Raw genomic sequence first — 123,555 nt, forward strand, 5'->3', positions numbered from 1 at the left:
ACACTAAGTGCAATGTCGGGTCTGGTCCAACTACTAATGTACAATAGTGACCCAATGACTGAACGGTAAAGTGCTTGATCCTCGAACTCAGGACTTTCTTGTTGTGTCAAGTTGTGAAAATCTGTTTGCATGGGTGTCTTTGTTGTGTTAGCATCTTTCATGTTGCAATGATGCAAAACTTGTTCAATTTTATCTTCTTGTGAAAGACTAAACCCCTTCTGTGTTTTTTCAATCTGAACACCTAAATAAGTGCTAATATGACCTAATGATTTCAATGTGAAGTATCTCTGCAAAGCTTTGGCAAAAATTTCACTCATTTGCTTATTTGGACCAATATAATCAATATCATCAACATAAACAAGAACTATCTCATATGCATTGTTAGATCTTTTTGTGAACACGCACTCATCAGTTTTGGACTTAATAAAGCCCATTGAATTTAGTTTGTCAGTAAGACATAAATACCACATTAAACCAGATTGTTTCAGACCATAAAGACTTTTGTTTAGGAACCAGGTATCCCCTTCTTGCTGTTGGAATCCTGGAGGACTTCTCACGTAGATCTCTTCGTCTAGGTCTGCATGTAGATAAGCCGTGTCAACATCAAACTGGAAAACTTCTAAACCAAGGATAGTTGCAGTTGCTAAAGCAATTTTTACACTCTCAGTTCTGACTGTCGGTGAGTAAGTATTTGTGTAGTCCTCAGGATAACGTTGAGCGAAACCCTGAGCTACGAGTCTGGCCTTGTACAGTGACTCACCATTTGGTTTCTTTTTGATTCTGTAGACCCATCGAGTGCCAATGATCTTTTTGTTTGATGGAGGTTTTGCAGGTGTAAATACTTTAAGTTTCTTTAGACTGTCCATTTCAACCTGCATTGCTTCATATCATTTGTCTTGCTCTGAATCAGGGAGCTGCTTGATTTGCGTGAAATTATCAGGTGGAAGTGTAACATTGCAAATCAAAGGCAAGGGTGCTTTTGTCAGTTGCCAAGAATATCGTTGTGGAGGGATTCCTTTTGTGGCCCTCTTGGAACATCTCGGAACAACTGTCCAATCTTCTTCTGCTTCGTCCTCGTCCTCACTTTCGTCGCTAGCGTCAGCATCCATGGTTTGCGAAGACGGAACATCGGGTTGAGAAGAATCAGTGGAATCTTGATCATCAATCTGCGTAGCATCAGCAGTATCATCTCTAGGAAAATAAACTCCAGGATCATTGGAATGAATCCTGGACCAGTCAATATCTTCCTCAAAATTAGCAGATTGGGAAATCACAATTGCATGTTTAGAGTCAATAAATTTGCTCCATTTTGAGTTATCATCAATACCCATAAATCTCAGTCTCTTTGCTGTTGGACCTCCTTTTCTTCTTTGAGCTAAGGGAATGTTCACCATAGCATATGAACCAAAAATATGAATGTTTTTAAGATCGGGCTTGTAGCCATACAACATGAAGAAAGGAGCCTGATTTGTTACACTGCTCCAAGTACGGTTGACAATGTAATTTGCGTACTTGATAGCTTCACCCCAGTATATCTTACCAAGGTTGGCGTCTTCTAGGAGACAACGCATCATGGTTTGCAGGACTCCTTGTCTTCGTTCTGCGACTCCATTGTGAGCTGGTGTGTAAGGGGCCGAAGTCTGATGAATAATTCCATTCTTACGCATCCAGTCCTGGAAACGCTGAGACATGAACTCGGCACCACGATCACTCTGGATTCTGGTGATGCGAACTTGGTGTTGGGTAGAAACAAGGGTTGCAAAGTCTTTAAAGATCTGAAAAGTCTCTGATTTTTTTTTCATAGGATATACATATCCATATCTAGAGTAATTATCAACAATTGTTAGAAAATATTTTCTACCACCAAATGGTAGGTGGGAATGGACCAACTATGTCAATGTGAACCAAATCAAAAATGCGTGTTGACAGGCATGTAGCGTGTTTGGGAATAGCTGCTGCTTTGGATTTGGCCTTTTTGCAGACAGCACAATCCAAAAACACCTTACACCCCTTTAGATCCAAACCTTTTGCGAACTCCGGCATCTTCCTAAGAACACGGAAACTGGCATGCCCCAATCTTCTATGCCATTTATGGATACACCTGGAATGCAAAGGTTTACCTGTTAGTGAATTCTCAACATTGACATTTTTATGCGGAACCTCAGGCTTGCTCTGAGCAACCTGTTTACCAACTCTATTTTTGTTGGCTTTAGGAGCCTTTGGAATAGCAACAGGATCTCTCTCTGGAGCGTCTCTCTCTGGGCCTGTGCCTTCCCTTTTTGGAGTTTGTATACTTGCCTGTGTTTGCGGTTTAGGCTTTGGCTTTAAGTAATAAACACCACCAATTAATATGGTTTCAGCAACAATATCTCCATCTTTAACTATGTAACTTGCTTTTTCAAGGTGGTGAACTTGGAACTTTAACATTCTAGACAAGTGACACTGACTAAGCAAATTACAGGTTGCTGTTGGTATGTAATAAACATCAGGAATGAATGCATCGAGCTCTTCAACATAAACAGTTCCTTTTCCTTTGACCTGACAAGGATGATTGGAAAAAGAATAAAGTTCACGTAGTTCTGGTTCAGGCTCGTGCATCTCTGTGAAAAGTTCCTTTCTGTAGGTAACATGCAATGCTGCACCACTGTCCAAAGTCCACAGGAGTCTTCTGTCGTACTCTGGTTGAAGTTGTGGATCATTGGTTAAAGCCAATGTGGTGAGTGGAGTTTGTGGATCACGCCGGGGACCACGACGACCTTGTCTTCCGCCTCTGCCTCTGCCTCTGGAGTCTGTTCCTCTGGGCTGGTACGTGGCGGGAGCTGGAACTCGTTAGGGACAATCCCGGGTGGCATGTCCCACACGATTGCAGGTGTAGCATCTTGGCATCCTTGGAGCGTAGGTCCTTCCTTGGAAGGGGCGCTTAGCTGGAGCTCTTGATGCGGGTGGTCCTCTCAAGTGTGGCGTGGCCAACATGAATGCCTCTTCTTCAATTAAAAGTCTACAGACATTGTCCACTGTGCGTTGAGCAATTGGGACTTGGTTAATTTTTGTAACAGCATCTTTCCATTCATAATTCAAAGAGTTAATAATGATGCTGATCATTTGAATATCTTCAATGTTATGGCCTCTTTCTCTCAATTCTGTTCTCAGTCCTTTCAGTTTGGTCAAATGTCCTCCAATTTGTTCACCAGGTTTCAATCTCGAACCGTGGAGTTCAGACATGAGTAAACATGAAGATTCAATTGAGATAGGCCTGTAGCAATTTTCCAATTCAGCCCAAATTTGTCAGGCTGTTGTATTTGGTGGAAAAGTGACCTGCAGTTCAGTATCCATGGACATCAATAATGTTGTGCGAGCCCTTATCTCTAAATCTCTTATTGCATAAGTCCAAGGTTGAGCAGGTGGGTTAAATACCATACAGTGAGTACCTTCCCTAAGAAGCAATAGTGTAATCTCACTGACCCAGGCTTTGTAATTGTGTCCTGACATTTTTAGTTTTGACTTACCAGTTAGTGGAGAGACAGAAAATGCCTGGTAAGGAGCCTGCACTTGATATGCTGGCTGTGCTGGCAGGAATGCCTGTGGTATTTGCTGTGCCTGTTGTGGACCTAAAAATGGTCTTGGTTGTGCCATTGAAGGTGGGCCAGGAGGTGGCCCTATTTGCACTTGTGGCTGGGGCACATATGCAGGCATTTGTGGCTGTGGCTGATGCACTGGAATCTGCTGTATTCCAGTTGCCATTTGTGCTTGATCTGCAATATTGGCATGACCTGCTGGAGATGCAATCATTTGCCTTTGCTGCATAAAGCATGCCTGTGTTTCTTCTAAAAGGACACCAACACCGCCAGGGGGTGTTTGAGTTTGGGCCTGTGGAAACATTTGTGGCATTTCAGCTTCCTGTAGTAAATTACTTTCGTCAGCAATGGTGCTGCACCTTTAGCTTCGGGCAGCTTTGCATACGTGGCATTGTATGCTTTAGAGTAGGAGTGGTTATGTAAGACATGTGTAACTTGATCAGGGAGACTTTCATGTGACGTATGCAGTGCCCTCTGTCTTAATTGGCCTGACACAGAATCCACCAGGGGGAGTGTCTTTGGCTCCGGAGAAGAAGACAATATGGCGCTTTTTGAAAATCTTAAGTTATCTCCCTTATCTTGCTCAAGCATAGATATAGCCATTTTTGCCTGGGATAGCTCCTGTTCATAGAATTTTATACGGTCACGAAAGGCTTTCATAGCCAGCTCATCCAGGGTGAGCTTAGAGCTTCGAGGAGAATAATGAATTGTTTCTCTCTCTGCGTGGGAGGAATTTTGCTCGGTAGTTTGCTTTAGCCTTGCACCGAGCATTACAAATTCAGAAGGTTCTGGGAAGACAGGTTGAGAGCTGGCATAATTAGAAGAGGGAGTTACTGACCTCAGTCGTAGTGCTTCTCCTTCAAAAACAGCTTCTGTCTTATCTCCCTCCATTTCTGTTCCCACGGCTTTTTCTTGTTCCAGGCATGTGGCTGTAGTAAGGGGCTGGAAATCTGAAAATCTCCTGTCTGCCACCTCTTCGTTGGAAAGATCAATCAAATCATTTACGAAGAGTGGTCTTGGTTTCACTTTGCCTTTTTTCTTCTGTTTCGGCATCTTAGCAATATAATTAGCGTACCTCAGTAGCTAAAAACTAATTGCCTATGCGCTCTTATCAGAAATAACAAAACAAGGAAAAAAACCATAAATCAACCGTCCTCGTGCTAGCAGATGTCAGGGCATTTATTAATCCCATGTTTGGCTCTGGGACTAATTACCCTGGTTTAGAGGAAATGGATCGTGGCTTATTCCAAGTTGCAATAATCTGAAAAGAAACACAAGGAAAAGTTTCTAATAAAACTCATTTATTTGTTATAAAGAAAATAAAACACCTCACTAACTAAGAAAAGTTAATTGCTACATTTTTGAAATTAATTCTTGCCGGCTATCTGAGCCGGACCTTGCTGGAAAAAGAACAAAGGAAAAAGTGTGAGAAGGAATGTGGGTGGATGGACATGCGTAGTAGCTTTTGATAACAATTCTTGGCAAGGTACGGAAAGTCAGATAGTCCAGAAATAATGAGTTCAGCTGGCAAATAAAATAACGCAGTGACAACAATTGGCTTTTATAACACCCCTCTACTTCCATGTTTTATATAGTAATATCACTGCTAGACCATGACAACTATGGCAATGAGGAAACCTGGGCATTCTATGGCCCAAAGCTGCATCCAACCCTTTGGCTTTACCAGCCAAGGGGCAGCGGGGGAGAGCGGTGAGGGCCGCGGCAGCAATCCTTTTGATTCCTTCACAACAGTCCCTTTTCGAATATGGCCCCTTGGGAAAAATTAATTGTCCATCCTTGGCACTGACTATACCTGAGAGTAATAGTCCATTTAGATTATGGATTTAAACAATTTCTATCTCTCCTTGATAATAGATCTGGACTGAGATTTTGTGGCTTTTGAACAAGACTCTATCATAGAAGCCTGTTTAAGATAACTCTTTTAACACAACTTTTTGCTATAATAGATTGTTTGGATTTTGAATTCTCTACCATAAAATTAAAAAAGCAACAATTGTTGGCTAAAAGATTTGAAAGATGATTTTATTTCTCCCTGTACTCTATTTATTGGGCCCTGCCTTCTGTTTTAACCTCACCTTCATCCATCACTGTGCCCATTCCTTCTCTCCATCCTCCATTTAGATTCAAACTGTTCCCATTCAGACAAAATGGATATTCAAGCCTTCTCTGCACCCATGATTTATAACAGATATGAGAGGAAGACTTTTAGAATTATATCTAAAATTGTATCTGTTTAAGCTCTGTGACAAGCAATCTTCTTACTGCCTTTGCAGTGATTGCAAATAAAGGGAACTCAATATTTTTATTTATTATATTAAAGATAGAACTTGGCATACAAATTCACACTTTTTTTAAAAAGTGAATATAGATACACTTTAAAATAAATCAGAAAATAAAACGTCGAGTTGGCCACACCCACCCAGTCACATGATACCCCCCCAGCCACGCCTACCCAGCCGGTCATTAGGAGAATTGGTTGTTAAATCACATCACTGGGCTCATCCAAATAATGAATGTGAATATCAGAGATATAGATGAGTTTAGTCTATTCCTAAAAACTGAATACCAATTTACTGTATGCAACTGTTCACATATCTGTCTGACTCATAACGTGCATGAGAAAAAATTCTCCATAAAACAGGTAGCGGGACCATCTGTGGTTTGTAAAAGAAGGCCAAATTCTTCTTCATAATGGAATATGCAAATAATATTAACAGAATGGGAATATTTGGATTGACTGGACTAAACCAGACGCTTAACAGAGAGTAGATTAACCAATGATAAAGCCAGGAATACACAGGTTGTTAAAGGATGGAAGTATTAAGATAACATCAAATTCATGAGATAGGAGAGTCTGTTTCAAAGTAAAATAGTCACATTGTGTTTTGCCTAAGGTGACCAGATTTTAACATTGGTAAAGAGGGACATTGTGGGCGTGGCTTATTTTGTGGGCGTGGCTAGCTGGTCATGTGACTGGGTGGGCGTGGCTAGCTGGTCATGTGACCGGATGGCCATGGCTATGTGTATAGGGTAAGGTGAACAGATTTTAACATTGGTAAGAAGGACACCATTGTGGGCGTGGCTTATTGTGTGGGCGTGGCTTGGAGGCCATGTGACTGGGTGGGCGTGGCTAGCTGGTCATGTGACCGGGTGGCCATGGCTATGTGTATAGAGACTACTCAGAAGGCTGAAAAGTCATTTCTGACAGGTCCTCACACTTTTGACCATCCTCACATTTATGCCCGTGCAGCATTCTTAACAACCATGTCACTCATTTCACAACTGCTTCTCTTCACCATGGTGACAAGATAGGGCAAAAATGTAAAATGTGAGGACAGTCGTAAGTTCGAGGACTGGTCAAAAGTGCGAGGACCAGTCAAAAATAACTTTTTCAGCCCTCCGAGTAGTCCATATGCACAAAAGGACTAACCAGAGGGCTGAAAAAAGTCATTTCTGACAGGTCCTCGCACTTTTGACTGGTCCTCACACTTATGACCATCCTCACATTTATGCCCGTGCAGCATTCTTAACAACCATGTCACTCATTTCACAACTGCTTCTCTTCACCATGGTGACAAGATAGGGCAAAAACGTAAAATGTGAGGACAGTCGTAAGTTCGAGGACTGGTCAAAAGTGCGAGGACCAGTCAAAAATAACTTTTTCAGCCCTCCGAGTAGTCCATATGCACAAAAGGACTAACCAGAGGGCTGAAAAAAGTCATTTCTGACAGGTCCTCGCACTTTTGACTGGTCCTCACACTTATGACCATCCTCACATTTATGCCCGTGCAGCATTCTTAACAACCATGTCACTCATTTCACAACTGCTTCTCTTCACCATGGTGACAAGATAGGACAAAAACGTAAAATGTGAGGACAGTCGTAAGTTCGAGGACTGGTCAAAAGTGTGAGGACCAGTCAAAAATAACTTTTTCAGCCCTCTGAGTAGTCCATATGCATAAAAGGATACAGTAATAGAGAGGGATGAAGGAAGGGAAGGGAAATTAGAGTAGGAGTGACGGCAAGAGAGGGAGGAAGAGAGGAGGAGAAGGAGAAAGGAAGAGGAAATAGGGAGGAGAAGAAGAGGGTGGGGGGAAGAGAAAGTAAGAAGGAAAGAAAAGAGAGGTGGTAGGTTTGAGGAGAAAGATTGCTGTACAATAAAAAAGATGAAAGGGAAGAAAGCCAACCCCAAACAAATATAAAGATATTAAGATAAAGAATGAATTGTTAAACTTTAAAGAATAAAAGAGAACAAATATGAATAAATAGCAATAATTAGAAACACACATACAAACATACAATGTATTTTCTTTGAACAGAGTATTTGGCCGGTTCACAAATTTAAACAGTGTTTAGTTATTTCAATTAAATTTACAATTTCTATATTTCCTTTTTGCCATATTTATTCCTCATCTATTTTTGTAAAAAACCAATATTACCCTTCATCCTCATCTCTAATCTTAATCAAATTCAATTTTTCCCTTCTATTCTATATTATACCCCTTCCCATTGTCATCTATTTTTATATCCATCCTCACATTGGTTAATTATGCAATATGAGTTGTTTAATACAAATTCAACATTTTAATATAAATCAATTAGTTATATAACTATCTTTTTTGTATATTAATCAATATGAACATGAATATTCCAATTATTTCCATGCAATCCAATTTCTTACAAATCAATTAATTATATTTACCAATAATAATAAACCAAATAATTTCCCCCATATATTCCTCCAAACCACAACTTAACCATTTCTGCTTTCAACACAGTATACAATTAATAGTATCTCAATTATTACAATTCCCTAGTTAAAAAGAGCTTTTTTTTCTTTTGTGTTTTAAAATCTTAAACTCTCCTCTTTTGCCCTAAATAATTTCCCATTGTTTGCACCTACCTTTTTTGGTGAGGAAAAGGAAAATAAATCTGCTGCCTAATTTTCCAACGTTGCAAGCAAACAGCAAAGCCAACAGCCTGTTTTACTTTCAGTTTCGTTTTGAGCTTGGTTTGCACAAAGAGAAAAAAAAAACTGCTGAGCAATTTAGCAAGAGCAGAGCCCTGCGCAAATCAGCTGAGAGGGGGAAGCCGAGCTAATCAACGTAGGGCGGCCCTTTGAAGCCCCGCGGCAAGAGTTTAAACAGGTTTTTTCCCTCTAGCCATCAGCGGGGACTCAGGAGGCAGCCGGGACTCAGGAGACAGAATGAAAAATAGGGACTTTTTTAAAACGACGCGGGACGCGGGACAAATTGCTCAAAAGCGGGACTGTCCCGCCAAAAGCGGGACGTCTGGTCACCTTAGTTTTGCCATTCTGCTAACACTAAACTCTAACCAACAATGAGGTGGTTTCCTAATTCCTCCTGGGCAGTATTCCACTAATAGACTTGATATCAATTGAAAAAGTATGTCTTCCAATTATCTTGTGGGGCAGAGTGTATCTTACAAACCAGGGGTGGGTTCTACTTACCTTTACTACCGGTTCGCAACAGGATCACACGTGCAACATAATTCCTTTCACATTGTTTGAAGCAATCCTACAAAGTTTTCCTTATGTTTACTTTCCATTTATTCATCTGGGAAATTTATAACAACTTCAACAACAATAATAATAAATGGATGCTGGCAGTAATCTGTATCAACCATCAGCACCAGTCAATGATATTTGTCATACATTTTAAAATGTTCAGTTGACTGAGTTTCATTTTTAATGAATAAAAGAGGTAATAATAATAATAATAATAATAATAATAATAATAATAATAATAATAATAATAAATGCATGTTTTCTTCCTATAATGGTTTTTATTTCATTGTTTTTTCAGTTCTTCCTTTTTTGTGTGTGTGTGTCCATTTCCTAGGGGCCATTTTTCACACTACCAAATAATCACTTGACCTAGATTTAGAACTTTTCATTACCATTTTGTCTTTCATAGATTCCCTCAATATTACATAATAGATAATCATAATAATTTTGCTTTAGATTTAGATTTATTCTTTTCCTACACATAGATATGAATAGATTTAGGTTTAGCGTTTAGTGTTTTCTAAGCAGAAATGTATTACACAGACAAAATTCTGATTATCTCATTCCCATCATCTCACCAACCAGGAGATACCTGCTGTGTACCTAAACATATTGATGTATTTCACTTGAAATGAAGTTTTGTAAAGATGTTGATATAGTCATGCTTTTTGAAGAGGGAGGAACACATTTTTTCACCATTTTGCTTCCACTGGTCACTTCTGAAATCTGCTCTGGTTCTTCCTTACATGCAAAAAATAATCTCACCTCTAAACTGGTCCTTTGGAAAGGAAGACAAAAGCCTTTTGAAAACTTTGGCAATTTAGACTTTGAATAAGCAGGATAAAAAGAATATTGACCCCTTTGAGTTTTGATGTTGAACAAGATCCCTGAAAATATTGTGGATAGCCAAGAAAAACAAAGAAATAACTCGTACCACAAATGACCAGACTCAAAGATCATGATATCAGTGAAGGAGGATATTTAGATAAAATGTGATGTTTCAGGCACTTTCCTTTTTCAGCTCTTTGTCTCAATCATAGTTGAAACATATCCCAGAAGCCCCAGTTTGACAGCCGACGGGAAGAGGAAGTTCATGCCATGATCTCTGAAACCCAACCAGCAGCCCAAGCATGCACTAGAGCGTAAACGCACTGTGGTTCTGACCTCCCTGAAGACAAGTTGACAGCAGAGTTAAAAGTGGCATTCTCAACCGATGCCTGGTTCGAGGAAAACCAGACAGACCTAACCCTAAGAGAGGGATTGGGTTGGAAGGAGAATAAGATTTATGTGCCCAGCAGCATGCGACTCCTGATGCTAAAGCGGAGTCATGATTCTCGACTAGGGGGCCACTTTGGATTTTTAAAAACCTTCCATTTGACTAGAAGACAATTCTGGTGGCCACGGATGAAAGCCAATCTATGTTAAAAGCTGCATCACCTGCACCACTATGAAGTCCAGACCAGGGAAGCCCCCTGGGCTTCTCCAGACCATGGCCGAACCCACAAAATCCTCGGAGGAGATTGCAATGGACTTCATAGTCGAACTCCCTGACAGCGGAGGGAACAAGGTGATTTGGACTGTCATTGATTTATTATCTAAACAAGCACACTTCACTACCTGCAATGGACTACCCTCGGCCAAGAAGCTGGCAAAACTTTCAGTGAAGCATATCTACAGACTACATGGGGTTCCAAGGAGAATAATATCAGATCGCAGGGTCCAGTTTACTGCTAAGTTCTGGAAGGAGTTCCTGAGGTACATTGGGTCATCCCAGGGGCTTAGCTCAGCTTTCCACCCATCGACTAATGGATCCGCTGAAAAATTGAACACAATGGTGGAGCAATACATTAGATGTTATGTAAATTACCAATAAGAAAACTGGGTGAAGTTATTACTGTTTGCAGAAGTGGTTTATAATAATGCAGTACACAGCAGTAGAGGATTGACTCCTTTTCAAATAACTATGGGCATGGATTTTGTGCCGATGCCTGAGTTGCCTAGCAAGCCACCCACTTCCATGTCCCTAACAGAATGGATGACCTTGTTAAAAAAGGGTTGTGAGAATACAAAGAAAGCTTTAATTGAATCAGCAGAAAAATATAAGACCCAGGCCGACAAATGCCAGTCTCTCCAACCACCTTTTCGAATATGAGATAAGGTGTATTTGTCAACCAAATACCTAGGTCCCTTCCCTATAGTGAAAGTGATTAACTCAGTGACTGTCCAACTTAGCCTCCCTTGTATATTAGGAAAAGTGCACCCAGTCTTTCACAGTAGTTTATTGAGACCAGCAAGAGGATCTAATTTAAGGCCCTTACCAGCTGCTCCCCACCTCCTTTGGTAGTACAAGGGGAGACTCATTATGAAGTTAAGAAGATCCTTGACTCTAGACTATACAGGGGTCAGTTACAATATTTGGTACGCTGGAAAGGGTATCCATTGTCTGAAGCTACTTGGGTGAAAAGTTGGGATGTGAATGCTGATACCCTAGTAAGACAATTTCATGATAAATTCCCTAAGAAACCAAAGGGTGGAAGGGGCAGAGGGGGTTAAGAGGTCATGTACAATGTGTTAACCCCTTCTTTTGTGTTTTGTCTGTTTTATTTTTTAGGGTGTTTTATTTTTCAGGCTGTTTTATTTTTTTTTCTGGGGTGGGGGGGAGACACCTGTCAGCTTTGGAAGCCATATTAGGCTGGAAGCTTCCATGCTGCCACTTTCTCATGTGTGGGAAAGTAGGAGGGGGGATTTAGTAGAGGGATTGTCTTTAGAAATAATAGCATTCTTCCTATCGGCCAAGGTCAGGGAGATCCTGCATCTGGAGAAGGAGTGGTCAGAGTGATGTCTCGAGATGGGATGGCTGTTGATTGGAGCATGTGATTGACTGAGGAGTGAGGGGATGGTTTTGGAGGTTTTGATTTACTGAGGGAAAACCCGGACCTCTCAGATTCGGGTTTTCCCAGATGTGCCAGTTTACCTATTCTAGTAAATAAAACTTTGAAAAATGCTTGCCTCAACGTTTTTATTTGGAGTTGGGATTTTTCTCGAATACTGACAGAATGTCCATATTTTGAACTCAACTGACATGAAGTCTATATTTCCATCCAAAACAAACAAACTGTAACTTATTTTTGGCAACAGTCCGAAGGTAAGAATGTTGATAAGTAACTTTCCTATACTAATAAAGGTAAAAGAATCATTTGAGCTGAATGTAAACAAGTAAGTATGCAAAGGTTAGAGGAAGTGAAGAATTTAGATGTGATTGGGGATCCAGTTGGCTCCTTCTTTCAATCTTGTCTCATTTAAACAGCTTTTTGGATTTTTGAAGAGCAAAATAACTCAGAAAAGGATGGAGCTGGCATGGGCAGGAGCTCTGCTTCTTCTCTCTATAATTTTCACCCTTTTCTCATCTTTCCAAATGTACAAGAGAAAAGGGCAGCTGCCCCCTGGACCTACTCCATGGCCTATTCTGGGGAACCTCTTTCAGCGAGATGTTTTATTTCTAAACAAATCGTATAAAAAGGTAAGATTGGGTAACTATAGTACTTCTTTGCTATTTCAGGTGATTACTTTGAAAGATATATGCACATTTTCCTAATTTAAGGAGTTTGATTTATTCTATAAGAGTCCAATTTTATTGGCAGTTTTTGTCATCTTCAATAAGAATTTTAATTTAAAGTCACCTTGTAACAATCTAAACACAGAATGGAGATTACAAATTTGATTAAAATATGTTGTAACAAGAAAAATGTCTTTTGCAGAACCAAAAATATTTTGCAGAACCAGATTACTTACAGAAATGAATTATACAATCAAAATTGTGATTATCTCTTTTCCGTCATCTCACTAGCTTGGAGATAAATGCAATGTAGCTAATTATATTGATGTATTCTGTAGATATTAAGAAATATTAAAGCTTGATCTCTCTATGGTGAATTTAAGAACTATTTTAAGCATGCTTTAGAATAATTTCACCAAAAAATGCTTTATCATTTAATTCACTGGGTTTCCATCTAATTTTATCTTTAGCTTACAGCGAAGTATGGACCTATATTTACTGTCTGGATTGGATCAAAACCAATGGTTGCTCTTTGTGGATATGAGGTGGTAAAAGATGCTTTGATAAATCAAGCAGAAGAATTTGGTGGGCGAACTCGTTTGCCCTTGCACAGTCGAATATTCCAAAATAAAGGTTGGTTCTCTTTTATTTCTTATTTTTATTTCTGTTTTTAATTTTCTGTAAGTTATTTTAAATTATTTGAATGCTGTTAATATTGATAATTATGAAAGTTTTACTTGAAATGAAGTTTTGTCAAAATGTTGATTTGGTCATGCTTTTTGAAGAGGGAGGAACACATTTTTTTTTCACCATTTCGCTTCCACTGGTCACTTCTGAAATCAATTATGGTTGTTCATTACATGAAAGAAGAACAATCTCTACCTTTCATTGATCCCTCTGAGCTTTGATATTGGACAAAATCCTTGAGAATATTGTGGACAGACAAGAAAACAAACAAATAGCTCATTGAGCAAATCAACTCAAAGTTCCCACTCAAAACAGAAATGACCAGAGTCAAATGATCATTCTTCAGACAGATTGTGCAAAAGCCTAGCTCCCTAAGGAAGGCTATAATGGCAGGAAAGATGAAGGGAAAGAAAGAAGAGGATGGCCATCTGCAGTATCAATTGACTCAGTTAAAATGATGACAATGTGCCCTTACAAATCCTGAAAAATTAGGTTAGGGATAGATCGTGTTGGGGGAAATCTAATATTGCTAAGAGTTGAGAATAACTTGTTTGCATTCAATCAAGCAAGCAAGTACATAAGCAATTGGAAGGAGCCTATTTTTGTCAATAAAGCCTCTACAGCAATATTAATAAATAAATCCATAACTCAAAATGACTTCCATTTTCTTCTGCTTACTGAAAATTGTAGCTCAGTATAGAGTTTCATATCTAGTATAGGGATTTCTTTCTGTCTAGAACACATTTACAGAAACTTGTGACATGATTTTCATAGCCTCATTCATTCTTCTCTTCATATGACAGCAGTCAAGAATGGAAAGATAGAAATTGTGAAGTTTGCTTCATTAGTATTTAAAACATCAAGCCTGGTTTGCATTAAATATGAGGAAGGAAAATTCTGTGATGCATAATTTATTGCAATGCAGTGGCCTGTTTCAACTATGATTGAGACAAAGAGCTAAAAAAGGAAAGTGCCTGAAACATCACATTGTATCTAAATATCCTCCTTCACTGATATCATGATCTTTTTTGTGTATTTTATTTCAGGATTTGGTACTACTGATGAGAAGAAATGGAAGGAGCTGCGACGGTTCACACTGTCCACCTTGAGAGATTTTGGGATGGGGAAGAAAAGAATGTCTGAGAGGGTGCAGGAGGAAGCCCTTTGTCTGGTGGAGGAAATGGCTGCCAAAAAAGGTTCTCTAAAGAACTGAAAACTGTTCTCCCACACAAGAATCATAATTGTTGCAATATTTTCAGGATCAAACTCAATAAAGATAATAAGAATTAGAGATTTAAATATATTTCTCTTTAATAATAATAGGCATTCTATATTCGCTGAATATTCAAGATAGAAGCAAAGAAAATGGTGAGGGTGGCTCCTTATATATACAAGGGGTGGAGCCAGGAATGGGAGTGGTAAATTATGAATACATTAAAATCCAAAGAATAAGTTAACCCCTGATGTCCCATATATACATTATTTACACAATAGAGAATAAGGCATTTACATCTGACAAATCCCCCTCTAAATGCCGGTTCGCTATACAACACCAATTACATTCAGATTCAGGACAATATAATACATACAATTTAGAAGTTAAATATTTGTGCTGTTTAGAAGGTAAAGGCTTCGTTAATATGTCAGCTAATTGTTCAGAAGTATCACAATGTATTGCTTTGATGAACCCATCTTGAGATAATTGTCTCACGTGCTTAAATTTTATATCAATATGCCTGGACCTTTGTCCAATGGCATCGGATCTGGATATTTCAATGGCTGCTTTATTATCTTCATGCACAACAAAAGGTAATGCAGGTTTTTTCCAAACATCTGAGATCAAGTCATTGAACCATACAAGGTTATTTGCAGCTTTGGATAAACAAACATATTCCGCTTCTGTGGTTGAAGTGGCTACCAGTTCTTGTTTACCAGTGTACCAGTAAACTGGACAATCATTCAATAGAAAAATATAACCAGAAGTACTCTTTCTGCATGATGTATCACCAGCCCAATCTGCATCCGCATAACAGGTAATTTTTGGTTCTTTGTCATTATTAGGTTCTAATACTAAACAAAAATCTAATGTACTTTTCAAATATCTTAGAATTCTTTTGACAGCTTCCCAATGATACATGGTTGGTTTGCTAACATATCTTGACAATAAATTGAGAGGTAATGCAATATCTGGTCTGGTCCAATTAGATATATAAAGGAGTGAGCCTATAACTGATCTGTAAAATGTATTATCTTTAAATTCAGGGGAAGACTCATCAGTGTTTCTAAGGAAATCAGTTTGCATAGGAGTGTCACAGGTTTTGGCATTGTTTAAATTACATTTGTTTAGAAGTTCAATGATCTTATCTTTCTGAGTAAGTTTGAATCCCCTTCTAGTTTTGTTAATTTGTACACCAAGGTATTTATTCACTTTACCTAGAGATTTCAACGAGAAATGTTCGTTTAACTTATTTACAAAGATTTCTCTGCTCTCTTTGTGTTTTCCTATATATAAAATATCATCCACATAAATTAATACAAATTCAATGTGATCATCACTCTTTTTTACAAAGAAACAGTTATCAGCAGTGGTAGCGTTGAAATCCATGGTCTTTAGTACTTTTACCAAGCAATCGTACCATCTCTTGCCAGATTGCTTTAATCCGTATAGACTCTTGTTTAATAACCAAATTTCATTCTTATTAGTGTATTGACTATGTGGTGCTCTTACATATATTTCCTTATCTAGTTTTGCGTGTAAATACGCAGTCTGTATGTCATATTGAAATACGTCCAGATTGAGTGCAGATGCTACTACTAGAGCTGTTTTAACACTCTCTGTCCTCACCGTGGGGGAGTATGTGTCAGTATAGTCTTCTGGATATTTTTGTGCATAACCTTGTGCAACTAGTCTAGCCTTGTATAAAGTATTGCCTCCTTCTAGGTTCTTAATTTTATAAATCCACCTGGTACCTATAATTGTTTTATCCTTAGGTGCGATCGCAAGAGTGAATACATTTAATCCTTGCAAACTTTCCATCTCTTTTTTCATAGCTAGTTCCCATTTTTCTCTTTCTTCACGAGGGAGTTTTAATACTTCCTCATATGTATTAGGTGTTATTTGTTCTCCATTCATATGCATTATGTAATCTTTGTATTTACTTGGTATTTGATTTCTATTGTTTCTAATAGCTCTTTCAGGTTTGCTATGGTTGTCGTGCAAATATCTAGCTTCCTTTTTTGTTAATGTGTCTGTCTTTATTTTATGCTGACTATTTGTCCAAGTTTTGGTTTTGTTCTTATTTTTGTTAATGTTTTGATTTTCTATTGTCCCTTCCTCGCAAGATATCGCATCTTTGCATTTATTTGGAAATATTTCATTAAGGTGCAGTTTAGACCAATTGGCCTGCTCATGGAACACAGCTGTTCTGGAGACTATAAATTTGTTATTATTATCAATGAATCTGTACCCTTTGGTTCCAGTTTCATATCCCATAAATCTTAATCTTCTGGATACGTTTTCTCCCTTTCTCCTCAACTGCTTAGGTATGTGCACATCTGCTGTGACTCCAAATATGTGCATGTGTGCTAATTTAGGTTTCCTATTGTACATCACCTCATACGGTGTCTTATTCACAATACTGGACCAGGTTCTATTTTGAGTGTAATTTGAATAATGTAGGGCTTCTGACCAGAATTGTTTGCCTAAACCAGCATCCTCTAATGTGCATCTAATCATGGTTTGTAGTGTGGAATTCTTTCTCTCTGCAATCCCGTTTTGAAACGCAGAAAATGGATTGGACGTGAAATGTAGCATTCCCCTATCCTTTAACCATTGGGAGAATTCTTTAGACATGAATTCACATCCCCTATCTGTCATAATTTGTTTTATTTTGATATTATGTTGTGTTTCTATGCGTTTGTAGAATTCCTTAAATTTCTGAAAGGTTTCATCCTTGTGCTTTAATGTGTAAACAAAACCATAGCGACTATAATCATCCACTATTGTTAGAAAGTAACGTTTTCTATAGGTAATTGATGGAGTTAATGGACCAACTAAATCCATATGTACTAAGTCAAAAATATTGTTAGTTGATCTGTTAGATTTTTTTGGTCTGGGACTGGTTTTTAGTTTGGTGGATTTACATACTGAGCATTCCAAATAATTATCACAATTTTTTATTTTGACACCTTCTGCGTGTTCAGTCATTTTTTGAACTACAGGAAAGCTTGCATGTCCTAACTTCCTATGTAAGATGTGAGCACACTCATCATGAATTGGTTTACCTATTTTTGGTTTCTTCTCATTGTGTGTATTTTTGTGATCATGAGGTATTTTACATTCATCATTGTCACTGTTACTAACATTTTCATCATCTGCTTCAATACAATCTTCCATATTTGAATCAATGTTATGTAACCATCTTTCTTTTGTTATCAGATAGGGTAGACCTCCTTTTATCATCACAGTGCCTATATTTGTTTTGTCCTTCTCTAAAGTTGCTTTCCCCTTTGAGAAAACTATATTGATGTCAGAATCTCTGCTTAGTTTTATAGCACTTAGTATGTTATGAGGTATTTCTGGGATTAATAATACCCCCTCTATTTTACCTAAACCAGGCAAGGTCACATTTCCTCTGCCTAATACTTGAACCTTTTCTTGATTAGCTACCTTTATCACAAACTTATCTTCTGTAAATGAAGATAATATACTTTTGTTGTTAGTGGTGTGATTGGTTGCACCAGAATCAATAAGCCAATTATTGTTCTCATTTTGTTGTGTTTTGGTGCTTTCTTGTTTGTTTAGTCCATTTAGTGACCCAGATTTTCTCTCTTTTGAATTTTCTCTACCCCCTCTACTTTCTCTGTAATTTGGTGGGCTTCTATATTTGTGTCTATCTGTGGAAGACTGTCTATAATTGTATTTGCTCCTATATTCTGGCCTATGTCTCTCCCTTGAGACTTTGGGACAGTCTCTTCTACTGTGTTCCCTGGACCCACAATTGTGGCATCTAAAGGCTTCATTATATTTTTCTTGGAAAGCTACTTTCCTAAAAGATTTGTGTTCAGTTTGATTACTGGAACGATTTTTTCTTGAATTGTCTTCTGCTATCAATTTGTTAGATAGACTTTCTATGGTTAAATATCCTAAATTAATAGTATCTAAGTGTGACATAAAGCTATCCCATGATGAATCAAGTGAATTGATAATAACACTTTTCATTGTTTGATCTGAAATCACTTCCCCCCTCAATTGCAGCTCAGCTCTTATTTTGTTTAGAGATATCAAATGCTCACTTATAGAAACCCCTGGTTTCACTCTAGAAGAAAAGAAATCCTTAGACATTCTTGTAGTTGTAGCTACGCTATCGCTGTGAAATAGATTAAACATGCATTGAATTATTTCTGACACAGTTAGGTTTGATTTGATGCTATGATACATTGCAGGAGACACGCTAGATATTATTATGAAAAATGCTCTATGATGTAAACAATCTATTTTTAAAGTCCAAGGTCTTCTTGGAGGACTAGTTATAAAGAATAGTAAATTTTCTTTCATAAAGACAACCTGAAGTTGTTGATACCACTCTTGTAAATTAATGCCATCAATTCTAAGTTTTGGGAAGTCACTGGGTAAGTTCCCCACATTATTTTGTCCATTACTTACAACCTGAGGCAGTCCGTGGTCTCGCAAGTGCAGGAAATTACAGAACGGCATGGGGATGCTCGCAATGAGTCTGCGCGGTTCTCTGGCCAGTTCAAGTCTTTCGGGGCCGTCTACGTAGCTTTGCACATGCGCGTTGCTCATTTCTTCCTTGGCGTCGTCGTGGAAGGTTCTCTCCACCCCAGCCCTCTCGCTCCGCTCCTCTTCAGATGAGTCGGTCTCTGGTTCGGTTTTAGGGGTTCTGGTGGTGGCGACAGCTCTTCTCTTTCTTTCGTGTGCGTTGGCACTTGATCCGGTCTGCGGTGTAGGACGGAATCGGCATGGCTCTCTGGGCTCAGGTGTCGTCGCCTTCGAAGTCAGGATGGGAGCGTGCAGGTCTCGAGTTGTCGGTTTGATCTCTTGTTTCTTCGTTGGTGCCTTGGAAATTTTCAATCTTGGCCCAAAAGCAGCAAAAAGCGTTTTCATTGCTGACTTTACTTGAGACTTTGTTAAATCGTCTTCACTTTCTGATTCTGGTTCTTCTGAAGAGTTTGAGTCTTCTTTTTCACTTTCGTCGTCTGATAGCGTTTTTCGCGCCAGAAATTTTGAACTGAGCGTTTTGATTGGCTCTGCTTCACTCTCTTTTGAAGTTCGTTGAAACCAAGATGGCTGCCATTCAAAATTTCGCGCGGGATCACATCTTTTCTTTTTCACAACGACTTTCTCAGTATTCATTTCACTCACAGTTTTTTGATCTTTGGGTTTTTCTTTAACAACGTTTTTCTCTCTCGCTGCTCCGTTGTTCTTCAGCATTTCTTGGAGGTTCGCGATGAGGCTTTCATCGTTCTTCTGGCTTTTTAGTATCTTCAATATCTCTGACCTGAGTTCGTTATTTTCTATTTCGATTTCTTCCTGGTCATTATTTTCATTTATCAGTTCTTCTTCTTCAGTGGTGTATTCTTCGGATTCTCTCGAAATCGCGTTAGTGGATTCGTTGATCATCTCTTGTTCAGTTTCTATTTCCTTGCTGTAGGCCCTGGTGTTGGGCCTATCTTTCTTAGACATTTTTAATTATTTATTGAGTCAATTAACCATCCTCTGCTACCAGCTTGTTGCAATATTTTCAGGATCAAACTCAATAAAGATAATAAGAATTAGAGATTTAAATATATTTCTCTTTAATAATAATAGGCATTCTATATTCGCTGAATATTCAAGATAGAAGCAAAGAAAATGGTGAGGGTGGCTCCTTATATATACAAGGGGTGGAGCCAGGAATGGGAGTGGTAAATTATGAATACATTAAAATCCAAAGAATAAGTTAACCCCTGATGTCCCATATATACATTATTTACACAATAGAGAATAAGGCATTTACATCTGACAATAATAGGAAAAGTATTTAAAATATGAGAATGGAAAGGGTTTGTTGTACTATATGAAGTTACAGAATAACTAGATTCTGAGCTGAAACTCAAGTCCTCTGCACTTACGTGCACAAAATAAAGAAAAACTTAGGCAGTGAGTACCCCCTTCTCCTTTTCACAGTGGCGTTCAAGAGAGAAGGCAAAAATACACACAGGAAATATAACAGCTTTCAAGCTATGTCTTTCTTTTCAATCCAGTGTCAGTCCTTGGCTTTGTAAAATTTGCCCAGAATTAGTGAAATCTTATTGTGGTTGTGAAATCTTATTGTCTTATTGTATTGTAGTAACTGAAGGAACATGCAGTAGATACTAGGAAATTAATTAATTTAGTAATTATACATAGAAAAAAAACATTTTAGTCCTGGATTCTTTTTAGAATGATCATGTTAAACCAGGCTTGAACATAATGTTAAATCATGTATCAAGCAAATTCAGTAATCAACAAAATACATTATGGATAAATGAAATAGGTAAACAAAGTGAGGTAAGGAAAATATGGATAAGAATCGGCTGCATGAGTGATGGAAATCTGTGATGTGACATGGATTTAAATTAAGGCTATAGTAGGAGATGATCAGGCTGAGCCCAAGACTGGGGTCAAACAAATCATCAGTCATGAATCCCTTCATGCCCACAAGAAATTTAAATCCAGCCCACCTTGAATTCCTTCTACTTTTATCTCCCACTAATTTCCTTTAACTATTAGTAGTTCAGATTCTTGTAGAAAGTTTAAGCTTATAAAAAAATTTTTATACCCATTTGGACTGTCTGGATCTCCTGATTTTCCTGGTTCTTGACAGCTATAAATTGACTTTTTTTCAGGAGTTGTAATGCCTTGGAAAACTATCTTCTATGGGCAAGTTTTTTCTGGAAAGAGATTTAAAAAAAGAAAGATATGTATGGGATATTTTAAAAAATAGTTGGATAGATTAGAAGGAGAAAGTGCTGAGGGAATAGACTGCTCAGTTAAAAGAAAAAACTGTTTAAAAATACATTTCAATATAATTATATATCAGGCAAAATCAGCAGCTAGGAAATGAATTTATGGATGAATGAAATAGGTAATTTAAGGGCAGGAAGGAAAACATGGATAACGTTTGCTCTTATAGGCGTAGAAAGACAACAATGGGCAGTTTTCATGAGGTGGAGATTGGAAAGCGATTGTGGATCTGAATTAAATGGTCATAAATAGTATTCCTTTAGAGCAGGGTGCTCTAAAGGCCTGGGCCCCAGATCTGGCTCGCAGGGTGCTTAGATCTGGCCTGCGGAGCCACCCTGGAAATAGTGAATGACCAGCCTGAGGTGCCTCTGCCAGAAAAAAACAGAGCTTGCGAGGGCTACATGTGCCCCCCCCAGCTCCATTTTTGCTGGTAGAAGGTTGCAGGAGGCCATCACAGCTGAAAATGGTGCTCTGGCAGAGTTTTCACTGGCAGAGCACTCAGGCCACCACAGGTGCCCCCTAACACAAGTGACATCATGCTGGCCATGCCCATCCTGGCAATGCCCACCCCAGCCCACTATGGTCAAACACAACCCTGATGTGGCCCTCAATAAAATCGAGTTTGACACTTCTGCTTTAGAGATTTGTGGCTCCTTTGAATATAATCTTTGATGGACAAATCTCTGGAATCAGAAGAAAAAAGAAATCGAAAGATTATTTTTTAAAAAGAAAGAATATAGAGAGAAGAAAGAAAGAAATTAGAAGATGGGAGGGAGAGAGAATCAGGAGAGTTAAAACTGGAAGCAGAACCTTCTAAGACACTGGTTCTCAACCTTCCTAATGCCGCGACCCCTTAATACAGTTCCTCATGTTGTGGTGACCCCCAACCAGGGGTGGGTTCTAAATTTTTTTACTACCGGTTCTGTGGGCATGGCTTATTTTGTGGGCATGGCTTGGAGGTCATGTGACTGGGTGGGCGTGGCTAGCTGGTCATGTGTATAGGGACTACTCAGAGGGCTGAAAAAAGTCATTTCTGACAGGTCCTCGCACTTTTGACTGGTCCTCACACTTATGACCATCCTCACATTTATGCCCGTGCAGCATTCTTAAGAACCATGTCACTCATTTCACAACTGCTTCTCTTCACCATGGTGACAAGATAGGGCAAAAACGTAAATTGTGAGGACAGTCGTAAGTTCGAGGACTGGTCAAATGTGCGAGGACCAGTCAAAAATAAATTTTTCAGTCTTCTGAGTAGTCCATAGGCATAAAAGGATATAGCAATAGAGAGGGATGAAGGAAGGGAAGGGAAATTAGAGTAGGAGTGAGGGTAAGAGAGGGAGGAAGAGAGGAGGAGAAGGAGAAAGGAAGAGGAAGTAGGGAGAAGAAGAAGAGGGGGGGAAGAGAAAGTAAGAAGGAAAGAAAAGACAAAGGTGATAGGTTTGAGGAGAAAGATTGCTGTACAATAAAAAAGATGAAAGGGAAGAAAGCCAACCCCAAACAAATATAAAGATATTAAGATAAAGAATGAATTGTTAAACTTTAAAGAATAAAAGAGAATAAATAGCAATAAATAGCAATAATTAGAAACACACATACAAACATACAACGTATTTTCTTTGAACAGAGTATTTGGCCGGTTCACAAATTTAAACAGTTGTAGGAGGTTAGCACCCACCCCTTTCCTAGAAGAATGAAATATTTTGGGAAATATTAAAAAGGCAGAATATTATATTTCCCTGGATGAGAAATAGAGAAGCATATTTTACAGACAAAGCAGTTCCCACCTTCCTGCCCCCCACCCTTTGTTAATGGGCCAAAGTCAATCCTTAGTCAAAGGACATTTGCAACACAATAGCAACAGAAACTAACACAATGGGCCCCATCTAGCAACCGAAACTCACCACACGTGACCTGGGAAGCATGTGACTTGGGAAGCACATGTGACCATCAGCCAGCAAGGCTAGCTAAGACCCTCACCCCCTGGGAGTCTGACAACCAATCAGGATACTCTTTCAGGGCCCCAAGAAATGCAAAGCCAGAGAGAGCATAAAAACCCAAGGATTTACTGTATCTGCCCCTTTTCTGTTCAGGAACTCAAGCCATGTGATCCTGTCCACCATTAAACCATCTTTCCAAGCAGTCTCCATGTTTCCAGTGTCTTTTTCCCCACTTGGAGCAGAACCCAGAAGGATATTTCTTCCAACACCGTGTTTAGTCATTTCAATTAAATTTACAATTTCTATATTTCCTTTTTACCATATTTATTCCTCATCTATTTTTTTTAAAAAACCAATATTACCCTTCATCCTCATCTCTAATCTTAATCAAATTCAATTTTTCCCTTCTGTTATACCCCTTCGCATTGTCATCTATTTTTATATCCATCCTCACATTGGTTAATTATGTAATTATGTAATACAGTTGTTTAATACAAATTCAACATTTTAATATAAATCAATTAGTTATATAACTATCTTTTTTGTATATTAATCAATATGAACATGAATATTCCAATTATTTCCATGCAATCCAATTTCTTACAAATCAATTAATTATATTTACCAATAATAATAAACCAAATAATTTCCCCCATATATTCCTCCAAACCACAACTTAACCATTTCTGCTTTCAACACAATATACAATTAATAGTATCTGAATTATTACAATTCCCTAGTTAAATAGAGCTTTTTTTCTTTTGTGTTTTAAAATCTTGAACCTCCTCTTTTGCCCTAAATTTCCCATTGTTTGCAGTTTTGCACCTACCTTTTTTGGTGAGGAAAAAGAAAAAGAAATCTCTCTGCCTCATTTTGTCACGTTGCAGCAAAGACCCTGCTTTACTTTCAATTTCGCTTTTTCAGCATAGCTAGGGGAAAAAAAATCTGCTCCAGGAATTTACCTCTTTGCAGCTAGCTAGCAACAGAGCCCTCCGCAAAACAGCTGAGAGCAAATCAGCTGAGAGCAAATCAGCTGAGAGTCCGGAGGCTGATCAAATCAACTTGGGCTGTTTTTTCTATTTTTGCAGGCACCGGTCTATTCATTTGTTTTCTTTTAACACTGATCAGCTGTAGGGCGGCTCTTTGAAGCCCTGCGGAAAGAATTTAAAGTTTTTTTCCCTCTAGCCATCAGCTGGGACTCCGGAGGCAGCAATAGATTGGGAGTGGGCGGGGTAAGCGACCGGCGACCGGCGATCCAACAGAGGCAGAGGGTGAGGGTGAGTGAAGGAGTGGGGGGGGTGAGAGAGGGCTTTGGCGACCCCTGTGAAATGGCTGTTCGACCCCCAAAGGGGTCGCAACCCCCAGGTTGAGAACCGCTGTTCTAAGAGGTGAAGAAGGGAAGGTTCAAGGAGAAAAAGCCCACCATGAGCAGAAAAAGGCAGAGGAAGGAGTGAGAAAACAATTCTTGACATCCTTAACCCTAATATTATCTATCAAAAATTACCAATAAAATCTTTGAATAACTTGTTCGTTCCAAACCGTTTTTATTGCAGTTTTGTGATGAGAATTCTTTTTTTCCTCTCATAAATTTATGTGGCCTTTGTTGCAGGGCAACCTTTTGACCCAAGAAGAAATGTTGCAAGTGCTGTTTCTAATGTGATCTGTGCAGTCGTCTTTGGCAATCGATTTGATTACAGAGATCACACCTTCATAGAGAACCAGCAGATTGTGGAGTCTCAAATAAGATTTTTTACTGGTTTCCGAGGACTGGTATGTTTTTCCTCTCTGATGCTCCTCCTGCCATAAACATTCATTTTTACTAGTGGGGTTTTTTTTTCCTCTTTGTGTAAATGTTAAAATAAAAGATGTGGAGATTAGATGTGATGAGCTACTAAGCAGGAGAAGCCAAATCTAGACATCTAGCAAAACACAAACTGGTTCTCAGAAAACCTCTCCTGGCTGGGCTGATTTCCCAGGGGACCGTTTCCTTCTCTCATAACAAATTTTGTCTATCACTTGATTGTTTCTAGGACTCACTCATTTCTTAACTAGTCAGGGAGGTTCAAATACAAAATTTTGTTGGAGGGGCTGATTCTTCCTAATAGCAATGTTTCACTGTAGTTTTTCACTCCTTGACTGCAAAGTTAACTTTAGTTCTCAAACATAGTTCCGTGTTGTAATTTTTAACAAATGAAAATAGTATCCATTATTCCCCAATCCATTAGGTTTGTGATATAAGGAGAATATCAATATTACAATCAAACTAAAAGGTATATTACTATAATATTTTAAAAGTACAATGCTACACATTTAACCATAAATAATATTAGCTGTACTAATCATCATATCAAATTAGACACAGGGGCCTCTTTTCTTACCATGGTGTTCTTAGACATTTCCTTTATGTCCACAGCCAACTTCTCTTTCTCCTGCTTCAAGAACTATCACCATTTTCACCATTATCCTTTCATGGGAGAGATGGGGGCGGGCGGGTGAGTTAAGTAGCAGGCAAGTCCCTTGACAAAATATCTCCTAACAGGAACTCAGCCTAGGCGAGGAGAGATCTGGGGAAAATGGTTTTCAAAGAGAGTCATCTTTAATGAACTTATTATAAATAAAAATTCCTACTATACAGTAGTTTCCAAGACACTGTATTTACTCGACACTAGAATTAAAGATAGCTTCCTGAAATTTTTGTGGTATTTGTCTTCTTGGTCTTGGCACCTAGTTGAGGTTTGACAATCAACAATACCAGAGTGAAATATTAAATATGTCTGAATATTTGGGGCATTTAGCCTCCACTGTTATAGTCTAAAAAAAGTATACTATTTAACATCAACTCTGCAACAGGTGTACAATACTTTTCCAAAAATAATGGAATACTTTCCTGGGCAACACATCAAGACTTTTGCTGAGATTGAAAAACTCTGTGGTTATATCCGTGAGGAAGTAGAATTGCACAAGAAAACATTGGATCCTCAGAACCCGCGTGACTATATTGATTGCTTCCTTCATAGATTGGAGAAGGTAGATATAGATACTGTCTCTGCATAAATGTCTAAATATCTCCAATGTGTATCTAAGATGAAATAAGTTCATTGCATATGAAAGAATATAAAAATATTCTCCCCTTCTTTTTTGTTTACTTTAAATTGCCATTTGTTGTCATGTATTCCTGACATAATAGTTACTAAAGTTATCCCCCTTCTATGAGGATGACTACATATAGAACTTTGCTTTACATGCTAATTTACACAATTTCTACATTCTTAATGGATGATATAAAGATAATTATTGATCTTGCAAGAGCAATTTCTATTAGGATTAGTCTCTGTGATGCAACATTCAAGCTTCTGTGCTCAGATCTAATCTTCTTTCCCAACCATACACCTTAAGACTTGCTTTAGTCCAGCTCTAAATAACAATCTTAATCAAATTCAGAGTGTCCAGTCTTTACTACTGGCCATTTCTTGTGGTAAATATTTGATGGGTAGGCCAGATAGCCAAGCTGTTTCCTCCCTGTATCAGATGTTGATCCCAGAAATACTTTAGAATTGAAAAGGTTTTGTACATATTCTAAAGTCAGTCTGGTCGAATTAAGTTTCCTTTAACTGAAAGAGACACTATGAAAAATTTCACTTGAATCAATTCCAGGTAGAATTTTCATCATTCCCTTTCCCTTTCTATTTTCTTTTCAGGAGCAGAACTCGTCTGAGGTTATCTACTCTTCTGAAGATCTTGTGTTTACTGTGTTTGGTCTCTTTATTGCTGCGACAATAACTACAAGTCATGCTTTGCTCTGCAGCCTCCTAGCAATAGCTAAATTGCCACATATTCAAGGTAGAGAAATATTCACAAATGTGTCAGTACACTTAGAGCTTCCACTGTTAATCCTGAAAAAAATTAATTAAGGATGCTGTTGAGTAAAGTGAACTCATTGCAGTTGCATTTCTGAAGTTTTCCTGGGAAATTTTTAGAAGTGTTTTGCCAACATCTTCTTACAGAATGTTTTGCTTTTAGATTTCTCTGGCTAGCTAACATGCCCTTGAAACAACTGGGCCTTCCATCAAATCTTGAGATTACATGAAGATAACTCTAGTGAAGTAATATCCACTAGATCAGGGGTCCCAAATCCTTAGTCAGTGATTCAGTACTGTTGGGAATGAGGCCACAGAAACAGTGGGCAAGTGTGCAAAGTGTGGGAGCTAAATTGTGTATGAGAAACCAATCCCATCTGTCATCCCCACCGCCACTACTGTTGCCGGTCCATGGAGCCAGAGAGGTTGGGGATCGCTGCATTAGAGCATGAAGAGGCAAATATGATTGAATGCTTTAACAACAGCAACCTTTCCCCCCATACAGTCATAGGGCAGATCAACCAGTTACTTTAATTGAGTGCTTGCTTTATGGAGTCCTAGTATGAATGTTTAAATTAATATAGTATAGCTTTTCTTAAGGATCATTATTGCATCAGTATAAAGCCACATCTTTAACTCAAGATATCCTTAACATTTGAACTATACTGCTTCAAGCAATGACATGCACCACTCAGAGCTTTTGTATCGATTGTGAGGTTAGTGTCCATGTTTCACTGGAATATCTTAGAGCAGGTAGCACACGCTGATCAAAAACTTTTCTCTTCAGGGATAGGGGGAGGTTGTTCTTGAAAAATTTATTTATTTATTTATTTATTTATTTATTTATTTATTTATTTATTTAATTTGTATACCACCCTTCTTCAACAGAACTCAGGGCGGTGAACAGCCACGGTAAAAACACAACATATAAAATTTAAAAGCAATTTAAAAAACATTAAATAATTTTGGCCATCAATTTAAAATAACCCAGTTAAAACCAATTATAAATTTAAAACCGTAAGGATGGGGTCAAGCCAGCCCGGCTAGATGAAATAGATGTGTTTTCAGAGCCCGATGAAAAGTCCAGAGGTCTGGTATCGTGTGTATCTCTGGGGGTAGGTTGTTCCAGAGGGCAGATGCCGCCACAGAGAAGGCTCTCCCCCTGGGGGTCACCAGCTGACATTGTCTGGCCGACGGCAACCTGAGGAGGCCCTCTCTGTGCGAGCAAACTGGCCGGTGGGAGGCTATTGGCGGCAGAAGGCGGTCTCGTAGATACCCCGGCCCTAAGCCATGGAGCGATTTAAAGGTGGTCACCAACACCTTGAAGCGCACTCGGGAGACCACAGGAAGCCAGTGCAGCTCACGCAGGAGAGGTGTCACATGGGAGTGCCCCGTTGGTCCCATAATCCCCTATGCAGCCGAATTCTGGACCAACTGGAACCTCCGGGTGCACCCCAAGGGGAGCCCCATGTAGAGAGCATTGCAATAGTCCAGGCGGGAAGTGACGAGTGCCTGAGTGACCGTGTGTAGGGAGTCCCGATCTAGAAAGGGATGCAACTGGCATATCAGGCAGACCTGATAAAAAGCCCCCCTGGCCACGGCCATCATATGCTCTTCTAAAGACAGCCGTGTATCCAGGAGGACGCCCAAGTTGCAAGCCCTTTCCATGGGGGCCACTCGGTCTTGGAAGGGTTGAGTTGGAGCCTGTTTCTCCCCATCCAGACCCGCACAGCCTCCAGGCACCGGAACATCACTTCAAGGGCATCGTTGGGGTGGCCTGGGGTGGAGATGTACAGCTGAGCGTCATCAGCGTACTGATGGAACTCCACCCCAAAGCCACTGATGATCTCACCCAGCGGCTTTACATAAATGTTGAACAGAAGGGGCGAGAGGACCGACCCTTGCAGCACCCCACAAACAAGGCGCCTCGGGGTCGACCGCTGCCCCCTATACAACACAGATTGTATAATTATACAAATTATACTTAAATTGCCAAATGCATACCAACCACATTTAATACGCCATTCAATTTCCTTTACTGTATCGCCTTCCATTGAGATCCATTGGCCAAGGTATATCTAGTATCTACTACATGTAGTTCTTCTCCATATATAAACTTTTTTCTTTCTTTGATGAATTTATTAAATATAACCTGGCTCTTTTTCAGGTTTATTTTTAAGCCAAATGGTTCTCCTACTTTGTGCAGTTCTTGTATGTGTCTTTGTAGCTCTTCTGGGTCTTGTGAGAAGAGAACAACATCATCTGCAAATGTTAAGTGATTTAAATACCGTACTTTTCATAGTATAAGATGCACTCCCTCCCCCCCAAAAAATTGGGTGGAAATGTTGCTGTGTCTTATACACTGAATACAGCCATTTTTGGCCTCCTGAATCCCCGCCCCAGGCGTCCTGTTTTCATGAAAAACAGGCATGTTTTTCACAAAAACGGGGTGCACAGAGGCTTTGAGAGGCCTGCAGAGTGCTCCTGGAGACTGGGGAGGGCAAAAACTTTTTTTTGTTGTTGCTTACCACTTTGAAACCTTGGTGCGTCTTATACAACGGTGTGTCTCATAGTCCAAAAAATATGGTAGGTTCCATTGATTTTTATTTCATCTTTGCCTGGTCTAGTTTGTGAAATAGTTCTTCAAGGCAGGCTAAGAAAAGGATATGTGATATTGTATCGCCGTGTCGTACAACTCCTTCTATGTTGATTTTCACTTTAAGTTCATTAAAGCAAATTGCCACCATTGTTTTTTAATATATTGATTGCCCCCTCCACTCCAGGCAATTTTTGAAACATCAGTTTATTGTCAGTATTGGGGAAACTCTATGCCCGGTTCCTCCTGTCCAGGCTGGAGTGCTGGGTTGAGGAGGCTGGTCTGCTCGGTCATGAGCAGGCTGGGATCAGAGCAAATCATTCTACTATTGACCATGCTCTGATCCTATACCATCTAGCCTTAAAATACTCTACCCTAGGAAAGGTCGTCTCTGTGTTGCCTTTATAGACTTAAAGGCTGCATTTGACAGTATTCCCAGATATAAACTGTTTCTCCTTTCCTGGGGCATCGATAAAAGGCTTCTCCGGCTCATCTCCCAACTGCATGAGGGAACGGAGGCAAAAGTGCACCTTACCCCATAAGGGGACCTTTCCAACGCCATCCCTGTTAATAAGGGGGTCAGACAGGGATGTATATTGGCACCTCTTCTTTTTAACTTATATATTAGCGACTGGAGAAGGGCGTTAATGGTCCAACTGGATTATATCCATGCCCCCAGATTAGCTGACTACAGGTGCCCGCTCCTGCTCTATGCGGACGATGCTGCAATTCTTTTATTCTCTCGGGTGTGTTTGCTTAGAGCCCTTAAAATCCTTTCCAACTATTGTTGCGCCAACCAACTGTTTATCAACCATTCTAAGTCTAAGATTATGATTTTCTCAAGAAGCAGGAAAAACTATCAATGGAAGCTCGATGGCATACCAGTGGAACAGGTCAATAGATTCCAATATTTAGGCATTCTTTTCCAATCTAATGCCATGTGGCTTACGCAGGTCAAGTCCCTCCACACCAAATCCAAGGCCACTACGCATGCCCTTCTGCAATTCTTTTACATGGAGGGAGCCCAACATATTCCCTCAGTATTGAAAGTATATAGGGCAAAGGTGATAGCTGCCATTACATACGGCACCCCCCTTTGGGTTCAAACAAATATTTCCCTCCTCAAGACAGTTCAAAGCCAGTTCTTACACCATCTAATGGGAGTTCCCCCCTGCATGAGTAATGCTACAATCCGCTTGGAACTGGGCACACCATCTCTCACTATTGTTCTGTGGAAGTGTGCTATTGGCTACTGGCTGACCCTGTGAGCCAGACTTCCAGACTACTATTTAGGCCAATGCTTATGATGGGACGACTTCCACAGTCCTTGGGCCTGCAATATTCACACCAAACTTATGAAGATAGGTATTCCCCCTATTGAAGCCCTTATGCTTGGCCCAGATGCAGCCAAATCGCTGATATTTCAGCGATTGGATGATATTGAAAGACAGCAGAATCTGGCACTTGGTGCGGGAGTATGTTCTCCGTTTTCTCTCAGTATTACTCCCCGAATGCACCCCCTCAAATATCTCTCTATGCTATACTTTGTTAAATACAGATTGGCCTTTCTAAAGGCATGTTTTAATGTGATCCCCTCGAATGTCCTAGATAGCAGGTGCTCGGGGTGTGTGAAATCCACCCACTGTTCATGTGATGGCCGATCTCCAGAATTGTTGGCTCACATCGTATTTACATGCCCCTATTATCGGGAGATAGGGTCAGAACTTATCTCTCCCATTTGCCAAAGATTTCCTGGATTATCTGAAAATCTTAGTCTTCGCTTCTTACTCCAAGATACTGATTCTAAAATTACACTAGCAATTTTTTTTGCTGCAGTCTTGGGATGTAAGAGCCGGGGGAAGGGATGGGCTGGACCCATTGACTGAGGTTAGCTTTATTGATCGCCAGCGGTTGAGTTAGCTGGTGGTTGTATAAAGTGCTGATGTGTGGATTTTATGCAAATTGCAATATAGTATTTCTACCTATGTACAATTTTTTTTATTGAAAAAGTTTTTCAAATACAAATTTTTCCCCTTTCCCCCCCCCTCCTCCCTCCCCCCCTCTCCCTCCCCTCCCCCTGTGGCTTCTTCAAAATAAAACCCAAATTCATAACAGATTATATAATACTTTACCATCCCCTTACTCCATCCCCAATATGCTGACCCTTTCTTTCTAATAATATTATTATATCCCCCTTATACTATACATTTCAAAATAACATTCTACTATAACATTATATAATAACTCCTAATTTAGCATAATAATACTATTATATCTCCCAGTTTAACAATTTCTGCTCATAATCTACCCTTTTTCTGCCCCCCATACATGTATCTCTTAAATCAAATCTTTTATGTATATTAATATAACATTTCAAAGCTACCTTCCACTATAAGACTATATAATAAATCCTAATTTAACATTTATTCAATTCATAGTCTACCCATTTCCTCCACCCCCATCGATATATCTCTTAACTCAAATCTTTTACATATATTCATATCTAAACATAATATCCCTTTTCTTAAACTAAACAATCAATAAGCTAACCTGTCTCCACCCACTTTCCTATAAGACTACCATACTTAATAATTCCTAATATCTTTATTCTTCTGCCCACACCACTAAAAAATATTCCCTTATGAAAATAAAATCCTCTTAAAAAAGACTTTACGCTTGTAATCCATATAATATCTTCTGTAATGTCTTTCAGCTGGATTATTAACTCCATCACCCATGTTAGGGTAACATCACATCCTAATTCCAACAGTATGTTCGGTATCTTCAATTACCATCTGCCCCCATCAATAACAAATATCTTCTTAAAAAACAAACAAAAAAAAAAAAACAACCACCCGAGTGACTTTATATTTGTATTCCATATAGTGTCTATAGTGGTGTCTTTCATCCAAATTATTAATTCCAACCACCGTAATAGGGTAACAGCCAGATCATCTGCGTGCCCCAATTCCATAGCTCTCTCACCTTGTATCTCAGCATCAATGTAATACATTTATCAAAGAATCCAAAAAAAAAAAAAAAAGATAATTCCAATCCATTCAGTTTAAGGCCCTTTTCACATCCCAAAAATACAGCACTGCAGAGGTCTGTCACTCTCCTCAGGATAATATAAACCAATACTTTGCCTCAACTATCTTTTCATATATTCAATCATCTCTTAAATAACTGGCATTACGCTGTTGTTTGGTTTAAAAGTTTTTGTTTTTGTGAGACCTGCTTCTTCTTTTCTTGACTTTTTGTGGGTTAAATCTCCATCCTGATTTTCTTTCTATAAATTGTATATTGTAAATTGTGTTTGGTTTTCATGCTGATCTATAACTTGATCTTGTTGGTTTTGCTTTTGTGGCTTAAATCTCCATTCTGGTTCTATAAATTGTATATCAACTGATTGATTTCCATGCTGGTCTGTAACTTGATAAGTCATCACATTAGAATCCTCTCTTGTATTTATAAATAGTCCAGCTGAGACCTCTGAAGGAGAATCCAGAAGCGGCTCATCTACAAAGACCTCTGTAACTTGTTGTTTTTCCATTACTTCCACCTCCTTCTGCTTATCTTGAATTTCTATCTCTTGTTGATTTTGCTTTTTGAAAACCTTGTAGTAAAATTCTTCCGCTTTTTCAACAGTATTTAACTGATATCTTTCTCCTTGATATCTCAATATTATTCCAGCTGGAACGTCCCACCTGAATGAGATGTTATGTTTCTTTAGCTCAGTCACCAAAAATCCAAATTTCTTTCTATCTTTTAGAATCTTAGGCGGCAACTCTTTATATATCCAGATCTTTCTTCCATACAATTGTAAAGTAGAATTAAAGGATTTTTGTACAATATCATTTCTTATTTCTTTATCTGTGAAGTAAATCACCACATCTCTAGGCAATTGCCTTTGCTTTGCAATCCAAGAATTTACTCTATAGGCCTTGTCAATCTTACAAGATACCTCCTCAGGATGAACCTTTAAAATCTCGACCAGAACTTGAGCAGATATTTTTCTTAAATCATCTCTATTATTTTCCTGTAACCCTCTCATTCTAACCGCAAATTCCGTGAGCCTGTATTGCATCATTGTAACTTCTTTTTCAATCCCTTGCTTTATATCTTCTGCATTGTAAGTCTCATGACCAGCTTCCTTTTTAGACTTTACTTCTAAACTATTGTCTTAAATATTTATCAAATCATTTTCAATTCTTTGTATTTTATTGTCCAAATTATAAATCTTATCATCAACTTCCTCCATTTTAGACTCTAATAACTTGATATTTTATCCATCTTTATAACAATTTCTGAAAAAGCATTAGTCACTGTTACAATCTTTCGTTGCAGATTATCATACTTTAGTTGTATCATTTCTTTAATTTCCTGCCTAAATTTTTCAAGTTTCTAGTTCACAGTCTCATGATATCTTGCCATTTCCTCCAGGACAAATTCTTTTAAATTAAAGCCATTCTGCTGAGTCTGTAAGCTCAGAACTTGTTCACATAATTGTAAATGGGGGAACACCCCCCCACTGCTTGTTTATCAGGCTTTAGTAGTTTTAATGCCATCCTGCCACACAAACAAACTCTTTTTAAAGAAAGAAAACTTTTCCCCAAACAAGATCAAGTACAAATCTCCAAGAAAAAAGAAACTTAAAATAGATATTTTTCTTCTAAATTCTAGCCAGCACTTTTTATTCCGCTACTTTGTAGCTTGTTATGGAAGGACTTTCGCTTTCGGCTTTCTTCTTCTTCTCAAGCCTCAGCAGTCGCCATTTTAAACTTTTTTTTTCCTTCACTTAAAAACGCTTGTAAAATCATTAAAAATACTTGCGATTTAGGGTCCCAAGTCCAAATCTCGTCCTCTTTAATTAAACCATCTGTTAATTTTGTTGATTGGTCCGGTCCCAGCGCCTGGCTGTACAAAAAGGCAGAGTTCTCCCAAAGCCCGGAGCAGCGGCGAACAGAAATAGGGAGCCACAACCTGTTCATCCCCAAGAGTAAAAAAAGAACTCTGGGGACTTCGCAGAGGGCTCTACCTGCCCTCGCCTGCTCTGTCTCACATTTCCTTCAGGAAATGGAGTTTTTCGAGCCGCCTTTCAGATGTAAAGGCGGCTCTTTACAGGCAACGGGGCTGGCGGTCTCAGAGGACCGTCTGGCGGCAACGGAAGCCAGACCGGAAGCCTACCTATGTACAATTTTAATCGACTATAGTCCATATAGATTGGAGCTAAAATTTAAAATACATGAACTGTGAGTTTGACGGAGTGGTTTCCACCACTGATCTTGCTGCCGTTTTGCACTTCAGTCTGGTCGTGTGCCAGCTATGTGTCTTGGATGTTTTGGTTTTTTGGTCTATGACCGCAATAAAGTATGCTATGCTAATATATTGATTGTAGTAAGTTTATGTAAACAGTGTCTACACCTTGGTTGAGCAATGCATTAATCATTGCTTGCTGAAATACAGAGCTAAATGCCATTCAAAGCATTTCATACATAGTCAATGAAAGCCATGCACAAAGGCAAGGTGTATTCATTGTGCCTTTCAATGATTTGCTGAACAACCTGGATCTGATCCATTCTATTGTAGCCACTTCTGAACCCTGCCTGCTCCTTTGGCTATGCCATTGTTTAATGTTCTCACTATTCTTTTTTCCTATTTTCTTGAAACCTTGTAAAAACCTTGTAGATGACTGAAAGAAGGTTTATTGGATGATAGTTTTTAAAATCATCTCGGGCTCTTTTCTTGTGTATAAGAATCACTTCAGCATTTTCCCAGGCATTGGGTATTTTTTCTTTTCTGAAGCATCTTGAGTATAGTTTTGCTAGTATCTACTTTAAACTGTGGCCATCAACTTTCAGCATTTCAACTGTAACAAAGTCATTACCTGAAGCTTTGTCATTTTTCTTTGATTTTTTTTTTTGGCAATTGATACTTTCTCCACTAGGATATCTAATAATTCTGTTAAAATTACCATGTTTCTCCAAAAATATGACCCACCCCAATAATAAGCCCAACCCTAATTTTTTGGGGGTGGGCCTAATATTACCCCTTCCCCGAAAATAAACCCAGGGGGATGGACATGGCCAGCACAAGTAGTAGTATGGGCATGGGGGGGAGGCAACAGTCTGGCTGCAGCCCACTGGCCCCTTGGAGCAGCACAAATACTTCTTTTTCCCTTCTCTTTCTGGGTGCAGCACTTCTGCTTGTTGGGCCACTTCCCTGAAGCTGGCAGGTCCGCAGCCAGTTGCTTTGCTTTTTCCTTCTTTTTGGAAGGCTCGCGGGAAGCTTTTTGATGAGCGGGAAGAAAATGGGGAGGGGGAGTTTCCTGCCTGTCTTCCATTCCTCAAGCTCAGCACAGACTGAGGGAAGGATAGCAGGCAGGAAAATCCCCCTCCCCATTTTCGTCCCATTCACTAAAAAGCCTCCATTCCGAACACTGAAGGTTCAGAATGGAGGTGACAGTGTGTTCATGGTGCATCTAGCTCACCAAGTCTGGCCTGCTGCACCTCAAAAAAAGTAAGACTGCCTCGAAAATAAGCCCAAGTGCTTATTTTCAAATCTAAAAGAAAATAAGACTCAGTCTTATTTTCTGAGAAACACAATATTTTAAACATTTCCTGTCTTGTTCTACACAAACAGCCATCTTCATGTTTTAATGCAAAACCTTCTTTCTTGTATTTATAAGCTTGCATTTGCTCTATTAATCCCTTTGTTTTCTTCAATTGTCTTTTTTACAAGCTTCATGTTAAACTAATTTGTTTCTTCTTGGATATGTTTTCTTACAGTCGTGCAAAGTTCAACATACTTCAGTTTATTAGTGAAACTTCCGGTATTCTTCATTCTTCATTGTTTTTTTATTAACACAATAGTTTCATCAGGGATTTTTGACTGTACAAAGTGTTTTTCCGGTGGTGCTATATATATTGTTAAAGAGGTTTTTGACTATTTGTTTATTTTGGTCCATAATGTTCAACCCTTCCAAATCTTGCAATAGAGCAAAGTGATTTGTTAGATTAATTTCAAAATTCCTGTCCTCCTCCTTTCTTTGTCTTGAATGCAGGCCACATCATCATAAAACTATTCAACCTCATCATCACTATAGCTTATTGTTGGTGCATAAGGTTGGATGATTTGAAGCTTGTATTGTTTGTTCAATTGAACAATGCATTGGGATACTCTGTCTGATATACCTTCAAATTTTACTACAGTCTTTCAGCTTTTCGTTGATGAGAAAACCAACTCTGCCACATTGTCCATCTTCAGTACCTCTAGTCTAGAGTAAATGCCCAGTCCTACCAAGTTCAACTAAATATTTGCCGTTTTGTCATCTTTCACATAATCCAATGATATCCCAATGCATATTATTAAGCTCAATCAGCAGTTCTTCTAGTTGAGTATCCTTTTTCATTGTTCAAATGTTGGCTGTTCCTATGTCCAAAGTCCAAAGGAGCCTGATTTAACCTGGTGATTCTTACCACCCTCTGCCTTCAGGCAGATTTTCCCACTGCTGGGCCTCTCAGGAATGAGGGCCATTTTTGAGGTTATATAGGTTTTTTTCCTCCTGATTACTATTTATTCCAACTTTGGGTGGGGACTTCGCTTTTTTTCAGTTTATCAAGAAAGACACAAGACAGAGATACACAATAAGAATATCCTCTTCTTGCACTAGAAAAATTGAAATGGTCTCCACTAAAAATGACTTTGAGGAGTAGCCACTGTCCTGAATAAAAGAGTCTTCCCTGGAGGTGTTTTGGAAAACATGTTTCTAAGTGATAGTTGATTGCAGGTGCACAGCCTGAGAAAGTAAAAGGCTGTCAATCTCATCTCAACATGTTTGTCTCGCAGCTAAGGTGCAACAGGAGATTGATGAGGAAGTGGGTAGAAATCGAACTCCAAGCATGGAAGACCGGTTGAAGTTGGCTTTCACAAATGCTGTGGTCCACGAGGTTCAACGTTATCAGACTGAGCGCCTTGAGAACCTTCCACGGGCAACAACCTGTGACATAAAATTCCATGGTTACAACATTCCCAAGGTGTGCCAATAATAACTACTAATCGAAATAGTCTGCAGAAAAAAAAACCTGTTATGTACTCAGAGATCCTTCATATTCAAGGCAGTTTAGTAAATATGTATTAATACACATTATTTATGGAACTGTAAGTTGCCTAGAGTTGCCCCTGGATAGTGGGAGGTGTATAAATTTAATAAATAAATTAGTTAAACCAAATATCTCTCCCTTTATTCTATTTCAGAATGTTTGCAGATTGCTCCCTGCTGGCCAATTGTATTTGTGACAAGTGAGGCTCTTTCTGATCTGCACCAACTAATGTCACCTGTTTCCTCAACCCCCCTACCCCCTACCCCCTACCCTTCTAGTACATCGCTGTTGCGCCAATCCTCTCCTCGGTACATTGTGATCCTCTCCATTGGGAGACTCCAGAGAAGTTCAACCCACATCATTTTTTGGATGAAAAAGGCCAATTCAGGAAAAGAGATGCTTTCATGCCATTCTCAGCAGGTACAGTCCTCTGGGAAAGGTATTACAAATCCACATGCTTGCCTGATCCCTGATATTACTTTATCAGGCAGAATTCCAGCAGGTATACTTACTAAAAAAGCTTTGTTTTCTTGTTTGCTATTGCAGGGAAGAGGGCCTGTCCAGGAGAGGCCCTGGCTAGGATGGAGCTCTTCCTGTTCTTCAGCACATTGCTCCAGAAGTTCACCTTTTATTTGGATGGGGACACCAAAGACACAGATGTAAAGTCTTTGTTTATGGACTTCAAAAATAACAATCAATACCCCCTTATACGAGCCATTAAACGTTCAGTGGTCACTAGTGTTCAATAATTAAGACAAGGAAAGAAGCTAAGATCATGATGAGTGACAACTCTCTTTTTTCTCTTCTGTTATTTTTTCTTTCCCCCTCCCCTCCATTTCTATTTTCTCCCTTCCCTTCTTTCCTGGCACATATTGTATCCTACAAATTGCTCCTTTTAAGGCCTAGAAATTGGATTGGCTGACCTATATTAATAAATATTCAAATAAAGCATGTGGGATAGCTTTTACTTTGAAAGGCAATGTTAAAACTGATGTGGAATACAGATACAATGATTGTGAAGGACACTTTATTTTTTATGGCAAAATAATTACTCTTATCTCTGCTCTGATAACATTTTATGAGCAAATTAAGAATATTTTTGAAATATTTCATACAAGTTTCTCTAAGCTATATTCTGCAAATAACCAATGTATAATTCATACTAAGGATTTTGTTCAAGATTCTCTTTTAGAAGTATTATGAGAAAATGATGTTGTGGAATAACCTACATTTGAAACAGGATGCTGAACTTGTTGATCTATTAGCTCCTCTCTTCCAGTTTTAGCAAATAGCATCTGGCTGACCACTCAATTTTCATTTTATTTCACAACAGTTTGGTTTTATTTTGTATTAAGCCTTGGGTCTAACCCTAAGGATGCAAGAGATGTGGGAGATCTGGGGAGAGAGGCTGAGCAGGAACACTGGGATGTAATGGGGAAGGGAGACAGATGATTGAGGGAGACAGATGATTAAGAAATATGAAATGTAAATAAATAAATAAAATAAAAATAATAAATAAAATAAAAAAATGAGTCTCTTTTGAGCTATATTATTTTTCATGTATGAAACAAGGAAACTCCAGTTCCATCTCTGCTGCTATTTGGCTGAGAGAAAGAGGGAGAGGAGGGCATTACGTAAAGAAAGCAGAAGTTATAAAACCAAATGCAATATTAGGTTTCTTTGTTGTTACCAAAAATTAATAAATGCAGGGCATGTATCTTTAGGTTGAACTTCAGCCTAAATGCAATTATTGTATTTCTTTGGTTGCTTTTTTTTTTTAATTTTTTTTATTTATTTAAAACAATACATCAAAAAAAAGAAATAGTCAAACAAATGATCGCGACAGGAACTTTACATGATATTTACACTTTCTACGGTATGTAGGCTTCAATCAGATTTAACATATATTAAACATAATCCTGGTTATACTTGACTTTTTGGGCGTCTCTTGTTCAACCAAACGTACCTTTTGTCCCAACATTGGAAATATACGGAGTCCTTTTGATCTCTCAATGCTTTAGTCAGTCTGTCGGCTTCCGCATAATCCAAAATTTTCTCCAAAATCAAATCTTCAGCCGGCAGGTCTTTCCCCTTCCAATGTTGGGCGAAACATATTCTTGCTGACGTGGTGATAAATACACACAGACACCATATATTTGTGCCTATGTTGTCTGGCCTGATGTTCAGTAGATAGTACTCTGGTTTCAGAATTAGGTTATAACCTGTGATTTCCATGATCCATGCCTGTATAATTTTCCAGAATTCAGTCGTCCTGGAGCAGGTCCACCACATGTGGAAATAGGTACCAATCTCCCCACACTTCCAACAGTTTGGTGAGAGATTTGAATACATTTTAGAAAGACGAGCAGGTGGAAGGTGCCATCTATACAGCATCTTGTACACATTTTCTTTGTATGATGTTGTCCACAGGAATTTCATATGTTTAAGCCAGATTTCTTCCCATTTTGTCATATCAATTGGATAGCCAATATTTCTCCCCCAGGCAATCATAGAGTCTTTAACTATTTCATCCCCTATCCAATAGTCTATTAAAAGTTTATATATCCTTGATAACATTTTGTCCTCTTTTCCTAGAATGATATTGTCCAGATCATGCTGATTCAAATTAATACCATCTTGTTCCCTATCTTTTTAAAATTTCGAGCAAATTTGGGCATAAGCCCACCAATCCAATTGTCTTCCCTGCAACTCCAACTCATTTCTTGATTTCAGACTACCATGGGGGTCCAAAAGTTCCCGGTAAGAGAGGTGATTTTCTTTGTTATATAGAGGCCTATACGTTATAGCTTCGAGTGGGACCAGCCAAGAGGGGATTGAAGAGTAAAATTTACCCTTAATTTTCCTCCAGGACTCAATTAGAATATTCCTCACATAATGTCCTGCAAGGCACCTGTGCTTTGGGATTCTGTTTTGCCAAAGAAAATAATGCCAATCTTGATGTAGCCCCTCCCCTTCCAAGATCAACAACCTCCTTCTTCTCAACAATATCAAATCCCTGATCCAGACTAAATTTGCGGCCTGATAGTAGTATTCCCATTTTGGAACACCAAATCCTCCTTTTTCTTTAAGCTCTTGAAGCATTTTAAGTTTGATTCTGGGTTTTTTATTTTGCCAAATGAATTTAAGGACATAGTAATTTAGTTTTTTAAAAAAATTATTATCCAATCTAGCTGGTGCTGTATAGAATAGGTATATCCATTTTGGGAGTATGTAAGTTTTTATAATTGCTATTCTACCTAGTAGGGATATCTGCATGTTCTTCCACTTCTCTAGATCCTGACCTGTTCTCTTGAGAAGGTTCAGATAGTTGTCTTCTTTGATCGTGGAGCATTTGGCTGATATAATAATACCTAGATATTTTAGTTTATTTACAATTTGGAACCCCAAATTCGCTTCTAATTCTTTCCCTTGCTTTACTGTCAGATTTTTGGCAATAATTTTAGTTTTTTCCCTATTGACTTTTAATCCCGCCACTTTACCATATTTTTCTATTTCCTGGGTCAAACACAGTCCCGATATCAACGGATCTTCTAATATAAATACTAAGTCATCAGCGTAAGCCTGCACCTTATATTGTTGATTTTGGATATAAAGACCTTTTATCCCTGTATTACGTCTAATTTCCCTCAGTAAGGGTTCTAATGACAGAATAAATAACAACGGGGAAAGCGGACACCCTTGTCTAGTTCCTTTCTCAATATCAATTTGACCGGATACATCACCATTAATTGAAATTTTAGCACTCTGCTTCGAGTAAATTGCACGGATTGCCCGAATAAATCTTTCTCCAAATTGCATATGTTGAAGTAAACCTATTAAAAAGCTCCAGTTCACACGATCAAAGGCCTTATGTGCATCCATGAATACCAGGGCCAGTTGTTTATCAATATGGGTTTCGTAGTATTCCAAAACATTCATAACTATTCTTACGTTGTCTCTAATCTGTCTGCCTGGTAAAAGCCATTTTGATCTTCATGTATAAATTGGTTAAGAAACCCTTTGAGTCTCTCTGCTAAAACTGCTGCGAATAATTTATAATCTGCGTTAAGGAGCAAGATGGGCCTATAGTTCTGAATCTGAGATAGGTCACTATCGTCCTTTGGCAAAAGAGTTATTAGTGCTTCTGTCCATGATTTCGGGGTCTGTCCCTCCCGAATCACTCCATTAAATAACTCAGTCATATGCGTACCTAGTATTTCCCAAAGTGCTTTGTAATATTCAATCAGTAGGCCATCTGTACCGGGAGTTTTCCCTGTCTTTTGTTTTCCCATGACCCTTTCGATTTCCCCCTCCGTAATTTCTTCATCCAATACTTCCCTAGATAAACCTGGTATTTTGGGTATGTCTGATTCCTCTAAGTATTTCTTTATTTCCTGCTCAGACTTATCTTCCTTAAAATATAGGTTAGTATAAAATTCCTGTGCAATTATTTTCTTCCCTTCTTCCCCTGTAATCCAATTACCTTTCCCATCTCTCAAGTTATGGATTCTATTCTTTTCCTTTTCTTTATTTAGACGGTAAGTGAGCCACCTCCCTTGTTTGTTTGCCCTTTCGAAGTATCTTTGCTTCATCCACCTTATTTTTTTCTCCAAATCCTGTTGATCTAATAAATTAATTTGGTGTCGTGCTAATTTCAAGTTCATTTTAAGTCCTATATTGCTTGGATCCTGCTGTAACATAGCCTCACTTCTTACCAGGTCATCCAATAATTTATTGCGCTCAGCCCTTTCCTTCTTTCGTTTCCCTGCCATATAATTAATCACCAAACCACGAAACACAGCCTTCGCTGTGTCCCATACGTTGAAAAGGCTTGCATCCTCCCTGTTGTTTTCCTGAAAGAAGAACCCCATCTCTTTCTTTAAGTGTTTTAAGAATAACTCATCTTTAAAAACTCTTATATCCAATCTCCACTTAGGCCTTATTTTCCGCTTCCCCATGTTATCCAAAGAGGGTTGTGGTCTGCCCACTCATTGACGCCTATTTCTGCTTTCTGTATCCCCTGACTCAATTCCCCTGACAACCACGCCGCATCTATCCGCGACCAAGATGAGTGCCTGGCGGAGAAGTATGTATATTGTTTATCATATATAATTCATACTAAAGATTTCAACTTCATTAAAGATTCTCATTTAGAAGTATTATGAGAAAATGATGTTGTGGAATAAGCTACATTTGAAACAGGATGCTGAACTTGTGTTGACCTATTAGCTCCTCTCTTCTAGTTTTAGAAAATAGCATTTGGCTGAACTCTCATTTTTCATTTCATTTCATTTATTTATTTATTTATTTTATTTGTCAAGAACGTATTTGGTAATAAGTATAAGCATGGATTGGATACATAAAATAGGTACAAATAGAAGAAACATTAGGACAGGGATGGTAGGCACGCTAGTGCTCTTATGCACACCCCTTACAGACCTCTTGGGAATGGGGTGAGGTCAACAGTAGACAGTCTTAGGTTAAAATTTTGGAGGTTTTGGGATGAAACCACACAGTCAGGTAGTGTATTCCAGGCATTGACCACTCTGTTGCTGAAGTCATATTTTCTGCAATCAAGTTTGGTGCGGTTTACCTTAAGTTTGTATCTATCATGGAAAATATGGACAGATTCCAAATCACTAGATACAACATTTACTAGGGACCACACACTAGCTTTTTTCATATGGCAGGTACAATAGATCTAGTTTTGGAGAACACCATTATCAGTCTACTGTCTTGGTGAAATCATTCTCTGGATGCTTTCTGGTTTGCTGGTGTCACTCATTTCATGGAGACCCAGGACCTGTTCAATCAGCCCATACAAGGTGGATGGAACTTGTTGGATATCAGAAGGAACTTGGGTTGTAGTATCTGGTGGGCCATCTGGCTGAGTCCTTAGTTGCATAAAACTCCATAAAGTTCCATAAAACTTAGCAGAAAGTCCTGAGTAGGGCCTTCTGCCAATGACAGGAGGCAGGTGGTTCTTTGCCAGCCTTGCAGTTACAGCCAAGTAAGTGTAACGAGAGATACACCAGTTACCACCCCAAATCTTTTTGCTTACAAAGGACTGCTTCTCTTCCCCCCCCAAAAAGGTTTAATTAGTGTGTATTGAGTTTTTGTAGGAGATGACACCAGGCAGAGCCAGAGGAAGGGTCCACATGTGTCATGAGTCCCTTTGTGCCCACAGTCCAGCCCATCTTGAATTCCTTCCACTCTTATCTACTGCCAATTTCCTTTGGCCATTAGTAGTTCAAATGCTTATAGAGAGTTTAAACTTTCAATAAATCTTTATACAGGGTCAGATATATGAATGTTCATTATTAACCAAGTTTATTTTGGCAGGAGAAATAGTCCATAGAAAATCAATTCATAATGAAGGAAGAAGTACCACAGGGGGCAACCTGAAATTTTTTTAGGGTGGGCTTTCCAACCATTTCTCTCAGGTTTGGGGATTTTTTTTAGTTCACACAAAATTAGAATGTATAGATGCTGATTAATGAGTTGAGATTTCAGTCTCCGGAACCAAGGAATATAGATTTTAACAAGAACAAATTAGTAAATGAGGAGGGAAGTTCAAAAGTAAAGTTAGAAAGTATTACTTTACAGAAAGAGCAGTGGAGGTAGGAGGTTAATCATCAGTAACTATGTTTAATCATGCTTGGGATAAACACATGTCCATCCTCCGACCAAAGTTAAAAATTAAATACAAATGGAAAAAAAAATAAGTGAAAGATAATAAGTAAATAAATTAAAAAGGAAAAGAAAGCACCACAAGAAAAATTCAAAGGGCAAGCTTGATGGGCCACTAGAGAAGAAGAAGAAAGACCTATGGAGAAAAGGGCCAAAAGTGTTGGGTAAGGACAATGAAGCTTCTTGGATGAGAAGCAAGATGTCTTCTTCTTCCTCAACAAAAAAAGCAGTCTGGTTGCCTTTTGAAAAAGCACCTTTGAGAAAACTATGACCTGGATAACTGAGAGTCTCCACAGACATACTGCATATTCATGGAAAATTATATTCGTTTACCACCCTTGACACAGTTTTCATTCCTAAAATACAAACAACATGTAGCCAGAAGTTACAAGGTTGCAAGTTCACCAAACTACTCAAAATTTCCACTACCGGTTTTCCAGAACCTGTCAGAACCTGCTGGATTTCAGCCCTGCTTGAGACCCTTCCATGGGCAACAACCTGTGACATAAAATTCCATGGTTACCATATTCCCAAAGTTAGCTGATAATAACTACTAATCAAGATAGATTACAGAAGGAAAAAAGATGGTTTAGATAGTCAGAGTTCGTTCAAGGCAGTTTGAATAAATATGTATTAATATGCATTATTTATGACATTGTAAATTGCCTAGAGTCACTTTGGAGAGTGAGATGGGAAGTACAACTGGTGATGCAAAATGCCATGGTTACCACATTCCCAAGGTGTGGCAATAAAAACTACTAATCAAAATAGTCTACAGAAGAAAATAAAAGATGACTGTTATGTACTGAGAGATACTTCATATTCAAGGCATTAGTAAATATGCATCTATATACATTATTTATAGAACTGTAAGTTGCCTAGAGTTGCCCCTGGATAGTGGGAGGTGTATAAATTTAATAAATAAATTAGTTAAACCAAATATCTCTCCCTTCATTCCATTTCAGAATGTTTGCAGATTGCCCCCTCCGGCCTATTTTATTTGAGGCAAGTGAGGCTCTTTCTAATCTGCATGAAGCAACACCAACTAATGTCATCTGTTTTCTCAACACCCTCTTCTAGTACATAGTTGTTGTACCAGTTCTCTCTTCGGTACATTGTGATCCTCACTTCCCTCTTCTAGTACATGGGTGTTGTGCCAGTCCTCTCCTTGGTACATTGAGATTCCAGAGAAGTTCAACCCAGATCATTTTTTGAATGAAAAGAGCCAGTTTAGGAAAAGAAATGCTTTCATGCCATTCTCAGCAGGTACCATCTTCTAAAACAGATTAGATGTATTACCATGTGCTGGCCTGATCCATGTTATTTTTTTTATCCGGCATAATTCCAGCAGGTGTACTTCCTAAATTGTACTTCCTATTCAATGACTGCAACACTTCAGAAGACTATTATAACACTTTTCTACTTGTAGTTCAAAGAGTTATTAATCTATATGTACCAATAAACATAACATAACATCCAAAGCCAAAAAGAACACATTACCCATGTCAATAAGGAAACTCCAATAAAAAAAAATCACTTTGGTGGAAAAATAAAACTGGCTATGTAGCTAACTTCAAAAACCGATACAAAACCATATGCCAATTATCACTGCAGACAGGAGGAAGAGTTGTTACACACAAAATCCAATCGTGCCTTCTATAATTTCATAAATGCCAAATTAAAAGATTCAAAAACCACCCCATCTCTAAAAGGGCCAAATGGTGAAGATTGTAATGATGATGCCGTTAAAACTAATCTTTAGGTGAAAGATTTATAGGATCTGAAGAGAAACCAGAGTATAAAACTAATCTCTTCAACACTTTTTTCAATTCAGTCTTTGTCAACAGCAATGGCATCTCCCCCTCATTTCCTAGTCATACTCATCCAATTTCAATGATCTAATCCACATTGATTTTACTGAAGATACCATCATAAGGGCACTACACAAACTTAAACCATCTCTATCTATTGGTCCTGATGTGCCTTCTTTCTTAAAAAGCTTTCCTCCGCCATAACTGAACCTCTAAGCACCATCTATGAACTATCTTTTAGAATGAGCCCCTTGCCTGACATATGGTCATTAGCAACAGTCATACCTATCTTTAAAAAAGGTGACCTCAGCCTTGTTTAGAATTAAAGACCAATCTCTCTTTGCTGCATCACATGTAAAGTCATGGAATCCATCACTCTCCACTTAGCAACAAATAACCTACTCTCTAATAAACAATTTGGTTTCAGGGAAAAATTGTCCATGTAATCTGCAACTCATACACTGCAAAAACATTTGGACCTCTCAACTCAACCAGTTTGATTCAGTAATGCACGACAAACTACTTATAAAACTAAAATCTTATGGCATTTCTGGACCCCTGTATAATTGGATAGCTGCATTCTTGTCAAACAGGCAACAAGTGGTCAAAATAGGCAGCGCCCTATCAAATCCTGCACTTGTTAACATGGTGTTCCCCAAGGCAGCGTTCTAGGTCCAACACTCTTTCTGCTTTATATCAATGACCTTTGTGATCAAATTATAAGCAGCTGTGTCCTCTTTGCTGATGATGTTAAACCATTCAACACCGCAGACAACTCTATTACCCTTCAAAATGACTTAGACTATGTATCTGAATGGTCAAACAATTTGAAACTCCAAATCTCTGTTAACAAATGCTCAGTCCTGCATATTGGCAATAGAAATAAGAATATCAAATATTTGCTGGCCAGAAATGATCTAAAAGTTGACCCACACTCTGTCAAGGACCTAGGAGTACTCATTTCAAAAGATCTAAGGCCTAGAGCTCACTGTAACATTGCAAAAAAGGCATTAAGAGTTGTCAATCTTATTTTATGAAGTTTTCTCTCTGGTAATGCTATACTTCAAACTAGGGCATACAAAACTTTTGCCAGACCTATACTTGAATACTGCTCACCTGCCTGGAACTCTCACTGTATTTCAGACATCAATACATTAGAGAGGGTCCATAGATATTTTACTAGAAGAGTATCAAATCCTCTGCTCTAAATAAAATTCCCTATACCACCAGGCTTGAAATTTTAGGCCTTGATAGCCTCGAACCATGCTGTCTACATTCTGACCTAAGCTTAGTTCATAAGATTATTCACCAAAATGTCCTACCTGTAAATGAGTACTTTAATTTCAACCACAATAACACAAGGGCTATCAATAGATTCAAACTCAATGTAATTCGCTCTAATCTTGATTATAGGAAATATGAGTTTTGCAATAGAGTAGTAAATGTCTGGAACACTCTACCTGATCCAGTTGTTAGTCTCTCTAATCCCCATACCTTTTACCTTAAACTGTCTACCGTGGACCTTTCATGTTTCTTAAGAGTTCCATAAGGGGTTGTGCATAAGTGCACCAGCGTGCCTACCATCCCTGTCCTACTGTTCCCATTTATATGTACTCATTTTATGTGTTTATGGCTATGTTTTGCTTATTTATTTCATTTTATTTGTGCCAATTTTTTTTATGTGTCCATGTCTATGTCTATACTTTGTCTATGTCTATACTATTCCTTGTACTTGTTGTCAAATGAATGAATGAATGAATGAATGAATGAATGAATGAATGAATGAATGAATGAATAAGCAAGCAAGCAAGCAAGCAAGCAAGCAAGCTTTATTTTCTTGTTTGCTATTTCAGGGAAGAGGGCCTGTCAAGGAGAGGCCCTGGCTCTTCCTGTTCTTTGGCATCTTGCTCCAGAACTTCACCTTATATCTGGATGGGGACACCAAAGACACAGATGTAAAGTCTTTGTTTATGGACTTCCAAAATAAGTGTCACTACTCTCTGACATGAGCTGTTAAACGTTCAGTGGACACTTGTGTTCAATAATTAAAACAAGGAAAGAAGTCAGGATCATGATGAATTAAAGGTCTTTCTCTCCCTCGTTCCCTTTCTCCTTTCCTTTCCTTTCCTTTCCTTTCCTTTCCTTTCCTTTCCTTTCCTTTCCTTTCCTTTCCTTTCCTTTCCTTTCCTTTCCTTTCCTTTCCTTTCCTCTCCTCTCCTCTCCTTTCCTCTCCTCTCCTGGTGCAAACTGGATGTGAGACCCCTCGGTTGGATTTGTGCTCTAGACAGAAATTTTGATTGCTGCTGGTATATTTCCTGTTGATCGGCATCATGTCTGCTTGGGCATCTGGATCTGCTGTTAGGTTGACAATAGAGACCCTGAGGCTGTTGCATCATGGGGAGTTTAACTTTGTATCTGATAGCCTTAAGTCTAAGGTAGTCCAGGAGTTTATGGCCATCATGGCAACAAATGAACTTGCCCCAAATTACTACACCTCCAATGCATACCAGGGGTCAAACAATAGTTTTTGTCTTGTAGCAGTTGCAACATATCTAGTTTCAGAGAACATCACTTTCATTCTGTTGCTATTATGAAATCATTCTCTAGTTACTTTCTGATTTGCTAGTGTCAGCCCATCTCACCAGGAGATAGAACCTGTAAAATCAGCCTATCCAACATGCCTGATGGACCTTGTTGGATGTCAGAGGAATCTTGGGTTTCTCATTGAGGATCTGGTGGGCCATCTGGCTGAAGTCTTACTTTGGGAAAAAACTCAATAAAGTTCCGTAAAGCTCTAGTTTTGCAAGAACTCCTCCCCAAGCTGGCCACTTCGGCTGAACTGTAGTAGTCTGGGTCACTAGGTGCCACCATAGTGTCCATTTTAGCAAAAGGTCCTGACAGTGGGGCCTGTGACCTATGACAGGAGGCAGGTAGTTCTTTCACAGCCATGCAATTATGGCCAATCAACTCTAGCAAGAGACATGCCAGTTCCCCCAACTTCTTCTGCTCACAAAGGAGTGTCTTTCTTCAAAAAAGCTTTAATTAACATCTGTTGAGTTTTGAGCTAGACAAGGTCCATATTAGTTAGTTTAATAATATTTCCATTTTTAAATTAATAATCATTAAAGTTTAACTATGTTCCAAATACATCCACAGAAGAAGGAAGCAAGTGGGGGAGGGGAGTGGGGAAATCTTATACTTTCCTTTTTTTCTCTGGTGAAAATCAATAAGGCCTTCCTTGTCAAAAGAAGGAGCAGTTTCAACCTTTTTTTTGCTAAGAAAGGATACACTTTCACAATAGAAGGTCACAACATGACCTTCTATTGCATTGTAAGGGATGAGCGGCATGTAGGGATAAGCAGAGCTGCCATGCTTACAGCTTTGATTTTCACAATTTCACAATTGTATATGCTTTGCTTGTAAGGAAGTTAATATTTTGTATCTATAGGTAGAAAGGGGATTTGAGGAAGGAATACCAGCTTTAAAAGGAATCAAAGGTGAGAAGTTATTGTTAAAATGTGTATGCTAAATTTGTTTTATTTTTCCTTGGAACCAAGGAAAAGGCAAGCTTTTATAAGAGGGACAGCTTGGTTTAGCAGTTAAGGCACCAGGCTAGAAAGTAAAAGACATGTGTGGGTTTAAGTTTTACCTTAGCCATGAAAGCCAGCTGGATGACTTAGGGCAAATCGTTCTCTCTGAGCCCTAAGAAAAAGGCACGTTTTTGCTTTCTCAGCTGTTATTGCCTAATCAGCTGTGCTGCCTCCAAGACAACTTTGCATTTCAGGCTCTATCAATAATCCCATCATCTTCCTTGCACAGAAACATCCCAGCATTGTAGGGTCCACGCAGGCCAGTAAGAAAAATGTTAATGTGTGGGACTTTTTATCTGTTCTCTGTGTGTCTTATCTTTAAAAATCCTAACTGGGTCATGGGAGCATGTTTACTGGTTTTCAACTTTGTCCCTTAACATGACATCAGATAAGGGTGAAAGAGGAGGGGAGAAACAAGGTTTGGGCAGTTAGAGTCTATCTGAAACAAGGGGAAAAAATTCAAATTTTTGGCTCTAGAAGAAATACCAGAAATAAACACATTCTTATGTACCCTCCCAGCTCTGCAGGATCTCGTTCTGGGAAATTATTAAGAAATAGGAAAGTATTTAATCCTTTGCAGCTTAAATAAGGGACAGTCCAAATCCTGCCTTAAGATATAGATGACTGCAAATAGCTCAATTACAGTATGGGGCCCTGCTTTCTGGGACAATGCTCTCCAAATGAGAATTCCCTGCATCACTACAATTATGCTAACCTCCCCTGGTTTGTCTTTTTAGAACAGAAAAAATCAGCCTAGCAACTTCATAGCAATAGCAATAAGCATTTAGTCTTTTATATGGCCCATAGTGATCTACAACACTCTCTGAGTGGCTTACAATGTAGAACATTATTTGCATATTGCCCCCAACAATCTGGTCCTCATTTTACTTATCTTGGAAGGATGAAAGACTGAGCCAACCATGAGCCCCATCAGGGTCAATTCTAGGCTGTGGGCAGAATTTGCCTGCAATACTGCACTGCACTACCAGGGCTCCTTCATCTTACATTGCATGATTATGTAATTAATCCTAATGTATAATCATCCTAATAACACTCAAGAACCACCTGTCGTTAACTTAAATGATTCAATTACATTAAGAACCATTTTCACCCCTTACATTGTAAATTCACCCTTTTAGTATCTCTTTCAATTTTGACATTAAACTATTCACAGGAACTTTACCAACAGGGAAAAGAAAAATGTGGGGGCAGTGCTCATCTCCATTTCAAAGCTGAAGAGCCAGCACTGTCCGAAGACGTCTCCATGGTCATGTGGCCAGCATGACTAAATGCCAAAAGCGCATGGGACGCTGTTACCTTCCCACCAAAGGTGGTCGCTATTTTTCCACTTGTATTTTTATGTGCTTTCGAACTGCTAGGTTGGCAAAAGCTGGGACAAGTAATGGGAACTCACATCTTTATGCAGCACTAGGGATTTGAACCACTGAACTGCCGAACTTTCAATCGACAAGCACTCCATATTTTCCTTCAAAACAAACAAACTGTAACTTACCTTTGTCCACAGTCCGAAGGTAAGAATGTTGATAAGTAACTTTCCTACACTAATAGAGGTGAAAGAATAATTTGAGCTGAATGTAAACAAGGAGGTATGAAAAGATTAGAGGAAGTGAAGAATTTATATGTGATTGGGGATCCAGTTGTCCCCCTTCTTTCAATCTTGTCTAATTTAAACAGCTTCTTGGATTTTTGAAGAGGAAAAGAACTCAGAAGAGGATGGAGCTGACATGGGCAGGAGTTCTGCTTCTTCTCTCTATAATTTTCACCCTTATCTCATCTTTCCGAATGTACAAGAAAAAAGGGCAGCTGCCCCCTGGACCTACTCCATGGCCTATTCTGGGGAACCTATTTCAACGAGATGTTTTACCTCTAAACAAATCCTTTAGAAAGGTAAGATTGGGTCACTGTTGTACTTTTTTGCTGTTTCAGGTGATTGTTTTGAAAGATAACTGCACATTTCCCTGATTTAAAGAGTTTGATTTATTCTATAAGAGTCCAATTTTATTAGGGGCTCATGTGCATCTTCAGTAGGAATTTTTACTTAAAGTCACCTTGTAACAATCTGATAAATAGACAATGGAGGTTACAAAGTTCATTAAAAGATGTGGTAACAAGAAAAACATGTTACCATATATTTTGAAGAACCAGATTACTTACAGAAATGTATTATACAGTCAAAATTTTGATTATCTCATTCCCATCACCTCATCAGCTAGCAATATAGCTAATCTAATTGATGTACTCGGTAGATATTAAGAATTATTAAAGCTTTGATTCAACATGTTCTCTCTATAGCAAATTTAAGAACTATTTCAAGCATGCTTTAGAATAAATTCATCAAAAAATGCTTTATCATTTAATTCACTGGGTTTCCATCTAATTTTACCTTTAGCTTACAGCGAAGTATGGACCTATATTTACTGTCTGGATTGGATCAAAACCAATGGTTGCTCTTTGTGGATATGAGATGGTAAAAGATGCTTTGATCAATCAAGCAGAAGAATTTGGTGCACGAACTCTTACGCCTTTGAACAGACGAGTATTCCAAAATAAAGGTTGATTCTCTTTAAATTATTTAAAATTATTTGAATTCTGTTAATATTATTGATAATTATGAAAGTTTTACTTGAAATGAAGTTTTGTTAAGATGTTGATTTGGTCATGTTTTTTGAAGAGGTCAGAACACATTTTTTTTCACCATTTTGCTTCTGCTGGTCACTTGTGAAATCTATGCTGGTTGTTCCTTACATGCAAGAAAAATAATCCCACTTCTAACCCATTCCCTTCAGAAGGAGACAAAAAGCTTTTGAAAGAGGAGAGTTCAGCGATTTGGATTTTGAATAAGGAGGATAGAAAGAATATTAACCCCTCTGAGCTTTAATGTTGAACAAGACCCCTGAGAATATTGTGGACAGCCAAGAAGAACAAACAAATAGCTCATTGAGCAAATCAACTCAGAGTTCCCACTCAACACGGAAATGACCACAGTTGTTTCAATTTGACAGTCACAGTCAAATGATCATTCTTCAGACAGCTTCAGACCGATTCTACAAGTCTAGCTCCCTAGAGAAGGCTATAATGGCAGGAAAGATGAAGGAAAAGAAAGAAGATGGCCAGCTGCAACATCAATGGACTCAGTTAAAATGATGACAAATGTACCCTCACAAATCCTGAAGAATTAGGTTAGGGATAGATCATGTTGGATGAAATCTTATGGTTGCTAAGTGTTAGTAACTAAGTGCTAAGTAATTTGTTAGCACACAAGCAAGCAAGTAGCTAAGTAATTGCAAGTGACCTATTTTTGTCAATAAAGCCTCTACAGGAAAAAAAAATCCAGAATTCAAAACAACTCCCATTTTCTTTTGCTTACTGAAAATTGAATCTCAGTAAAGAAGTCTATGTAGATTCTCAGACTTTCAGGTCATGGTTGTCCCAAAGGTGCTTTTTCAGGAGGCAACTGGACTTTTCTTGTTTTTTCTTTGAAGACATTTCACTTCACAACCAAGAAGCTTCTTCAGCTCTGACGGAATGGTGGAGAATGAAAGGATTTATATTCCTTTGAGAAAACTGGTAATTTGCATTCTTTTAGAGAATCACTGAGGCACTTGTGGGTTTATCTGTGTCCTTTTGGGGCAACCATGACTTGGATGACTGAGAATCTTCACAGACTTTTAGCCTTGCATTTTGGGATGAACACCCTTCGAATGGTGTGGGAGTATGAATGGATTTCCAGAGGGAAAAAAATGTAGATTACAGGAACATTCACTCTACTCAGGTGAGGACACAGGTAAACCTCCAAGTGCCTCAACAACTTTCTAAAAGGATGCAAATTACCAGCTGTCTGCAAGGAATATAAATTCTTCCATTCCCTACCATCCAGTCAGAGCTGAAGAAGCTTCTTGGATGAGAAGTGAAACATCTTCAGAGAAAACAAGAAAAGTCCAGCTGCCTTCTGAAAAAGCACATTTGGAATCTCAGTGTAGAGTTCCATATCTAGTGGAGGGATTTCTTTCTATCTAAAACACACTTACAGAAACTTGTGACATGATTTTCATAGCCTCATTCATTCTTCTAGTTGTATGACAGCAGTCAAGAATGGAAAGATGGAAATTGTGAAGTTTCCTTCTTTAGTATGTCATGGTAAATGTCTAACTACTACATCTCCCTGATCACCCGGACCTGCAAGGGTTAACTGACCACATATCCCATAACCCCTGTAACCACTCCTTACCTCTTTGCCCCTCCTCCTGGGTATAAAGGCTCCGACCATGTGGTCCACAGGGTATTCCAGATGTATACCTGAAAGAGAAAGGTACAAGGTCAGTGACCTCCAGTACCATTAAATCTATAATAAAGTTACAGAAAAGAATCGAAGTCTGTCTTTGAGTTATTGGGCTAGATCCAGCTTTCAACAAAATGGTAGCAGAGGTTGGTTGCCCATAACTCCAGATAATGACCTACCCTGAAGAAACAGACAGAGTACAGACCAGAGCTCTTACCAAGAAGATGGCTGAGAAACTTGCAACCAAAGCCACAGCCATGGAGGAGACAGAAGCTGGAAGCGAGCAGGACTCCAGCCTGGACTCACAATCAGATGAAGAGGGGCCATCCAAGGAGATCACCGCCCTGGAAGAAGAAACAGCACAGAAAATGAATAAATTCAAACTCTCCATCCTGAAACTGATGGAGGCAAGCAGCGACAAAGAAAACCTCATTGCGGACCTTCAAAGCCTCTTCGAGCAGCAAGAAGCAGTGATTGAGGCCCCAAAGACCACCGAGAGAGAAAAGCCAGCAAAAAAGGGTAAGCCACCCCAACCCGATGATCCTGAGCTGGCAGAATCCATTTTCGCGCCCTCTTCCCGGTGGCCATCTTGGGACGAGCACCAGCCAATGGGAAGCCAGGATTTGAATCCCTTGGCGCGAAAATGCCCGAACCCCGAAACAGACGAGGGGGACTCAGAAAGCGACAATGAAGAGCCCAACTCTGAAAGCGACCACGAAGAAACTACAATCACTAAGAAAAAAACACCTACCAATCTCGAGTTGCAAAAGACAATCGAGACCATCACCGCTGCCCTGGGCTCTGCTTTCGAGCCTCCTGCAGCACTCAAAAAATCAAAGAAAAATCCTGGAAAACACAAGAAGGCCAGGACAACCAACAACGACCAGACAACCGAGTCACAGCCAACTAAAGACACCGCACACACCAACAACTGGCACAAAAGACCGCCCACCTGCTGGAAGGATCAACCGCAGGACTCGAACTTGCCACTCGCTACACCAACTATGCGAGGCCCGAGGTGATCTGTCCCCGTCCCCACACACACACACACACAGCCAGTCGAGGGTTAAGGAAACACTTTGGAACGCATTCAGTTCTTATCTCCGACTTAGCAGCGATAGACACACCGTCTGCCAAGTTACTTTATTTTCACAAACAGACAGATAAGATACGAACGTTCAAGAAAGTCCAAACAGAAATAATATTCCTCCCAGCAGTTCCGGACGAGGCTTTAGTGACTCCAAGGTTTTGCTTTGTTCGTCACAAAAGATCCTTGACCACCACTCTCTATTATATAGTCTCTGGGGTGTGGTCTCTGGGGTGTGGTCCAGTGACTCAGTTCTAATCCCTAGCACGCCTCCCAAGCTGCTGCAAACGTTTATCACGCCTTCGGAGGCGTGCGTCCAGGAATGATGTGTCATTATCACTTTGACTCGAATCAGCTGTCTCCTCTCCCTCGGCCGGCACTTGAGACAATGCCAGAGGGGAGGGGCCTGGAGAGGGAGGCCTGGCTGACTCCTCTTCCTCATGCTCGGAGCTTTCTTCCTCCGATGGGACAGGCTCAGAGGGCGGGGCCACAACACTATCCCCCACCGCAGGGCCCTTCCCCCGGGTCTGACGGTCGGGATGGGGTCGGGACGGGAACTGTTCGTGGAAAGCCCGCACCAGGTCAGGGGCCTGAACGGCAGACGCGTCCACCCAGGTGAAATCCTCGGGCCCGTACCCCTTCCAGGCGATGAGGTATTGGAAGCGCCCCTTCAGCCAACGGGAGTCCCGGATACTGTCCACCTCGTACGTCGAGGCGTCGTCCTCGTCGGCTGCGGCTGGGGGGGCAGGCGTCGGCGGGCGGCGGAGATGGCTCGCGGGGGCCTCAGGGACCAGGAGGGACCGATGAAAAACAGGGTGGAGCCGCATGGAGCGGGGAAGAGTCAACCGGTAGGCCACCGGATTGATGACCGCCTCGATAGGGAAGGGACCGATAAAGCGTTGGGCCAGTTTCCGTACCGGCCGGTCCGGGGGGAGGTGTTTCATGGACAACCACACCCGATCTCCTACTTCCAGCGGTGGCGTCGCCCGGCGGGCACGATCGGCGAACCGTTTATAATCCTCTTTCGCCCGGATCAGCTGCCGCCGCACCAGTTGCTGCACCGCCTGCAGCTCTGAGAGGAAGTCCCGGGTCTCGGGAACAGGGGAGTCCATGATGGTCAACGGGAAAAGCCGTGGATGGTATCCGACGTTGGCATGGAACGGGGTCATCTGGGTGGAGGTGTGTTGGGAGTTATTAAAGGCGAACTCCGCCAGGGGAAGGTACTCGGCCCAGTTGTCCTGCTGCTGATTGACAAAACAGCGGAGGTACTGCTCCAGTATGCCGATGACCTTCTCCGTGCCCCCGTCAGTCTCCGGATGGTGCGACGACGACAGGCACACCTGCACCTCCAGCGCGGCCATCAGGCTTTTCCAGAAGCGGGCCGTGAACTGGGCCCTGCGGTCCGAAACCACCCGGTCCGGCAGGCCGTGGAGGCGGAAGATATGTTGCAGGAACAGGCGAGCCGTGGTGCGGGCCGAGGGCAGGCCGCGGCACGGGATGAAATGTGCCATCTTCGTGAGTGCATCCACCACCACGAGGACGGTCGTGTACGTAGCGGACAGGGGCAGGTCTGTCAGGAAGTCCATGGAGATGGCTCCCCACGGTCTCTCCGGTGTCGGCAGTGGCTGGAGGAGTCCAGGAGGGGGGCCGGACGCGGCTTTGGCCTGTCGGCACGTCACACAGGACGTCACGTAGGCGTGCACGTCGTGCCGTACCCGAGGCCACCAAAAAGTCCGTGTCACCAGGTTCAAAGTCTTAAAGAAGCCGAAGTGCCCCGCCGCGGGGTTGTCATGACACTGGTTCATAACGAGGGCTCGGAGCGGACTCGTGGGCACGTACAGCCGACCCCGATGTCTGAGCAAGCCCTCCTCCACGGTCCATGGGGACGCGGGGCCGACGTCCGCTCTCCGCTGCTGCGACCAGTCGTCCCGTCGCTGCGCTTCCAGCACCTGAGCCCGCAGGTCCACCGGTTCCTGGACCGCGGCCAAGGAGTTCGCTGGCAGCACCGTCCGGGGGGGAAGGGAGTCCTTGGGGCAAAAGTATTCCGGCTTACGGGATAGCGCGTCCGCCCTCTGGTTGAGGTTGCTCGGAATGTAGGTGACGTGGAAGTTGAACCGGGCAAAAAACAACGACCACCGGATCTGCCGCTGGTTCAACTTCCGTGCCGTGGTGAGGTGCTCCAGGTTCCGATGGTCCGTCCGCACCTCCACCTGGTGTCGGGCCCCCTCGAGGTGATGTCGCCAAGCCTCGAACGCGGCCCTGATGGCCAGCAACTCCTTTTCCCAGATGGTGTAGTTGCGCTCGGAAGGGTTGAGTTTCCGGGAGTAGTATGCGCAGGGAAAAAGAGTGCCGCCATCCACCGGAGCCTGTAGCAGCACCGCCCCAATCGCCACGTTGGACGCGTCCGTCTCCACCACGAACGGACGGTGTGGATTGGGGTGCCTCAGGACTGGCTCCGTGAGGAAGGCCTGCTTGAGGACCTCGAAGGCCTGCTGCTGCGGGGGCCCCCACTGGAACGGGACCTTCTTCCGAAGGAGCTGGGTCAACGGCAAGGTCAGGGTGGCGAAGCCCGGGATGAAGGTCCGATAGTAGTTGGCGAATCCCAACAGACGCTGGACGTCCTTCACCCGACGCGGGGGTTCCCAACTGCGCAAGGCCTCCACCTTGTGCGGGTCCATCGCGATGCCCTCGGGGGTGATGATGTGCCCGAGGAACTCTATGGAAGTCTGGAAGAAGTAGCATTTCTCCAACTTCGCATAGAGCTGGTGCTCCCGCAGGCGCTGCAGGACCTGGCGGACATGCTGGAGGTGACTTTCCGGGGTCCGGGAATAGATCAAAATGTCATCCAAGTAGATCACCACGAACCGATCCAGCATGTCCCGGAACACATCGTTCATCAAGTGCTGGAAGACCGCGGGGGCGTTGGTCAACCCGAACGGCATGACGGTATACTCGAAGTGTCCGTACCGCGTGCCGAACGCTGTCTTCCACTCGTCCCCCTCTCTCACGCGCACCAGGTTGTAAGCCCCTCGGAGATCGAGCTTAGTGAAGATCGAGGCCTCCCGCAACCTCTCCATCAGCTCCAGGATCAGCGGCAGGGGGTAGCGATTTCGCACTGTGATGGCATTCAAGCGCCGGTAGTCACAACACAGGCGCAAGTCCCCCGTCTTCTTTTTAACGAAGAGGACCGGGGCCGAGAGCGGGGAGGTCGAAGGCCGGATGAACCCACGGGCCAGGTTCTTTTCCAGAAAGTCCCGTAAGGCGGCCAGCTCGGGCTCCGACATGGAGTACAGGCGTCCCGATGGCAGGGGCGCGTTGGGCATTAGGTCCACCGCACAGTCGTAGGGTCGGTGCGGGGGCAAGCGGTCCGCCTCCTTCTCGCTGAACACGTCGGCGAAGGGCGTCAGCTCCGGAGGCAAGGAGACATTTGGGGCAGAGACGTCCTGGCCGGCGCAGGTGTGGCGAAGGTGGTCGACACACTGTAGGCTCGGGAACGAGATGGCATTTCTCGACCACGCCACCTGAGGGTCGTGCGCCCGAAGCCAGGCCATCCCCAGGACCAAGGGAAAGTGCAGATCCGCCGTTACGTAAAACTGGATCGCCTCCTCGTGGTTTCCAATGGCGAGGCGCAAGGGCTGGGTAGCGGTTTTGATGGGCCCCACCACGAGTTCCCGCCCATCTATAGTTTCAACCCTCAACGGAGGGTCCACTGGAACCAAGGGGACTTTGTAATGGGCCACAAAGGCCTGGTCCATAAAGTTCGTGGTGGCCCCCGAGTCCACCAGCGCGTGCGCTTGGAGCCCCTCCGACCGGTTAGCCAACAACACCCGGGTGTTCAAAATCAGGTGCCGAGGGGGCTCACAGTCCACAGCCGCCGACTCCGGCGGGGCATGGTCACGTGCCTGACCCAGAGTTTCCCCTAGGCCAGGCCTGGCCCGTTTCCCGGCAGGTCACGCCGAGACTCCGGAACAGGCTTGAGCGGTCCACTCCGCTTCCGGGGACACGAGGCGGCAAAATGTCCCGCCTCGCCGCAATAGAGGCACAACCCCCCTTGACGTCTCCGCATCCGCTCCTGGGCCGTCAGTTGAGGTCTGGCTGCTCCGAGCTCCATAGGCTCCTTAGCCGTCGCCACAAAACGCTGTGCGATCCGGAGCGCTGTCGGTGCGAAACGCGGGGGTGCCGACGCTGTCGATGGATCCGGAAGAGCCCGACAGGGCCGTCGCCGTTGCAAGCGGGCGTCGATACGCAGGCATTGGGTCACCAGCGCGTCGAGGGTCAGTGGCGCCTCCACACGAACCAGCTCGTCCTGCATCTCGTCGGAAAGGCCGTCCTGGAAGGCGTCCATCAGCGCCACCTCATTCCAAGCCGAATCCTGGCCTAGCAGTCGGAACTCTGCAATATAGTCCTGCAGGGGGTGCTTGCCTTGGCGGAGGTCCTTGATGCGCCTCGCTGCCGTCTGCACCCGGAGGGGGTCCTCAAACATAGTGCGCAGGTGTTGTAAAAAACCCTGAAAGTCCAGGAGCAAGGGGCTATCTTGCAACAACAGGGGCGTGGCCCATCGGGCGGCAGTGCCCGAGAGGGAGCTGATAACAAATGCCACCCGAGCCCGGTCATCCGGAAAATCCTCCGGCCTCATTGCCATAAACAGTTGGCATTGTCCCAAGAAGGCCGGAAACATCTCCTGCTGCCCAGAAAACCTATCTGGCACATTCACTGGGCATCTCGGACGGGGAGGGGGAGGAGGTGGAGCTGCAGGAGCATTTCCCAAAGCAAGTTGGGCAGTTAGCTGTGCTACTTGCTGTTGCAGAAGCTGATTGGCCTCCAGCATCTGCTGTATCTGCTGCTGCAGCTGTTGGTCCATCGTGGGTTAACGATGGAGTATGTGGTGACGAACAAGATGATCTGTCCCCGTCCCCCCACACACACACACACAGCCAGTCGAGGGTTAAGGAAACACTTTGGAACGCATTCAGTTCTTATCTCCGACTTAGCAGCGATAGACACACCGTCTGCCAAGTTACTTTATTTTCACAAACAGACAGATAAGATACGAACGTTCAAGAAAGTCCAAACAGAAATAATATTCCTCCCAGCAGTTCCGGACGAGGCTTTAGTGACTCCAAGGTTTTGCTTTGTTCGTCACAAAAGATCCTTGACCACCACTCTCTATTATATAGTCTCTGGGGTGTGGTCTCTGGGGTGTGGTCCAGTGACTCAGTTCTAATCCCTAGCACGCCTCCCAAGCTGCTGCAAACGTTTATCACGCCTTCGGAGGCGTGCGTCCAGGAATGATGTGTCATTATCACTTTGACTCGAATCAGCTGTCTCCTCTCCCTCGGCCGGCACTTGAGACAATGCCAGAGGGGAGGGGCCTGGAGAGGGAGGCCTGGCTGACTCCTCTTCCTCATGCTCGGAGCTTTCTTCCTCCGATGGGACAGGCTCAGAGGGCGGGGCCACAACACGAGGGAGAAGAGAAGAACCGGCTACTCACCAACGCCACGACATCCACCAGGCCGATCCATGCGACCAGGGACCAGTGACCACGAGGGAGGATCCGCCACCACCACCGCCTTTACCGCCGAGCCGCTGGGTGCAGGGAATCCTCAACCTACAACCTCTGCTGCTGCTGCGCCGCCGACCCGCGGAAGTCCTTGACTTACGACCGCGTCGCCTCCTCACCTTCTACCCTTCTTCGCCGGGGATCTGGCCATCCAGCAGTGGTGTCCACCTTCAGGAGGAATCTTCAGACCCACCGGGGGTGGGTCCAGCCTCCCACCAACAGGCCTAGGCCTAGGCCTGGGAGCTCCAGCAACAGGAACCTCACCCGATGGACTCCAGCGCGGAATGAATTTCGCGCATGCCCAGTACCTGCCTGTAACAAGAGAAGCAAGCTACATAGATCCAAGCAAGTACAGAATGGCCACAGACATCCCAAAGCCTTATTGTGAGTTCAATCACAGTTTGGACCATGGACAGCTCCCCCCAGTAAGTAACCTTACTAACATTTCTGGGGCAAATTATGCCAATTTGCCAAAATTACAGTTAGATGGGGGTAATGTTATAGAATGGAGTCAACAATTAAGAGTTGCTCTCATGAGAGAGAATGCACTGTTCCTAGCTAACAGACCTCCCCAAAAGCCCTGGTCACTGGAAATTGACTGTATTCATCACAGGGCATTTTGTATCATGTTAACCTCCATTCCATCTGCTATGTATTGAGGACAATCTGACTGTTTATGATGTTATGCAAAAACTATGTAACCTGTTTTATAGCCAGAGTAGAGCCACTACCACTAGAATATCTAGGGAGTTCCACTCCACCAAGCACAAGGCAGGGGTCCCCATGAGTGAGCACATTTTAAAGATGAATGCTACAAGGGCAGAGCTCATGCAGAGGGGGGGAATCATCACTGAAGAGAGCATGATAAGCATAATCATAAACTCTCTTGATAGCAGTTGGGACAGCTTCATAACCCAACTAAATAGCCTCAGCTTGCAATACCTAACACTAGGCGCACTGACCAGTCAGCTCGTTGCAGAGGACACTCTGAGGAGGGAACGCCAACTATCCAAAAGGGATCCTAGACCCACGAAGAGGGTGGATTTCCAAGATAGGGCCAGGGATACCTCAGAATGTTATTCTTGTGGGTCAAGGAACCACTTAAAGAGGGATTGCCCCAGGAACCATAGGGACAGGGGACAGCACGACAGTAGAGGGGGGAAGTCACCTGAATGCAGGTACCCAAAGGAAAGGGGGCGAGGATGGTCACCCAACCCCAGGAAACACCACGAGCGCAGAGACCACTCCAGGGACAGTAACTCTGGCTCCATGTATGGGATCAGGCACGATGACCCAAATGACAAACATAAGGCAGAGAGAAACACATGGCTCCTGGACTCAGGGGCCACAAGTCACACTACTTGTAACCCAGAGCTGCTAGACTCACTCACAGAAGTAGACTCAGAAATAAAGGTGGCAAACCAAAGCAAGGTCAAAGTAGTGGGGAAAGGAAACGTACACATCACACAGATAGGGGATTTAAAAGGGGTACTGTACGTGCCAGAGATACCCCACAACGTGCTAGCCATCACAAAGCTGACACGGGACACAAACATAGAGCTAAAATTCAAAGATGGAAAGGCACACTTGATCAAGCAAGGGAAAGAGATAGGAAAGGTAACCATACACGAGGGACTCCCCTACTTCACACCCAACGCAAGGGAGGAAGAAGGCATTGATACCAACACGAACCACAAAGTAGATGAGTATCCAGAAATAGAGGGGGTGCAGCAAGAGGCAGGAAGTGGCCATGAGAAGGCCAACAAGTCTGTATCTATCGGTAAACCATTGCATGATAACTGCGCCCACCTCCTCCACAGGAGGCTGGGACACATAAGTTTCCCCATTGTAAAGAAAATGACGGAATGTACCGAGGGTCTCAAAGTAAAGAACTGCAAAAACTACTTGGAGTGTTCGGTCTGTAAGCATTCTAAGATCAAGGTTAAGGCCATCCCCAGGGGATCCAAACGAACCACAGAGTCCCCCTTCCAATTGGTGCATATGGACTTGGTAAGGCATTGAAACCCTCTGTAGGGCATAGGAAGCGATTCTTCCTCACGATTGTGGATGACTACACCAGATACGGGTATGTCTACTCCCTCAGACACAAAAATGAAGTATTCCAAAGGTTTAAAGAATTCCACAGAAGAATAGATATGCAACATAACATGAGAATAAGGCAGATAATGACAGACAGGGGCTCAGAATTCATGGCCAAGGAATTCACAAGGTGGCTGAGAGAACAGGGCATAGCGCATTACACCTCTTCACCTTTCTCCCCCTTCCAAAAGAACAGGGTATTGCAAACCATGATGAGGTGCGCCCTGGAGGATGCTGGGATGGGGCAGCATTTCTGGTCAGAGGTACTACACTACGCTAATTACACCCTGAATAGACTGTGGTCAAGCTCTATCAATAAGACACCATACAAGATGCTATACAACAGAAAGCCCAACATCGCACACTTACACATATTTGGCGCCCCAGCCGATGTCCACATCCCCAGACAATTAAGAAAGAAAGGGGAGAAATTATCAAAAAGACTGAGATTCGTGGGTTACGAACCAGGCACAAAGGGCTACAGATTTGTCGACAACAACAACCATTTTGTGGTTTTCAGGTCAGCCAGTTTCCACGAAAATGCAAACTGGTCGAGGGTACACTCCAATGACATTCCCACCAATAGGGTCACATTCGAACATGACCAAGGGGAAAAGGAGATCAGAGAGGTCGGAGGGCATAAAGTCAACAATCGCAAGGCGAGCATCAAAGAGTGGAAAGAAGGGCACCCTTCCCTGAAGATAGATGACCTGACAGACAAAGAGGCAGACAACATGCAGGAAACCGAGCCAACCCCCAGCAGGCCAATCAGAGAAACCAGAAACAAGCTGCCAAGGAGGCTGGAGGACTACGTTATGGCCATCCACAACACCCATTTCACGCCCAGCTCATACGAGGACATCCTCGGGCTCCCCCAGAAAGAGAAAGAAAAATGGATGTCTGCCATGGAGAAGGAGATGGAGAGCCTAAGAAACCTCCAAGTATACTCACCTGCCCAAATTCCAGAGGACAAAAAACCAATAGGAACCAAATGGGTGTTCAGAGTTAAGACATTAGAAGACAACAAGGTCCTGTACAAGGCAAGACTAGTCACACAGGGTTTCGCCCAAAGATACCCCGAAGACTATACAGACACCTACCCGCCAACCGTCAGGGCGGAGAGCGTCAAAAGCACCCTGGTGGTGGCCACCATCCTGGGCTTGGAGGTTTTCCAATTCGATGTACAAACAGCGTACCTGCACACCGAGTTGGACAAAGAGATATACGTTAAAGCACCGCCTGGGTACAACGAGGGCGGGAACCAAACCTGGCTGCTGAACAAAAGCCTGTACGGGCTCAAGCAGTCGGGCAAAAAGTGGTATGACTGCCTAGCCAAAGCTCTCAGATCCATGGGCTTCGAGGCCACCTCAGCCGACAAATGCTTCTTCACGAAGAGAGAAAACAACACATTTGAAGGTGTGCTCGTTTACGTGGACGACATCTTGTACATCAGCAAGCACAAGGACAGATGTGACAAGTTCGCCACTGAGCTGGGTAGCCACTTCTCCCTAAAGTCACTTGGAAAGATCGATAAATACCTAGGGGTCCAAGTGATAAAAACCAACAAGGGTTTCCGCCTCTCCCAGAGAGAAAAGATCATCGAGCTGCTGTCCAAATGCAACATGTCCGAAGCAAAAACCAGCGAGACCCCCATGCAACCAGAGTTCCTGAAGACCATGTACGAGGAATCTGAACTTTTCACAGACAATAAGTTGTATAGATCAACGATAGGGTCACTGCTGTATATATCCAACTGGACCAGGCCGTCAATCTACTGTCCAGACATGTAAGCAAACCCACGGTAACACACTGGAACGCCATCAAAAGACTACTTAGATACTTAAAATTCAGTGCGGATGCCCTACTCTGCCTAGAGCCAGAAACATCCCAGAAACCAAAGCTAACCTGCTATGCTGACGCTGACTGGGCTGGGGACATAGAGTGCAGAAAAAGCACCTCTGGCTACGTGCTACTACTCAACAATTGCCCCATCCATTGGTACATTGGAAAGCAAAAACTGGTGGCCACATCAACTACGGAAGCAGAATTTGTTTGCCTATCCAAGGCCGCAAACAACTTAGTATGGTTCGATGACCTGCTCTGCAACATCTGGGCTGAACCCTCATATCCAATAGTTATCCACGAAGACAACAAGGCAGTGATAGAGATCTCAAAGGCCGATGCTATAGGTCAGCGGTCTAGGCACATTGACATTAAATACAAACACGTCAGGCAGTTTTCAGAAATAGGTTTCATTAAGGCAGTACACTGTGACACAGAGGAGCAAACAGCAGATATTCTCACTAAACCCCTACCACATAAACAGCATGCGTACCTCATGTCTAAAATGCGTGTTTACATGTAATTCGTGCCTGTGCCTGTATATTCTCTGTTTGTATACAACTACTTCCCCAGGTACCCAGTTAGACATTTAGAGGGGGTTTTGTCATGGTAAATGTCTAACTACTACATCTCCCTGATCACCCGGACCTGCAAGGGTTAACTGACCACATATCCCATAACCCCTGTAACCACTCCTTACCTCTTTGCCCCTCCTCCTGGGTATAAAGGCTCCGACCATGTGGTCCACAGGGTATTCCAGATGTATGCCTGAAAGAGAAAGGTACAAGGTCAGTGACCTCCAGTACCATTAAATCTATAATAAAGTTACAGAAAAGAATCGAAGTCTGTCTTTGAGTTATTGGGCTAGATCCAGCTTTCAACATAGTATTTCAAACATCAAGCCTGGTTTACATTAAATATGAGGAAGGAACATTCTGTGATGCATAATTTATTGCAATGCAGTGACCTGTTTCGAACATGATTGAGACAAAGAATTGAAAAAGGAAAGTGCCTGTAACATCACATTATATCTAAATATCCTCCAAGCTGAGATTTGATGGACATTGTGATCCTTTTGATGTCTTTTATTTCAGGATTCGATACTACCGATGAGAGGAAATGGAAGGAGCTGCGACGGTTCACACTGTCCACCTTGAGAGATTTTGGGATGGGGAAGAAAAGAATGTCTGAGAGGGTTCAGGAGGAAGCCCTTTGTCTGGTGGAGGAAATCGCTGCAAAAAAAGGTTCTCTAAAGAAACTGAAAACTGTTCTCTCACACAAGAATCTTAGTAGGAAGAGTATTTAAAATATGAAAATGGAAAGGGCTTGTTGTACTATGTGAAGTTACAGGACAACTAGATTCTGAACTGAAACTCAAGTCCTCTGCACTTAAGTGCACAAAATAAAGAAAAACTTAGATAGGCAGTGAGTATCCCCAGGCCCTTTTCACAGTGGCATTCAAGAGAGAAGGCAAAAATACACACAGGAAATATAAAAGCTTTCAAGTTGTGTCTTTCTTTTCAATCCAGTGTCAGCCCTTGGCTTTGTAAAATTTGCTCAGAATTAGTGAAACCTTATTGTGGTTGTAGTAACTGAAGGAACATGCAATAGATTCTAGGGAATTAATTAATTTAGTAATTATACACAGAAAAAAAACATTTTAGTCCTGAATTCTTTTTAGAATGATCATGTTAAACCAGGCTTGAACATAATGTTAAATCATATATCAAGCAAATTCAGGAACCAACAAAATACATAACTGATAAATGAAATAGGTAAACGAAGTGAGGTAAGGAAAATATGGATAAGAATCGGCTGCATGAGTGATGGAAATCTGTGATGTGCCGTGGATTTGAATTAAGGTTATTGTAGGAGATGACTAGGTTGAACCTGAGGGAGGGGTCAAACAAATCATCAGTCATGAATCCCTTCATGCCCACAAGAGATCTAATTCCAGCCCACATTGAATTCCTGGATGGATGGATGGTTGGATGGATGGATGATGGATGGATGGATGGATGGATGGATGGATGGATGGATGGATGAGAGATAGAATAGAAGGAGGAAGTGCTGAGGGAATAGAATCAGCAGCCAGAAAAGGAATTTATGGATGAATGAGATAGGAAATCTAAGGGCAAAAAGGAAAACATGGATAACAACTGCTCTTATAGGCATGGAGAGACAACAATAGGCAGTTTCTATGAGGGTGGAGAACTGAAATCCACTGTGGATCTGAATTAAATGGTCATAAATTAGTGTCCCTTTAGAGATTTGTGGCTCTTTTGAATTTAATCTTTAATGGACAAATCTCTGGAATCAGAAGGGAAAAGAGTGGGGAAAAAAGTGAGAAAACAATTCTTGACAGAAGAAAACAGCAATAAGGTTTCGAAGAAACCCTAAAGATCTAGGTTTTAATTTAATTACATATAAGCTCCCCTACTTAATATTATTTATCAAAAATTACCAGTAAAATCTTTGCATAACTTCTTTGACCCATATCATTTTTCCTTGCAGTTTTGTGGTGAGGATTGTGGAAGGGGAGATCCATATTCTGTAATCTCTCTCATAAATTTCTGTGGCTTCTGTTGCAGGGCAACCTTTTGACCTAAGAAGAAATGTTGCAAGTGCTGTTTCTAATGTGATCTGTGCAGTCGTCTTTGGCAATCGATTTGATTACAAAGATCACACCTTCATAGAAAACCAGCAGACTGTGGAGTCTCAAATAAGATTTTTTACTGGTTTCCTAGGACTGGTATGTTTTTCCTCTCTGATGCTCCTCCTGCCATAAACATTCATTTTTACTAGTGGGTTTTTTTTTCTCTGTGTGTAAATGTTAAAATAAAAGATGTGGAGATTAGATGTGATGAGCTCCTCAATTTCTGCCAAGATCTTCTTTTTCCATGTTTTTTGATCATATCTTAATATTTCTATGCTTATTTATATAAACAACAACTTCATTTGCCCTCAAATTCTAATTTTTCTATTTTTACTCATATTTATTCTCCTTTCTTTTTTAATAATTCATTCTTTATCCTAGTACATTTACACATGTTCAAGGTTGCCTTTCTTCCATTTCATCTTTCTTCTCATTCTCTTCCATCTCCCTCCCTTCTTTTATCCATCTTACTTTCTTCTTCCTCCTCTCCTACTCCTTCAATACTTCCTCTTCCTTCTCCCCCTCCTCCTCTTTCTCCCTCTCTAACCTTCTCTCCTACTCTTATTTCCCCTCCCTTCCTTCCTCCCCTCTTCACTTTCTTCTATTCCTCTCTCTCCTTCTCCCTTCCTTCCATCCCTCTACTTCTTCTTTCATCTCTCTCTATTGCTGTATTTATTTTCCATTTACTATTTTCCACTGTGGTGTCCAGGTAACCCCGACTTTTCCTCCATTTATTAAATATATTTCTCAGAATTCCCCTCATAATTATTAACCATGTTTTTCAACTTATTCCTTTTATCTTAAAGCCATTGCTAAGTTAACCTTCCAACCCTTAGTCTATTTTATCTTTAACAATATATTTCTTCTATTTTACTTCTTACTTATATTTCATTTCATTCTTACTTACTTCATTTACTAACATTTCAATTTTGTTCAATTTTACATTTCAATTTTTCATCATAATTTCAATTAATTCCTTTGTTGTTCTCCATCTTTAAGACATACTTCTTTACCATCCACTATTATTTCTCTCCAATATGTACATCTTCAAACAGCAAAACATATAACCCGTTCTGTCTTTCACATTGTATCTACTGATCTATTTTACATTAAACCACATATTTCTTCTTTTTTCTTACCCACATTTCATTTCATCCTTATTCATATCCCTTTTACAATAATCTATATATTTCTTCTAATTTACTTTTTACGTACAATTTCTACTGCTAATATTCTTCTCTTAAATCAGCATATTAATATTTTAATTTTCTTTCTGCGCTCCTCTTTTAACCATTTTCTTTTAATCTCTCCAAAATTCCCATTCTTAATATTTTCCTCCCTTTCTCCCATTCTCTTATCTTCTTCTTTTTCTTATATCTCCCTTTTTGCCCCCTTTCTCTAGTTTTTACTTTTTTAATTTTCCTTCTCAATATTTCCCATTTCCTTCTCTCTTCTTCTTTTTTGAGAGAAATTCCCCCTTATCCATTTTTATTCTATCACTGTCAATCCCAGTGTAATCATCTATATCTTTATTTCAGGGGTGAAATCTACAAGTTTTCGCTACTGGTTCTGTGGGTGTGGCTTAATTAGTGGGCGTGGCTTGGTGGTAAGGTGACTGGGTGGGCATGACTTTTTGGTCAGGTGGGCGTGGCTAGGTTGATGTCACTTCTTTGCCCTTTTTTAACCTACAAAACACAACACAACACAACTGGCTCACCCACAATGTAAAAGCAGCTGTGCTAGACCCAAAATGGCCCCTGCAACAAGCAGGAACCTCACATAGCCACAAAAATTCCAAAAAATCAACTTTCACACTTTACACACACAGCACAACACAACTGGCTCACCCACAATGTAAAAGCAGCTATGCTAGACCCAAAACGGCCCCTGGAACAAGCAGGAACCTCACACAGCCACAAAAAGTTCAAAAAACCAACTTTCACACTTTATACACACAAAATTCCACATATAGCTTTGTGAGATTTTGTATGTTTGTGTAGTTAGAGTGAAACCCTACAGAAACACACAAAATCTCAGAAACCTGCACAAATATTATTTTATTTTATTTTATTTTTATTTTTATATAAAAGCAGCTGTGAGATTTTGTATGTTTGTGTAGTTAGAGTGAAACCCTACAGAAACACACAAAATCTCAGAAACCTGCACAAATATTATTTTATTTTATTTTATTTTTATTTTTATATAAAAGCAGCTAAATTTAAAACTTCCTAAACTTTAAATGGCTAGGTCTAAAAAAAGAACAACTAAAAAAAACCCCAATTAACTATTTTTTTTTTAAGCTCCCAAAGGGGGAAAAACTTACCGGGACAAGGCAAGCAGGCAGCAGGCAGGCAGAAAGAGCTGCTGACTGATGAGTTTGATTGCAGGCAGGGAGATTCAGTTGCTTGCTGATGCAATAGATTGCAGGGATTACAGCAAGCGAATCAAGGCAGGTGTGCGAAGGTAAGCAAGCTGGAGGCTTGGGGGGGGAGGGATTTTTGCTAACAGTTCTCTGAACTGCCCGCTGCCATCGCTACCTACTCGCCCGAGTCGGGAGCATTTCACCCCTGCTTTATTTTCAATTATTTCCTTTTCAATATTGTCTTCTTGCTTCTCTTGTTTCTCATTCATATTTTCTCTTTCCTTTTTTTTTTTGCATTCTAACCAACCCTCCACTTCTTTATTTCCCTTAAATGCTTCTCTTATCTTTTGAAACATCTCCCTTAGTTCCTCATACTCCTCCTCCCAGTTCTCCATGTTATCAATTTAAAGGGCAAAGATTTTTAAATTTATTATTTTCGTTTGCATATAGTTCAAATTCCAGTCCTTATAATTTCTCTTTTTTTCTTTTTTCTTTCCAAATAATGTCCAATTCAAATATTCATTTAGACCATTCCAATTCCAGTCTATATTCTTTCCACTTCTTTTGAAATCGTGCTCCAGCTGTTTAGAGAAACACTCCTCCAGTATTTTCTCACGATGGCCTATATAAAGTTAATGCGATGCTTTCTTTTCACCACTAGATATCTCTCTCCAATTCACAAGTCTCCCAACAATAAAGTATCCATTGTAAATCCACAAAAATAATTACTTCCTCTTCTCCAAATTAAATCCTTTTGTTGTTTAAAGAATACTACTCTGTTTCTTTTTCTTATCTTATTTTTAGTTTCTTACAAGTCCAGTTTTAAATTCAGGTGGAAGGTTCCTTTTAGAGCTTTAGTTTTAAAGTTCCTCTTTTTTTCCCCTCTCCACTTGAATTCCTGAGTGCCAATTAGCTGCTAATTACTCATTGGGACTTCTTTCAAGCTTTAAAATTTTTTTCTTCTTACCTGTGAGCTGGCCAATCACTCACCCGATAACAATACTCTGTTCAGTCTTCACTCCTGCTCAAATCTTAGTCCAGTTGCTCCAGCTTGTAGCAGTTGTAATGGCCGCCTCCCCCACCGCCGGGTCAAAGAGCTGCCTCCAACCTTCTGAAGAAACTGTTCATCTTGGTCTTCTGAAGCGCCTCTCTCACTCCCCTGTCCCTCCAAGATTTAGTTCATACCTGAGTGGCCTAGTGCTTTTCCCTACTTTCTTCAATTTAAGTCTAAATTTTGCAACGAGGAGCTCATGATCTGAGCCACAGTCAGCTCCTGGTCTTGTTTTACTGACTGTATAGAGCTCCTCCATCTTTGGCTGCAGAGCACATAGTCAATCTGATTTCTGTGTTGACAGGTGATGTCCATATGTAGAGTCGTCTCTTGGGTTGCTGGAAAAGAGTGTTTGCTATGACCGTCATATTATCTTGACAGAATTCTATCAGCCTGTGCCCTGCTTCATTTTGTATTGCAAGGCCAAACTTGCCTGTTATTCTGGTTATCTTTTGGCTTTGTACTTTAGCATTCCAATGCCCCATGATGATAAGGACATCATTTTTTGGTGTTAATTTTATAAGGTGCTGTAGAACCAGTCAATTTCATCCTCTTCAGCACCAGTGGTTGGGGCATAGACTTGGACTACTGGGATATTGAATGGTTTGCCTTGGATTTGAACTGAGATCATTCTGTCATTTTGGGAATTGTATCCCAGTATTGCTTTTCCTAATCTTTTATTGATTCCTCTCTTATATGAAGGCTACTCCATTTCTTCTGAGGGATTCTTGCCCTCAGTGGTATACCTGATGGTCATAGGAATTAAATTCACCCATTCCTGTCCATTTTAGTTCGCTGATTCCTAAGTTGTTGATGTTCAGTCTTGTCACCTCTTGTTTGACCACATCCAGTTTTCCTTGATTCATGGATCTTACATTCCACGTCTCACCGTGATGCTGGCCATGCCTCCCCTGACCTTTCACATTTCTTAAGAGGTCCCTACGTGGGCGTGCATAAGCGCACCAGCATGCCTACCGTCTCTGTCCTACTGTTCCCATTTATATGTACTCATTTTATGTGTTTATGCCTATGTTTTGCTTATTTATATCCTTTTATTTCTGCCAATTTTTTTTCATGTGTCCATCTCTATATCTATACTGTTACTTGTTTCCTTGTACTTGCTGATAAATAAATAAATAAATAAATAAATAAATAAATAAATAAATAAATAAATAAATAAATAAATAAATAAATACCAACCCACCTTCCATTGAGGACCTGTATACTACATGAGTCAAAAAGAGGTCTGTGAAAATATTTACAAACCCCTCACATCCTGGACATGAATTGTTTTGACTCCTACCCTTAAAACAATGCTATAGAGCACTGCACAGCAAAACAACTAGACACAAAAACAGTTTTTTCCCAAACGCCATCACTCTGCTAAACAAATAATTCCCTCAACACTGTCAAACTATTCACTATGTCTGCATTACTATTGCTATTAGTCTTCTCATCGTTCCTATCACCCATCTCCTCCCACTTATGACTGCATGACTGTAACTTTGTTGCTTATATCCTTACGATTTATATTGATATTGTTTCCTAGTATGACTTGATTGTTTATTTGTACCCTTTTACTATAATTAAGTGTTGTACCTTATGATTCTTGATGAATGTATCTTGTCTTTTATGTACACTGAGAGCATATGCACCAAAGACAAATTCTTTGTGTGTCCAATCTCACTTGGCCAATAAAGAATTCTATTCTGTTCTATTCTATTCTATTCCTCTCTGCCACAGGTCTACAATACTTTTCCAAAAATAATGGAATGCTTTCCTGGGAAACACATCAAGATTTTTGCTGAGACTGAAAAACTCCATGGTTATATCCGTGAGGAAGTAGAATTACACAAGAAAACATTGGATCCTCAGAACCCACGTGACTATATTGATTGCTTCCTTCATAGAATGGAGAAGGTAGATATAGATACTGTCTCTGCATAAATGTCTAAATATCTCCAATGTGTATCTAAGATGAAACAAGTTCACTGCATATGAAAGAATATGAAAATATTGATTCCCCATTTTTTGTTTACTTTAAATTGCTATTTGTTGACATAAATTACTATTCCGACATAATTGTTTCTAAAGTTATCTCTCTTCAAAAAATGTGTATGTATAGAAATTTGCTTTACATGCTAATTTACACACCTTCTACATCTTATTAGGTGAAGATAATTATTGATCTTGCAACAGCAATTTCTGCTAGGATTGTTGTTGTTAGTTGTGAAGTCATGTCCGACCCATCACGACCCCATGGACAATGTTCCTCCAAGCATTCCTGTCCTCTACCATCTTCTGGAGTCCATTTAAGCTCACACCTACTGCTTCAGTGACTCCATCCAGCCACCTCATTCTCTTTTGCCCTCAATCTTTCCCAGCATTAGGTTCTTCTCCAGTGAGCCCTTCCTTCTCACTAGGTGGCCAAAGTATTAGGATTAGACTATTAGGATTACCGTATTTTCGGGCGTATAAGACAACTTTTTTAACACATGAAAATCTTCTCAAAAGTCGTGGGTCATTTTATATGCTAGGTGTCGTTCTCCTGTAACCAGGCAGACCAGCCCGAAAGGCTCTGATGAGCTTTAAATGGCTCTTGCAATCCAAGCTCTGACGATCCCAGTTGAGTTGCCTGCTAATCAGGCAACTCAGCTGGGATTGCCAGAGCCATGTAAAAGAAAAAAACTTTTTTCCTTTCACATGGCTCTGGCAATCCAAGCTCTGACAATCTGCTAATCAGGCAACTCAGCTGGGATCACCAGAGCCATGTAGAAAGAAAAAATTTTTTTCTTTCACATGGCTCTGGCGATCCAAGCTCTGATGATCTGCTAATCAGGCAACTCAGCTGGGATCGCCAGAGCCATGTAGAAAGAAAAAACTTTTTTCCTTTCACATGGCTCTGGCGATCCAAGCTCTGACGATCTGCTAATCAGGCAACTCAGCTGGGATCGCCAGAGCCATGTAAAAGAAAAAAAGTTTCCCCCCTCCAGCTTGCTTACCTTAGCTGCTAGTCGCAACGCTTGCCTTGCTTCGCTTGCCTGAATCCATTCCATCAGCAAGCAACTCCCTGCCTGCAATCAAGCAGGCAGGGAGTTGTGGACTTCAACTCCCAGAATTCCTCAGCCAGCAAAACAAAGCTGGCTGGGGAATTCTGGGAGTTGAAGTCTACAAGTCTTAAAGTTGCCAAGGTTGGAGACCCCTGTTCTATTGGGTAAGTTTTTTCCCCCTTTGGGATCTTTAAAAAAATTTGTTAATTGGGGTTTTTTTTAGTTGTTCATTTTTAGACCTAGCCATTTAAAGTTTAGGAAGTTTTAAATTTAGCTTTCATATAAAAATAAAAATAAAATAAAATAAAATAATATTTGTGCAGCTTTCTGAGATTTAGTGTGTTTTTGTAGTGTTTCACTCTAACTACACAAACACACAGAATCTCACAAAGCTGTATGTGGAATTTTGTGTGGGTAAAGTGTGAAAGTTGGGTTTTTGGGCTTTTTGTGGCTGTGTGAGGTTCCTGCTTGTTGCAGGGGCCATTTTGGGTCTAGCACAGCTGCTTTTACATTGTGGTGAGCCAGTTGTGTTGTGTTGTGTGTGTGTAAAGTGTGAAAATTGTTTTTTTTGGACTTTTTGTGGTTGTGTGAGGTTCCTGCTTGTTGCAGGGGCCATTTTGGGTCTAGCACAGCTGCTTTTACATTGTGGGTGAGCCAGTTGATGTTTTTTAATTTTTATTTGGTGTGCATTGGAAGAGGGATAGTCTTATACAGCGAGTATAGCCCAAACCCTATATTTTAACAGGAAAATTCGGGGGTCGTCTTATACGCCCAGTCGTCTTATACGCCGGAAAATACGGTAGTCTCTCAGATATAACATTCAGGCTTCTATGCTCAGATCTAATTTTTTCCAATCATACACCTTAAGGCCTGCTGTAGTCCAGTTCTAAAAAACAACCTTAGTCAAATTCAGAGTGTCCAATCTTTAATTCTGGCTGTTTCTTGTGGTAAATATTTGATGGGTAGGCCAGATAGTCAAGCTGTTTCCTCCACGTATCAGATGTTGTTCCCAGAAATACCTTAGAATTGAAAATGTTTTGTTATATTCTAAAGTCAGTCTGATCGAGTTAAGTTTCCTTTAATTGAAAGAGACACTATGGAGATTTTCATGAATTACTTTAATTCAATTCCAAGTAGAATTTTTATTCTTCCAGTTCCCTTTCTATTTTCTTTTCAGGACCAGAACTCATCTGAGGGTATCTACTCTCCTGAAGAACTTGTGATTACTGTGTTTGGTCTCTTTACTGCTGGGACAGTAATTACAAGCCATACTTTGTTCTGCAGCCTCCTAGCAATGGCTAAATTACAACACATTCAAGGTAAAGAAATATCCAGAAATATATAAAGATATCAGTACTCTTAGAGCTTTCAGCATTAATCATGGAAAAAATAAACTAAATAACTGTTGTACTCAACAGTACAACTCATTGCAGTTGCTTTAATACTTGCTGAAATACTGAGTCAAATACATGTTTGTAGTCAATGAAAGCCATGCACAAAGGCAAGGTGTAATTCATTGTGCCTTTCAATGATTTGCGGAACAACTGGGACTTGTATTGTACTGGGACTTTTCTTTGTCTTTAAGGCAGACCACATTGCCATAAACTTCCTTGACATCATCGTCACTATAGCTTATTGTTGGTGCATAAGCTTGAATGATTTGAAACTTGTATTGTTTGTTCAATTGAATAATGCATTGGGCTACTCTGGTATATTTTCAAATTTTACTACAGAGTGTTTCAGCTTTTGGTTGACGAGAAAACCAACTCTACCACATCGACCATCTTCAGTACCTCTAGCATAGAATAAATGCCCAGTCCTATCAAGTTCAACTAAACGTTTGCCTTATTGTCATGTTTCACATAATCTAATGATATCAAAATGAATATTATTGAGTTCAATCGGCAGTTCTTCTACTCACACTTCTGTTTTCATTGTTTGAATGTTGATTGTTCCTATGTCCAAAGTCCAAAGGCAGTCTGATTTAACCTGGTGATTCTTAGCACCCTCTGCCTTTTGGGCACGTCTTCCTGCTGCTGTGGTAGGGATCTGTTCACCTTAGGAGACCCTTCTGGAAATATAGATGTTCGACAACATAGCCCATGAGTTCATTTTCCCACACAATGTAATAACAGCTTAAGAAATTAATTTAAGTACATTAGTTTTTTCTCCTGATTACTATTTATTCCAACTTTGGGTAGGGACTATAATCTTCTAAAATCTCCTATGGAAACACTTTCCACTTTGTGGTTTTCAGCTTATCAAGAAAGACACAAGACAGAGATAAACAATAAGTATCTCCTCTTCTTGCACTAGAAAAATTAAAATGGTCTCTATTAAGAAATGACTTTGAGGAGGAGCCATTGTCCTGACTAGAAGGGTCTTCCCTGAATATGCTTTGGAAAACATGTTTCTATTCAAGTGGTAGTTGACTGCAGATGCTCAGTATGAGAAAGTAAAAGGCTGTCAATCACATCTCAATATGTTTGTCTCACAGCTAAGGTGCAACAGGAGATTGATGAGGCAGTGGGTACAAATCGAACTCCAAGCATAGAAGACCGGTTGAAGATGCCTTTCACAAATGCTGTGATCCATGAGGTTCAACGTTATCGGATTGGGAGTGCTGAAAGCTTTCCACGGGCAACAACCTGTGACGTAAAATTCCATGGTTACAACATTCCCAAGGTGTGCCAGTAATACTAATCTACTAATCAAGATAGTGTGCAGAAGAAAAAAAAAAGATGACTGTTACTTGAGATGATATTCAAGGCAATTCAGTAGATATGTATTAATATGCCTTATTTATGGAATTGTAAGCCTAGAGTCACTATGGATAATGGGACGTATATACATTTAATAAATAAATAAATTAAACCAAATCTCTCTCCCTTCACTCCATTTCAGAATGTTTGCAGATTGCTCTCTGCTGGCCTATTTCATTTGAAACTCTTTCTTCTCTGCATGAAGCAAAACCAACTAATGTCATCTATTTCCTCACTTCCCTCTTCTAGTACATGGCTGTTGCGCCAGTCCTCTTCTCAGTACATTATGATCCTCTCCATTGGGAGACTCCAGAGAAGTTCAACCCAGATCATTTTTTGGATGAAAAAGGCCAATTCAGGAAAAAAGATGCTTTCATGCCATTCTCAGCAGGTACAGTCCTCTGGGATAGGTATTACAAATCCACATGCTGGTTTGATCCATGTTATTTTTTTTTTTATCAGGCACAATTCCATCAGGTGTACTTCCTAAATAAGCTTTATTTTCTTGTTTGCTATTGCAGGGAAGAGAGCCTGTCCAGGGGAAGCCCTGGCTAGGATGGAGCTCTTTCTGTTCTTCAGCACATTGCTCCAGAAGTTCACCTTCTATCTGGATGGGGACACCAAAGACACAGATCTAAAGTCTTCCTTTATGGTCTTCAAAAATAACAATCAATACCCCCTTATACGAGCTGTTAAACGTTCAGTGGACACTTGTGTTCAATAATTAGGACAAGGAAGGAAGTGATGATCCTTCCTTCCTTCCTTCCTTCCTTCCTTCCTTCCTTCCTTCCTTCCTTCCTTCCTTTCTCTTCTCTCTTCTCTCTTCTCTCTTCTGTTATTTTTTCTTTCCCCCTCCCCTCTATTTCCATCTTCTCCCTTTCCTTCTTTCCTGGCACGTATTGTATCCTACAAATTGCTCCTTTTAACACCTAGAAAATGGATTGGTTGAACTATATTAATAAATATTCAAATAAAGCATGTGGGATAGCTTTTACTTTGAAAGAAAATGTTAAAACTGATGTGGAATACAGATACAATGATTGTGAAGGACATTTTATTTTTATGGCAAAATAATTACTATTATCTCTGCTCTGATAACATTTTATGGGCAAATTAAGAATATTTTTGAAATATTTCATACAAGTTTCTCTAAGCTATATTCTGCAAGTAACCAATGTATAATTCATACTAAAGATTTTGTTCAAGATTCTCTTTTAGAAGTATTATGAGAAAATGATGTTGTGGAATAACCTACATTTGAAACAGGATGCTGAACGTGTGTTGACCTATTAGCTCCTCTCTTCCAGTTTTATCAAAGAGCATTTGGCTGAACTTTCATTTTTCATTTTATTCCACAACATTTTGGTTTTATTTTGTATTAAGCCTTAGGATGTAAGAGATGTGGGAGATCTGGGGAGTGAGGCTGAGCAAGAACACTGGGACGTAGTGGGGAAGGGAAGATATGGTGGGATCTTGGAGTTGATCCTCACTTGCTGATGTTACATTCACTGGTTGAGAGTGATCCAATTGTCTAGTTTCATGATCTTCCCATAAGGCCAGGTTGTAGGTTTCTGTAATGGGCATTAGGAACAAACTTGATGAACAGGAAAAAGAGCCTCCTATTGTCAGTTGTCATCTGGATGTTATTGATGGTTTGGTGCAGGGGTGGGTTCTACTTACCTTTACTACTGGTTCATATTGCGCCCACGCGCACACTCTTCTGCACATGCACAGAAGCCCTAGTCCCCTTTTACTAGGGACTACACACTAGCTTGTTTCTTATGACAGGTACGATAGATCTAGTTTTGGAGAACACCATTATCAGTCTACTGTCTTGGTGAAATCATTCTCTGGATGCTTTCTGGTTTGCTGGTGTCACTCATTTCATGGAGACCCAGGACCTGTTCAATCAGCCCATACAAGGTGGATGGAACTCGTTGGATATCAGAAGGAACTTGGGTTGTAGTATCTGGTAGGCCATCTGGCTGAGTCCTTAGTTGCATAAAACTCCATAAAGTTCCATAAAACTTAGCAGAAAGTCCTGAGTAGGGCCTTCTGCCAATGACAGGAGGCAAGTGGTTCTTTGCCAGCCTTGCAGTTACAGCCAAGTAAGTGTAACGAGAGATACACCAGTTACCACCCCAAATCTTTCTGCTTACAAAGGACTGCTTCTCTTCCCCCCCCCAAAAAAAGGTTTAATTAGTGTGTGTTGAGTTTTTGTAGGAGATGACACCAGGCAGAGCCAGAGGAAGGGTCCACATGTGTCATGAGTCCCTTTGTGCCCACAGTCCAGCCCATCTTGAATTCCTTCCACTCTTATCTACTGCCAATTTCCTTTGGCCATTAGTAGTTCAAATGCTTATAGAGAGTTTAAACTTTCAATAAATCTTTATACAGGGTCAGGTATGTGAATGTTCATTATTAACCAAGTTTATTTTGGCAGGAGAAATAGTCCATAGAAAATCAATTCATAATGAAGGAAGAAGTACCGCAGGGGGCAACCTGAAATTTTTTTAGGGTGGGCTTTCCAACCATTTCTCTCAGGTTTGGGGATTTTTTTTAGTTCACACAAAATTAGAATGTATAGATGCTGATTAATGAGTTGAGATTTCAGTCTCCGGAACCAAGGAATATAGATTTTAACAAGAACAAATTAGTAAATGAGGAGGGAAGTTCAACAGTAAAGTTAGAAAGTATTACTTTACAGAAAGAGCAGTGGAGGTAGGAGGTTAATCATCAGTAACTATGTTTAATCATGCTTGGGATAAACACATGTCCATCCTCCGACCAAAGTTAAAAATTAAATACAAATGGAAAAAAAAAAATAAGTGAAAGATAATAAGTAAATAAATTAAAAAGGAAAAGAAAGCACCACAAGAAAAATTCAAAGGGCAAGCTTGATGGGCCACTAGAGAAGAAGAAGAAAGACCTATGGAGAAAAGGGCCAAAAGTGTTGGGTAAGGACAATGAAGCTTCTTGGATGAGAAGCAAGATGTCTTCTTCTTCCTCAACAAAAAAAACCAGTCCGGTTGCCTTTTGAAAAAGCACCTTTGAGAAAACTATGACCTGGATAACTGAGAGTCTCCACAGACATACTGCATATTCATGGAAAATTATATTCGTTTACCACCCTTGACACAGTTTTCATTCCTAAAATACAAACAACATGTAGCCAGAAGTTACAAGGTTGCAAGTTCACCAAACTACTCAAAATTTCCACTACCGGTTTTCCAGAACCTGTCAGAACCTGCTGGATTTCAGCCCTGCTTGAGACCCTTCCATGGGCAACAACCTGTGACATAAAATTCCATGGTTACCATATTCCCAAAGTTAGCTGATAATAACTACTAATCAAGATAGATTACAGAAGGAAAAAAGATGGTTTAGATAGTCAGAGTTCGTTCAAGGCAGTTTGAATAAATATGTATTAATATGCATTATTTATGACATTGTAAATTGCCTAGAGTCACTTTGGAGAGTGAGATGGGAAGTACAACTGGTGATGCAAAATGCCATGGTTACCACATTCCCAAGGTGTGGCAATAAAAACTACTAATCAAAATAGTCTACAGAAGAAAATAAAAGATGACTGTTATGTACTGAGAGATACTTCATATTCAAGGCATTAGTAAATATGCATCTATATGCATTATTTATAGAACTGTAAATTGCCTAGAGTTGCCCCTGGATAGTGGGAGGTGTATAAATTTAATAAATAAATTAGTTAAACCAAATATCTCTCCCTTCATTCCATTTCAGAATGTTTGCAGATTGCCCCCTCCGGCCTATTTTATTTGAGGCAAGTGAGGCTCTTTCTAATCTGCATGAAGCAACACCAACTAATGTCATCTGTTTTCTCAACACCCTCTTCTAGTACATAGTTGTTGTACCAGTTCTCTCTTCGGTACATTGTGATCCTCACTTCCCTCTTCTAGTACATGGGTGTTGTGCCAGTCCTCTCCTTGGTACATTGAGATTCCAGAGAAGTTCAACCCAGATCATTTTTTGAATGAAAAGAGCCAGTTTAGGAAAAGAAATGCTTTCATGCCATTCTCAGCAGGTACCATCTTCTAAAACAGATTAGATGTATTACCATGTGCTGGCCTGATCCATGTTTTTTTTTTTTAATCCGGCATAATTCCAGCAGGTGTACTTCCTAAATTGTACTTCCTATTCAATGACTGCAACACTTCAGAAGACTATTATAACACTTTTCTACTTGAAGTTCAAAGAGTCATTAATCTATATGTACCAATAAACATAACATAACATCCAAAGCCAAAAAGAACACATTACCCATGTCAATAAGGAAACTCCAATAAAAAAAAATCACTTTGGTGGAAAAATAAAACTGGCTATGTAGCTAACTTCAAAAACCGATACAAAACCATATGCCAATTATCACTGCAGACAGGAGGAAGAGTTGTTACACACAAAATCCAATCATGCCTTCTATAATTTCATAAATGCCAAATTAAAAGATTCAAAATCCACCCCATCTCTAAAAGGGCCAAATGGTGAAGATTGTAATGATGATGCCATTCAAACTAATCTTTAGGTGAAAGATTTATAGGATCTGAAGAGAAACCAGAGTATAAAACTAATCTCTTCAACACTTTTTTCAATTCAGTCTTTGTCAACAGCAATGGCATCTCCCCCTCATTTCCTAGTCATACTCATCCAATTTCAATGATCTAATCCACATTGATTTTACTGAAGATACCGTCATAAGGGCACTACACAAACTTAAACCATCTCTATCTATTGGTCCTGATGTGCCTTCTTTCTTAAAAAGCTTTCCTCCGCCATAACTGAACCTCTAAGCACCATCTATGAACTATCTTTTAGAATGAGCCCCTTGCCTGACATATGGTCATTAGCAATAGTCATACCTATCTTCAAAAAGGTGACCTCAGCCTTGTTTAGAATTAAAGACCAATCTCTCTTTGCTGCATCACATGTAAAGTCATGGAATCCATCACTCTCCACTTAGCAACAAATAACCTACTCTCTAATAAACAATTTGGTTTCAGGGAAAAATTGTCCATGTAATCTGCAACTCATACACTGCAAAAACATTTGGACCTCTCAACTCAACCAGTTTGATTCAGTAATGCCCAACAAACTACTTATAAAACTAAAATTTTATGGCATTTCTGGACCCCTGTATAATTGGATAGCTGCATTCTTGTCAAATGCAGGGCATACAAAATTTTGCCAGACCTATACTTGAATACTGCTCACCTGCCTGGAACTCTCACTGTATTTCAGACATCAATACATTAGAGAGGGTCCATAGATATTTTTCTAGAAGAGTATCAAATCCTCTGCTCTAAATAAAATTCCCTATACCACTAGGCTTGAAATTTTAGGCCTTGATAGCCTCGAACCATGCTGTCTACATTCCGACCTAAGCTTAGTTCATAAGATTATTTACCAAAATGTCCTACCTGTAAATGAGTACTTTAATTTCAACCACAATAACACAAGGGCTATCAATAGATTCAAACTCAATGTAATTCGCTCTAATCTTGATTATAGGAAATATGACTTTTGCAATAGAGTAGTAAATGTCTGGAACACTCTACCTGATCCAGTTGTTAGTCTCTCTAATCCCCAGTTTTTTACCTTAAACTGTCTACCGTGGACCTTTCATGTTTCTTAAGAGTTCCATAAGGGGCTGTGCATAAGTGCACCAGCGTGCCTACCATCCCTGTCCTACTGTTCCATTTATATGTACTCATTTTATGTGTTTATGGCTATGTTTTGCTTATTTATTTCGTTTTATTTGTGCCAATTTTTTTTATGTGTCCATGTCTATGTCTATACTTTGTCTATGTCTATACTATTCCTTGTACTTGTTGTCAAATGAATGAATGAATGAATGAATGAATGAATGAATGAATGAATGAATAAGCAAGCAAGCAAGCAAGCTTTATTTTCTTGTTTGCTATTTCAGGGAAGAGGGCCTGTCAAGGAGAGGCCCTGGCTCTTCCTGTTCTTTGACATCTTGCTCCAGAACTTCACCTTATATCTGGATGGGGATACCAAAGACACAGATGTAAAGTCTTTGTTTATGGACTTCCAAAATAAGTGTCACTACTCTCTGACATGAGCTGTTAAACGTTCAGTGGACACTTGTGTTCAATAATTAAAACAAGGAAAGAAGTCAGGATCATGATGAATTAAAGGTCTTTCTCTCCCTCTTTCCCTTTCTCCTTTCCTTTCCTTTCCTTTCCTTTCCTTTCCTTTCCTTTCCTTTCCTTTCCTTTCCTTTCCTTTCCTTTCTTTTCCTCTCCTCTCCTTTCCTCTCCTCTCCTGGTGCAAACTGGATGTGAGACCCCTCGGTTGAATTTGTGCTCTAGACAGAAATTTTGATTGCTGCTGGTATATTTCCTGTTGATCGGCATCATGTCTGCTTGGGCATCTGGATCTGCTGTTAGGTTGACAATAGAGACCCTGAGGCTGTTGCATCATGGGGAGTTTAACTTTGTATCTGATAGCCTTAAGCCTAAGGTAGTCCAGGAGTTTATGGCCATCATGGCAACAAATGAACTTGCCCCAAATCACTACACCTCCAATGCATACCAGGGGTCAAACAATAGTTTTTGTCTTGTAGCAGTTGCAACATATCTAGTTTCAGAGAACATCACTTTCATTCTGTTGCTATTATGAAATCATTCTCTAGTTACTTTCTGATTTGCTAGTGTCAGCCCATCTCACCAGGAGATAGAACCTGTAAAATCAGCCTATCCAACATGCCTGATGGACCTTGTTGGATGTCAGAGGAATCTTGGGTTTCTCATTGAGGATCTGGTGGGCCATCTGGCTGAGGTCTTACTTTGGGAAAAAACTCAATAAAGTTCCGTAAAGCTCTAGTTTTGCAAGAACTCCTCCCCAAGCTAGCCACTTCGGCTGAACTGTAGTAGTCTGGGTCACTAGGTGCCACCATAGTGTCCATTTTAGCAAAAGGTCCTGATGGTGGGGCCTGTGACCTATGACAAGAGGCAGGTAGTTCTTTCACAGCCATGCAATTATGGCCAATCAACTCTAGCAAGAGACATGCCAGTTCCCCCAACTTCTTCTGCTCACAAAGGAGTGTCTTTCTTCAAAAAAGCTTTAATTAACATCTGTTGAGTTTTGAGCTAGACAAGGTCCATATTAGTTAGTTTAATAATATTTCCATTTTTAAATTAATAATCATTAAAGTTTAACTATGTTCCAAATACATCCACAGAAGAAGGAAGCAAGTGGGGGAGGGGAGTGGGGAAATCTTATACTTTCCTTTTTTTCTCTGGTGAAAATCAATAAGGCCTTCCTTGTCAAAAGAAGGAGCAGTTTCAACCTTTTTTTTGCTAAGAAAGGATACACTTTCACAATAGAAGGTCACAACATGACCTTCTATTGCATTGTAAGGGATGAGCGGCATGTAGGGATAAGCAGAGCTGCCATGCTTACAGCTTTGATTTTCACAATTTCACAATTGTATATGCTTTGCTTGTAAGGAAGTTAATATTTTGTATCTATAGGTAGAAAGGGGATTTGAGGAAGGAATACCAGCTTTAAAAGGAATCAAAGGTGAGAAGTTATTGTTAAAATGTGTATGCTAAATTTGTTTTATTTTTCCTTGGAACCAAGGAAAAGGCAAGCTTTTATAAGAGGGACAGCTTGGTTTAGCAGTTAAGGCACCAGGCTAGAAAGTAAAAGACATGTGTGGGTTTAAGTTTTACCTTAGCCATGAAAGCCAGCTGGATGACTTAGGGCAAATCGTTCTCTCTGAGCCCTAAGAAAAAGGCACGTTTTTGCTTTCTCAGCTGTTATTGCCTAATCAGCTGTGCTGCCTCCAAGACAACTTTGCATTTCAGGCTCTATCAATAATCCCATCATCTTCCTTGCACAGAAACATCCCAGCATTGTAGGGTCCACGCAGGCCAGTAAGAAAAATGTTAATGTGTGGGACTTTTTATCTGTTCTCTGTGTGTCTTATCTTTAAAAATCCTAACTGGGTCATGGGAGCATGTTTACTGGTTTTCAACTTTGTCCCTTAACATGACATCAGATAAGGGTGAAAGAGGAGGGGAGAAACAAGGTTTGGGCAGTTAGAGTCTATCTGAAACAAGGGGAAAAAATTCAAATTTTTGGCTCTAGAAGAAATACCAGAAATAAACACATTCTTATGTACCCTCCCAGCTCTGCAGGATCTCGTTCTGGGAAATTATTAAGAAATAGGAAAGTATTTAATCCTTTGCAGCTTAAATAAGGGACAGTCCAAATCCTGCCTTAAGATAAGGTGACCAGATTTTAACATTGGTAAAGAGGGACATTGTGGGTGTGGCTTATTTTGTGGGCATGGCTAGCTGGTCATGTGACTGGGTGGGCGTGGCTAGCTGGTCATGTGACCGGATGGCCATGGCTATGTGTATAGGGTAAGGTGAACAGATTTTAACATTGGTAAGAAGGACACCTTTGTGGGCGTGGCTTATTGTGTGGGCGTGGCTTGGAGGCCATGTGACTGGGTGGGCGTGGCTAGCTGGTCATGTGACCAGGTGGCCATGGCTATGTGTATAGGGACTACTCAGAGGGCTGAAAAGTCATTTCTGACAGGTCCTCACACTTTTGACCGGTCTTCACACTTTTGACCATCCTCACATTTATGCCCGTGCAGCATTCTTAACAACCATGTCACTCATTTCACAACTGCTTCTCTTCACCATGGTGACAAGATAGGGCAAAAATGTAAAATGTGAGGACAGTCATAAGTTCGAGGACTGGTCAAAAGTGTGAGGACCAGTCAAAAATCACTTTTTCAGCCCTCTGAGTAGTCCATATGCATAAAAGGATACAGCAATAGAGAGGGACGAAGGAAGGGAAGGGAAATTAGAGTAGGAGTGACGGCAAGAGAGGGAGGAAGAGAGGAGGAGAAGGAGAAAGGAAGAGGAAGTAGGGAGGAGAAAAAGAGGGTGGGGGGAAGAGAAAGTAAGAAGGAAAGAAAAGAGAGAGGTGGTAGGTTTGAGGAGAAAGATTGCTGTACAATAAAAAAGATGAAAGGGAAGAAAGCCAACCCCAAGCAAATATAAAGATATTAAGATAAAGAATGAATTGTTAAACTTTAAGGAATAAAAGAGAACAAATATGAATAAATAGCAATAATTAGAAACACATATACAAACATACAATGTATTTTCTTTGAACAGAATATTTGGCTGGTTCACAAATTTAAACAGTGTTTAGTCATTTCAATTAAATTTACGATTTCCATATTTCCTTTTTGCCATATTTATTCCTCATCTATTTTTTTAAAAAAACAATATTACCCTTCATCCTCATCTCTAATCTTAATCAAATTCAATTTTTCCCTTCTATTCTATATTATACCCCTTCCCATTGTCATCTATTTTTATATCCATCCTCACATTGGTTAATTATGTAATTATGTAATACAGTTGTTTAATACAAATTCAACATTTTAATATAAATCAATTAGTTATATAACTATCTTTTTTGTATATTAATCAATATGAACATGAATATTCCAATTATTTCCATGCAATCCAATTTCTTACAAATCAATTAATTATATTTACCAATAATAATAAACCAAATAATTTCCCCCATATATTCCTCCAAACCACAACTTAACCATTTCTGCTTTCAACACAATATACAATTATTAATAGTATCTCAATTATTACAATTCCCTAGTTAAATAGAGCTTTTTTTCTTTTGTGTTTTAAAATCTTGAACTCTTCTCTTTTGCCCTAAATTTCCCATTGTTTGCAGTTTTGCACCTACCTTTTTTGGTGAGGAAAAAGAAAAAGAAAGAAATCTCTCTCTGCCTCATTTTGTCACGTTGCAGCTTTACTTTCGCTTTCGCCTTTGTTTTCAGCATAGCTAGGGGGAACAAAATCTGCTCCAGGAACTTTTTACAGCTAATTAACCTAGCGGAAGCTGTAGGGGCTGTTTTTTCTATTTTTGCAGGCATGGGTCTACTCATTTTTTTTTTAACACTGATCAGCTGTAGGTCAGCCCTTTGAAGCCCCGCGGCAAGAGTTTAAACAGTTTTTTTTCCCTCTAGCCATCAGCGGGGACTCAGGAGGCAGCCGGGCCTCAGGAGGCAGAATGAAAAATCGGGACTTTTTTAAAATGCCGCGGGACGCGGGACAAATTGCTCAAAAACAGGACTGTCCCGCCAAAAGCGGGACGTCTGGTCACCTTACCTTAAGATATAGATGACTGCAAATAGCTCAATTACAGTATGGGGCCCTGCTTTCTGGGACAATGCTCTCCAAATGAGAATTCCCTGCATCACTACAATTATGCTAACCTCCCCTGGTTTGTCTTTTTAGAGCAGAAAAAATCAGCCTAGCAACTTCATAGCAATAGCAATAAGCATTTAGTCTTTTATATGGCCCATAGTGATCTACAACACTCTCTGGGTGGCTTACAATGTAGAACATTATTTGCATATTGCCCCCAACAATCTGGTCCTCATTTTACTTATCTTGGAAGGATGAAAGACTGAGCCAACCATGAGCCCCATCAGGGTCAATTCTAGGCTGTGGGCAGAATTTGCCTGCACTACCAGGGCTCCTTCATCTTACATTGCATGATTATGTAATTAATCCTAATGTATAATCATCCTAATAACACTCAAGAACCACCTGTCGTTAACTTAAATGATTCAATTACATTAAGAACCATTTTCACCCCTTACATTGTAAATTCACCCTTTTAGTATCTCTTTCAATTTTGACATTAAACTATTCACAGGAACTTTACCAACAGGGAAAAGAAAAATGTGGGGGCAGTGCTCATCTCCATTTCAAAGCTGAAGAGCCAGCACTGTCCGAAGACGTCTCCATGGTCATGTGGCCAGCATGACTAAATGCCAAAAGCGCATGGGACGCTGTTACCTTCCCACCAAAGGTGGTCGCTATTTTTCCACTTGTATTTTTATGTGCTTTCGAACTGCTAGGTTGGCAAAAGCTGGGACAAGTAATGGGAACTCACATCTTTATGCAGCACTAGGGATTTGAACCACTGAACTGCCGAACTTTCAATCGACAAGCACTCCATATTTTCCTTCAAAACAAACAAACTGTAACTTACCTTTGTCCACAGTCCGAAGGTAAGAATGTTGATAAGTAACTTTCCTACACTAATAGAGGTGAAAGAATAATTTGAGCTGAATGTAAACAAGGAGGTATGAAAAGATTAGAGGAAGTGAAGAATTTATATGTGATTGGGGATCCAGTTGTCCCCCTTCTTTCAATCTTGTCTAATTTAAACAGCTTCTTGGATTTTTGAAGAGGAAAAGAACTCAGAAGAGGATGGAGCTGACATGGGCAGGAGTTCTGCTTCTTCTCTCTATAATTTTCACCCTTATCTCATCTTTCCGAATGTACAAGAAAAAAGGGCAGCTGCCCCCTGGACCTACTCCATGGCCTATTCTGGGGAACCTATTTCAACGAGATGTTTTACCTCTAAACAAATCCTTTAGAAAGGTAAGATTGGGTCACTGTTGTACTTTTTTGCTGTTTCAGGTGATTGTTTTGAAAGATAACTGCACATTTCCCTGATTTAAAGAGTTTGATTTATTCTATAAGAGTCCAATTTTATTAGGGGCTCATGTGCATCTTCAGTAGGAATTTTTACTTAAAGTCACCTTGTAACAATCTGATAAATAGACAATGGAGGTTACAAAGTTCATTAAAAGATGTGGTAACAAGAAAAACATGTTACCATATATTTTGAAGAACCAGATTACTTACAGAAATGTATTATACAGTCAAAATTTTGATTATCTCATTCCCATCACCTCATCAGCTAGCAATATAGCTAATCTAATTGATGTACTCGGTAGATATTAAGAATTATTAAAGCTTTGATTCAACATGTTCTCTCTATAGCAAATTTAAGAACTATTTCAAGCATGCTTTAGAATAAATTCATCAAAAAATGCTTTATCATTTAATTCACTGGGTTTCCATCTAATTTTACCTTTAGCTTACAGCGAAGTATGGACCTATATTTACTGTCTGGATTGGATCAAAACCAATGGTTGCTCTTTGTGGATATGAGATGGTAAAAGATGCTTTGATCAATCAAGCAGAAGAATTTGGTGCACGAACTCTTACGCCTTTGAACAGACGAGTATTCCAAAATAAAGGTTGATTCTCTTTAAATTATTTAAAATTATTTGAATTCTGTTAATATTATTGATAATTATGAAAGTTTTACTTGAAATGAAGTTTTGTTAAGATGTTGATTTGGTCATGTTTTTTGAAGAGGTCAGAACACATTTTTTTTCACCATTTTGCTTCTGCTGGTCACTTGTGAAATCTATGCTGGTTGTTCCTTACATGCAAGAAAAATAATCCCACTTCTAACCCATTCCCTTCAGAAGGAGACAAAAAGCTTTTGAAAGAGGAGAGTTCAACGATTTGGATTTTGAATAAGGAGGATAGAAAGAATATTAACCCCTCTGAGCTTTAATGTTGAACAAGACCCCTGAGAATATTGTGGACAGCCAAGAAGAACAAACAAATAGCTCATTGAGCAAATCAACTCAGAGTTCCCACTCAACACGGAAATGACCACAGTTGTTTCAATTTGACAGTCACAGTCAAATGATCATTCTTCAGACAGCTTCAGACCGATTCTACAAGTCTAGCTCCCTAGAGAAGGCTATAATGGCAGGAAAGATGAAGGAAAAGAAAGAAGATGGCCAGCTGCAACATCAATGGACTCAGTTAAAATGATGACAAATGTACCCTCACAAATCCTGAAGAATTAGGTTAGGGATAGATCATGTTGGATGAAATCTTATGGTTGCTAAGTGTTAGTAACTAAGTGCTAAGTAATTTGTTAGCACACAAGCAAGCAAGTAGCTAAGTAATTGCAAGTGACCTATTTTTGTCAATAAAGCCTCTACAGGAAAAAAAAATCCAGAATTCAAAACAACTCCCATTTTCTTTTGCTTACTGAAAATTGAATCTCAGTAAAGAAGTCTATGTAGATTCTCAGACTTTCAGGTCATGGTTGTCCCAAAGGTGCTTTTTCAGGAGGCAACTGGACTTTTCTTGTTTTTTCTTTGAAGACATTTCACTTCACAACCAAGAAGCTTCTTCAGCTCTGACGGAATGGTGGAGAATGAAAGGATTTATATTCCTTTGAGAAAACTGGTAATTTGCATTCTTTTAGAGAATCACTGAGGCACTTGTGGGTTTATCTGTGTCCTTTTGGGGCAACCATGACTTGGATGACTGAGAATCTTCACAGACTTTTAGCCTTGCATTTTGGGATGAACACCCTTCGAATGGTGTGGGAGTATGAATGGATTTCCAGAGGGAAAAAAATGTAGATTACAGGAACATTCACTCTACTCAGGTGAGGACACAGGTAAACCTCCAAGTACCTCAATAACTTTCTAAAAGGATGCAAATTACCAGCTGTCTGCAAGGAATATAAATTCTTCCATTCCCCACCATCCAGTCAGAGCTGAAGAAGCTTCTTGGATGAGAAGTGAAACATCTTCAGAGAAAACAAGAAAAGTCCAGCTGCCTTCTGAAAAAGCACATTTGGAATCTCAGTGTAGAGTTCCATATCTAGTGGAGGGATTTCTTTCTATCTAAAACACACTTACAGAAACTTGTGACATGATTTTCATAGCCTCATTCATTCTTCTAGTTGTATGACAGCAGTCAAGAATGGAAAGATGGAAATTGTGAAGTTTCCTTCTTTAGTATGTCATGGTAAATGTCTAACTACTACATCTCCCTGATCACCCGGACCTGCAAGGGTTAACTGACCACATATCCCATAACCCCTGTAACCACTCCTTACCTCTTTGCCCCTCCTCCTGGGTATAAAGGCTCCGACCATGTGGTCCACAGGGTATTCCAGATGTATACCTGAAAGAGAAAGGTACAAGGTCAGTGACCTCCAGTACCATTAAATCTATAATAAAGTTACAGAAAAGAATCGAAGTCTGTCTTTGAGTTATTGGGCTAGATCCAGCTTTCAACAAAATGGTAGCAGAGGTTGGTTGCCCATAACTCCAGATAATGACCTACCCTGAAGAAACAGACAGAGTACAGACCAGAGCTCTTACCAAGAAGATGGCTGAGAAACTTGCAACCAAAGCCACAGCCATGGAGGAGACAGAAGCTGGAAGCGAGCAGGACTCCAGCCTGGACTCACAATCAGATGAAGAGGGGCCATCCAAGGAGATCACCGCCCTGGAAGAAGAAACAGCACAGAAAATGAATAAATTCAAACTCTCCATCCTGAAACTGATGGAGGCAAGCAGCGACAAAGAAAACCTCATTGCGGACCTTCAAAGCCTCTTCGAGCAGCAAGAAGCAGTGATTGAGGCCCCAAAGACCACCGAGAGAGAAAAGCCAGCAAAAAAGGGTAAGCCACCCCAACCCGATGATCCTGAGCTGGCAGAATCCATTTTCGCGCCCTCTTCCCGGTGGCCATCTTGGGACGAGCACCAGCCAATGGGAAGCCAGGATTTGAATCCCTTGGCGCGAAAATGCCCGAACCCCGAAACAGACGAGGGGGACTCAGAAAGCGACAATGAAGAGCCCAACTCTGAAAGCGACCACGAAGAAACTACAATCACTAAGAAAAAAACACCTACCAATCTCGAGTTGCAAAAGACAATCGAGACCATCACCGCTGCCCTGGGCTCTGCTTTCGAGCCTCCTGCAGCACTCAAAAAATCAAAGAAAAATCCTGGAAAACACAAGAAGGCCAGGACAACCAACAACGACCAGGCAACCGAGTCACAGCCAACTAAAGACACCGCACACACCAACAACTGGCACAAAAGACCGCCCACCTGCTGGAAGGATCAACCGCAGGACTCGAACTTGCCACTCGCTACACCAACTATGCGAGGCCCGAGGGAGAAGAGAAGAACCGGCTACTCACCAACGCCACGACATCCACCAGGCCGATCCACGCGACCAGGGACCAGTGACCACGAGGGAGGATCCGCCACCGCCACCGCCTTTACCGCCGAGCCGCTGGGTGCAGGGAATCCTCAACCTACAACCTCTGCTGCTGCTGCGCCGCCGACCCGCGGAAGTCCTTGACTTACGACCGCGTCGCCTCCTCACCTTCTACCCTTCTTCGCCGGGGATCCGGCCATCCAGCAGTGGTGTCCACCTTCAGGAGGAATCTTCAGACCCACCGGGGGTGGGTCCAGCCTCCCACCAACAGGCCTAGGCCTAGGCCTGGGAGCTCCAGCAACAGGAACCTCACCCGATGGACTCCAGCGCGGAATGAATTTCGCGCATGCCCAGTACCTGCCTGTAACAAGAGAAGCAAGCTACATAGATCCAAGCAAGTACAGAATGGCCACAGACATCCCAAAGCCTTATTGTGAGTTCAATCACAGTTTGGACCATGGACAGCTCCCCCCAGTAAGTAACCTTACTAACATTTCTGGGGCAAATTATGCCAATTTGCCAAAATTACAGTTAGATGGGGGTAATGTTATAGAATGGAGTCAACAATTAAGAGTTGCTCTCATGAGAGAGAATGCACTGTTCCTAGCTAACAGACCTCCCCAAAAGCCCTGGTCACTGGAAATTGACTGTATTCATCACAGGGCATTTTGTATCATGTTAACCTCCATTCCATCTGCTATGTATTGAGGACAATCTGACTGTTTATGATGTTATGCAAAAACTATGTAACCTGTTTTATAGCCAGAGTAGAGCCACTACCACTAGAATATCTAGGGAGTTCCACTCCACCAAGCACAAGGCAGGGGTCCCCATGAGTGAGCACATTTTAAAGATGAATGCTACAAGGGCAGAGCTCATGCAGAGGGGGGGAATCATCACTGAAGAGAGCATGATAAGCATAATCATAAACTCTCTTGATAGCAGTTGGGACAGCTTCATAACCCAACTAAATAGCCTCAGCTTGCAATACCTAACACTAGGCGCATTGACCAGTCAGCTCGTTGCAGAGGACACTCTGAGGAGGGAACGCCAACTATCCAAAAGGGATCCTAGACCCACGAAGAGGGTGGATTTCCAAGATAGGGCCAGGGATACCTCAGAATGTTATTCTTGTGGGTCAAGGAACCACTTAAAGAGGGATTGCCCAGGAACCATAGGGACAGGGGACAGCACGACAGTAGAGGGGGGAAGTCACCTGAATGCAGGTACCCAAAGGAAAGGGGGCGAGGATGGTCACCCAACCCCAGGAAACACCACGAGCGCAGAGACCACTCCAGGGACAGTAACTCTGGCTCCATGTACGGGATCAGGCACGATGACCCAAATGACAAACATAAGGCAGAGAGAAACACATGGCTCCTGGACTCAGGGGCCACAAGTCACACTACTTGTAACCCAGAGCTGCTAGACTCACTCACAGAAGTAGACTCAGAAATAAAGGTGGCAAACCAAAGCAAGGTCAAAGTAGTGGGGAAAGGAAACGTACACATCACACAGATAGGGGATTTAAAAGGGGTACTGTACGTGCCAGAGATACCCCACAACATGCTAGCCATCACAAAGCTGACACGGGACACAAACATAGAGCTAAAATTCAAAGATGGAAAGGCACACTTGATCAAGCAAGGGAAAGAGATAGGAAAGGTAACCATACACGAGGGACTCCCCTACTTCACACCCAACGCAAGGGAGGAAGAAGGCATTGATACCAACACGAACCACAAAGTAGATGAGTATCCAGAAATAGAGGGGGTGCAGCAAGAGGCAGGAAGTGGCCATGAGAAGGCCAACAAGTCTGTATCTATCGGTAAACCATTGCATGATAACTGCGCCCACCTCCTCCACAGGAGGCTGGGACACATAAGTTTCCCCATTGTAAAGAAAATGACGGAATGTACCGAGGGTCTCAAAGTAAAGAACTGCAAAAACTACTTGGAGTGTTCGGTCTGTAAGCATTCTAAGATCAAGGTTAAGGCCATCCCCAGGGGATCCAAACGAACCACAGAGTCCCCCTTCCAATTGGTGCATATGGACTTGGTAAGGCATTGAAACCCTCTGTAGGGCATAGGAAGCGATTCTTCCTCACGATTGTGGATGACTACACCAGATACGGGTATGTCTACTCCCTCAGACACAAAAATGAAGTATTCCAAAGGTTTAAAGAATTCCACAGAAGAATAGATATGCAACATAACATGAGAATAAGGCAGATAATGACAGACAGGGGCTCAGAATTCATGGCCAAGGAATTCACAAGGTGGCTGAGAGAACAGGGCATAGCGCATTACACCTCTTCACCTTTCTCCCCCTTCCAAAAGAACAGGGTATTGCAAACCATGATGAGGTGCGCCCTGGAGGATGCTGGGATGGGGCAGCATTTCTGGTCAGAGGTACTACACTACGCTAATTACACCCTGAATAGACTGTGGTCAAGCTCTATCAATAAGACACCATACAAGATGCTATACAACAGAAAGCCCAACATCGCACACTTACACATATTTGGCGCCCCAGCCGATGTCCACATCCCCAGACAATTAAGAAAGAAAGGGGAGAAATTATCAAAAAGACTGAGATTCGTGGGTTACGAACCAGGCACAAAGGGCTACAGATTTGTCGACAACAACAACCATTTTGTGGTTTTCAGGTCAGCCAGTTTCCACGAAAATGCAAACTGGTCGAGGGTACACTCCAATGACATTCCCACCAATAGGGTCACATTCGAACATGACCAAGGGGAAAAGGAGATCAGAGAGGTCGGAGGGCATAAAGTCAACAATCGCAAGGCGAGCATCAAAGAGTGGAAAGAAGGGCACCCTTCCCTGAAGATAGATGACCTGACAGACAAAGAGGCAGACAACATGCAGGAAACCGAGCCAACCCCCAGCAGGCCAATCAGAGAAACCAGAAACAAGCTGCCAAGGAGGCTGGAGGACTACGTTATGGCCATCCACAACACCCATTTCACGCCCAGCTCATACGAGGACATCCTCGGGCTCCCCCAGAAAGAGAAAGAAAAATGGATGTCTGCCATGGAGAAGGAGATGGAGAGCCTAAGAAACCTCCAAGTATACTCACCTGCCCAAATTCCAGAGGACAAAAAACCAATAGGAACCAAATGGGTGTTCAGAGTTAAGACATTAGAAGACAACAAGGTCCTGTACAAGGCAAGACTAGTCACACAGGGTTTCGCCCAAAGATACCCCGAAGACTATACAGACACCTACCCGCCAACCGTCAGGGCGGAGAGCGTCAAAAGCACCCTGGTGGTGGCCACCATCCTGGGCTTGGAGGTTTTCCAATTCGATGTACAAACAGCGTACCTGCACACCGAGTTGGACAAAGAGATATACGTTAAAGCACCGCCTGGGTACAACGAGGGCGGGAACCAAACCTGGCTGCTGAACAAAAGCCTGTACGGGCTCAAGCAGTCGGGCAAAAAGTGGTATGACTGCCTAGCCAAAGCTCTCAGATCCATGGGCTTCGAGGCCACCTCAGCCGACAAATGCTTCTTCACGAAGAGAGAAAACAACACATTTGAAGGTGTGCTCGTTTACGTGGACGACATCTTGTACATCAGCAAGCACAAGGACAGATGTGACAAGTTCGCCACTGAGCTGGGTAGCCACTTCTCCCTAAAGTCACTTGGAAAGATCGATAAATACCTAGGGGTCCAAGTGATAAAAACCAACAAGGGTTTCCGCCTCTCCCAGAGAGAAAAGATCATCGAGCTGCTGTCCAAATGCAACATGTCCGAAGCAAAACCCAGCGAGACCCCCATGCAACCAGAGTTCCTGAAGACCATGTACGAGGAATCTGAACTTTTCACAGACAATAAGTTGTATAGATCAACGATAGGGTCACTGCTGTATATATCCAACTGGACCAGGCCGTCAATCTACTGTCCAGACATGTAAGCAAACCCACGGTAACACACTGGAACGCCATCAAAAGACTACTTAGATACTTAAAATTCAGTGCGGATGCCCTACTCTGCCTAGAGCCAGAAACATCCCAGAAACCAAAGCTAACCTGCTATGCTGACGCTGACTGGGCTGGGGACATAGAGTGCAGAAAAAGCACCTCTGGCTACGTGCTACTACTCAACAATTGCCCCATCCATTGGTACATTGGAAAGCAAAAACTGGTGGCCACATCAACTATGGAAGCAGAATTTGTTTGCCTATCCAAGGCCGCAAACAACTTAGTATGGTTCGATGACCTGCTCTGCAACATCTGGGCTGAACCCTCATATCCAATAGTCATCCACGAAGACAACAAGGCAGTGATAGAGATCTCAAAGGCCGATGCTATAGGTCAGCGGTCTAGGCACATTGACATTAAATACAAACACGTCAGGCAGTTTTCAGAAATAGGTTTCATTAAGGCAGTACACTGTGACACAGAGGAGCAAACAGCAGATATTCTCACTAAACCCCTACCACATAAACAGCATGCGTACCTCATGTCTAAAATGCGTGTTTACATGTAATTCGTGCCTGTGCCTGTATATTCTCTGTTTGTATACAACTACTTCCCCAGGTACCCAGTTAGACATTTAGAGGGGGTTTTGTCATGGTAAATGTCTAACTACTACATCTCCCTGATCACCCGGACCTGCAAGGGTTAACTGACCACATATCCCATAACCCCTGTAACCACTCCTTACCTCTTTGCCCCTCCTCCTGGGTATAAAGGCTCCGACCATGTGGTCCACAGGGTATTCCAGATGTATGCCTGAAAGAGAAAGGTACAAGGTCAGTGACCTCCAGTACCATTAAATCTATAATAAAGTTACAGAAAAGAATCGAAGTCTGTCTTTGAGTTATTGGGCTAGATCCAGCTTTCAACATAGTATTTCAAACATCAAGCCTGGTTTACATTAAATATGAGGAAGGAACATTCTGTGATGCATAATTTATTGCAATGCAGTGACCTGTTTCGAACATGATTGAGACAAAGAATTGAAAAAGGAAAGTGCCTGTAACATCACATTATATCTAAATATCCTCCAAGCTGAGATTTGATGGACATTGTGATCCTTTTGATGTCTTTTATTTCAGGATTCGATACTACCGATGAGAGGAAATGGAAGGAGCTGCGACGGTTCACACTGTCCACCTTGAGAGATTTTGGGATGGGGAAGAAAAGAATGTCTGAGAGGGTTCAGGAGGAAGCCCTTTGTCTGGTGGAGGAAATCGCTGCAAAAAAAGGTTCTCTAAAGAAACTGAAAACTGTTCTCTCACACAAGAATCTTAGTAGGAAGAGTATTTAAAATATGAAAATGGAAAGGGCTTGTTGTACTATGTGAAGTTACAGGACAACTAGATTCTGAACTGAAACTCAAGTCCTCTGCACTTAAGTGCACAAAATAAAGAAAAACTTAGATAGGCAGTGAGTATCCCCAGGCCCTTTTCACAGTGGCATTCAAGAGAGAAGGCAAAAATACACACAGGAAATATAAAAGCTTTCAAGTTGTGTCTTTCTTTTCAATCCAGTGTCAGCCCTTGGCTTTGTAAAATTTGCTCAGAATTAGTGAAACCTTATTGTGGTTGTAGTAACTGAAGGAACATGCAATAGATTCTAGGGAATTAATTAATTTAGTAATTATACACAGAAAAAAAACATTTTAGTCCTGAATTCTTTTTAGAATGATCATGTTAAACCAGGCTTGAACATAATGTTAAATCATATATCAAGCAAATTCAGGAACCAACAAAATACATAACTGATAAATGAAATAGGTAAACGAAGTGAGGTAAGGAAAATATGGATAAGAATCGGCTGCATGAGTGATGGAAATCTGTGATGTGCCGTGGATTTGAATTAAGGTTATTGTAGGAGATGACTAGGTTGAACCTGAGGGAGGGGTCAAACAAATCATCAGTCATGAATCCCTTCATGCCCACAAGAGATCTAATTCCAGCCCACATTGAATTCCTGGATGGATGGATGGTTGGATGGATGGATGATGGATGGATGGATGGATGGATGGATGGATGGATGGATGAGAGATAGAATAGAAGGAGGAAGTGCTGAGGGAATAGAATCAGCAGCCAGAAAAGGAATTTATGGATGAATGAGATAGGAAATCTAAGGGCAAAAAGGAAAACATGGATAACAACTGCTCTTATAGGCATGGAGAGACAACAATAGGCAGTTTCTATGAGGGTGGAGAACTGAAATCCACTGTGGATCTGAATTAAATGGTCATAAATTAGTGTCCCTTTAGAGATTTGTGGCTCTTTTGAATTTAATCTTTAATGGACAAATCTCTGGAATCAGAAGGGAAAAGAGTGGGGAAAAAAGTGAGAAAACAATTCTTGACAGAAGAAAACAGCAATAAGGTTTCGAAGAAACCCTAAAGATCTAGGTTTTAATTTAATTACATATAAGCTCCCCTACTTAATATTATTTATCAAAAATTACCAGTAAAATCTTTGCATAACTTCTTTGACCCATATCATTTTTCCTTGCAGTTTTGTGGTGAGGATTGTGGAAGGGGAGATCCATATTCTGTAATCTCTCTCATAAATTTCTGTGGCTTCTGTTGCAGGGCAACCTTTTGACCTAAGAAGAAATGTTGCAAGTGCTGTTTCTAATGTGATCTGTGCAGTCGTCTTTGGCAATCGATTTGATTACAAAGATCACACCTTCATAGAAAACCAGCAGACTGTGGAGTCTCAAATAAGATTTTTTACTGGTTTCCTAGGACTGGTATGTTTTTCCTCTCTGATGCTCCTCCTGCCATAAACATTCATTTTTACTAGTGGGTTTTTTTTTCTCTGTGTGTAAATGTTAAAATAAAAGATGTGGAGATTAGATGTGATGAGCTCCTCAATTTCTGCCAAGATCTTCTTTTTCCATGTTTTTTGATCATATCTTAATATTTCTATGCTTATTTATATAAACAACAACTTCATTTGCCCTCAAATTCTAATTTTTCTATTTTTACTCATATTTATTCTCCTTTCTTTTTTAATAATTCATTCTTTATCCTAGTACATTTACACATGTTCAAGGTTGCCTTTCTTCCATTTCATCTTTCTTCTCATTCTCTTCCATCTCCCTCCCTTCTTTTATCCATCTTACATTCTTCTTCCTCCTCTCCTACTCCTTCAATACTTCCTCTTCCTTCTCCCCCTCCTCCTCTTTCTCCCTCTCTAACCTTCTCTCCTACTCTTATTTCCCCTCCCTTCCTTCCTCCCCTCTTCACTTTCTTCTATTCCTCTCTCTCCTTCTCCCTTCCTTCCATCCCTCTACTTCTTCTTTCATCTCTCTCTATTGCTGTATTTATTTTCCATTTACTATTTTCCACTGTGGTGTCCAGGTAACCCCGACTTTTCCTCCATTTATTAAATATATTTCTCAGAATTCCCCTCATAATTATTAACCATGTTTTTCAACTTATTCCTTTTATCTTAAAGCCTTTGCTAAGTTAGCCTTCCAACCCTTAGTCTATTTTATCTTTAACAATATATTTCTTCTATTTTACTTCTTACTTATATTTCATTTCATTCTTACTTACTTCATTTACTAACATTTCAATTTTGTTCAATTTTACATTTCAATTTTTCATCATAATTTCAATTAATTCCTTTGTTGTTCTCCATCTTTAAGACATACTTCTTTACCATCCACTATTATTTCTCTCCAATATGTACATCTTCAAACAGCAAAACATATAACCCGTTCTGTCTTTCACATTGTATCTACTGATCTATTTTACATTAAACCACATATTTCTTCTTTTTTCTTACCCACATTTCATTTCATCCTTATTCATATCCCTTTTACAATAATCTATATATTTCTTCTAATTTACTTTTTACGTACAATTTCTACTGCTAATATTCTTCTCTTAAATCAGCATATTAATATTTTAATTTTCTTTCTGCGCTCCTCTTTTAACCATTTTCTTTTAATCTCTCCAAAATTCCCATTCTTAATATTTTCCTCCCTTTCTCCCATTCTCTTATCTTCTTCTTTTTCTTATATCTCCCTTTTTGCCCCCTTTCTCTAGTTTTTACTTTTTTAATTTTCCTTCTCAATATTTCCCATTTCCTTCTCTCTTCTTCTTTTTTGAGAGAAATTCCCCCTTATCCATTTTTATTCTATCACTGTCAATCCCAGTGTAATCATCTATATCTTTATTTCAGGGGTGAAATCTACAAGTTTTCGCTACTGGTTCTGTGGGTGTGGCTTAATTAGTGGGCGTGGCTTGGTGGTAAGGTGACTGGGTGGGCATGACTTTTTGGTCAGGTGGGCGTGGCTAGGTTGATGTCACTTCTTTGCCCTTTTTTAACCTACAAAACACAACACAACACAACTGGCTCACCCACAATGTAAAAGCAGCTGTGCTAGACCCAAAATGGTCCCTGCAACAAGCAGGAACCTCACATAGCCACAAAAATTCCAAAAAATCAACTTTCACACTTTACACACACAGCACAACACAACTGGCTCACCCACAATGTAAAAGCAGCTATGCTAGACCCAAAACGGCCCCTGGAACAAGCAGGAACCTCACACAGCCACAAAAAGTTCAAAAAACCAACTTTCACACTTTATACACACAAAATTCCACATATAGCTTTGTGAGATTTTGTATGTTTGTGTAGTTAGAGTGAAACCCTACAGAAACACACAAAATCTCAGAAACCTGCACAAATATTATTTTATTTTATTTTATTTTTATTTTTATATAAAAGCAGCTGTGAGATTTTGTATGTTTGTGTAGTTAGAGTGAAACCCTACAGAAACACACAAAATCTCAGAAACCTGCACAAATATTATTTTATTTTATTTTATTTTTATTTTTATATAAAAGCAGCTAAATTTAAAACTTCCTAAACTTTAAATGGCTAGGTCTAAAAAAAGAACAACTAAAAAAAACCCCAATTAACTATTTTTTTTTTAAGCTCCCAAAGGGGGAAAAACTTACCGGGACAAGGCAAGCAGGCAGGCAGGCAGGCAGAAAGAGCTGCTGACTGATGAGTTTGATTGCAGGCAGGGAGATTCAGTTGCTTGCTGATGCAATAGATTGCAGGGATTACAGCAAGCGAATCAAGGCAGGTGTGCGAAGGTAAGCAAGCTGGAGGCTTGGGGGGGGGAGGGATTTTTGCTAACAGTTCTCTGAACTGCCCGCTGCCATCGCTACCTACTCGCCCGAGTCGGGAGCATTTCACCCCTGCTTTATTTTCAATTATTTCCTTTTCAATATTGTCTTCTTGCTTCTCTTGTTTCTCATTCATATTTTCTCTTTCCTTTTTTTTTTTGCATTCTAACCAACCCTCCACTTCTTTATTTCCCTTAAATGCTTCTCTTATCTTTTGAAACATCTCCCTTAGTTCCTCATACTCCTCCTCCCAGTTCTCCATGTTATCAATTTAAAGGGCAAAGATTTTTAAATTTATTATTTTCGTTTGCATATAGTTCAAATTCCAGTCCTTATAATTTCTCTTTTTTTCTTTTTTCTTTCCAAATAATGTCCAATTCAAATATTCATTTAGACCATTCCAATTCCAGTCTATATTCTTTCCACTTCTTTTGAAATCGTGCTCCAGCTGTTTAGAGAAACACTCCTCCAGTATTTTCTCACGATGGCCTATATAAAGTTAATGCGATGCTTTCTTTTCACCACTAGATATCTCTCTCCAATTCACAAGTCTCCCAACAATAAAGTATCCATTGTAAATCCACAAAAATAATTACTTCCTCTTCTCCAAATTAAATCCTTTTGTTGTTTAAAGAATACTACTCTGTTTCTTTTTCTTATCTTATTTTTAGTTTCTTACAAGTCCAGTTTTAAATTCAGGTGGAAGGTTCCTTTTAGAGCTTTAGTTTTAAAGTTCCTCTTTTTTTCCCCTCTCCACTTGAATTCCTGAGTGCCAATTAGCTGCTAATTACTCATTGGGACTTCTTTCAAGCTTTAAAATTTTTTTCTTCTTACCTGTGAGCTGGCCAATCACTCACCCGATAACAATACTCTGTTCAGTCTTCACTCCTGCTCAAATCTTAGTCCAGTTGCTCCAGCTTGTAGCAGTTGTAATGGCCGCCTCCCCCACCGCCGGGTCAAAGAGCTGCCTCCAACCTTCTGAGGAAACTTGCCTGTTCCTCTTGGTCTTCTGAAGTGCCTCTCTCACTCCCCTGTCCCTTCAAGATTTGGTTCATACCTGAGTGGCCTAGTGCTTTTCCCTACTTTCTTCAATTTAAGTCTAAATTTTGCAACGAGGAGCTCATGATCTGAGCCACAGTCAGCTCCTGGTCTTGTTTTACTGACTGTATAGAGCTCCTCCATCTTTGGCTGCAGAGCACATAGTCAATCTGATTTCTGTGTTGACAGGTGATGTCCATATGTAGAGTCGTCTCTTGGGTTGCTGGAAAAGAGTGTTTGCTATGACCGTCATATTATCTTGACAGAATTCTATCAGCCTGTGCCCTGCTTCATTTTGTATTGCAAGGCCAAACTTGCCTGTTATTCTGGTTATCTTTTGGCTTTGTACTTTAGCATTCCAATGCCCCATGATGATAAGGACATCATTTTTTGGTGTTAATTTTATAAGGTGCTGTAGAACCAGTCAATTTCATCCTCTTCAGCACCAGTGGTTGGGGCATAGACTTGGACTACTGGGATATTGAATGGTTTGCCTTGGATTTGAACTGAGATCATTCTGTCATTTTGGGAATTGTATCCCAGTATTGCTTTTCCTAATCTTTTATTGATTCCTCTCTTATATGAAGGCTACTCCATTTCTTCTGAGGGATTCTTGCCCTCAGTGGTATACCTGATGGTCATAGGAATTAAATTCACCCATTCCTGTCCATTTTAGTTCGCTGATTCCTAAGTTGTTGATGTTCAGTCTTGTCACCTCTTGTTTGACCACATCCAGTTTTCCTTGATTCATGGATCTTACATTCCACGTCTCACCGTGATGCTGGCCATGCCTCCCCTGACCTTTCACATTTCTTAAGAGGTCCCTACGTGGGCGTGCATAAGCGCACCAGCATGCCTACCGTCTCTGTCCTACTGTTCCCATTTATATGTACTCATTTTATGTGTTTATGCCTATGTTTTGCTTATTTATATCCTTTTATTTCTGCCAATTTTTTTTCATGTGTCCATCTCTATATCTATACTGTTACTTGTTTCCTTGTACTTGCTGATAAATAAATAAATAAATAAATAAATAAATAAATAAATAAATAAATAAATAAATAAATAAATACCAACCCACCTTCCATTGAGGACCTGTATACTACATGAGTCAAAAAGAGGTCTGTGAAAATATTTACAAACCCCTCACATCCTGGACATGAATTGTTTTGACTCCTACCCTTAAAACAATGCTATAGAGCACTGCACAGCAAAACAACTAGACACAAAAACAGTTTTTTCCCAAACTCCATCACTCTGCTAAACAAATAATTCCCTCAACACTGTCAAACTATTCACTATGTCTGCATTACTATTGCTATTAGTCTTCTCATCGTTCCTATCACCCATCTCCTCCCACTTATGACTGCATGACTGTAACTTTGTTGCTTATATCCTTACGATTTATATTGATATTGTTTCCTAGTATGACTTGATTGTTTATTTGTACCCTTTTACTATAATTAAGTGTTGTACCTTATGATTCTTGATGAATGTATCTTGTCTTTTATGTACACTGAGAGCATATGCACCAAAGACAAATTCTTTGTGTGTCCAATCTCACTTGGCCAATAAAGAATTCTATTCTGTTCTATTCTATTCTATTCCTCTCTGCCACAGGTCTACAATACTTTTCCAAAAATAATGGAATGCTTTCCTGGGAAACACATCAAGATTTTTGCTGAGACTGAAAAACTCCATGGTTATATCCGTGAGGAAGTAGAATTACACAAGAAAACATTGGATCCTCAGAACCCACGTGACTATATTGATTGCTTCCTTCATAGAATGGAGAAGGTAGATATAGATACTGTCTCTGCATAAATGTCTAAATATCTCCAATGTGTATCTAAGATGAAACAAGTTCACTGCATATGAAAGAATATGAAAATATTGATTCCCCATTTTTTGTTTACTTTAAATTGCTATTTGTTGACATAAATTACTATTCCGACATAATTGTTTCTAAAGTTATCTCTCTTCAAAAAATGTGTATGTATAGAAATTTGCTTTACATGCTAATTTACACACCTTCTACATCTTATTAGGTGAAGATAATTATTGATCTTGCAACAGCAATTTCTGCTAGGATTGTTGTTGTTAGTTGTGAAGTCATGTCCGACCCATCACGACCCCATGGACAATGTTCCTCCAAGCATTCCTGTCCTCTACCATCTTCTGGAGTCCATTTAAGCTCACACCTACTGCTTCAGTGACTCCATCCAGCCACCTCATTCTCTTTTGCCCTCAATCTTTCCCAGCATTAGGTTCTTCTCCAGTGAGCCCTTCCTTCTCACTAGGTGGCCAAAGTATTAGGATTAGACTATTAGGATTACCGTATTTTCGGGCGTATAAGACAACTTTTTTAACACATGAAAATCTTCTCAAAAGTCGTGGGTCATTTTATATGCTGGGTGTCGTTCTCCTGTAACCAGGCAGACCAGCCTGAAAGGCTCTGATGAGCTTTAAATGGCTCTTGCAATCCAAGCTCTGACGATCCCAGTTGAGTTGCCTGCTAATCAGGCAACTCAGCTGGGATTGCCAGAGCCATGTAAAAGAAAAAAACTTTTTTCCTTTCACATGGCTCTGGCAATCCAAGCTCTGACAATCTGCTAATCAGGCAACTCAGCTGGGATCACCAGAGCCATGTAGAAAGAAAAAAAATTTTTCTTTCACATGGCTCTGGCGATCCAAGCTCTGATGATCTGCTAATCAGGCAACTCAGCTGGGATCGCCAGAGCCATGTAGAAAGAAAAAACTTTTTTCCTTTCACATGGCTCTGGCGATCCAAGCTCTGACGATCTGCTAATCAGGCAACTCAGCTGGGATCGCCAGAGCCATGTAAAAGAAAAAAAGTTTCCCCCCTCCAGCTTGCTTACCTTAGCTGCTAGTCGCAACGCTTGCCTTGCTTCGCTTGCCTGAATCCATTCCATCAGCAAGCAACTCCCTGCCTGCAATCAAGCAGGCAGGGAGTTGTGGACTTCAACTCCCAGAATTCCTCAGCCAGCAAAACAAAGCTGGCTGAGGAATTCTGGGAGTTGAAGTCTACAAGTCTTAAAGTTGCCAAGGTTGGAGACCCCTGTTCTATTGGGTAAGTTTTTTCCCCCTTTGGGATCTTTAAAAAAAATTGTTAATTGGGGTTTTTTTTAGTTGTTCATTTTTAGACCTAGCCATTTAAAGTTTAGGAAGTTTTAAATTTAGCTTTCATATAAAAATAAAAATAAAATAAAATAAAATAATATTTGTGCAGCTTTCTGAGATTTAGTGTGTTTTTGTAGTGTTTCACTCTAACTACACAAACACACAGAATCTCACAAAGCTGTATGTGGAATTTTGTGTGGGTAAAGTGTGAAAGTTGGGTTTTTGGGCTTTTTGTGGCTGTGTGAGGTTCCTGCTTGTTGCAGGGGCCATTTTGGGTCTAGCACAGCTGCTTTTACATTGTGGTGAGCCAGTTGTGTTGTGTTGTGTGTGTGTAAAGTGTGAAAATTGTTTTTTTTGGACTTTTTGTGGTTGTGTGAGGTTCCTGCTTGTTGCAGGGGCCATTTTGGGTCTAGCACAGCTGCTTTTACATTGTGGGTGAGCCAGTTGATGTTTTTTAATTTTTATTTGGTGTGCATTGGAAGAGGGATAGTCTTATACAGTGAGTATAGCCCAAACCCTATATTTTAACAGGAAAATTCGGGGGTCGTCTTATACGCCCAGTCGTCTTATACGCCGGAAAATACGGTAGTCTCTCAGATATAACATTCAGGCTTCTATGCTCAGATCTAATTTTTTCCAATCATACACCTTAAGGCCTGCTGTAGTCCAGTTGTAAAAAACAACCTTAGTCAAATTCAGAGTGTCCAATCTTTAATTCTGGCTGTTTCTTGTGGTAAATATTTGATGGGTAGGCCAGATAGTCAAGCTGTTTCCTCCACGTATCAGATGTTGTTCCCAGAAATACCTTAGAATTGAAAATGTTTTGTTATATTCTAAAGTCAGTCTGATCGAGTTAAGTTTCCTTTAATTGAAAGAGACACTATGGAGATTTTCATGAATTACTTTAATTCAATTCCAAGTAGAATTTTTATTCTTCCAGTTCCCTTTCTATTTTCTTTTCAGGACCAGAACTCATCTGAGGGTATCTACTCTCCTGAAGAACTTGTGATTACTGTGTTTGGTCTCTTTACTGCTGGGACAGTAATTACAAGCCATACTTTGTTCTGCAGCCTCCTAGCAATGGCTAAATTACAACACATTCAAGGTAAAGAAATATCCAGAAATATATAAAGATATCAGTACTCTTAGAGCTTTCAGCATTAATCATGGAAAAAATAAACTAAATAACTGTTGTACTCAACAGTACAACTCATTGCAGTTGCTTTAATACTTGCTGAAATACTGAGTCAAATACATGTTTGTAGTCAATGAAAGCCATGCACAAAGGCAAGGTGTAATTCATTGTGCCTTTCAATGATTTGCGGAACAACTGGGACTTGTATTGTACTGGGACTTTTCTTTGTCTTTAAGGCAGACCACATTGCCATAAACTTCCTTGACATCATCGTCACTATAGCTTATTGTTGGTGCATAAGCTTGAATGATTTGAAACTTGTATTGTTTGTTCAATTGAATAATGCATTGGGCTACTCTGGTATATTTTCAAATTTTACTACAGAGTGTTTCAGCTTTTGGTTGACGAGAAAACCAACTCTACCACATCGACCATCTTCAGTACCTCTAGCATAGAATAAATGCCCAGTCCTATCAAGTTCAACTAAACGTTTGCCTTATTGTCATGTTTCACATAATCTAATGATATCAAAATGAATATTATTGAGTTCAATCGGCAGTTCTTCTACTCACACTTCTGTTTTCATTGTTTGAATGTTGATTGTTCCTATGTCCAAAGTCCAAAGGCAGCCTGATTTAACCTGGTGATTCTTAGCACCCTCTGCCTTTTGGGCACGTCTTCCTGCTGCTGTGGTAGGGATCTGTTCACCTTAGGAGACCCTTCTGGAAATATAGATGTTCGACAACATAGCCCATGAGTTCATTTTCCCACACAATGTAATAACAGTTTAAGAAATTAATTTAAGTACATTAGTTTTTTCTCCTGATTACTATTTATTCCAACTTTGGGTAGGGACTATAATCTTCTAAAATCTCCTATGGAAACACTTTTCACTTTGTGGTTTTCAGCTTATCAAGAAAGACACAAGACAGAGATAAACAATAAGTATCTCCTCTTCTTGCACTAGAAAAATTAAAATGGTCTCTATTAAGAAATGACTTTGAGGAGGAGCCATTGTCCTGACTAGAAGGGTCTTCCCTGAATATGCTTTGGAAAACATGTTTCTATTCAAGTGGTAGTTGACTGCAGATGCTCAGTATGAGAAAGTAAAAGGCTGTCAATCACATCTCAATATGTTTGTCTCACAGCTAAGGTGCAACAGGAGATTGATGAGGCAGTGGGTACAAATCGAACTCCAAGCATAGAAGACCGGTTGAAGATGCCTTTCACAAATGCTGTGATCCATGAGGTTCAACGTTATCGGATTGGGAGTGCTGAGAGCTTTCCACGGGCAACAACCTGTGACGTAAAATTCCATGGTTACAACATTCCCAAGGTGTGCCAGTAATACTGTCAGATGTAAATGCCTTATTCTCTAATGTGTAAATAATGTATATATGGAACATCAGGGGTTAACTTATTCTTTGGACTTTAATGTATTCATAATTTACCACTCCCATTCCTGGCTCCACCCCTTGTATATATAAGGAGCCATCCTCCCCATTTTCCTTGCTTCTATCTTGAATATTCAGCGAATATAGAATGCCTATTATGATTAAAGAGAGATATATTTAAATCTCTAACTTCTATTATCTTTATTGAGTCTGATCCTGAAAATATTGCAACAAGCTGGTAGCAGAGGATGGTTTATTGACTCAATAAGTAATTAAAAATGTCCAAGAAAGATAAGCCCAACACCAGGGCCTACAGCAAAGAAATAGAAACTGATCAAGAGATGATCAACGAATCCACTAATGCGATTTCGAGAGAATCCGAAGAATACACTACTGAAGAAGAAGAACTGATGAGTGAAAACAACGACCAGGAAGAAATTGAGATAGAAAATAACGAACTCAGGTCAGAGATATTAAAGATACTAAAAAGCCAAAAGAATGATGAAAGCCTCATCGCGGACCTCCAGGAGATGCTGAGGAACAGCGGAGCAGCGAGAGAGAAAAACGTCATTAAAGAAAAACCCAAAGATCAAAAAACTGTGAGTGAAATGACTACTGAGAAAATAGTTGTAAAAAAGAAAAGATGTGACCTCGCGCGAAATTTTGAATGGCAGCCATCTTGGTTTCAACGAACTTCAAAAGAGAGTGAAGCAGAGCCAATCAAAACGCTCAGTTCAAAATTTCTGGCGCGAAAAACGCTATCAGACGAAGAAAGTGAAAAAGAAGTCTCAAACTCTTCAGATGAACCAAAATCAGAAAGTGAAGACGATTTAACAAAGTCTCAAGTAAAGTCAGCAATAAAAACGCTTTTTGCTGCTTTTGGGCCAAGATTGAAAATTTCCAAGACATCAACGAAGAAGCGAGAAATCAAACCGACAACTCAAGACCTGCACGCTCCCATCCTGACTTCGAAAACGACGACACCCGAGCCCAGAGAGCCATGCCGATTCCGTCCTACACCGCAGACAGAATCGAGTGCCAGCGCACACAAGAGAAAGAGAAGAACCGTCGCCATCACCAAAGCCCCAAAAACCGAGCCAGAGACCGACTCATCTGAAGAGGAGCGGATCGAGAGAGCTGAAATGGAGAGAACCTTCCACAACGGCGCCAAAGAAGAAATGAGCAACGCGCATGTGCAAAACTACGTAGACGGCCCCGAAAGACTTGAACTGGCCAGAGAACCGCGCAGACTCGTTACAAGCATCCCAATGCCGTTCTGTAATTTCCTGCACTTGAGAGACCACGGACTGCCTCAGGTTGTAAGTAATGGACAAAATAATGTGGGGAACTTACCCAGTGACTTCCCAAAACTTAGAGTTGATGGCATTAATTTACAAGAGTGGTACCAACAGCTTCAGGTTATTTTCATGAAAGAAAATTTACTATTCTTTATAACTAGTCCTCCAAGAAGACCTTGGACTTTAAAAATAGATTGTTTACATCATAGAGCATTTTTCATAATAATTTCTAGCGTGTCTCCTGCAATGTATCATAGCATCAAACCAAACCTAACTGTATCAGAAATAATTCAATGCATGTTTAATCTATTTCACAGCGATAGCGTAGCCACAACCACAAGAATGTCTAAGGATTTCTTTTCTTCTAGAGTGAAACCAGGGGTTTCTATAAGTGAGCATTTGATAAATCTAAACAAAATAAGAGCTGAGCTGCAATTGAGGGGGGAAGTGATTTCAGATCAAACAATGAAAAGTGTTATTATCAATTCACTTGATCCATCATGGGATAGCTTTATGTCACACTTAGATACCATTAATTTGGGATATTTATCAATAGAAAGTCTATCTAACAAATTGATAGCAGAAGACAATTCAAGAAAAAATCGTTCCAGTAACCAAACAGAACACAAATCTTTTAGGAAAGTAGTCTTTCAAGATAAATATAATGAGGCCTTTAGATGCCACAATTGTGGATCCAGGGAACACAGTAGAAGAGACTGTCCCAAAGTCCCAAGGGAGAGACATAGGCCAGAATATAGGAGCAAATACAATTACAGACAATCTTCCACAGATAGACACAAATATAGAAGTCCACCAAATTACAGAGAAAGTAGAGGGGGTAGAGAAAATTCAAAAGAGAGAAAATCTGGGTCACTAAATGGGCTAAATAAACAAGACAGCACCAGAACACAACAAGATGAGAACAATAATTGGCTTATTGATTCTGGTGCAACAAATCACACCACTAACAACAAAAGTATATTATCTTCATTTACAGAAGATAAGTTTGTGATAAAGGTAGCTAATCAAGAAAAGGTTCAAGTATTAGGCAGAGGAAATGTGACCTTGCCTGGTTTAGGGAAAATAGAGGGGGTATTATTAATCCCAGAAATACCTCACAACATACTGAGTGCTATAAAACTAAGCAGAGAATCTGACATCAATATAGTTTTCTCAAAGGGGAAAGCAACTATAGAAAAGAACAAAACAAATGTAGGTACTGTGATGATAAAAGGGGGTCTACCCTATCTGATAACCAAAGAAAGATGGTTACATAACATTGATTCAAATATGGAAGATTGTATTGAAGCAGATGATGAAAATGTCAATAACAGTGACAATGATGAATGTAAAATAACTCATGATAACAAAAATACACACAATGAGAAGAAACCAAAAATAGGTAAACCAATTCATGATGAGTGTGCTCACATCTTACATAGGAAGTTAGGACATGCAAGCTTTCCCGTAGTACAAAAAATGACTGAACACGCAGAAGGTGTCAAAATAAAAAATTGTGAAAATTATTTGGAATGCTCAGTATGTAAATCCACCAAACTAAAAACCAGTCCCAGACCAAAAAAATCTAACAGATCAACTAACAATATTTTTGATTTGGTACATATGGACTTAGTTGGTCCATTAACTCCATCAATTACCTATAGAAAACGTTACTTCCTAACAATAGTGGATGATTACAGTCGCTATGGTTTTGTTTACACATTAAAACACAAGGATGAAACCTTTCAGAAATTTAAGGAATTCTACAAACGCATAGAAACACAGCATAATATCAGAATAAAACAAATTATGACAGATAGGGGATGTGAATTCATGTCTAAAGAATTCTCCCAATGGTTAAAGGATAGAGGGATGCTACATTTCACGTCCAATCCATTTTCTGCATTTCAAAATGGGATTGCAGAGAGAAAGAATTCCACACTACAAACCATGATTAGATGCACATTAGAGGATGCTGGTTTAGGCAAACAATTTTGGTCAGAAGCCTTACATTATTCAAATTACACTCAAAATAGAACATGGTCCAGTATTGTGAATAAGACACCATATGAGGTGATGTACAATAGAAAACCCAAATTAGCACACATGCACATATTTGGAGTTACTGCAGACGTACACATACCTAAACAATTGAGAAGAAAGGGAGAAAACGTATCCAGGAGATTAAGATTCATGGGATACGAAACTGGAACCAAAGGGTACAGATTCATTGATAGTAATAACAAATTTATAGTATCCAGAACAGCTGTGTTCCATGAGCAGGCCAATTGGTCTAAATTGCACCTTAATGAAATATTTCCTAATAAAAGCAAAGATAATATATCTTGCGAGGAAGGAACAACAGAAAATCAAAATATTAACAAAAGTAAGAACAAAACCAAAACTTGGACAAATAGTCAGCATAAAATAAAGACAGACACATTAACAAAAAAGGAAGCCAGATATTTGCATGACAACCATAGCAAACCTGAAAGAAATATTAGAAACAATAGAAACCAAATACCAAATAAATACAAAGATTACATAATGCATATGGATGGAGAACAAATAACACCTAATACATATGAGGAAGTATTGAAACTTCCCCGTGAAGAAAGAGAAAAATGGGAACTAGCTATGGAAAAAGAGATGGAAAGTTTACAAGAATTAAATGTATTCACACCTGCGATCGCACCTAAGGATAAAACAATTATAGGTACCAGGTGGATTTATAAAATTAAGAATTTGGAAGGAGGTAATACCTTATACAAGGCCAGACTAGTTGCACAAGGTTATGCACAAAAATATCCAGAAGACTATACTGACACTTATTCACCAACAGTGAGAACAGAGAGTGTCAAAACAGCTCTTGTAGTAGCATCTGCACTCAATCTGGACGTGTTTCAATATGACATACAGACTGCATACTTACACGCAAAATTAGATAAGGAAATATATGTAAGAGCACCACACAGTCAATACACTAATAAGAACGAAATTTGGTTATTAAATAAGAGTCTGTACGGATTGAAGCAATCTGGCAAAAGATGGTACGATTGTTTGGTAAAAGTACTTAAGACCATGGATTTCAACGCCACCACTGCTGATAACTGTTTCTTTGTAAAAAAGAGTAATGATCATATTGAATTTGTATTAATTTATGTGGATGATATTTTATATATTGGAAAGCATAAAGAGAGCAGGGAAATCTTTGTAAATAAGTTAAACGAACATTTCTCATTGAAATCACTAGGTAGAGTGAATAAATACCTTGGTGTACAAATTAACAAAACTAAAAGGGGATTCAAACTTACTCAGAAAGATAAAATTATTGAACTCCTAAACAAATGTAACTTAAATAATGCCAAAACATGTGACACACCTATGCAAACTGATTTTCTTAGAAACACTGATGAATCTTCCCCTGAGTTTAAAGACAACACATTTTACAGATCAGTTATAGGTTCACTCCTTTATATATCTAATTGGACTAGGCCAGATATTGCATTACCTCTCAATTTATTGTCAAGATATGTTAGCAAACCAACCTTGTATCATTGGGAAGCTGTCAAAAGAATTTTAAGATATCTGAAAAGTACATTAGATTTTTGTTTAATATTGGAACCAAATAATGACAAAGAACCAAAAATTACTTGTTATGCTGATGCAGATTGGGCTGGTGATACATCATGCAGAAAGAGTACCTCTGGTTATGTTTTTCTATTGAACGATTGTCCAGTTTACTGGTATACTGGTAAACAAGAACTGGTAGCCACTTCTACCACAGAAGCGGAATATGTTTGCTTGTCTAAAGCTGCAAATAACCTTGTATGGTTCAATGATTTGATCACAGATGTTTGGAAGAAACCTACTTTACCATTTATTATGCATGAAGACAATAAAGCGGCCATTGAAATATCTAGATCCGATGCAATTGGACAAAGGTCCAGGCATATTGATATAAAATTTAAACACGTGAGACAACTATCTCAAGACGGATTCATCAAAGCAATACATTGTGATACTTCTGAACAATTAGCTGATATATTAACAAAACCCTTACCTTCTAAACAACACAAATATTTAACTTCTAAATTATATGTATTATATTGTCCTGAATCTGAATGTAACTGGTGTTGTATAACGAACCGGCATTTAGAGGGGGATTTGTCAGATGTAAATGCCTTATTCTCTAATGTGTAAATAATGTATATATGGAACATCAGGGGTTAACTTATTCTTTGGACTTTAATGTATTCATAATTTACCACTCCCATTCCTGGCTCCACCCCTTGTATATATAAGGAGCCATCCTCCCCATTTTCCTTGCTTCTATCTTGAATATTCAGCGAATATAGAATGCCTATTATGATTAAAGAGAGATATATTTAAATCTCTAACTTCTATTATCTTTATTGAGTCTGATCCTGAAAATATTGCAACAAATACTAATCTACTAATCAAGATAGTGTGCAGAAGAAAAAAAAAAGATGACTGTTACTTGAGATGATATTCAAGGCAATTCAGTAGATATGTATTAATATGCCTTATTTATGGAATTGTAAGCCTAGAGTCACTATGGATAATGGGACGTATATACATTTAATAAATAAATAAATTAAACCAAATCTCTCTCCCTTCACTCCATTTCAGAATGTTTGCAGATTGCTCCCTGCTGGCCTATTTCATTTGAAACTCTTTCTTCTCTGCATGAAGCAAAACCAACTAATGTCATCTATTTCCTCACTTCCCTCTTCTAGTACATGGCTGTTGCGCCAGTCCTCTTCTCAGTACATTATGATCCTCTCCATTGGGAGACTCCAGAGAAGTTCAACCCAGATCATTTTTTGGATGAAAAAGGCCAATTCAGGAAAAAAGATGCTTTCATGCCATTCTCAGCAGGTACAGTCCTCTGGGATAGGTATTACAAATCCACATGCTGGTTTGATCCATGTTATTTTTTTTTTATCAGGCACAATTCCATCAGGTGTACTTCCTAAATAAGCTTTATTTTCTTGTTTGCTATTGCAGGGAAGAGAGCCTGTCCAGGGGAAGCCCTGGCTAGGATGGAGCTCTTTCTGTTCTTCAGCACATTGCTCCAGAAGTTCACCTTCTATCTGGATGGGGACACCAAAGACACAGATCTAAAGTCTTTCTTTATGGTCTTCAAAAATAACAATCAATACCCCCTTATACGAGCTGTTAAACGTTCAGTGGACACTTGTGTTCAATAATTAGGACAAGGAAGGAAGTGATGATCCTTCCTTCCTTCCTTCCTTCCTTCCTTCCTTCCTTCCTTCCTTCCTTCCTTCCTTCCTTCCTTCCTTTCTCTTCTCTCTTCTCTCTTCTCTCTTCTCTCTTCTCTCTTCTCTCTTCTCTCTTCTCTCTTCTCTCTTCTCTCTTCTGTTATTTTTTCTTTCCCCCCTCCCCTCTATTTCCATCTTCTCCCTTTCCTTCTTTCCTGGCACGTATTGTATCCTACAAATTGCTCCTTTTAACACCTAGAAAATGGATTGGTTGAACTATATTAATAAATATTCAAATAAAGCATGTGGGATAGCTTTTACTTTGAAAGAAAATGTTAAAACTGATGTGGAATACAGATACAATGATTGTGAAGGACATTTTATTTTTATGGCAAAATAATTACTATTATCTCTGCTCTGATAACATTTTATGGGCAAATTAAGAATATTTTTGAAATATTTCATACAAGTTTCTCTAAGCTATATTCTGCAAGTAACCAATGTATAATTCATACTAAAGATTTCGTTCAAGATTCTCTTTTAGAAGTATTATGAGAAAATGATGTTGTGGAATAACCTACATTTGAAACAGGATGCTGAACGTGTGTTGACCTATTAGCTCCTCTCTTCCAGTTTTATCAAAGAGCATTTGGCTGAACTTTCATTTTTCATTTTATTCCACAACATTTTGGTTTTATTTTGTATTAAGCCTTAGGATGTAAGAGATGTGGGAGATCTGGGGAGTGAGGCTGAGCAAGAACACTGGGACGTAGTGGGGAAGGGAAGATATGGTGGGATCTTGGAGTTGATCCTCACTTGCTGATGTTACATTCACTGGTTGAGAGTGATCCAATTGTCTAGTTTCATGATCTTCCCATAAGGCCAGGTTGTAGGTTCCTGTAATGGGCATTAGGAACAAACTTGATGAACAGGAAAAAGAGCCTCCTATTGTCAGTTGTCATCTGGATGTTATTGATGGTTTGGTGCAGGGGTGGGTTCTACTTACCTTTACTACTGGTTCATATTGCGCCCACGCGCACACTCTTCTGCACATGCACAGAAGCCCTAGTCCCCACACAGTCAGGTAGTGTATTCCAGGCATTGACCACTCTGTTGCTGAAGTCATATTTTCTGCAATCGAGTTTGGTGCGGTTTACCTTAAGTTTGTATCTATCATGGAAAATATGGACAGATTCCAAATCACTAGATACAACATTTACTAGGGACTACACACTAGCTTGTTTCTTATGACAGGTACGATAGATCTAGTTTTGGAGAACACCATTATCAGTCTACTGTCTTGGTGAAATCATTCTCTGGATGCTTTCTGGTTTGCTGGTGTCACTCATTTCATGGAGACCCAGGACCTGTTCAATCAGCCCATACAAGGTGGATGGAACTCGTTGGATATCAGAAGGAACTTGGGTTGTAGTATCTGGTGGGCCATCTGGCTGAGTCCTTAGTTGCATAAAACTCCATAAAGTTCCATAAAACTTAGCAGAAAGTCCTGAGTAGGGCCTTCTGCCAATGACAGGAGGCAAGTGGTTCTTTGCCAGCATTGCAGTTACAGCCAAGTAAGTGTAACGAGAGATACACCAGTTACCACCCCAAATCTTTCTGCTTACAAAGGACTGCTTCTCTTCCCCCCCCCAAAAAAAAGGTTTAATTAGTGTGTGTTGAGTTTTTGTAGGAGATGACACCAGGCAGAGCCAGAGGAAGGGTCCACATGTGTCATGAGTCCCTTTGTGCCCACAGTCCAGCCCATCTTGAATTCCTTCCACTCTTATCTACTGCCAATTTCCTTTGGCCATTAGTAGTTCAAATGCTTATAGAGAGTTTAAACTTTCAATAAATCTTTATACAGGGTCAGGTATGTGAATGTTCATTATTAACCAAGTTTATTTTGGCAGGAGAAATAGTCCATAGAAAATCAATTCATAATGAAGGAAGAAGTACCACAGGGGGCAACCAGAAATTTTTTTTAGGGTGGGCTTTCCAACCATTTCTCTCAGGTTTGGGGATTTTTTTTAGTTCACACAAAATTAGAATGTATAGATGCTGATTAATGAGTTGAGATTTCAGTCTCCGGAACCAAGGAATATAGATTTTAACAAGAACAAATTAGTAAATGAGGAGGGAAGTTCAACAGTAAAGTTAGAAAGTATTACTTTACAGAAAGAGCAGTGGAGGTAGGAGGTTAATCATCAGTAACTATGTTTAATCATGCTTGGGATAAACACATGTCCATCCTCCGACCAAAGTTAAAAATTAAATACAAATGGAAAAAAAAAATAAGTGAAAGATAATAAGTAAATAAATTAAAAAGGAAAAGAAAGCACCACAAGAAAAATTCAAAGGGCAAGCTTGATGGGCCACTAGAGAAGAAGAAGAAAGACCTATGGAGAAAAGGGCCAAAAGTGTTGGGTAAGGACAATGAAGCTTCTTGGATGAGAAGCAAGATGTCTTCTTCTTCCTCAACAAAAAAAACCAGTCCGGTTGCCTTTTGAAAAAGCACCTTTGAGAAAACTATGACCTGGATAACTGAGAGTCTCCACAGACATACTGCATATTCATGGAAAATTATATTCGTTTACCACCCTTGACACAGTTTTCATTCCTAAAATACAAACAACATGTAGCCAGAAGTTACAAGGTTGCAAGTTCACCAAACTACTCAAAATTTCCACTACCGGTTTTCCAGAACCTGTCAGAACCTGCTGGATTTCAGCCCTGCTTGAGACCCTTCCATGGGCAACAACCTGTGACATAAAATTCCATGGTTACCATATTCCCAAAGTTAGCTGATAATAACTACTAATCAAGATAGATTACAGAAGGAAAAAAGATGGTTTAGATAGTCAGAGTTCGTTCAAGGCAGTTTGAATAAATATGTATTAATATGCATTATTTATGACATTGTAAATTGCCTAGAGTCACTTTGGAGAGTGAGATGGGAAGTACAACTGGTGATGCAAAATGCCATGGTTACCACATTCCCAAGGTGTGGCAATAAAAACTACTAATCAAAATAGTCTACAGAAGAAAATAAAAGATGACTGTTATGTACTGAGAGATACTTCATATTCAAGGCATTAGTAAATATGCATCTATATGCATTATTTATAGAACTGTAAATTGCCTAGAGTTGCCCCTGGATAGTGGGAGGTGTATAAATTTAATAAATAAATTAGTTAAACCAAATATCTCTCCCTTCATTCCATTTCAGAATGTTTGCAGATTGCCCCCTCCGGCCTATTTTATTTGAGGCAAGTGAGGCTCTTTCTAATCTGCATGAAGCAACACCAACTAATGTCATCTGTTTTCTCAACACCTTCTTCTAGTACATAGTTGTTGTACCAGTTCTCTCTTCGGTACATTGTGATCCTCACTTCCTTCTTCTAGTACATGGGTGTTGTGCCAGTCCTCTCCTTGGTACATTGAGATTCCAGAGAAGTTCAACCCAGATCATTTTTTGAATGAAAAGAGCCAGTTTAGGAAAAGAAATGCTTTCATGCCATTCTCAGCAGGTACCATCTTCTAAAACAGATTAGATGTATTACCATGTGCTGGCCTGATCCATGTTTTTTTTTTTTAATCCGGCATAATTCCAGCAGGTGTACTTCCTAAATTGTACTTCCTATTCAATGACTGCAACACTTCAGAAGACTATTATAACACTTTTCTACTTGAAGTTCAAAGAGTCATTAATCTATATGTACCAATAAACATAACATAACATCCAAAGCCAAAAAGAACACATTACCCATGTCAATAAGGAAACTCCAATAAAAAAAAATCACTTTGGTGGAAAAATAAAACTGGCTATGTAGCTAACTTCAAAAACCGATACAAAACCATATGCCAATTATCACTGCAGACAGGAGGAAGAGTTGTTACACACAAAATCCAATCGTGCCTTCTATAATTTCATAAATGCCAAATTAAAAGATTCAAAATCCACCCCATCTCTAAAAGGGCCAAATGGTGAAGATTGTAATGATGATGCCATTAAAACTAATCTTTAGGTGAAAGATTTATAGGATCTGAAGAGAAACCAGAGTATAAAACTAATCTCTTCAACACTTTTTTCAATTCAGTCTTTGTCAACAGCAATGGCATCTCCCCCTCATTTCCTAGTCATACTCATCCAATTTCAATGATCTAATCCACATTGATTTTACTGAAGATACCGTCATAAGGGCACTACACAAACTTAAACCATCTCTATCTATTGGTCCTGATGTGCCTTCTTTCTTAAAAAGCTTTCCTCCGCCATAACTGAACCTCTAAGCACCATCTATGAACTATCTTTTAGAATGAGCCCCTTGCCTGACATATGGTCATTAGCAATAGTCATACCTATCTTCAAAAAGGTGACCTCAGCCTTGTTTAGAATTAAAGACCAATCTCTCTTTGCTGCATCACATGTAAAGTCATGGAATCCATCACTCTCCACTTAGCAACAAATAACCTACTCTCTAATAAACAATTTGGTTTCAGGGAAAAATTGTCCATGTAATCTGCAACTCATACACTGCAAAAACATTTGGACCTCTCAACTCAACCAGTTTGATTCAGTAATGCCCAACAAACTACTTATAAAACTAAAATTTTATGGCATTTCTGGACCCCTGTATAATTGGATAGCTGCATTCTTGTCAAATGCAGGGCATACAAAATTTTGCCAGACCTATACTTGAATACTGCTCACCTGCCTGGAACTCTCACTGTATTTCAGACATCAATACATTAGAGAGGGTCCATAGATATTTTTCTAGAAGAGTATCAAATCCTCTGCTCTAAATAAAATTCCCTATACCACTAGGCTTGAAATTTTAGGCCTTGATAGCCTCGAACCATGCTGTCTACATTCCGACCTAAGCTTAGTTCATAAGATTATTTACCAAAATGTCCTACCTGTAAATGAGTACTTTAATTTCAACCACAATAACACAAGGGCTATCAATAGATTCAAACTCAATGTAATTCGCTCTAATCTTGATTATAGGAAATATGACTTTTGCAATAGAGTAGTAAATGTCTGGAACACTCTACCTGATCCAGTTGTTAGTCTCTCTAATCCCCAGTTTTTTACCTTAAACTGTCTACCGTGGACCTTTCATGTTTCTTAAGAGTTCCATAAGGGGCTGTGCATAAGTGCACCAGCGTGCCTACCATCCCTGTCCTACTGTTCCCATTTATATGTACTCATTTTATGTGTTTATGGCTATGTTTTGCTTATTTATTTCGTTTTATTTGTGCCAATTTTTTTTATGTGTCCATGTCTATGTCTATACTTTGTCTATGTCTATACTATTCCTTGTACTTGTTGTCAAATGAATGAATGAATGAATGAATGAATGAATGAATGAATGAATGAATGAATGAATGAATGAATGAATGAATAAGCAAGCAAGCAAGCAAGCAAGCAAGCTTTATTTTCTTGTTTGCTATTTCAGGGAAGAGGGCCTGTCAAGGAGAGGCCCTGGCTCTTCCTGTTCTTTGACATCTTGCTCCAGAACTTCACCTTATATCTGGATGGGGATACCAAAGACACAGATGTAAAGTCTTTGTTTATGGACTTCCAAAATAAGTGTCACTACTCTCTGACATGAGCTGTTAAACGTTCAGTGGACACTTGTGTTCAATAATTAAAACAAGGAAAGAAGTCAGGATCATGATGAATTAAAGGTCTTTCTCTCCCTCTTTCCCTTTCTCCTTTCCTTTCCTTTCCTTTCCTTTCCTTTCCTTTCCTTTCCTTTCCTTTCCTTTCCTTTCCTTTCCTTTCTTTTCCTCTCCTCTCCTTTCCTCTCCTCTCCTGGTGCAAACTGGATGTGAGACCCCTCGGTTGAATTTGTGCTCTAGACAGAAATTTTGATTGCTGCTGGTATATTTCCTGTTGATCGGCATCATGTCTGCTTGGGCATCTCGATCTGCTGTTAGGTTGACAATAGAGACCCTGAGGCTGTTGCATCATGGGGAGTTTAACTTTGTATCTGATAGCCTTAAGCCTAAGGTAGTCCAGGAGTTTATGGCCATCATGGCAACAAATGAACTTGCCCCAAATCACTACACCTCCAATGCATACCAGGGGTCAAACAATAGTTTTTGTCTTGTAGCAGTTGCAACATATCTAGTTTCAGAGAACATCACTTTCATTCTGTTGCTATTATGAAATCATTCTCTAGTTACTTTCTGATTTGCTAGTGTCAGCCCATCTCACCAGGAGATAGAACCTGTAAAATCAGCCTATCCAACATGCCTGATGGACCTTGTTGGATGTCAGAGGAATCTTGGGTTTCTCATTGAGGATCTGGTGGGCCATCTGGCTGAGGTCTTACTTTGGGAAAAAACTCAATAAAGTTCCGTAAAGCTCTAGTTTTGCAAGAACTCCTCCCCAAGCTAGCCACTTCGGCTGAACTGTAGTAGTCTGGGTCACTAGGTGCCACCATAGTGTCCATTTTAGCAAAAGGTCCTGATGGTGGGGCCTGTGACCTATGACAAGAGGCAGGTAGTTCTTTCACAGCCATGCAATTATGGCCAATCAACTCTAGCAAGAGACATGCCAGTTCCCCCAACTTCTTCTGCTCACAAAGGAGTGTCTTTCTTCAAAAAAGCTTTAATTAACATCTGTTGAGTTTTGAGCTAGACAAGGTCCATATTAGTTAGTTTAATAATATTTCCATTTTTAAATTAATAATCATTAAAGTTTAACTATGTTCCAAATACATCCACAGAAGAAGGAAGCAAGTGGGGGAGGGGAGTGGGGAAATCTTATACTTTCCTTTTTTTCTCTGGTGAAAATCAATAAGGGCTTCCTTGTCAAAAGAAGGAGCAGTTTCAACCTTTTTTTTGCTAAGAAAGGATACACTTTCACAATAGAAGGTCACAACATGACCTTCTATTGCATTGTAAGGGATGAGCGGCATGTAGGGATAAGCAGAGCTGCCATGCTTACAGCTTTGATTTTCACAATTTCACAATTGTATATGCTTTGCTTGTAAGGAAGTTAATATTTTGTATCTATAGGTAGAAAGGGGATTTGAGGAAGGAATACCAGCTTTAAAAGGAATCAAAGGTGAGAAGTTATTGTTAAAATGTGTATGCTAAATTTGTTTTATTTTTCCTTGGAACCAAGGAAAAGGCAAGCTTTTATAAGAGGGACAGCTTGGTTTAGCAGTTAAGGCACCAGGCTAGAAAGTAAAAGACATGTGTGGGTTTAAGTTTTACCTTAGCCATGAAAGCCAGCTGGATGACTTAGGGCAAATCGTTCTCTCTGAGCCCTAAGAAAAAGGCACGTTTTTGCTTTCTCAGCTGTTATTGCCTAATCAGCTGTGCTGCCTCCAAGACAACTTTGCATTTCAGGCTCTATCAATAATCCCATCATCTTCCTTGCACAGAAACATCCCAGCATTGTAGGGTCCACGCAGGCCAGTAAGAAAAATGTTAATGTGTGGGACTTTTTATCTGTTCTCTGTGTGTCTTATCTTTAAAAATCCTAACTGGGTCATGGGAGCATGTTTACTGGTTTTCAACTTTGTCCCTTAACATGACATCAGATAAGGGTGAAAGAGGAGGGGAGAAACAAGGTTTGGGCAGTTAGAGTCTATCTGAAACAAGGGGAAAAAATTCAAATTTTTGGCTCTAGAAGAAATACCAGAAATAAACACATTCTTATGTACCCTCCCAGCTCTGCAGGATCTCGTTCTGGGAAATTATTAAGAAATAGGAAAGTATTTAATCCTTTGCAGCTTAAATAAGGGACAGTCCAAATCCTGCCTTAAGATAAGGTGACCAGATTTTAACATTGGTAAAGAGGGACATTGTGGGTGTGGCTTATTTTGTGGGCATGGCTAGCTGGTCATGTGACTGGGTGGGCGTGGCTAGCTGGTCATGTGACCGGATGGCCATGGCTATGTGTATAGGGTAAGGTGAACAGATTTTAACATTGGTAAGAAGGACACCTTTGTGGGCGTGGCTTATTGTGTGGGCGTGGCTTGGAGGCCATGTGACTGGGTGGGCGTGGCTAGCTGGTCATGTGACCAGGTGGCCATGGCTATGTGTATAGGGACTACTCAGAGGGCTGAAAAGTCATTTCTGACAGGTCCTCACACTTTTGACCGGTCTTCACACTTTTGACCATCCTCACATTTATGCCCGTGCAGCATTCTTAACAACCATGTCACTCATTTCACAACTGCTTCTCTTCACCATGGTGACAAGATAGGGCAAAAATGTAAAATGTGAGGACAGTCATAAGTTCGAGGACTGGTCAAAAGTGTGAGGACCAGTCAAAAATCACTTTTTCAGCCCTCTGAGTAGTCCATATGCATAAAAGGATACAGCAATAGAGAGGGACGAAGGAAGGGAAGGGAAATTAGAGTAGGAGTGACGGCAAGAGAGGGAGGAAGAGAGGAGGAGAAGGAGAAAGGAAGAGGAAGTAGGGAGGAGAAAAAGAGGGTGGGGGGAAGAGAAAGTAAGAAGGAAAGAAAAGAGAGAGGTGGTAGGTTTGAGGAGAAAGATTGCTGTACAATAAAAAAGATGAAAGGGAAGAAAGCCAACCCCAAGCAAATATAAAGATATTAAGATAAAGAATGAATTGTTAAACTTTAAGGAATAAAAGAGAACAAATATGAATAAATAGCAATAATTAGAAACACATATACAAACATACAATGTATTTTCTTTGAACAGAATATTTGGCTGGTTCACAAATTTAAACAGTGTTTAGTCATTTCAATTAAATTTACGATTTCCATATTTCCTTTTTGCCATATTTATTCCTCATCTATTTTTTTAAAAAAACAATATTACCCTTCATCCTCATCTCTAATCTTAATCAAATTCAATTTTTCCCTTCTATTCTATATTATACCCCTTCCCATTGTCATCTATTTTTATATCCATCCTCACATTGGTTAATTATGTAATTATGTAATACAGTTGTTTAATACAAATTCAACATTTTAATATAAATCAATTAGTTATATAACTATCTTTTTTGTATATTAATCAATATGAACATGAATATTCCAATTATTTCCATGCAATCCAATTTCTTACAAATCAATTAATTATATTTACCAATAATAATAAACCAAATAATTTCCCCCATATATTCCTCCAAACCACAACTTAACCATTTCTGCTTTCAACACAATATACAATTATTAATAGTATCTCAATTATTACAATTCCCTAGTTAAATAGAGCTTTTTTTCTTTTGTGTTTTAAAATCTTGAACTCTTCTCTTTTGCCCTAAATTTCCCATTGTTTGCAGTTTTGCACCTACCTTTTTTGGTGAGGAAAAAGAAAAAGAAAGAAATCTCTCTCTGCCTCATTTTGTCACGTTGCAGCTTTACTTTCGCTTTCGCCTTTGTTTTCAGCATAGCTAGGGGGAACAAAATCTGCTCCAGGAACTTTTTACAGCTAATTAACCTAGCGGAAGCTGTAGGGGCTGTTTTTTCTATTTTT

General features: G+C 40.2%; 3 protein-coding genes across 7 annotated transcripts; all 3 read left to right on the forward strand.

Annotated features, from left to right (window-relative positions):
- The first annotated feature begins 12,425 nt into the window (after positions 1-12,425).
- LOC139312568 (cytochrome P450 2C23-like) lies at positions 12,426-39,436 on the forward strand. The gene is made up of 9 exons (XM_070937468.1): positions 12,426-12,643; positions 13,150-13,312; positions 14,413-14,562; positions 24,924-25,084; positions 26,165-26,341; positions 27,013-27,154; positions 37,616-37,803; positions 38,148-38,289; positions 38,416-39,436. The coding sequence occupies exons 1-9, from the start codon at positions 12,470-12,472 to the stop codon at positions 38,616-38,618; spliced, it is 1,500 nt and encodes a 499-aa protein (XP_070793569.1). The 5' UTR covers positions 12,426-12,469; the 3' UTR covers positions 38,619-39,436.
- A 10,416-nt stretch (positions 39,437-49,852) lies between these two features.
- On the forward strand, positions 49,853-77,696 carry LOC139312569 (cytochrome P450 2C20-like). Of its 3 annotated transcripts, none has more exons than XM_070937470.1 (10): positions 49,853-49,867; positions 51,656-51,868; positions 52,371-52,533; positions 65,944-66,093; positions 67,441-67,601; positions 72,662-72,838; positions 75,146-75,287; positions 76,466-76,653; positions 76,980-77,121; positions 77,252-77,696. In XM_070937470.1, the coding sequence occupies exons 2-10, from the start codon at positions 51,695-51,697 to the stop codon at positions 77,452-77,454; spliced, it is 1,500 nt and encodes a 499-aa protein (XP_070793571.1). In that variant the 5' UTR covers positions 49,853-49,867; positions 51,656-51,694; the 3' UTR covers positions 77,455-77,696. The 3 variants fall into 3 exon arrangements, with proteins under 3 accessions (XP_070793571.1, XP_070793570.1, XP_070793572.1); XM_070937469.1 differs by lacking the exon at positions 49,853-49,867 and adding an exon at positions 51,470-51,492; XM_070937471.1 differs by lacking the exon at positions 49,853-49,867 and having other exon boundaries at positions 51,590-51,868; positions 75,152-75,287.
- A 6,596-nt stretch (positions 77,697-84,292) lies between these two features.
- Positions 84,293-114,371, forward strand: LOC139312571 (cytochrome P450 2C20-like). Of its 3 annotated transcripts, none has more exons than XM_070937473.1 (10): positions 84,293-84,308; positions 88,022-88,234; positions 88,737-88,899; positions 96,775-96,924; positions 98,268-98,428; positions 103,488-103,664; positions 105,972-106,113; positions 107,292-107,479; positions 113,596-113,737; positions 113,867-114,371. In XM_070937473.1, exons 2-10 carry the CDS (start codon positions 88,061-88,063, stop codon positions 114,067-114,069), a joined length of 1,500 nt encoding a protein of 499 aa, XP_070793574.1. In that variant the 5' UTR covers positions 84,293-84,308; positions 88,022-88,060; the 3' UTR covers positions 114,070-114,371. The 3 variants fall into 3 exon arrangements, with proteins under 3 accessions (XP_070793574.1, XP_070793573.1, XP_070793575.1); XM_070937472.1 differs by lacking the exon at positions 84,293-84,308 and adding an exon at positions 87,787-87,858; XM_070937474.1 differs by lacking the exon at positions 84,293-84,308 and having other exon boundaries at positions 87,956-88,234; positions 105,978-106,113.
- Positions 114,372-123,555: the final 9,184 nt, after the last annotated feature.

Source organism: Pituophis catenifer, unplaced genomic scaffold, assembly GCF_029215685.1.
Source record: "Pituophis catenifer annectens isolate HBS135680 unplaced genomic scaffold, rPitCat1.0.hap2 SCAF_2, whole genome shotgun sequence".
In the NCBI taxonomy this organism is placed as follows: domain Eukaryota; kingdom Metazoa; phylum Chordata; class Lepidosauria; order Squamata; family Colubridae; genus Pituophis; species Pituophis catenifer.

Coding starts and splice junctions, on each gene's coding strand:
- LOC139312571 (XM_070937473.1), top strand. CDS start 88,061: ATGGAGCTGACATGGGCAGGAGTTCTGCTTCTTCTCTCTATAATTTTC. Junction 96,925..98,267: donor GGAAATCGCTGCAAAAAAAG/GTTCTCTAAAGA, acceptor CTTCTGTTGCAG/GGCAACCTTTTGACCTAAGA. Junction 103,665..105,971: donor TCCTTCATAGAATGGAGAAG/GTAGATATAGAT, acceptor TTTTCTTTTCAG/GACCAGAACTCATCTGAGGG.
- LOC139312568 (XM_070937468.1), top strand. CDS start 12,470: ATGGAGCTGGCATGGGCAGGAGCTCTGCTTCTTCTCTCTATAATTTTC. Junction 12,644..13,149: donor TAAACAAATCGTATAAAAAG/GTAAGATTGGGT, acceptor TTTTATCTTTAG/CTTACAGCGAAGTATGGACC. Junction 25,085..26,164: donor TTACTGGTTTCCGAGGACTG/GTATGTTTTTCC, acceptor ACTCTGCAACAG/GTGTACAATACTTTTCCAAA.
- LOC139312569 (XM_070937470.1), top strand. CDS start 51,695: ATGGAGCTGACATGGGCAGGAGTTCTGCTTCTTCTCTCTATAATTTTC. Junction 75,288..76,465: donor TAAATTACAACACATTCAAG/GTAAAGAAATAT, acceptor TTTGTCTCACAG/CTAAGGTGCAACAGGAGATT. Junction 77,122..77,251: donor TTTCATGCCATTCTCAGCAG/GTACAGTCCTCT, acceptor TTGCTATTGCAG/GGAAGAGAGCCTGTCCAGGG.